The sequence below is a fragment of the Oxyura jamaicensis genome, chromosome 1 (genome assembly GCF_011077185.1).
Source record: "Oxyura jamaicensis isolate SHBP4307 breed ruddy duck chromosome 1, BPBGC_Ojam_1.0, whole genome shotgun sequence".
NCBI lineage: Eukaryota > Metazoa > Chordata > Aves > Anseriformes > Anatidae > Oxyura > Oxyura jamaicensis.
Genome location: NC_048893.1, coordinates 193,352,951 through 193,484,520, shown reverse-complemented (window position 1 = coordinate 193,484,520; position 131,570 = coordinate 193,352,951). Strand labels below are relative to the sequence as shown.

General features: G+C 46.9%; 2 protein-coding genes and 1 long non-coding RNA gene across 7 annotated transcripts; 2 read left to right on the top strand and 1 right to left on the bottom strand.

The window, feature by feature from the left end:
• Positions 1 to 14,510: 14,510 nt before the first annotated feature.
• ENDOD1 (endonuclease domain containing 1) lies at positions 14,511 to 22,582 on the top strand. Its single transcript, XM_035328508.1, has 2 exons — positions 14,511 to 15,258; positions 21,362 to 22,582. Exons 1-2 carry the CDS (start codon positions 14,914 to 14,916, stop codon positions 22,493 to 22,495), a joined length of 1,479 nt encoding a protein of 492 aa, XP_035184399.1. The 5' UTR covers positions 14,511 to 14,913; the 3' UTR covers positions 22,496 to 22,582.
• Positions 22,583 to 33,594: 11,012 nt separating this feature from the next.
• On the bottom strand, positions 33,595 to 74,843 carry SESN3 (sestrin 3). 5 transcript variants are annotated; one of them, XM_035328471.1, is made up of 11 exons: positions 74,654 to 74,843; positions 50,676 to 50,741; positions 47,497 to 47,694; positions 46,575 to 46,757; positions 45,950 to 46,186; positions 44,242 to 44,410; positions 41,950 to 42,065; positions 39,190 to 39,380; positions 38,653 to 38,797; positions 37,781 to 37,904; positions 33,595 to 37,519 (listed from the first exon to the last, which is right to left on the bottom strand). In XM_035328471.1, exons 1-10 carry the CDS (start codon positions 74,780 to 74,782, stop codon positions 37,818 to 37,820), a joined length of 1,521 nt encoding a protein of 506 aa, XP_035184362.1. In that variant the 5' UTR covers positions 74,783 to 74,843; the 3' UTR covers positions 33,595 to 37,519; positions 37,781 to 37,817. The 5 variants fall into 5 exon arrangements, with proteins under 5 accessions (XP_035184362.1, XP_035184367.1, XP_035184355.1 ...); XM_035328476.1 differs by having other exon boundaries at positions 33,595 to 37,453; XM_035328464.1 differs by having other exon boundaries at positions 33,595 to 37,904.
• Positions 74,844 to 96,689: 21,846 nt separating this feature from the next.
• Positions 96,690 to 97,551, top strand: LOC118168228. The gene is made up of 3 exons (XR_004751435.1): positions 96,690 to 96,770; positions 96,974 to 97,059; positions 97,347 to 97,551. It is a non-coding gene; the product is annotated as an uncharacterized LOC118168228 (long non-coding RNA).
• The last annotated feature ends 34,019 nt before the right edge of the window (positions 97,552 to 131,570 follow it).

The following is a 131,570-nucleotide window of genomic DNA, read 5'->3' as shown; positions in this document are numbered from 1 at the left end:
CCTCAAACTGGTGTGTTTTCACTGCTGTCCCCCCAAAATATCCTCAAACTGGTGTGTTTTCACTGCTGTCCCCCCAAAAAAGCCAAAGTGTGAAGAGTATCACTCAATTATTAAACATATTTTCTCTCTTGTGCTTGTCCTTGCTTTTAAATTGCATCTGGTTGCTAAGCCTTTGCGAATCGCATGAGGATATATGAAGTAAAAGGTTACTTGATGTATCTTGAGACCTCATTAATGTATATAAATGTTTGAGGGGAGTATGTCAAGAGGATGGAGCCGGTCTCTTTTCAGCTGTGCCCAGTGACAGGATGAGAAGCAACAGGCACAAACTGAAGCACAGGAGGTTCCAGCTCAAGATGAACGGGCACTTCTTTACTGTGAGGGTGACAGAGCACTGGGACAGGCTGCCCAGAGGTTGTGGAGTCTCCTGCTCTGGAGACATCCCAAACCCGCCTGGATGCCGTCCTGCACTATGTGCTCTAGGTGATCCTGCTTGGCAGGGGGTTGGACTGGGGGATCTCCAGAGGTCCCTTCCCACCTCGCCCGTTCTGTGACTGCGATCTGCAAGTTAACACGGAAACTTTCCTGAGCAGCTCTTCACCCAGCATGCAATTTAGAAGAGAGCCCGCAAGAGGTCCCCAAACACATGGCTATGCAGAGAGCTCCAGCAACTGATGCAAATGACAGACCCCTTGTGGGCAGCAAGCCATCAACAAAAGCACTTGGAAGAAGTGGGCCCTTGTTGTACAAAGAAACCACGTCCCGTTCTTGGTTTGTGTGAGAAGAATTTATAAACCGGCTCCGAGTCACACTGAACCTCGAGGAAGTCTGTTGAGTTTCCATTTGGATTGGAAGACATGTCTAGGGACAGCAGGAAAACACTCCCTGCTGAGAACCCTGCCTCTGGGAATTTTGCTTTGATGCATTTCTTCACTCTTTGTCTAAAGAGGTGCAAGGCATGTTTATTTACATTGTCTTCTGTTATTTTTTGGTTGATTATTTCTTCAGAGTTTGTCACCTGCAGTGTTGCTCCAGTCCACTTTCCCTTTTTCATTTCCAGTACTTAGAAAATGACAGACTGGCAGCTCTCCTTTTGGCTGGCAGCAAAGAAAAGTTTCTGCTCCTTCTTAACAAGGGTAGAAGTTTTACATAGTTTATGTTAGGCAACTTGGCACACGTTTTAATCCTCAATCAGAACATGTGGGTAGTAACAACAATTACTGTATCATTTTGTATGTCAAAACTCAAGCATCCACAATCACATTTCTTATTTGCAAGCCTCAGTCCACGTGCCTGGTTTGCTATTGATTTCGCTACAGGCAGCTTAGACACAACACCAGACCTCTGAGCGGGGTCTGGCTTCCCAGTTGGGCAGTCAGGAGTTCAATGTTGTCACTCAACAGGCTACAGGTCACAGCAACCTGGAATCAGTGCGTCATCCTGTGATGGTGGCTGTTATTCGTAAATTTATAAATATCTATCTATGGACTTCAAATCAGAAGGAACTGCTGAGCTAATTTGACCACCCTGATGCAGCAGAATGTTGCATTCTCCTCTGTTACCTGTCCTGAGGGCAGAGGCTACTGTTTGGTTGCAATAATCTGTCAGAAGGTATCAAGTCCTGTTTTAAAGACTTCAAGCACTGAGGAGACTTCTGCTGTCGGGTATGAGTAAATGGCAAGAATCGTCTGAGTAGGGGATTACTTGAAGATGAGAGCCAAATTGTTCCCCACAACCGTGAGGTGCTTCCTCCCAGCTTGTGTGTATAGTTGTGAAGTACAAATAGCTGTGGGTGCGTTTTGTGGTCAAGGGTCTGGATTCCTTAGAAGACTGGGCAGTGAAGAAGGATACTAGGGAAGATGAAGTGCTGGAGTCCAGATTCCTGAAAATCCCTCCTCTGCAACAACACTGAACCTTCACAGGTCTACAACTTTTGATTTTAAACATAAATAACTATTTTTTATTTTTTATTTATTTATAATTATTAAAGATCTCTCAGTAATCATTGGATAAAAGCTGCCTGCACACTCGAGCTGGGGTGCTATCTTATTTTTGTTAGGTGATGGTGTGAGCAGGTGTCTAAACTTCTAAGACCCGACCTAATTCCAAACAAGTTCAAGACTGGCCAAAACTCTGTATGTTTGCAGAATCATAGAGTGGTTGAGGTTGGAAGGGACCCCTGGAGGTTATCTGGTCTAACTCCCGTTCAAGCAGGGCCACCTGGAGCTGGTCCTGGGCTTTCCCCTTTTTCTTGCGCTGGTGAAGGTTCTCACAGGGCAGCCCCTCTGCTGCATTGTCCTGAGCTCCTGGGATGAAGTATGCATGTCTGCATGAATTGTTGGGACAAAGTGACACAAACCGTGTCTTGGGTTGTCACTGTACAGAGAGAGGAATGGAGAGAAGGAAAGCAAACTTGGGGGATTCTCCTCTCATAACTCCTCCTATCCCACAAGGAAAGAAATAAGAGATTAATTGAGAAAGAGAGTATGTATGTAGAAGGGGGCATCAGTTGAGTTCACTGGTATGCCTGCTTGTCTGCAGGTAGGAATTCCTGGACTCCAGGCTCTGCTTACAGCATTATGCATCAAAGCATTGTCAGATAACGTAAACAACCAGACAATGACAAAATCCTGGGTCTTCCCCCTTTCTGTGAGACCAGCTCAAGACCATATCCTTCTTTCTTCCCGTGGCACATTGAGCCTTGGACCTCTTTGCACACAGTAATTTACATTGTGGATTTGGTTATTCCTCTGTTGAGCATTTTGGCTGTGGCAACTCTCAGGAAGAGATTCTATATTGCATGGGTAACATGAAAACCAGGAAAACTCACAACTTCCCTTAATAATTTCCTCAAGTGATTAATTATCCTCACAGTTTAAAATGGCACCTCATTTGTTTTTAATTTCAGTTTGCTTGGCTTTATTCCCAACCATGAGTGCCTGCTGTGTTTTTCACTGGTAATGTGGAAAGCCCATTTTCTCCCTAGGTACTTACACTTTGCAATCTAGTCTTGCATCTACCTTTGCATAAGGCAAGCTGACTGGCCTCTTCTAGTCCCTTCCTTCTTCCCACCAGTTAATTGCCAGCTCTTTTTTGCTCTGTCTCCACTCTATCAACATCAGAATGATAAGAACTATTTCATCCTTGGCCCCAAAAAGGTGAACTGGGGAGATAAGATCACTTTCCTCCCCCAGCTTTCTACACAATTGTTGTTTATATACCCAAAGATCACACTGGCTTTTTTTCCCACATCACTACACTGAGTGTTTGGGTGCCTTAGTGATTCTTAAATCCTTCCCAGGGCTGCTGCTTTCATCGTTAAAAATTTGCATACAGTCTTTGATTCGAGATGAATAAACTTGTTTGGTTGTGTTAAGTGCATCTAGCTTGAAAAGAAATCCCTGCTGGTGTCACTGGCGTGGTCTCTTAGTCACCATCCCAAATGCTTTATGGTACACGTGTATATATTTTAGGGTGATTTTATACTTACTTGCAGATCCCTGTTGCAAATGCAGAGTAGCAGAGACCACTACACCAGTTCCTCCGGGGTCCTGTTAGAACCCCCTGCTTTTGGAGATGTCTCAGGGTCTGACACACTTGGAAAGGGATCTTACTCCTACCACATAGTGCCCACTTTGTGATAATGACACCACAGAGCAGACATTTCATAAGTTCTTATTATGTTACATTAACAGGACAACTTTACCAACCAAGCTCCTACTCCTGCTGAAGAGTGACAGTTCCCCAGGATCCACAGCATTCTAGTCTCTGGAGCTTCCCCCATGTTCAAAGATGTATTAAATGTTCACACAAAGAGACCAATATTCTCTGGCTATCTCAGCGCTCCAGGATGCATGCACTTTAGCAGGTATGTGTTCCTCCTAAATGCTGGTCTTTCTCTGAGCTTATTGAAGGGTTGCAGAATACATCACTTCCTAAAAGAGAACAGAAACATTTACAGAAACCTTGTGCCTGTTTGGAAACTTAATAATGTTTTTCTCATCAACTTCTGGGCCTATAACATTAGGAAGATCTCTTATATTCCTAACGGACATTAGAAACTCCCTCTTAGCCTTGCCAAGGCAGGGATTTTTTCCCCCCATTTCCTGTGTTATTTTTCTGTTCTTCTAAGCTTCTCATTTATACTCTTCGCTATCTCTTTCCCCTGTCTTCCATTTGTAACATTACTTCTATTTTTAACTGTTGCTTTTCACTGATTTTTCCGGATGGGAATTTAGGCAAGGCAATATTCTTCCTTGAATCCCTGGGTCTCGTGCTGTAGGCTCTGAGGCCATCCTCTGCCCACCCTGAAGCACAGCATCAGGGCTCTATGTATGATCCGTGCTTTTAAAGCAGTGTGGGACTGCAAACAGCATGCACACAAGCATGTTTCCCGAGCAGGGCAGAGATTCAGTGCCCGAATGGAAATTTCTGTGCTGGAATTTTTCCCTTGCCTCCCTTCCTGTAAGAGCTTGTCTTTTGCTGTCCAGAGCATGGATTGCACAGCTCAGAAACTTGATTTCTGCTTAGTAGAGGCCACAGCACATTTCCTCCCAGGGGACGAGTGTGCTTTGAAGGATCAGGCGTCCCACTGGGCCAGCAATGTCGGAAGGGATCGACAGGAGTGGCGGCTTAGCACAGGAATGCTCAGCATCCAAACGGCAGCCTTAAAAGCAGTTGGTGAGGAGTTGCTGTTTCCTTGATTGGGAAAAGAACAGAGGTCTGGCAGGGTTGTGACTCAGCCGGTGAGTCAGCGCGGGGCTGCTTTCCGATGAGGACATCTCGCAGGGTTAGCTCTCCGTCACACCCTCTCCCGCTCCAGTGCCATAAAACCCTTGTGCTGCTGTGAAACCTTCATGCTACTGCTTCTCCACACGCTCACGGAGTCATCCTGTCCCCAAACCTCCTCCCTTCTGCCTCCCACCCCACTGGCCCTGTGCCTGTTTGCTTCTGTGCTCAATTGCATACCTCAGACTGCTGACTCCCTTTGCTCCTTCAGGTTCAAGGTGGCATAAGCAGGTGTCAATGGCTTTGTACTGAGGAAGAGACCTTGTAACTTGTTTACTGCAGAAAGAAAATCCCAAGAATCAGCAGGAATTCCCTGCAAGAAAAGGCACAGGTTGAAGACTTCATCTAGACCATCTCTGAGGTGCTACCGCCTACATCTAACACTGCAGGCTCTGAAATGGGCTGGAGCTGCACTGGAAGTCTGTCACAATGGCTTTGAGTGTGCTGTTTGAGGCTTAAGCAGCAAGGGTTTGGTGGTTGGGAGGGTGGGGAGGCTGCAGGGGTGGTTGGCCTCTTTGAGCAGAGCCCAGCAGCTGCCCCAGGTCAGATCAGAGCCAGCTCCAGACAGCTCCAAAAGGGACCCACCTCTGGCCAGAGCCAAGCCATGGGTGATGCTGGTTGGGCCTCTGGGAGAGCAGATTGAAGGAAGGGAAAACCTGCTGTGCTACAGCACCTGGGAGAGAGGGGTGAGAGCTGAGAGAGAAGCAGCCCTGCAGCCCCCAAGGGCAGTGCAGCAGGAGGGCAGGAGGTGCTCCAGGCACGCAGCACAAGTTCCCCTGCGGCCCGTGGAGAGGCCCCTGGTGGAGCAGGCTGTCCCCCTGCAGCCCATGGGTCCCACATGGAGCAGATCTCCACGCTGCAGCCTGTGGAGGAGCCCCTGGGGGAGCAGGTGGATGTGGCCTGGAGGAGGCTGCGGCCCATGGAGAGCCCCCACAGGAGCAGGCCCCGGGCCGGAGCTGCAGCCCGTGGAGAGGAGCCCACGCAGGAGCAGGGGGTCTGGGGGGAGCTGCCGCCCGTGGGGGACCCGTGCTGGAGCAGTTTGCTCCTGGGGGATGGACCCCGTGGGACGGAGCCGTGTGGGAGCAGTTCCTGAAGAGCTGCAGCCTGTGGGCAGCCCCCGCAGGCTCAGCTGGGGAAGGACGGCATCCCGTGGGAGGGACCCCACGGGGAGCAGGGGCACAGTGGGACCCTGAAGGAGCAGTGGGGACGGAGGGTCACGGACTGACCACAGCCCCCATTCGCTGTTCCCCTGTGCCTCTTCAGTGGAGGAGGTGGAAGAGGGTGGATGGGGTGATGGTAGTTTTAGGTTGCTTTTAGTTCTCACTGCTCTAGTACGTTAGCAATAGGCAACAAATTGCATTCATCTTCATTATGATGAGTCTGTTTTGCCTGTGATGCTAACAGGTAAGTGATCTCCCTGTCCTTATCTGAACTCATGAGCTTTTGTCATCATATTTTCCTTTCATCATATGTTCCTTTGAGAAGCCATGAGTGAGCAGCCTGGTGGTGCTGAGCTGCTGGAACGACCACACGCCTCCTGTTTGCTGCCTCTTCCCCTCTCTGCCTCCCCATGCGTACAGCTCCCTGCTGAGATCCCAGTGCACTTCCCACCCGAGACGTGATGTCAACCAAAAGGCACTCAGCGAAGAAGGAAGGGAGGGAGCGTGCTGGGAGCACGGGTGACACTGAGGAGCACACAGCTCGTGCCTCTTGGCCTCAGTCTTGGACGCATGCTCATTCCTTTGGAAGCTACCTTGTTTCTACAAAATCAAATGTTTTCTCTGAGCTTGGACAAAGCAATTAATTTTAGCCATGTGATATTTACCTACAGATGAGCAGCCAGGCCATACCTCTGTCTATGGCTGCATCCAGCATTAGGCAAAAATATCCTGCTGTTTGATTCATTAACCAAACAGCTCCACTAATTGCTAAGCTGATTTGATCCTTTTCTTGGCACTGGCTGACAATGACAGACACAGCCTGTCGGGGAGAAGCATCAGTGCCGCAGTTCCCTGACTCAAAAACTGGCATTTTATTGTCCGGCCAGAAGGCAGGGGCTGCCACCCATGCACCACTGTGGCATGTCTTCGGGTTTCCTCTCCTTCTGGCCTTCCTGTATAGATACAGTATGAAGGAAACCGGTGAAATACCCCACAAGCCACGTTATCAGGCAGGATGGCGTGGCTCTGTAAAAGCCAGGCACAGCTATAGCTTCTAGCAACAGCTCTGCATCAGGAACCAGTGCCCATATGGTGTGACAAGTTTTGTCTGTTTTAGCTCCTCAGCAATATTTACCGAGTCCTTGGTTTATGTGCTGTTCTTCCCTACCTTTAGATGCTTAAGTGTCAGGTAGGATTACTCTTACAGGGCCCCAGGCTGTGTGTATCTAGTCTAAGCCAGTCCTTAGGGCTCCTTTTCTGTCCAGTGGGCAGTGACACAGAGATCTGGAAGGTATCAACCAGCAGCGAGCCCTCTTCACCTGTAAGAACCCACCTTTAGCTCCTGAACCAACACTCTGCAAAGTGTTTGTCCAGTCCTGAGGCACTGCGGGGCCTGGAGGAGTCTCAAATACCTGTGTTGTTCCTTTTGGATATGGGCAGAAGCCAGCTCACTCCCATCCAAATGGAAAAAAAGAACAACAGCTTAGAAAACGTCTATGATTCTATGAAAACAATGCAATCTTGACATAAAAGTGAGAACCACAAGCCTTTGCTTTGAGACCTATAGCAGCATCATAGTAAATTTTATTTCCTGTATTACGAAGCCCAGAGGGCTTTCATAGAATCAATGACAGAATGGTTTGGGCTGGAAGGGACTTTAAAGTCCACCCAGCTCCAGCACCCTGCCATGGGCAGGGACACCTCCCACCACACCAGGGTGCCCAAAGCCCCATCCAGCCTGGCCTTGAACACCTCCAGGGATGGGGCATCCACAGCTTCTCTGGGCAGCCTGTGCCAGGGCCTCACCGCCCTCTGAGTGGTGCCCAGTTGCTTCAGCAGAGGGCTGAGCCCCGCAGGGGCATGATCAGCCTCTGAGCAGCCTTCCTGCAGAAGTGGAGGTGTCTGAGCAGGGCGTTGCACGCAGCCATGGCGGTGTGTTCCACAACCTCGCCTTGGCAAGACGCTGCCTGTTTCATATCATCACTGCTGAGCAGCGGTGACTGACACTGAGCTTTGTGCTCCCCTCCCTTTCCTGTTCTCGGTGATGGGCTCGTGCTGCTCAGACACGAAAGTGGATGCTCCCCGTTGCTCCCCTCCATCCCTGCATTAGCTAGCCCTTAGTAACTTCATCTTGCCATCCTCATGGACAAAATGTGAAGTAGGGGTGGAGGAGGAGTAGCCCAGCACTGTGCACGGTGCCGCATCCAGCTGGAGGGGAATTCCCCCACAGCTGCAGGGGGGGCACAGACCAGCTGGTGCCGCGGGCGTGGGGCTGTGCAGGAATGTTTGGAGCGTGGTGAATGTGCTTTCTGCATTGTTCCCATCTCTCCCCCCTTCAACTTCTCATTCTCCACTCTGTCCAGAGCCTGCCTACTCCCGACTGCTTCTTTGCCAGCTGCAAGACCCATCATCTGTGCTAGATAGGCTCGCAGTGTAAAAGTCCCCTGGAGAGGTACGGCACTGCCTTGTTCTCCATCACTGGGATTTGGGTGAGGGCCCTGCTGCGGGGCCTGCTGCCCACGTCTGGCACGGCAGCTCTGAGTCAAGTTGCTCTCTAGGAGGTTCCAGTCCCTGGACATGGAGGGCAGCACGCCACGGCACAGACACAGAGGGTGATGCTCAAAGGGACTGCAGTGGTCCGCGCTGGGCCGTGAGTCTCTCGCTCTTGTGCTTTAGGTGACTTTCTGCACAGCCCAGCAGCAGGAGCAATTGCTCAGGGCAGCAGGACGGTGACTGGAGCACTAGGATGGGAGCAGGACTGCTGACCCCAAGCCCTTCCTTCCTCCTGGTGGAGGAGGGACTGCAACCTCGGTCTCCAGGCTGCTGCTGCTGAGGTTAGGAGAGCAGGAACAAACTGAGCTACACGGCGTGCCTGCAGCCGGGAGGGGAGTCATGGCTGCAAAACTTGAGGATAAGCAGGATTTCCATGTTCTTTCTGAAGCATGGCACCTGGACACAGCCACAAGGGGTTAAAAGCACCTCCCAGGAAAGTCAAAACAGTCAAAATAATCAATTACACTTACATATCAGAAGAGAGGCTGCAAAGCCCATTTCTTCTCTTCTCTTAAGCTGGTTTAAAATCACAAGCCTGCCAGGTCTGCTCTCCAGAGACCTAGAACATTGCACTTGTAATTTAACCTGCGATCCCAATCAGCCACCCATTTACTTAAAGCACAGATTTAATACTAGCACTTCCTTCCACCCTGTTGTCAGTTACTGTGCCTAAAGGCACTGCTGCTTTTGTTTTTAAGGGAGCTCCATGGCCTGGCCGTAGCACACGTGCTGTCATGTACACACGGACAGCAGAAGCTCTGCTGTGTTCTCAGGGCAGCGACGGGATCCTGGGGCTGGTGGCTGTGCTCTTCGCATTTGAATCTGTCCCGAGGCAGTATTGGCCAAGAGCAGCACGGTCAGAAGTAACTTGTGGAAAATATGATATTACATACACACCTAGCAGCAGTCTCAAGGTGTATTTCATCAACAAAGCATGGATAAAGACCTCCTTGCTCTTCCCTACCATGGCCAATGAGTCCACATTTCAGGAGCTGAGTTCCTGCAGGGGCAGAAGTGTGCTCGAGCCTGTCCAAGGTTTGTCTGACCATCTGTAGCCATCCAGGGTTCCCTTCACAGCTGGAGCAGAGGCAGAGCTCTGCCTCAGGGATGCCATCTCATCCTCACATAACCGCATGGGATGAGTCCCCCCATCCTCGCAGTGCCTATTTCTCTGTGTGGGCTGCGGGGGTGGCTCCATCTCCACGGCTGATCCATGAAGGACGCAGAAAACCCCACTGAGTGGCCCCACAGGGCACACAAAGCTGTAACCATGTCCCCCCCTCCCGTAGCGCTGCCCACTGGCCTGGCCGAGCCTTTAATGCAGATCTCACTCCTCCTCCCACCGCTCGGTTCCCAAACGTTGCTGTTGGAGACAGGCAGCCCTGGGTGCGGCTGCTCTCTTGCCTCCTGATTAAAGCTGGGTCCTGCCAGCAGGTTTGGCTTTCTCAGGGATGATGGCTTTCTCATTCCCTCTTCGGAGATGAAGCAAGAGCAACACGCCTGTACCTAAACTCGGTCCCACCCATGAGTCTTCTGCCAGCGCAGACTGCAAGGCATAGCCACGGCTTGTTCTCCTGCAGCACCTGGCACAGGTCTCAGCACGGTCTGAACCACACAGTGCTTGGAAAATATCAGATACTGACAATTCGTAAGTGACAATACCTATAAGAAAAGCATGCAAGTGACTGACTTTCCTGTCCAGAGTAAATTTAAGGTGTGAAGGACCTGTTGTGGCTATGACAAAATGACAATCTGTAATCAAAGGTCTTACAAAGCATCGTCTCTTTCACTCTTGATTTAAAGAACGGAAGTGTTGGCGTTTTCAGCACGTCTCTAAATAACTCATTCCAATTGTTAAACATTCTTGCCTTGTAACACCTAACTTTGGCTGTTAAACAGAGGATCATTTTTGTGATAGTTTCTAACAGTCTGGGGGTTATCACAGACTCATAGAATCATGTAGGCTGGAAAAGACCCACAAGATCATGAGGTCAGCCCTGACCTACCGAGTCCCATCACTAAACCATGTGCCAAAAGCCCTCGGTGCCACGTCCACATCTCTATTAAATCCCTCCAGGGATGGGGATTCCACCACTTCCCTGGGCAGCCCGTTCCAAAGCCTGACCACCCTTGCCATGAAGAAATCCTGCCTAAAGTCTAGTCTAAACCTCCCCTGGTGCAACTCGAGAGTGTTCCCTCACCTCCTGTCACTTGTCACCTGAGAAAAGAGACCAGCACCCCTCTCACTGCCACCTCCTTTCAGGTAGCTGTAGAGAGCAATGAGGTCTCCCCTCAGCCTCCTCCTCTCCAGACTGAACAACCCCAGCTCCCTCAGCCGCTCCTCATAACTCCTGTGATCTGGTCCCTTCAGTTGAAGAGATGTCTTGAGTCTGAAGGCTGTGATAAGGTGCTAAAGGGTGTAGCCTCTGGATTTTATTAGCTATATTCAGTACTTATGCAATGAATGAATACTTCCTGGTTTGGTCCTGTCAGGACCAGACTGCTGCTATGCAAGTTTTTGAACAAACCCAGAACTGGTCCCTGTCCTAAGAGGGACGCTATAGTTTAGGAACCAGGTCAGCATCCCCGGTGGCTCAGGGGGTTTGGTGGCCTCTCGCTGGCCCACCCTGTTCTGTAAGTATCATGGCAGGAGAGCAACAAAGCAGCACTGTCGGTGACGCTGCTTCTTCACCAGCGTGAGGGGCACCATGGGGAAGGCAGGAAGGTGTCTGGGTGAATGTCTAAGAAGTAGAATCACAGAATCAGAGAATGGTTTGGGTTGGAAGGGGCCTTAAAGCCCACCCAGCTCCACCCTCCTGCCATGGGCAGGGACACCTCCCACCAGGTTGCCCAAAGCCCCATCCAGCCTGGCCTTGAACACCTCCAGGGATGGGGCATCCACAGCTTCTCTGGGCAGCCTGTGCCAGGGCCTCACCACCTCTGAGTGAAGAGTTTCTTCCTTATATCTAATCTAAACCTCCCTTCTTTTAGTTTAAAACCATTCCCCCTTGTCCTATCCCTATCTACCTGAGTTGCTCTCCATCTTCTTTATAATCTGGAGAGTAGGCAGCAGAAACTGTCAAAAAGACCTGGTTTAAAGTGGGATTTACAATTGCAACAATGTGCTGCTAACACAGTCCCTAAAGAGTTATTTTCCTTCTGCAGCCTCTCCCTCCCATCAATGAATCTCTTAGTTTTAGCCAGAAAACTTTTTCACTCCTGCTTTTCTCCCTAGCTCAGCACTGGGCTTCTTTCCCAGACTGAGTTTTGAAGCTAATTTTAAAAGAGACTCCATCCCCATGAGACAAGGAAGAGACAGAAGTGCTCTCTGAGATGCCGTGGTGTGTCTGCTGGGACTGCCTTGCTCCAAGCCAAATCTTCGGCAGCGGTGTCTCCACTGAATCAAATGGTGTTGCTTCCAGCAGGACGGCTTGCCCTTGCAGTCACTTTCTTCTTCATTTTCTTCTCAGAAGAACAGGACAGTCACATACAGCACCCAGAGGTCACGGCAGGAGACAGGAGATCCAGCCTGGAGAAATATTTGGAATCGAATATGTTTTGAAAGACCAGCCAAGAAGGGTCAAGCTTGTGAGGAGAAAGGAGCTATTTGCAGCATGTCCAGTGTCAACCGTGTGAACAGAGAGACCGAGCTGGAGGCACAGTGTGGGAAAGCAGGCAGACAGCCCTGCTGGCTTCTTGTTGCTACGGGGTTTGGATACTGGCATGGTTTTTAGGTTCATTTTGCACATAGAGATACTGAGCTTGGTGTTTGAGACCCTTGGGGAGGAGGTCATCCTCATTAGGGCAATGAAGGTAGATGAAAGCTGCCTTTCACTTTCCTTTCCCCCTTCTCCTCATGTTCTTCTCGTTTTCTTATTACAGGAGACAGCTTTCCTCAGCAGTCTCTTATCACTTGACCTGTCCTATTCTCCAGGTTTATGCAATGCAATTGGGGCAATTATTTTGCCCCAGTCTCCTCCTTCTCCCCCCTCCAAAACATTTGTAGAGCCTCACCTTTTTTCTTGCCCTTTCCTCTCTCCAGTCTCTCTGTCTTAAATCTCTTCTCCCCCATGCACTTTCTGGTACGCCTTGCCAATTCAGCGTGCAGGGAACCTCTTCTGTGCAGCCTTTCCTCTCCACCCACACATCTTCTCCTGCTGCTGAGACATCGCTTTTCTTCCCTTTAACCACATCACCTGCCTCTCTGCATCTTCCACGCATCTTCTGTGGGCTCCCTCTTCTCCATCACATCAAACACAAGTGTTTGCCTTCACTGCCAGCCCTGTTGGGCTTATCGCAGTGTCACCCCTTGGCCCACGTTGGGTTTCATATTGATGGTCTTCATGGAAAGGGAGGTCCCAAGCCCTCTTCAGGCTGAGCCAAGGGCTACCTCTTTGCTGACAGATAGAAAAAAAAAAAAAGGCAGGTGAAGCCTAGCCTCGCAGCCTGAAAGGAAAGAAAGATTCAGAAAAGTAGATAAGGGGCCCTTGAGGGTAGGAAGACAGTTTGGGACTGTGCATCCGGGTGAGGCTGAGGTGCCCTTGGGGGCAGGAGGCAGATGCAGAGGTCCAGGAGAGAGGCAGGATGTCCCTGTTAGCCGGTGGGAGTCATCCATCTGCTCGGTGTGCTGCTTGCTGTCATGGCCATCTCAAGACACCTCAAGCTGCTTTCTCACTGTCTTGGGACTGTGCCTAGCTTGGGATAATGCAGAGCAGTCCTGGAGTGGGATATTTAAAAGCATTGCCTCACTTTCACCAGGCTTACCACATGTGTGAAAATATTTTCTCTGCTGCCCTGATAATTGCAAGCCTGGGATCAGATAAACATCAAATAGCTCAGGTTTAGCTTCAATTTTCAATTTCCCAGGAGCTTTTTTTTTTTTCTTTTTTTTTTTACATTTGGGAAAACGAAATGTTCAGCCTGTCTTTTGGAGCTGCTGTGTTCTGGCCAGGCTGCGTCTGTGTTTTCATTCCCATCATCTTTCCTGCACATGACTAACTCTTTCTGCCAGGGCTGGGTGACCAGGCATCTGCCTGCAAACCAAACAAGCCACTTACTCCATTTCCTGCCATTCCCTGGCCTGTCCAGCCCGCCTCTGTCTCCCCCAGCTGATAACATCACAAAAAATGGCAGTGACGTACTTCCTCGCCATGCTACTCAAGTCATCCCCCCAGTGCAGGAATGAGAGCCTTAGAGCCCGGATTATTTTTAGCACTTTTACAGGCTCCTTCTCTGACCTCGGGCAGGAGCTTTAGCAACCCTCTGTCCTGTCGTGTCACATACAATATAGGCTATATTTGCCATATAGCCTCATTTGCAGATGAGTGAGTGTTGATTGAACCTCGGGACTCTTGCTTGGAAATTGCAGTAATGATATGAGACAGCTTTGTCTGAAAACAACCTGTGAGCTTTCAGCCCCTCAGATTTTTTAAGGTGCTGGGGAGGAGCTGTTGGCAATACATCTGATCGTATTTAGGGTGGGAAACTGCACATTTTCTTGACCCTGAGGAACTGCTGTACGGTCTCCTTTCCATCCCCATTATTGTGAGAGCATTAATTTTCCCAGTCACCGAAGTAATACAGCCTTTTGCCTAGAAGAAAGCTATACTGAGCAGGTGATAGCTCTGCTGATCATAAACTTGAGCAGTGTTTTCATTCCCTTCAGACAGATTTTTATTTTCAGCTCTATCTTTGGTCAGGCATCCAGAGGTGGCTGTGGCTGGGGCGTGTGATCCAAGGGGCTCTGTCTTTCTGCCTCCCCCAGGGGAGGTTCTGCCAAGGTGTGCTGATGCTGCTGTCCAGGAGGATTTCGGATGCCCCATCCTGCTCCAGGAGAGTGCCATTCCCAGGTTCCTGTATAGCACAGTGCTGGCAGCAATAGCAGTGATAGACACCCCAAAAAGGAGCAAAGTGAGTTCCCAGCAGCATTAGTAACCTGCTGCCTCTCTTTTTCCTCTCCTCTCCCTTCCTCCCACTCCCTCGGCCGGGCTCGTGGCTGGGCAGAGCAGCCCACACCTTCTTCTGGGCGGTGGATCCGACTTTGCAGCATCCCCCTTGGCAGCCCCAGGAAGATTTCTGGCTGCGTCAGCCAAAATTCCTCCCGGGGACTGTGCTGCAATGCAGACACCACACCCCGCTGGTGCTGCTCAGCTACAGACCAGCACCGCCGAGGGCTTTCCTCCTCCTCCTCCCTATTAGCCCCGATGATTTCAGGTTGGCCGGCATCACCTCCTCGGGACCGCAGTGCCCACAGCGGGTGTCGGTGAGGCATCGCTGGCGTTCGGCGGTGCGGCTGCTGCCCACAGAAGCGCTCACTCCTGCGGGGACCAGCGGGTTTCAGATTTCATTTCCCTCGCACGCTACACCCCAATTCCAGACACTTTCTGGCTCCGCCGCTGCATGGACACAGAGCATGGGTCCTTCGCCGTATCCAGCACAAACAGACAGCTCCAGGGAGTGGATCATGAAGACGTCAGTTTTATTTTGGCTTTGCATCTCGGTTTTCCCCGGCTTTTCCCAGGGCAGAGTTGTTGGGGAGGACGAGGCTGGTTTTGCTGAGTGTAATGTGTTTTTCCCCGGACAAGTCCCACCAGAAGGATTCACTGAGCCTTTCCACGTGAAAATCTGTCAGCAGTACAACAGGGAGCCGCGCTTTGCAACCCTCTACAGTACCAAGGACAAAATCCCTCTTTATTCGGCTTTTAAATACACAAAAGCAGCCCAAAATGAGGAGGAGAGCTGGCTGGTCGAGCCACAGGTAAGTCAGTGTTTCCTTTGCTGTAAATCAAATGTTTTCTGGGCACATTTCCTGGTGTCAAGCTGTTAGCAGGGGGGAGGATTTTAACAAAAAATCCCGGAGCTCCATGGATGTTTGTGAACCCCCCTTTGGATATTTATTTCCCATGAGCAGAACTTAGATATTTTAGTGCTTGGAACAGAACAAACAAGCAGTTCCTGGTCCCACAGAGCTTGTCAGGAGAGCTGGGAGGCTTTTGGGTGTGAAACGCAGTGCGGGGGCAAGGAAAGCCACCCCTGCACTACATGTCCCTCTGCCCTGCCTGGCTGGCCGGGTGGCACTGCCGGTGGGTGACGGGGTTAAACATCTCCGTGCCAAGCTGAAGTTTGCTCTGCTGCCAGCCCGATCCCGGTGCTGATAAGAGCTGTTTAGCCTCACGGCACAGACAAAGTGTGTGCTTGTGGCTCACCACTTTGACTCGCAGTGTTACAGTGTGCCTCAGCTGCAGATTTGGGCAGGGAAGGGAGGTGCCGTGTCCCGCAGCCAGGTGTGTGGTGCAGCCTGAGTGTTGCTGCAGCCTCGGTGGGTTTTGCCTCCCCTGACACTCGCCATGTTCAAGCAGCTCCATGAGTCTGTTATATTTAAAAGAAATCCTTAAAAAATTGCTGGTGCCTTATGACAACAAGTATGCCTCACCTGAACTCTTCCTTAACTATTTTTTCCCTACATTTCGAAAATTCTAGCAGTGATTGGTTTGTAGCCACCCCTGCTCCGCTGAGCTCAGAGCCGAGGCAGGCGCAGGGTGAGGGCAGGGTGCTGGAGCTGGGTGCTGGGGTGCGGGAGCTGCGTGCAGGCAGGATGGGAGACCCCCTTGTCCCAGGAGAGCGGCTGTCATGCTGGAGGCCCCCATTTGGGTGGTGGGACACCAAGACCAGAAGGTCAGGGAAGGGGAGACTGAGGGCTGGTGTCCCTGCCCTCACCTCAGACTGGCTGTGCTCTCACAGCTAGGCTGATTTGCTCTCCTTCCAGCACATGGGTGCCTGTGAGAGGTGTCCTCTTGCCCTTTGGAGACAGACAGTTTTTAACAGACTGATGGTATGGAGATGAGGAAGGGTGAGGAGTTTTTAGAGCACAAACTGCACCTAGCAGAGCGAGCAACTGCTGTCAGAGTGGAGACGGCGAGGCAAGGCGGTCAAGATGGCGTCTGTGGGGCCTGTTGTCACCTCTGGCCACCATGCCTCCTCCTGCTCCTCACGGCCTGACTCACCGACCTGCTCGGGCAGCCTTCCAGCGGCTGCCGGGCCTGTCACCGCAGCTTCCCTGCCCACTTCTCCAGCACCTCCCTTCGTCCCGCTCACCTGGCCCTCACGCCTCAGCCACCTCGTGGTTGTCCCTGATAACGCTCCTGAGCCCCAAACATTGTGTTTCTTGCCTCAAAAACTTGCCTCAGCCCCAGAAACAATTTTCTCAGCTCTACGTCCTCTGAAGACAGGCTTGGGGGAGCTGGGGTTGTTCAGCCTGGAGAAGAGAAGGCTCCGGGGAGACCTTACAGCGGCCTGCCAGTACCTAAAGGGGGCTACAGGAAAGCTGGGGAGGGACTCGTTGTCAGGGGGTGCAGCGATAAGACAAGGGGGAATGGATTTAAACAAAAAGGAGATAGGTTTTGATTAGATATTCAGAAGAAATTCTTCACTCAGAGGGTGGTGAGGCCCTGGCACAGGCTGCCCAGAGAAGCTGTGGATGCCCCATCCCTGGAGGTGTTCAAGGCCAGGCTGGATGGGGCTTTGGGCACCCTGGTGTGGTGGGAGCTGCCCATGGCAGGGGAGTGGAATTAGATGATCTTAAAGGTCCCTTCCAACACAAACCATTGTATGTATGGTTTTATGATTCTATCTTGAGTTGCTGTGACTTCTCACCAGTGAAGCCCTGTGGGATGCTGTGGGAATAGGTTGTTCCTAGCTGACACTCGTCTGTGCTGATCGGTGACAGTGTGAGATAGCTGAGAGCTCTGAGAACTTTTATTCCTTGGAGCAAGCTGCTCTCACCTGTACTAAACAGAAAAAAATCTCCTGGACTCTCTCACCTCATTCTTTCCTCATTTGACTGATGTTTTCTGAGTAATTTTTTTGCTTGTTTTTTTCTTTTTTGATTCAAAAGCATCCTTTAACTGACACCTTTGATGGGATGCTCCTTGTTTTCCTTTGTCTGACTTCTGATTAAGATGTAGATCTGTACTGGGGACCAGCGAGCTCCAGGTGAAAGAACCCTCACCAGGTGAAACAAGATGTGGTCTTGGACTATGGTGAAGGGGACAGCTAAGGAAAGATCCCAGTATGGCCACTTGGAGGAGGCTGCACTGTGGATGGGGACATCGCTGAGCCCTGTGTCTGAAAGCCCCTGTGCCACATCAGGTGGCTTTAGTGGGGGAAGAGGGAGGGCAGAGCAAAGATCTTCTCCCTCCTGCCTGCCCAAATCCCCCAGTGGAGCCAGTTTCATGGTGGCTTTGATAAACAGCGTGTAGTGGAGAACTTGTCCATTGCTAACTCAATGCTGGAGGCCTTACGGGGCTGCAGACTCCCCCAGGTAAAGGCTGGGGAAGGATGGAAGGAAGGCTGGGGCAAGGCTGTCAGCTGGTGGGACAGGGCTCTTGTGTTCTTTCTGGCTCAGAGGGACCGTGCCTTAGGTGTGCAGCAAGGCTCAGGTCCACACTGATGCAGGAGGGGAAAGCGGAGAACAGATTTTGTACCTATCAGGTGTATCCCTATCAAGGCTAAGCCAGGTAATGAAACCCCTAAAGGGAGCTCTTCACAACATGGGCTCTGCAGCAAGTCCCTGAGAGATTACACTGTCTGTTTTCTGCATAACTTCCTCGCTGAGACAGGGATAGCCAGGTACAAACAGGCTGAACTGTGCAGTGGCATGCACTTACTTCTGTGTGCACGCACACCCACACGCAGAGATACAGCAAGCAGGAGGAAATCACTATAAAAACGCTCTCTGCACGCTGGTGAGTGACTCCGGGCTGTCATGTGCTTTTTTTTGTTGTTGTTTTTATAACAGATCGTGATCTATGTTGTGAGGGCGCTGTCTCGCTCCCTGTATGCCTACCTCCTCAGGAATGCGTGTACCAGAAACAAATGCCAAATGTAGCACCGAGGTAGTCATCGGATGAGAAATAACAGGAATGTCAGCTACACCCAGTGCTGATTGGCAGCTGGAAACAGTGAATTAATCCAGGAACAAGGACTGTTAAAAAATGAGAGGCCAGGAGTGTCCTGATGAGCAGGACACTGATGGGAAACCCCCAGGCTTTGGTCCCCAGACCTGCTCTATTGCTGACTTGTTAGGGTTAAGAGCAAGCCACCACGGTGGCTTTCACCTTGTCATGTTTTGGTCATCTGAAAGCCTGTAGTTTGGTCTGAGTCTTGGCTTGAGAGAGAAGGGGAACATAGGAGTTGCTTTTCCTCTCCTAAAATAGGACAGGCTGGGTGAGTCGCCTTGTGTTTCCATCTGATTGACGATTTCCATCAGCCAGAGGAGCAAGGTGGGATTTGCATCATCCAAACATAGCTACATCTGAGCTGCCTTTCCTCTCAGCCTTGGTAGCCCATGGAGAGAAGCAGGTGCTCCTGGAGCCACCCATGAGTGTTCTACAACGGAGCCCTCAGCGTGAGGTTCACCCCCTTCTACAGAATGGCAACCCCCACTTTACGAAGCACATTTAATATTGATGGGTGCTTGGACTTGATTCTGCACAGGTGCTTGGATGCATAATTTATTCTTAAATCCCCCGGGGAATGAGGTGTTTACCTGTCTGCTTGGATCTTGCCCCGAGCTATCGCAGGGTATTTCAGCAGGTGGATTACGGCCGGCTCCACGGACACAGATATGCTCTTGCAAAGGCTTTTTGGAGCAGTGAGGAGAGGCAGCTTGCGTGCAGGTTAGATACAGCGCAGGAGCCGGCATGCCTTTGGGGCTGAGTTACAGGAGGCACGAAGCACTCAGCAATGCCTGAGTGATTACAAACCACACTGTGAGTTATTATAAGCACCAGCGCTCGGTGATGTCAGAGCCTTACGCATGCACACAGCCACATTTTTGGTGTTCTTTCCTAAGTGCGCCCAAACAATCCCAGTGGTATGTGCAAATCCCTGCAGCTGAACAGGTAACTGGGCACATATTTGCTTGACAGGCACCTCCAGGAATGCATGCATCAGCTCATAAATCCAAGTCTACACCAGCTGCTGCTTGCAGGCTGGGAATCCCTGCCGGGAGGCAGAGCTGAGGGGTCTTGGCTCTCCGTGGTGTGGTACAGCACCTCGTCTGCCCCCACCATTCCCGTTAGGCTGTCAGGAAGGCTGCAGGGTCCTGAGCAGGAAAGGGGCTGCAGCACTGCAAGGGGAGCAAGAAGGGACGAGGGTTCCCACCCTGAAAGGGTGTTAGGCTCAGAAGGGGGCACAAAACTCTGATCTTACCAAAACAGGGAAAACAGGGAGGAGGGCAGGGAGGGACTGTGATCTTGTGGCATGCAAGGCAGCAAAACGCCTGCCCAGCTGCAGCCCAGAAGCTCCAGGGCGAGCTTGGGGTGCGGAGTAAGGCAGAAGTCTTTCTAACTGCTGCCTTCAGAAAAAGCTAAGACCTGTGCATCCGCACGTAGGAAGCCTCCCAGGCCCGAAGCAATAAGCACCGGCTGTTTCAAAACGAAGCAAGAACCCTCCTAGCAGGCAGCCGGGGGTAATGCAGCCCTGTGAAATGGCTCGTGTTGGCTCCGTGACCGGCCCTGCTGCAGAGACAGCCCCGAGGCCAGCCTGCAGGGGCTTGCCTGATGCGAGAAGCAACCAAAGCACGGTCTGTACGGCGAGGATGATGGATAGCTGCCTGCACTGCGCGCAGAGCGCAGGGGAGGTGGTGCAGGAGCTGTGGCACTGAGAGGGTGCCAGCGTAGGTTTAAAGGACATAAGTGGTGCACATCTGTCCAGTTGCAGGAGAGCCAAGGGACCAGGAAGGGTGTCAGGAGTGATTCAAGGTGGAATATGAACTGTCTGCCCTATATGTCCCCAAAATACATATTATACAGTGCAGGGAACTGTCTAGAGCCCAGGAGCCACGAGAACAATTTAATCAGGCCAGCGGAGCAGAAACAGAGACAACACGAGGCGGTGACTGCTGGAGCCCGCCTGCCACCCCTGAGTTTCTACCAGCATGCTCACCCTCTAATCTGGGGAAGAAAATGACAATCTGGAGAGGCCGCGGTGTCGAGAGGAGTGACTAAGGAGGAGGCAGGGCTGTGGCCAGCTGTGAAAGCCCTGAGCACATGGCGGTGCCCCAAATCTCCTGCTCCCACCGCTTATTACCTCCTGGCCCAGCTGTATGCAAGGCGCCAGGAGGGGTTGTTACCGCCTCGGGGTCTGGAGGGTGGGAAGGACAGACACGGGCACATAGCACGGGTTCCACTGAGGACCTGCGGTGACAGTGTCCTCGCCCACATGATGCTGGGAGGTCATTAAAGACGAGGCTCAGACTGCTAATGACAAGCCCTGAGCTTACTGGCACGTCTGCGGTCAAGGCAGTGAAATTCAGGTCACCTGCCATGGTGTCCGACCTATTCTGTGAGTGCAGAGAGGGAAATGCCTTCTCTAGGCATCCTACCTGTCGTGGACTTTTTCCTTCATTGCTTAGATTTGATAGTTCAGCGACTCTGGGTTGCTTGTTGGAATTAAAAGTGCTGCAGTGCTTGGAGCTGTGACCACCTTAGGAGCTGAGAACATGGCTCTAAATCAAGCCATCTATTAAGAATCCCTTCCAGGTTTTCCCTTAGCCATACCAAACATCTCTTCGAGAAAAAGAAACACAAGCTGGAGGCTTAGCGGAGGGTGGCTGGTGAGGTGCTGCAGGCCAGAGTGGAGAGCTGCAACCAGCCCTGGCTGCCTAAATGCATTTGACAGGACAACGAAGTGCAGTGTATGCTCCCCTGGGCTGCAAGGACAGCAAGGAAGGATCTCAGGGTGTGATCCGTGGCAGTGTGTGGAAGCAGCCCTCATGGAAAATGCACTTCGAGGCTCATTTTACACTGTTTTTTAGGAAGGCAAATTGCATGCACTAACTCTTCTCTCTGCCATTTCAGATAGATGACCCAGACAATGACCAGCACGAGATGGTGCTCGAAGCTGATCTCCTTGGCACGGTGGCCAACCTTGGTGCCAACCAAGCCCTGACCTCAGACTACGTGGGCTCTGGCTACGAGCGAGGGCTGCTGAACCCCAGCTTGCTCAACGAGGAAGACTTCCAGATGGCCACCTACACGCTCACGAATGCCGTCCCCCTGAGTCCCTCTCTGAGCAAAACCTGGCACAGAGACATCGGGAGGGTGGTGGAGCAAGCCCTGGCCCCTCACTGCTCCAAGAAGGACCATCTGTATCTCCTTGCGGGCGCAATTCCTTCCAGCGTCCGAGTCAAAGGCAAGGTGTCGGTGCCCGAGGCGCTGTGGCTGGCAGCGTGCTGTGACGCTGCAGAGGGATGGTCTCTAGGGCTGGTGAAAAAAATCAGCGATGAAAACAGTTTGGCAGACCTCACGGTGGGCGAGCTGGAGAAGCAGCTCCTAGCGGGGGTTGACCTGTTCAAGGGCAACTGTGGAGAAGACAACAAAAACAAGGAGAAAGTGGAAGCAATACTGCAAGCTGTCGGTCAGATCCGGTCCGGAGGACAAGTGGGAGCAAATGACAGCCAGGAGTCCAAGGAGAGTGGCTTGGTGAGAAAAGTGGCTGGCATCATTGCCACCCCTTTCATCAAACTTCTGGAACTCCTCATCTACCTGTTTGTGGAGCTGGTGAAGTTTACGTTTTATTTCCTGTGGCTTGTTATCAAGCGGGTTGGCAGCACAGTTCTGGACGGAGTCTACAGCCTGTGGAACGGGGTGGTGTCCTACCTCAAAGCCATCAGCATGGTGCTCATCAGCATCCCCTACGACTTGGGAAGGGTTGTCACCAACATCTTCCTGGGCTTTCTGGAAATCGTCCAAGACGTGGCGTTCCTCACCTACAGGATTCTGCGCATCCCCGTGGGATTTGTCCTTCACCTCGCTTCTTTCCCTTACTACTCCATCTGTGCCATCCCCTCTGTCCTCAAAGACCTGGCTGCTGGGATCGGTGGCACCTTCTCGCTGGCTGTTGATGCCACAGCCACGCTTCTGCACGGCTTTTACTACGTGGCTAGCCACATAGCCAAGCGGTTTGTCCCTAAGGGCTCCTCTGGTGACTGACAGGGGTAAAAATCAAGGCTGCAAAGACGTGAAGTGAAAGAGGAGCTTTAAGATACGTGGCCAAACACTGTCAATTGCGTTCTGGTATTTATTGTAGTGACGTTAATAATAATGAACCAACCGGGGAGTAACAGGGAGGGCCGAGGTAACTTTGTCAGGGGACACCACCACTGCAACTCAAACTCTGTCTATTGTAAAGCATTCGGACCCTGTTGGTGCGGGTCGCAAAGTTTCTGTGGTTTGCAGATGCCAAGCTGCTTCCTCTGGGGGATGCTCTCTGAGCGTGGCACGAGGCAGTTTCTTTCCCAGGGAGATGGCACCGAGACCTATGCGTCCCTGCAGAAGCACATCCCGTGGGTGGAAGTTCTCCTCTGGGGCGGGATTCGGTTTCTGAAAGCTGGACAAGGGAAAAGGAGGGCAGGGTGCAAGGGTTAGGGGTTGGGCAGCAGCGAGGGAATGGGGCTGGGTCCTGCTGCTGGTCGCACTGCTTGCTTCTCTGGGGCCTGCTGGTGGAGCCCGAGGAGGAATTTGGCCGGGTGTGCTTTGTAGCTCCTGGGCCTTGGCCCTTCAAGGCAGCTGAAACCATGCAGATCTTGCTGTGAGGAAACACCAGCTTCTAGTTCTTTCCTACAGGGGGAAAACACTTCCCCTTCGCCATACCAAGCTCACTTTCCCTCAGCTGTTCCTTGCTCCCTGGTGACCACTGAATATCTCAGCCCCAATTCCTCGCCCTGGCTGGTGGGCTCCAAAGCCTGGTGGAACCTCATGGGGCATGATTTTGGCTTTGAGTCAGCCCTGTCTGTCAGAGACCTGCCTGTCCTGCTTCTGTTCGTCCAACACACAACAGCACCTCCATGCTGTGGGACTGTGCCCAAGCGGGGAGTTGGAAATGTGGCCATCCCCCTTAGGCGTGTTGTGAAAGTCCAGCTCAGATGGAGAAAGTGATCCTCGCGTTCCTTTCTGCAGGACAGAAGAAAAGTGGCTCTGCCTTTCTCACCGGTCTGGCTCGGTGGCAGCAATGTCCTTACCAAAAGGCACCTGGGGAACATGGGACAGGAGATGAGCAGGGAGCATGGGGGGAGTTTTGCTGCTTGTTGCCCAAAGCCCCATCCAGCCTGGCCTTGAACACCTCCAGGGATGGGGCATCCACAGCTTCTCTGGGCAACCTGTGCCAGGGCCTCACCACCCTCTGAGGGAAGAATTTGCCCCCCCCCTGGTGGCTGGGGCCAGAGGAGAACTCGTCGTCACTCCCTCCAAGCACCCCACGGAAGAAGTGCTTCGTGGAGGAAGGGTGGCCTCCCGGCCAGCAGGGCTGGCTTCCTTCATGAGGAAAGGCAACTTCTTGTGCTCATCAGGGTCTGATCAGGTAAAGTCAGCAATATTTGACAAATCCCTCCTTTGTCCTCAAGCTGTCGATAGAGGGATTTGGATTCAAGGGGCACGGTCACAGCTCCCAGCAGAGAGGCAGCCGCCCGCCTTGCATCCAGACCTCCCTCTGCATCTGACACACAAACACAACCCAAGCTGCCCCCCACGTGCCTCCCTCATGCCTTATGCGTGGCCTCTGACCTGCCCGAGCCGTGCCTGGCGCCAGGGTGATGCCCAACAGGCCGGGAAGGCGGTGTAGCCACATCGCCACCACCATTGGCACCCAGCCCAGCGAGGTTCAGGCCAGCCCACGGGCACATCTCTGCGCTGCAGCCTGGTTGCAGGGCGGGCAGCCCCTTCCATCCAGGAGGCTGCAGCACCGTAGGATTTGGGCAGACGTGGGGCTGTATTAAAATGGTCTGAACACGCTCAGATTTCAACCGTGACAAACCCTAACCAGCACAGGTCATTTTTCTTCTCTGCTGCGTGTCTGAGCAGGCAATGGGAAATCTGCCTGAAACACCCAGTAATTGTTACAGAACAAGCAACATCCTGCTACAGACTATTGCTTCAGATTATTCTTATCTGGGCATGATTTATGGCTTGTGAGCTTTACTCTGTCCTAGGAAATGTATGGCTTTAACCAAATAAAAGTTACTTTTCCAAAGAAGGACTGGTATCACATTTCTGTCCCAGTTGAAAAACAAGATAATGCAGCCCAGGGAGCTCAGGTTAATCAGGAAAGTAAGAGCAGCATAGTTGCTCTTTGTTAAGGCCTGACATCTGATATTAATGGCCCTTTTCTACTTTTAAAACACCTTCACATTTTCAAAAACGCGTTAATTAAGCTATGGACTGTGTAGGTAAGAGCTGAGGTTGCAGGTCTGTAAGTGCCAATAGAGGTGCGTGCTCAGACAGGCTGGCATGAGGTGGGACAGGACAGGAGCAGGAAAGGAGGTTTCCACGTGCAGGAATGGGGCAGGGTCCCCCTGCTCTGCATGGCAGTCAGCTCCCCTCTGCCCACGTTGGCTGGGGCTTGCTGCAGAAGAAGAAAAGAGGAGAATGGTCCTCAGTGGCTGCACCCAGGCAGGTCACATGGGCTGTTTTGCAGCTGGTAGGCAGAAAAACTTGCTTTTGTGGGATGCTGCTCACTTGGCCAGTATCAGCAGATCTTTAGAAGGCCAGTTACCCCTTAGGAGTAGCTGCTCTCCTCCACCAACTACAAACCACCAGGGGTGAGTAAGCGAGGTGTGGGCACCTGCTTTGTGCAGACACCTCAGCACACAGGAGGGGAGCCCTCATCCATGGGTGGACCAGGAGGGGATGGGCTGACCCTCCTTATCTTTAAGGGGATGATTATGGGCTTGGAGTCACTCACAGGACAGCGAAGGCGATGTGAAATGATCTCTCCTCAACCAGATTACCCAGCCCTTCCGCACAGGAGCTTCTGCGCACACCAAGGTGACCCTTATCTCTGTTACCTTCACTCTGGGGTTGGGCCCAGACAAACGAGCCATGCCCTATAAGCACAGCAGCCCTGGCAGCACGACTCACAGCCCCCAGCCCTGGGCTCAGGTCCTCCTGATCCCCCCTCTGGGAATTTGGAGCTGCTCCTCTCTGCACGGACCTCCAGTGCTTCCTCTCTGCAGACAGGGGCTGCTGCAGCTCGGAAGGGAACTGAGCCCTGCTTGTTCACAAGTTCTCTCTCCAGCTTAGGCAGTGCCAGCAAATGAAAAAGGTATTGGAAAATACCTACACGCTTAACTTGTTTGGCCAGAAAGGATTGCCTGGGAGCATAAAGCGCAAGGCGTGCCTGCGGTGTGCGTGACTGCGATACCCCGCAATTGGCACGGCGTGATTTCTCTCCTCTGCACAGCCTCGGACCTGCTCCGATTCGCGAACGTGTCTCACACAGGGTAACATCTGCCACTGATTTCAGCAGAACCGGTGTTTTCAGCCAAGCAGAAAGGCCTGCAGATTTCCCAGCGGTGTTAGCATTACAGCCGGCTGGAAAATCTCCAAGGAAATAGATTGTCAGAAAGGGATAATTTATCAAACGGGATTTTTTTTTCACAGCTATTTGTCTTTTCTAATGGAAAAGGCTTTTCAGGTCCAGCTTGGAAGAAGGACCAGAAACATCCAAGAGCAGTGCACGGTCTGGATTTGAAGTGTAGACGTGGATGTTCAGCACTCTCTCCTGCCTAAAGGCAAGCCTGGCATGTGAACATGGCTGTCTCTGGCCCAGAGGGGTGCCCACCTTACTTTCTGTCCCATTTTCTTCCATTTTTAAGTGTGAAAAAAACCTGTTTCCTTTCCAAAAGTACTGAAATTGTGACCATTTGCTGCGGCCTGTGAAGCTCAGTTTGGGGCTGGTGGCTGAGGGGACTTGTCCCAACCATTGAGACCTTTGAGGTGCCCCTTGCCGCAGATCCCACAGGGTGCAGGAGGGCAGATCACCTGCACCTCCAACCCTGCCAGTTGGCCTGGCTTGTGTGGAGTCAGGAGCTAGGAACTAGTTGGAGAAATGTAACCTCAGCATGAGCGTGGCCAGAAATGGAGTCCAGGAATTTTATCCATCCCCACGTCCTGTAATGCCATGGATCACCACCCCCAGGAGCGGGATGTGTCTGAGAACCTGGTGGCCGTCCTTTACTTCCCTCAGTATTCAAAGTTGTTCTCTTTCCCCATCAGCCGGTCTCAGCTGTGGTCAGATGCAGACATTCAGCACCGAGCACGTGCCAGCAAAAGGACTCCTGGCACCTGCTGGGATGCCCTAGGGCATGGCAGTGAGGTTCTGCACCTCCGCAGCGGTGGTAATTTGTACCCAGGTCTACTAATTAAAGCCAGCAGGGATTTCTCCATCTGAGCTTCTTCTGTTCTTACAGAAAAGCCCCTTTCTGCAAAAATTACACTTTTCTTGCTTTGTTTTTCTTTTTCAGTATATATATATAGAAGGAGGTTAGTTTAAATCTAATAAAAAATGTCTTCAATGGATCTTCTTGACACCACTGTGCTGTATTGATCCTCCATCTCTACTCTGCCCTGGTCAGGCCTCACCTGGAGTACTGTGTCCGTTTCTGGGCTCCCTGGTACAAAAAAGACAGGGACCTCCTGGAAAGAGTGCAGCAGAGGGCCACAAAGATGATACGGGGCCTGGAGCATCTTCCCTATGAGGACAGGCTGAGAGACCTGGGTCTGTTCAGCCTGGAGAAGAGGAGACTGAGAGGGGATCTCATCAAAGTGTATAAATACCTGAGGTGTGGGAGACAGAAGGATGTAGCCAACCTCTTCTCAGTGGTTTGTGGGGACAGGACAAGGGGCAATGGCCACAAGATAGAGCACAGGAAGTTCCACACCGACATGAGAAAGAACTTCTTCGCGGTGAGGGTGACGGAGCACTGGGACAGGCTGCCCAGGGAGGTTGTGGAGTCTCCTTCTCTGGAGATATCCAAGGCCCGTCTGGACGCCTACCTGGGCAGCCTGCTCTGAGGATCCTGAACCCAATGATTTTTCAAGGTCCCTTCCAACCCCTACAGTTCTGTGATTCTGTGATTCTGTATTGCAGGTGTGAGCAGGAGTTTAATCTTCTGTAAGGTGAATGATGCAACCAACCCCATTCCCCATGACACGTGGGGTGGAGGAGGAGCAGGCTCCCCCAGAAGGTGATTCAGTGCAGAGCTCACCCTCTGGTGGAGTCTGCTGTCTCTCCTGAGTAGCAGAGGAGCCATGAGAGATTAGTTAGGTCATGTAGCAAGGCAAATTACATGTCTGTACTCAGACTGTGTAATGTCCCCAGCCCAGCTCTTCTGCTGGAGGTTTTGGTGTGTCACGAGAGGCACCAGGCCCTGAGGACAGCGTGGCAGAGGTGGCCTGGGCTGAAGCTGGCCCTGTTCTGCGGGGTCACTCCCTGCAACAGAAACTGGAGAACGCTCGTGGTCAAATCAAAACCCAGTGTTGCGGGTCATGACTACTAAAACACTTCAGTTTCAGCTGAAATTACTATTTTATTTTATTTTATTTTAATTTAATTTAATTTAATTTTATTTTATTTTATTTTATTTTTTCTACGTATCAGCGCCAGCCAGGAAGGGAAGGAGGGCTTTTTCCCTTTTGGAAAAGCAGCTTCCTGCAGGTCAGGGATGTTCAAGCTTTGCTCAGAAGGCCTGATGAAAGCCAGAGCACAAAAAGCACACGTGGGTAGGTTTTAGCTATGCAGGAAATATATATCCTGTGATTTTTGTCTTTTATACATTGAAAATCACAAAACTCCACAAAACCAGGCATATTTACACGAGCTAGTTAGTGTGATGGATGAGGCCGTTTATAACAACTCCAATCCTGTCTTGCATGTGTAGAGCCTCTGCTCTGCTCTCCAAGCATCTCATCGGGTTGCTCAGCCACGATCAAACTAAAAGCTGCTAGGGAGAATGAATAAACGTGCGTGCTCACACTTGGCCTACCAGTTGGGCTGCTTTGGGTTGCATTTTGAAGGCAAGTCACGGGCTGGTGGCTGCACTTCAGCGATTAATACTGATGCTTGGTGGAGAGGCTCCATTACCTGCCCTACAAAGGGTCCGAGGCTGGTCACCAGTTCCTCCCAGTGCCTCAGAGCAAACAACCCAAGGCCATGCTGGGAAGAGACCTAGGAGACCCCAGTAAAAGCTGAAATTGAGCCCATCCAATCTTATGGATGTGACCCGGCTGCAAACTGCCAGCAGGACAGGAGAGGTGATCCTTCCCCTCTGCTTGGCATCGGTGAGGCCCCACCGGGAGTCCTGTGTTCAGTCCCGGGCCCTCAGCCCAGGGAGGCCTGGACATAGTGGTGAGTGTCCAGCAGAGGGCCACCGAGGTGATGAAGGGCCTGGAGCACCTCTGCGGGGAGGAGAGGCTGGGAGAGCTGGGGCTGCCCAGCCTGGAGGGTGCCCAGGGGGGATCTCACCCATGTCTGTAAACACCTGAAGGAGGGTGCACAGGGGATGGAGCCAGGCTCTTGTCAGTGCTCCCAGTGCCAGGACAAGAGGCAACGGGCACAAACTGGAGCACAAGAGTTTCCCTCTGAACATCACAAGATGATTCTTTACTCTGTGGATCCATGCCCAGCACCATGCCCAGGACCATGTCTGTGAGGTTTTGAAGATCCCCAAGGAGGAGACCCCACAGCCTCTCTGGGCAGCCTGTGCCAGGGCTCCGTCACCTGCCCAGCACAGACGTGTTGCCTGGTGCTCAGAGGGAGCCTCCTGTGATGTGCCCACTGCCTCTTGTCCTGGCACTGGGCCTCCGTCTGGCACACACTACCTGTAACAGAGCTGGAAATATTATTATTTATTTGGGAGAAGGGGTTCCAGTGAAGGGGTTAGAAATGGAAACGAAGAAGTTCCCTGGGCACAGTGAGGCGAGGACAGCTCAGCTGAACTTCCCACAGCTTGAACAGAAAGTACATCAACAATAGTAAACCAGAGATACCAAAAATGCTCCACAGCCGGTATTAACCAGTTTTGTCTTCGGGACAAAGTGGGGTAAAATAGTGGTGTAATTCGGCTGCAATGTAAGCTTTGCATTGCTATCACACTCCGCACCCACATGATTTTCCTCCTTTGCATTTCCGTCATGGTTTTGTGGACTTCTGCTCTGGGCTTGCCCAGGGCTCCCTAGAAAAGGGAGGGAGCAGCTCCTGGTGCACCCACTGCCTGCACCTTTTACTTCCAGAAAAAGCAGAAGCGGGGTGTTGTGTCTGAAATTACATTTTCTCCAGTGATAAGTGCTGAAGAACAGAGATTGAGAGGTACAGAAAGGCCCAAATCTACCCCTTTTAACAAACTCCCCTGCACCACAATCCCTGAGCTTACAGCAGGAAGAGCAGGTTGGCACCCTTCTGGGACACACCACGACATCCATCAGATCACGATGTCCATCTGGTCACGATGTCCGTCACCCCAGCCCTGACCACTGACAACTACATATTGAAAAGACATCACCGTCAGCAAACGCAGTAGATTTTTCAGGACCTGTGTTTGCAATACTGACCTGGACTAAAGACCAGCACAAGGGCATGGATGAGGACACCTCAGGACCGGAGCTCTTCCCACAGCGTGCTCTGTCTGCTGCACGTGGTAAATAACGGACTGCACAAGAGCCATGTTTTATCAGTTTTATTTAACCAATGAAATTCCTACTGATAACAATGAAAGTAATTTCAGCAAGTATAAATGCGATACAGTTTTAAACAAACCCCATTGTTCCGTACCTATAAATAGATTTTTCAAAACCTCATAAAAAGTGCAGATTTATGAATTGCTGTTAAAATGTTAATACACGATTCCTTTGTTTAAAAATGCGTTTTTGTCTCTTAACTCACAAAAAAAAAGTTCCTTCTGCATCTGTTCAGATAAATTCAAGTCGGGTAACTCAAAAACTAGAAAAAAAAAGTCACACACAAATTAAAAAGATCCATCCCACTAGGTCAGTCTGAACTCTGAAAAAAAAAAAGAGAAAAAAAGAAAAAAATACCAATCAGCCATCAACAGAAAAAAAATAAATGGTGAAAGCTGCTGTGGACACCCACAGTTAACTCCTAGCAGCTGCCTTGCTGCAGGCAAACCTCCCGCGAAAGCACGGACCCTGCGAGCTGTCCCCGCGGCTGAGGGCAGGCGGTGGCCCAAGGGACAGCGTGGGTGACGTGTCCCTGTGCCACCCTCGCCTGGCAGCGAGCGGAGCCGCAGGGGACATGTGGGAGGGAGCAGCAGGATCAGAGCTCTGCCTGTCCTCCTCCGTCCCGAAATGCCCCCGCAGGACAAAGGTGGCGGCGGCCGGGCCGCGGTCCGATTTATTCCCTCTCCAGAGGGCGAGAGCTGCAACCCTGGGGCGGTGGGCACGTCCCGACAGGAGGCTCAGACCCACGACTGTCTTTGGAGAAGCCACATACTCCTACCCCTAACGAGCCAGGCTTCGTGGATGTCAAATTAGGCTAATTTGGGTACGTGAGGGAGGCCTGGAAGCCGGGGGCCGCAGACACAGCGTGCTCGCTGTCCGAGCGCCGGGCAGCCTGTCTGCCTGTCCCTCCTCGCCAGCAAGGCTCAGGAGAAGCCGGTGTTTCTGCGTGTGCACCCGTGTGTGTGTCAGGGCAGCACACGCACAGAGGCGAGGAGGTCGCAACGCTTCGCAGCAGGGCCTGGGCAGCGCTGGAGGCGGACGGCGGACATGCCAGGGCTGCCCGCGCTGCCAGCCCTCCTCCCCGTACCTACAGTGGTATTTTATCTACAGCAGGGTCTGTTTAGCAAGAGCGGTTTAAAGTGGCTATGTTCATCAAGTTTGCTACTTTATGAATTAAAAACAAAACCAAAAATGAAAAAAACAAAAAAACAAAAAACCCAACAACTATAAATACAAAGACTCTCACTCACCAGACGCTTGCAGCCTGTGTGAATCATAAACTGCATCAATATTCTGTTAAAAAGCTTATTCTACTTAAAACTATACATAGTACAAGAGATTGAAAAGTGGCAGTCGTGTACGGCCGCACTGCCTGCCCACGGTGGCCCACAGTCAGGTGCTTCATAGAAATCAAGGAGTTACAGTAACAAAGCACGGGACTGCAAAGCCCATCACAGCTTCTGATTACACTGCATACGAAGTACCAAGGCAAACACAAAAAGGAACTGGTGTTAATACTGATGAATTAAAGAGTAACTATAAAGATCAAAACAGACGTTCACAGCATGCTACATATATTGCTCACAAACTTTTTCTTTTTTTTAAAAAAAAGGCTAATACAAAACAAGAAGTTGGCAGTCTGATTTTCAGTTATGTCAGAAAGATAAAGCGTATACATTCATTATGTAGCTTTCCAGCAAAAGGGTAAAACAGAGATTTCAAGTTTACAAAATTCCTATTTTTTTTTAATTAAGCTACCGTTTATATCCAGTTCCGGTCAATAGCTGTGAAATATTGGTGGCTGCAGAGTCCAAGGGCTGTAGCCTAATTATTTTTGTTTCCCTACAGGAACGTTTCTTTGCCTCGGGTGCTGGCGGGGCCGCCGCTCACCTCGCAGGTGGACGGGGAGGGAAGCGAAAAGGGAGGCTGGTTTGCGTCTGGCGGCACAACATGAGCATGGAGTGGCAAATGAGGAACACGCTTTCGGTGGCGTGTGTCTGCTGGCACTGTCCCCCAGGCCCCTTGGCTGGGACAGCTGGGAATTCTGCCCCAAAATTCTGCCCCAAAATTCTGCCCCTTCTGCCCCAAAATCCCCTCCAAAGAGCTGGTGGAGGAGACAACATGCTTCAACGGCCGCATGCTTTGCGCAGCCGCAAGGGGAAGGCTCCCTTCCCCTCCTCCATCCCCGGAGTAAGAAAAGGGAAGCTTTCCAGAGCAGCTGGGGGTTTCAGCTTTGAGATGTTGGGTGCAGGTGTTCCCTACCACCTCCCCTACGCGCAGACGTGCACGAGGACCTTTGGGACACAACAGTGCAGCTTCTCCAACTGGCCAAAATGTCCACTCCCCCCTACACTGGTTGCATCCCCTCGAGAACGCCCGTTGTCTTCTCTTTCTGCTGCTTACAGCGCAAGTTCCTGCCCCCTTTCAGTATATTCATTGGCGTCTTAAATACTGGCTCTAACTACGGCCAAAAACAAGGGCAGAATTCAGATCCCTGCTTTCCACGAGCTCTGATGAACACCCACATGTGTCTCCGTCTCAAGCAACCACAAAGTTTGCCTTCGGAGTTACCCCTCGAATAAATGAAAAACCAACCCCATTTGTTCGGAAGGCTGTCTGACTACAGGGAACCCGAGGAGCAGCCCCCCAAAAATGACCCCGTGGGCTCCTGCCCTTCTCCCACCCACTCTGCACATGAGGCTCTCAAAATTCCCCACTACAATTCCCTGTAAGAAGCCTGCACAGCTAAAAGGCTCAAGCAAGGGGAGTGTTGCCAAAGAAAGCATTTTGTTAGTGGATCCACTGGATTATTACCGTAATTCCAGCGATGGAACACGACACGCTACTAGCAAACGCTACTTAAATGTTTTAAGTAAGTACTAAGTGTCATACTTTACACCAGACTTAGCATTTTCCTGCCCAGAAAGAGCCCAATACTGGAATTAAGTGTTTCTGAACAGGAGAAAGATTCTCCGAATGCAGCAATGAATGGCAATCTAGGAACTTAACACTAGTTTAGGAGGTTTTGGTGAAGAGGCTGCCTCTGCAAGACTGCTAGGGTTGTGAGCTGGGACAATAGGCAGTGCGTGATGTGGGGTGGCGGGCTGAAAAATGACAGTTTGGGCCCCTAGTGAGCAGCAGAAGGGCTAAATGTCTGCAAGAGAGGCCTGATGTGTGTTTAGAGAGCAGCTGCGTGACTGCGTGGCAAGAAAACTTGCTCTACGAGATAAATTAACACTGTTCAAGATGCCCCTGAAGTTTCCTCGTGCTGCTTTGTTCCTTGCATCTCCCACACCCGTGATCCATTCAGTAGGTATGAAATGTCAAATTCGTTTTCAGTTGGAGATAAAAAGCTTAATTTTTAATTTCCAAAATGTGAAAAAGCTGGTGGGTGCATCTCTTTAGACAATCAGATGTGCTGGGGACACTAGGGAGAATAAATCTGAAGTTCAGATGGGGAAAACTGACATTTTTGTCCAGCTCTTGGAATGATAGTTAATGGCAAGCCAATTCTAGCAGCTTTACATTCAGAGCAGCTCTGGGAAAGTTCATTTACTATGAATCCCCCCCACACCTCTCCCTTTTGTGCAACATCACCTCTAATTTATGGGGGACGGATCTGAATGCCTAAGGAAAATATCTGAAAAAAAAATCAGTTTTAATCAGGAAGATTTGGAATATATCCGTCCGGCCAAAACTTTCGTCCTGGCACAAGCTATCCACTTGCTAATCCCAATAAATCTTTTCTGCAAGCAGAGGTTAAATAATCTATCTCTTCTAAAAGAGAGCCCAAACTCTGGAATAGGAGCCTGAAATGCATGTCAATGTGCATGGAAAACACACATGCATGAGAAACATCGAGAACCTGTTCTGCAAGAGCAGCAGCTTACAGTTTAACCTCTTTTGAAAAGATTTCTCTGAGTCTATATTAAGTCCCCCAAACAACCCATTTCATTAACAATCGCTGCAAATCACATGGATCTGCTACATATTATTCCTTTAATCTCTATGGAAACTGCTTTTATTCTATTGAATTTAGGTGATTAAGTATCTTTAAAAATCTGACTCAAAAATGCAAGTGGGCACCTTGTAGGGTTTTGCTGAATGCCTAGCTGCTTAAATTCCCATTGAAATTCAGGCAACTAACTGCTTTTCCCAAAATCCTCTGAAAGCATCTATCAGCATTGCTACGAACAAAAATACTGTTGAAGAATCTGGTGCTTTGACCTTCTGCACTCAAGCAAGAGAGAAGCAAAATGTTTTCCTTTTTGTTCTGTTCTGAATTTATACAGAGACCTACTAGGTTTATAATTGTTTATAATCATGGATTTTCCTGTGCTTTAAGATTTCTTCAATGCATAGGAAGAGCTGACGTGGCCATTTGCCAGTTCTTAAAGCTGAAAGTACATCCTTTTCATTTTAATCAAGTTTTTGGGACAAAGTATGTATGTTTCAGTTCAGTCTTACGAACAGTTAAACTCATCTACAGCTTACCAAAATTCTCACAGGATACCTCAACGCTAGTTTTAGTAGCTATGAGTGTAATAAATTCTACCTTAGTTAAAAATGGTTTCTGTTCCAACGTGATGACGCTCCTGTGATCATCAGCTGCAGGCGGAGCATCCTGGGAATGCAAATGCTTTCTCCAGCTGGTATCTTTTTCACTTCTCTTCATTACCAAAAAAAATGGAGTGATTTCCATATAGTGAGAATATGCACTACCAGAACACACATTTTACAGTGATTCTGCAGCGACAAGAAGCTGTCCCTGCTCAAAGCTCTGTTCCCTACTTACAGCATTTCCTGTGCTAGCTAGTTAATTTGGACCTAACGAGCTTTCTCATCAGCAGACAGGAGACTGCACACTTTGTTTGTACGTTGGTCACAGCTGGGATTCCATGGACTAACATAGATGCTGGTAAATATCAATGCCAATAAGGGAAAACAGAGGGAGAGTATCTACGCTTCCCACGATTATGGTACTCTTCAGGATACTATTAATGATCAAAGGGTGAAGATTCACATTCACGAGTGCTTTAAAAATGTAAAAATTCCAAGAACACTTGCACATTACAATTTGGCACAGGGTGAGCCTAAAGCGTGCATAAAGCATCCGGTATAGCTGTATGACTTTAAAGACCTATTCTGAACAAACGTCTAGTAAAAACCATAAATCTGAGTATAAAAACTAGGCTATAAATTGTTACACTGTTAATGCAATACTTTGAAAAAAAAAATGCCACATGGAAAATATCTCCAAAAGTTTCAAGTTTGCATTTAATATTAAAGGAAAAAAAAGAAATAGCAAACTACTTGCACAATGACATTTCCTATGGTGGAATGTCTTGCAGGCCATATGTGACTTGATATGGCACCTTAAAAAAAATTACTGATTTACTACAAATTTTATGAAGCAATCCATTTATGGTTTCTATATTTCAAATCTGCTCAGGTACTTTGCTCTGAAGGCGTTTGAGCTGGCAAGTATATTTCATAAGGAAAGAAGTAAAGGCACTCATGTTTCCAAACATAAAATTCAACCTACTCTAAGAGTCTTTGCATTTCTGAAGGGAAACTAAGCGGTCCTATTAGTTACCCAAATCTAGTTTCACCTCCTTTCCAGAGCTCAACTGTGCTTCTTGAGAACTACTTGACTTCTCAAAGCAAAGGAATTTGAAGTAGTACTGTACGGTTCCCACCACTCAAAAAAAAAGCAAAAGTATTGCATGAAAAGTCCTCTCAGCAGAACTGTTTTATGCACAAAAGCCAGTCGGTATGGCCACTACATTTACAACAGGGAGGAAGAAGAACTATAACAACTCAGAAAGTGAATCTAAGTTCATACATATCAGTGTCTCTACACTTCTGAGAAATCTTGGCAGTTAGCTATTGAAGATAAATAAATCTGATGTTTTACCCAGTGCTCTCTCTAGCAGACAGTCTGATGCTGTCTAGAGGGTACTTTTCCAAGTAGCCAACATTACATTAAATAAAAAAATATTACTGATTTTTCCTCAAAGGTTTTTCACATGCAGAATCTGCAGTCTGAAAGTGCAGAGAAGTGTACAATCATTTAGCTTTCCTATCTGGAACAGACAGATTAAGCGAAAAATCCAACATGCGAAGTCACAGCAAGGTCAAGAAAAGGGAAGAAAACTAACTTTAAAGCATAGTGGTCCATGATTTTGTCAATGAGAAGTGTTACAAGTATGACTGGTAATATTACCATTTTCCAAAAAACTACTCTGAAATCATCAATGGAAAAAAATCCTGTACTATCTTCTACAATCCAATGGAATATTAAAACGAAACCTATCCAGTTAGTTCTGTACGTATGCAACAGAAACAAAGCTCACCCTCCTCAGAGCACTATGAAAGGTCCAACAGACGAAAGTTTAAGCAGTGACAACTTGCATCCTACTGGGTAGGTTTAAGCATCTCTTTAGGCACTTCACTGGTTCATTAAATGCAATACAAAATAAAGCTATAAATATCAACATTTTGTGCTCTTAAAATTAGTCAAAAGCAACAGAAAACAGCACAAAAGTGTGACATTTTTGGCAGCTTATTTCTTCCCTTCCCCAATATTACCAGTTGTCCAAGAATGCTTTGTTTTGGGGATGCTTTGGCATCTCAGTATCAGGTTGTCTTAAGCCATAAAAACTAAAACAAAACTGCTAGGCCTTAGACAATAAAGAAATTTGGTTTTAAAATTTCTTTATGGCTATATAAAAAGGACACTTTAGCAGTGACATGATAGGGAAAAAAGCTTGCTTTCTTTTTAAATATTGCACTTTTCTTTTGTTCACCCACACTAATGCATAGAAACTTTTAAACTTTGAATATTAAGACTTCATGCTATGAAGAAGTTATGGGAAATAAATTTCTACACATCCAATATGAAAGAACAGATATGCTAGCCTTCCTTTACTTTCCTTACTTAAAACATCGAGAAAGAAGAGAGTGCAAAAAAACCCACAACCCTGTTTTTGGTCAGCCTGTGTATCAACTTTATAGGTGCCAACTAAACAAATTGCAACATGTGATGAGCATGGATATTGTAAAGACAACTGAGGGTGACTGTCGGTAAACCAAGATTATGCATGATTGAGACACGGTAAGTGTAGCTGAAATGGCAAATTGTGAGGGCTCTTCTCTTGGGAAGAGGCATGATAAAGCAGATGAATTTTGCACTTCAGTAGCATGCTGTAGAATTTGTCACGATTAATTTCACATTAAAGTGTGGTCAATGTTTGCATCCACATTTCACATCACCTTCAATTGCTGTAGTAAGACAGTGACCGGCAAGCAGTCTCCGGGAGACACAGAAGAATCCAGTGGGCAATTCAATGCAGCACAGCGTGTGCGTCTCTGTCAGTTATGGCATGGTGGTACGTTCTCGGAACAGGCAGAACCAATCTTCTGGTGGACTCCACTAATCTGAAAAATGATTGCTTGGAAAAGAAGTCTCTAAGCACTTCACTCCGGTGCTTAAAGAACAAAGCGCTAGAATCGAATATAATAAAAAGAGTTTTAGGATTCTGACCACTGTGCAGAAATCCAACCGGAAACAATGCAGAGTAGTGCTCCTCAGTGTTACTTTTGTTATCATTAGTAATGTTAAGCATCAAGAAAATAAAACACGTCATTGCACATTACAGCCGTCAAGAAACACGGCTAAACTTTGACACTAGAGAATTTGAATAACCTGATGCTACATCACAAACAGCTTCTGGTGTGTATCTATTTCAAAAGGTCTTTACATACTCGGTAAAAATTCCTTTACTCCCTCCCAGTGACTGCTTCAGGTTAAGTGACGAGTTATGGCACGAAGGGCATACAGAAGTTCTGCTTGCATACGAGCTTCCATTAGAAGTAGATTTACGTGAACCTGTTAAAAATTAAATCGGACATTTAATTGATCTTGGAACACAACACCATTTATTCATTTATGCTAACATTTGTAAGCTTTAGTAAAGTAATGTGGCATGAAATCATGTACTTTCTCCCTGTACCCTGCTGCAAGACTCCTGTTCCTTTTGGGAAACCTGTCTAGTACGCCAACACCAGACAATGTCCTAGGACTGCAAGGAACTGCCCTCACCTGCTTTAAGCAATCTTCCATCCCAGAAATCCCAACAAAACCACTTCTGTATCTTAATGGTATTAAATCAGAATAAGGAACAGTTCATATGCCTGACAGGCTAGCAGGCACATGAGCATCGAACCCTTGTCAGGAAGCATTTAGCTTAGATATCTGAAGGCACACTGACATTTTTATTGATGAAAAACACCATGAAGACTATATTTGTATGGAATAAGCTCTTTTTTGATCCACAGATCCAAAGTATCGGCACGGTTAACCACTTCTGTACTCCCCAGTTTATCCACCTTTCTATTACAGCTGTCAGTTCAATTTTATGGAGAAGTCACTCAAAATAAAAAAGAGTAGAATCAGTATTTCCAGTACTCCAAGAAGTAATTTTGTAAGACTGATATTTAACATTCAATGAATTAACCTCGCTTGTTCTTCTCCTGTTAAAAAATTTGACAGATACAGCTGTTTTTAGGAGTCACAATATTTTCATTTTTACAACACGTGGCTCTCTGTGAAGCCCGTCTGGCTATGAAACACGTACCTTCTCCGAGTGCTTGAACTGACGCCAGTAACTGTCGTACATGCGCTTGGTAGTTCTCTCCGGGTAGCAGGTCACTGTCTTTATGTAAACCTTCAGGCTGCGTTCAAGTAGCTGATTAACTTCTCCATAATCATAGTCATCATACCTGAAGAACACAGGCAACCACTCTGTTGGATGTAAGTTTTTAAAAGCACGGTCTTTTGTAGCATTAATTTCTTAAACATTTGTTATATTAGCTGGAATAAAACCTGCTAACAGAGGAAAGGTTTAGTATCGGGACGCTGTTATTTCTGGAGAGAATACAGAATTGCTAGAAGACATTTCTATAACAACTTCTGTTCTGTTTCATACACATTTTCTTAACTGGAAGTGAAAGCTGTACTGATGTAACAGCAAAAAATCACCACTAACGCTCAAACTGAGCTACTACCTCCACGTTTACACTGGGGTCTAAGTCTAACTTCTCACATAGTTATTTTTTCATCTGGTGTTTCCAGTTTTAAATGCGCTCCTTGGCCAGGGGGTTCTCTCCCATACCTGATTCCGTACATACAGTGGACATAGTTAAATAAAGCTCTTCTAAGAGTAGTTGTATCAACATCTTCATGTGTTGCCATAGTGTTATACGTGAGGTTATACACCATCCGAAACTTCTCGTCGAGGAGATGCCCAATATCAGAATAAAGCCTGTTTACAAGGGAAAAGCCATGATTTTCCCACGTATAGTCCTGCAGGAGAGGAAAGAAACATATAAATACACAAGTGAAGTTCCTACTCGATCCTCTCTATAGCTCAATAGTTTTTGTAGTCTATGAGTTGTAACTTTGCTCTCCTCAAGGAATTTGTGTTTTGAATCCTTCTTTTAAATCACCTTCTTCCTTCCCCCAGGTTTCCTGGCAATGAATGTCACATCACAACATTATATCATTAGCCTACATGAGAGAAAAAAAAAAAACAAGCTTGTTCTGAAGTGTTGAGGCAATTTTCCACTTCTTGCTCTGCTGATTTGACCAGTGTCATTCTGAGTGGGATGGGCTTGTAAGTTTCCAGATGTATTCCTCCTGGAGGCTTTGATGCTTCACTTCAAGAAGAGGTGGAATATGTGCTTTCACTCAGGATGGACGCTGGGTGAAGTGCTGAAAAGTCCTTGAACAAAGTAATAAAATCCAGGATGCTTTGGTCTTAAACAAGCACGTGGACTGCAAAGGTAAAAGCATGCCTGCTCACAACAGGAATGGGAAATCTTTGCAAAGCGGTGGCAAGGCATCAACAGCAGAGGAGAATGACCCTGCTTCAGAGCAGTGTACAACCACTCTCCATGCTGCAGTTATACAAAACGTGTTAGTTTGCCCACTTCCTTGGCAAGTGGTCAATCTCTCAGCCACATGACCTCGTTACAACTGAGGGAATCATCTCATGTTTGGTGTTTTTGTGGATGCCCCATCCCTGGAGGTGTTCAAGGCCAGGCTGGACGGGGCTTTGAGCAACCTGGTCTGGTGGGAGGTGTCCCTGCCCATGGCAGGGGGGTGGAATTAGATGACCTTTATGGTCTCTTCCAACCCAAGCCATTCTATGATTCTATGATCTCCACACCCTTTTCTGTGAAAGGCTATTTTCAAGAAGTACCTGTGGGCAAGGGCTCTTACTCACGTGTTATAGAGCTCACCTACTGGACCGGACCTAATTGCTTAGGAGTGCGGGGAGTATTATCAAGGACAATATTCAGCTGCTTAACAGAGGAATTTGGTGACATCTGAAATGCCCCACAACATCACATTTGGCTCTCAGCTGCTGGTCCAAACTACCATGAAAAACTTGCGAGATATGCCGGATCCACCAGCCCTGCAAAGGTTTCCAGGACACCCAGGGGGCATCGCAAAAGCCTTCGTAAACAGAAGCCCCAGGATGGGGAAAGCAGTGTTTATGAGCAACGTCGTTGATTCATACCAACCATGAAAAAGGAAAACCAAAAAGGTTGAAAGACATTCTGCTGTGCATGAAATACCTTTTCCTACTGCTGAATTTAAACCCGCAGAGACAAACGGTAGTCTTGCTTCAACAGAATAAGGATTGAATTTATTGCAGAGTTTGGGGATGCTACTTCAATTTAAGTAGCATTAATAGCACAGCATCTGGGAGGCTGGGGGTATACACATCTAACTCCTTGAGAGAAGGACATACTAATAAAGTTAAATTACTAAGGTGACTCCTTTGAATGGAGGCCAGAAGCTGTTCTGTTTATTTAAGAGCAGAGACATTTTAGTTCCAATTTCAACTTCTGTTGAGCTTTTTTCCACGGGAGCCTGCTGCTCCTAAAGTAGTTAAGCAGCACTGATTTACAGGCTCTGACTCTGCCTTTCTCTTTTTGGCAATATCTACCTACCTCAGGCTCATATAAAGACCACAGAGTAAATTATCCAGATCAGCAACAGCTGCTGTATAGATAAATACATTTCCTAAAAGTGATCACAGATTCTTTTTCAGCCTTAGATACGTCCTCTGACCACCGAGTTTTCCTGAACCTACTGTGTTTTTCTTGAAGTTCTCAGTTTTGGTTTAAGATATATTCCATTACTTACAGTTTATCTGTAGCTGCTGACTAATCTATTCTATAACCTGGAACAGAATTACCTGCAGTGTCCCTGATGTTACATATTACGAAGAGGTTTGTGACTCTGGTCATGGATGAAGATGCCGATATGTCAGACAATGTATAAACAAAAGGACAATTCTTTCAACAGCACTGAAATATATATATATACTCATGAAGAGCCCAAAACGTCAGTGTTGCAGTAATCATATGTAAGAATGCCTTTTCTTTTCAGACATTCAAAGTCCAGTGATACGCTGTGTCCACAGGAATGACTCACTAAGCTGCTCTCACAGACATATGTGCATCTATTTATTGATAACCACAGGACAGAGAACACTTGATAAAAATGGCAGGAATAAGGTGTTCTTCCAACAATGTTTTTTTTTTAAACATTTGGAGGGACAGAAACAAATTCTTTCTTTTCTTTCACTTTCATCTCATATTGATTGATATGCCTTACAGTTTTCAAATATTAATCCTGGTAACACTTAGAATGAGACTGAAAGCTAGATATCCCCTTGTTTGAGATTTATGAATAGTAAAAGACTCATCTCTCGTAAATTTATAGAAGCTTTAAAGTTATTTAATGGACCACAGCACGGAAAAGCACAAGAAAAACACGTCCCACTACAACTACTTTACACTCTGTCCTGTAATGACATATACATATACTCCTTGAGTGATGCACTTTGAAGAGATGCTACCTGAGCTCTGAATGTTGGCAGATGGTCTTCTCCTCGCCTTGCAAAGTCTTTGTACCCAAACCCAGGATCTTCAATATAGCGGGAGACATCTGTGGAAACTATTTCATCGTCAAATGCTGTAGAAAAGAAAAAAAACACAGCAAAACACTTTGCGTTAGGCAAGCACAGGTGTTAGTGCTGACTTCCAGCTAACGTTCTATTGCTGGACTGGAGAACAACTAAAAAAATTGTGCAAACAAAAAGAAAGGTATGAAGGAAGGAAAAATTAAATCCCAATCAACTTGTATGGGATCCATACTTTTCATCGAGCCAACTAAATGTCAGCCTACACCAGACATCTAAGATATTTCTGCAAAATGGGCTCCATTTCTGGAGGTGTGCTCCTCTCTGCTGACTCCTGAAGAACACTAGATATCACAGAGTCATATCCTAAATCAGGCAAGATGAATCTTGTTAGTAAAGTTATTATGCTAAGAAATAGAAAAACGTATCCTTGACAACACGATTGTCATGCTGAGCAGGTATGGTGTCCAGAATTACACCAGCTCTGTTCTATAACCCAGAATATGAGCAGCAAGAAAGCAACGCTACACTCCGCTTGTAAATATCAACTAAAAATTACAGGAAAGCAAAGAAGTCCACAGAACATCAGGCTGAAATTTTGCCAGAAGCTCTAGTAACTAAGCATCTTCAAAGAGCTCCAAAACGTGTCACTAAGCAAGTGCAGGTTTTCTATCAGGAATCCATCTTTCCCTCCTGAATAAACAGGTGGCTTGATTGTGTAACTACCTTTGCAGAAGTTGACTACTGCATAGCTGACTGCATTTGACCCTGATGTTAAAATCCTGGCTTGCTTCCACGTGCATCGACGGAACAGTTGCCATATGTCCACTGTTAGCACCTTAAAAAGTCAGTTAATCTAAGAATTGCAGAAGTGCTTTATCTCCTCTTTGCCTCATTAAACAATCAAAACATAACTGCGTAGGAAGAAGCTTGCACAGCATCTGCTACAGTGAGTCCTCAGTGAAGAATGAAAAACCTGCACGCACACACTCCTCTCCCCTGGCAATGGCTGGATTTCATGGAAGGGTAAAGGCACAGTGCACACAGACTCCTCGGCTCAAACTCAGCAAAAGGAAAAAAAAAAAGGAGGAAAGTCAACAAGGCTATCAGCAACCACATTGACAAAACCCTCCTGGCCCAAACAACACCTCGTGCTTGTAAGCTTGACGTTGCAGACTTACGGAAGTCCTGATTTGACAATGGAACTGCAGTGAGCGTTGGTTTATCTACACCGTTGAGACTGTCTGACCAAATTAAAATAGACTGAAAATGGACAATGCCCATTTGAAAAAAAATCCAACAATGATGTTGCTGGATCTGTTTTCTTTCAGAGATTCTGCATATACTTAGAAAGCCCCAAAACAACCTTTGCTGATTCACAGTATGTTCTTCCTCCCTTTTGGGCTTGGTGCACAAAAACATGTGTGATCTGGCTTATATTCTGAATAACAACAATTGATTAGCCAGTAGTGTGTAGCTTCAGCTTCCTTACCAGATTTTCTCTGAAGCTACCAATAACACCTATGATGCCCTAAGTGCACAGTGTTCATGTGATGCATGGTATTTTATGGGTCATTTCTTAAAAAGATAAAAACTACGAGCTTCAGGTTACCTCTAATGTGAGGAGATGATCTGAGATTCTGACTGGATTAACAATATCACTTGAAACACTTTCTTTGGAAACAAAACCAACTTGCTGGCTGTACAAAACATTTCACTGCATGGTTTGTTAGAGATGAAGGCCTCCAAGAGTGTATGAAAAACACTGGAAAAGAATCTTTCAGCTCAGAATTTTGAACAATACTTAAGAATAAATTGAATGCTAAGAAATCTCTGACATAGTACAGGTAATGGAAAAGCACAGCAGTATGATCGCTCAGAACAGCAAGTCGTCGATTCGTTGATGTCCTTTCCAGGCACGAATGAATTAATTTGAATATATAGAGCATACAAAGGAAAAGGAATTTACACACAACTCTTTAAAGAAGCTTACAGGCTTTTTTTTTTTTTTAAAAAAAATAATCAGAAAAGCTAAATTTCAAGTAACAAAATGGATGTTGGTGTTTGCCGATCAAGAAGGGTTAAGGAGATGAACCAGGTCACCCAGGTCACTTACTAAGCCAAGAGCCAGAATAAAAAAATGGACAGAAGGAGTTGGAATCATTGAACTGGACTCAGTGTTTAGTTCTTGCAAGCACAAACAAAATAGAACTGGAAAAGCACAAGTACCTCCACTAATTACTAGCAGGCTCTCCTTCTTCTCCTTCTCAAAGCGAGTGTCCATTTCTTCCTGAGAGGCTTCTTCATCCTCTTTATCTTCTTGTAGCCTCTTCATCCTCTCCATTAAGGCCTCCAGCTCGCTTAAAGAATCTGCAATCTGCAAAAACACCATGACATTCTGCAAAATTAGAAGATAGACAACATGTGTCATCCTCAGATTTCATGCTCAACAATGAATGTTCTCAAAAAAAAAAAAAGAAAAAAGATAGCAGCAAACATAAGAATTCAAGCCAGAATGCATTTTGTCACACAGAGCACAGACAAACAGCTGCCAGGAAGTCAGAAGAAGGGAGGTGGTGTTACTCTCATCTTCACACTACACTACTGCAGCAAGATAAACAGCAAAAGGGGTGGCGTTTGAATGTGTAAACTGCTTAAAACCTATGTCCCACTGTAAAGACTGCTTGGGAAAATCCATCTACGTGCCCCATGCGTATCAGAAAACAACTTTTAACCTGAAGGTACCTTTGTTCAGTATATTGGTAATGCTAACTATCTTACTGAAGAGATACAGCACAACACTGCAACACAGGACCACAACCTGAGACAGAATATATCAGTATTTTCTTTTTCTTTTCATTTATTTTCATGATCTGTACTCAAAACAACCATTACGTAGACTTTCTTTTTCTTGCTTTTGTGCAGAAAACAGCCCTCTTTACTAGAAATACATCAAAGTTTGGGGCTCTGTGATCTCTATTTGCCATTCACATTTTTCATAAGGTAAATTGTTTGGTCTTCCTTTTCCATCTTTTCCTTTCGATTCTGATCTTCTGCTCATAGACACAAATGCTTTATTGTGTACCACTCACTGCTTAACAAGCAGCACGCAGTCCGCGGCAGCCTTTTGCCTGCTACAAATGCAGAATAAGACATCCCAGTGATTTAAGCTAGCGTGTCCTGCAACCCAGAAACCTCAGATGCAGTAATTGAACTGATGGATCACATGCTCACGCTGTAAGCTGCCTGCTAATTTTTACAAATGTATCTAGTGACTCTGCTCATAATCCCTATCTTCCATCAAAGGAGATGAGGCTAATTCAGCAATCGGTATTAATTCAAGGACTTTTCTTCAAAGGCGCTTTCAGAAAAAAATCCACATTTAAGTTAATTAGCTAGTAATCAAAGTCCTCTGTTGGTTGATTCAAGACCAGAACACCCGCATGAAAAACAAAGCCATTTTATTTCAGACATTTCCTCCAATCTACATGGAAGCGCTTCAAAATTGACCTGTTTTGTGATTGAAGGCCTTGAAGTCAAAACGAATATTGTGACCTCTGTTTTTTTTTCCCCATTTCTTCTTTCATTCCGCACGATAAGAACACGGGTGACACAATGCTCCAGTCAGTGATACACTATCTGCAGACACTGGGACTTTAAGCTTTCAACTGGAAGCAAAGTTTTCGTCTTGCTCAATGGGTTGTGAGATTAGCTATTAAAATCACATTACTCTGACTATCATCCTCCATTTCACTGTGGTTTAGAAATGGATTACACGGCAAGCTGTTACAGCTAATGTAAGAGTTACCAGACCCACGCATTCCAGTAAAGTAGACAAAAACTTTCAAGCTACCCTGAAATTTAAACAGGAAAGAATGGAAGAAAGCTTTCTAATGCAAAACAGAGGCAAGCAAAAGAATCTTCTTGCAACACTAACCCCAAAGTTGCTACTTGTGAGGGATGCATTTTCTATGTTGTTGTCATTGGCAAGATCACAGACACAGAAGTTGTTGACTGCTATAAGTCTGACTCCATTAGATGTATCCGGATCTCTCTCTGGATTAATGCCACTACCAAATACAAAACTTGCCAAGGCATGATAATGTGCCAACAGGACAACAGCATGCACCAGTTCAGGAAGAGACCAATTATTTTCCCCAGTCTTGACAAGTTTCTGAAATGAGAATAAAAAAAGTGTAAATATAAAATTTATTTTGGCCCCAGCTTTTGTATAAGAATGCTATGTACTTTAAAAACGGATCAATTCCTTTCCTCCAATAACACCGTAATCCTCTTGCACACAAACTCTCACTAGATAAAAAAAAGAGAAACCTAATATATTATCTATTTTCTCTTGGGGATATCATAGTCAATGCCGTTCCTAAAAGATAAATCTTGTTGCCTTTGTCACAAAGAAGAATTTATTGGCTTATTCAATGCTCTAGTACTTGCCTGAAATTTTAAACTCGAGGTAATGAAGCCTAACTGGATACTACAGTAGTTCTTAGCAGTTCTCGTTATTGGACTTTTATTGCTATTACAAGGCACAATTTAACAGGTACCTGAATGTGCTCTTTTGTGATCAGCCAGGGTCGGTGTGCAAGGAGCTTGTTTATTTCGTTCAGATTTTTCAGTCTTTGGGGAATGTATTCTAAACCGTTCAACCATTCTGCAATCCCGCCAGTCTTCAAAAACTCATCAACGTGCATATTTATTAGGTAGGAACACTGATGTCTGGCAGCTGCCTAAAATAATTAAACACAGAGGGAAAAGGTCAGCACATTAGCATGTAATCTGGTTTTGTTGCAGGTGGAAGCAGGATATTAACACAAAGCAAAAATAAATTTAGTTGCAAAAGACCATGTTTTATATTATAAAGCTCTACACAGTAGGGAGGGTTCTCCAATAGGAGTAAGTGGATTACTCTGAATCACAGAATCTAATTGAGGCTGGAAGGCATCTCTAGAGAACGTCTGGTCCAACCTCATCTCGCAGTAGGGCTGCCTTAGATCAGGTTGCTTAGAGCCTTTTCCAGACAAAATGTCCATCCTTGGAGATCACACAACCACTCTTGGCCCTTGTTGCAATATCTGAGCATCCTCATGGTAGGAACTGTTTTCCACGTGCCCACCTGGAATTTGATGTGACTTCAGACTGCTGCATCTCACCCTGCTGCTGTGCGCTGATGGTTAAATGCCCAGAAGTAAGGTGACAGAGTTTTAACAGCTCTTTGTAAAACCTCATTCTCATGGGCATGTGAGAAGTGCATCACTCCGAGGAATGTGTACTTTGCCCCTCTCCCTTCTCACTGAAGACCCTGTAGCAAGGCATGCTTTATTCTGATCAAAATGAACCAGAAAAATTCACACCCTGTCAGAATATTATGCTGGTCTCTTCTTTCTAAAGTCTTCCTTTTTCCTTCTTTTTTTTTCAAATAAGAAAGTCAAGGTCACAGGAGAAAATGCATAGCCTGTTGGTACGTACCATGATAGCGATGTAGTGCCTATAGGGCAAAGGAAGGGGCCCGTCCATGCGCAACATGTAGAACTGGCTGCGGAGGAAAGACTCCAGGTACTGAGTATGGATACTCATGACTTGCGTGATGTTGTCCAGGCGACCAGATGTAGAGTATTCTTCCACGAGAAGATTAGTACGTTCATCCAAACCATTTGCTTGCATAACCTTAAAAATAAGAAGGACCAATTTAACAGAAAAAGAGATCGTATCCAACTTTAGCCCTGAAGAGAAACATATTGCATTATGAAAGGTTTGCTTGTGTAAAAAACTTGCAGCTAATTCTGGAGATCCGGATGTATATATGTAAATATACGTGCCTGTTTGCATGTGAATATGCACATACAGATGCTGTTTGTATACGGGGAACTGAAGAACACTCTACACTGTACCTCTGTTATTTTAATATGTTTCTACAAAAAACAAAAACATTTTTTTCTGTAGAGCTTTCCGAAAAGGAAAAAAACTCTCAGATGCTTAAAGTCAAATCTGTATGGAGATCTGTAAGGAAGCAAAAGCTAAATGGAAGGTAAAGTCTTCACAGATGTCAGCCTATATAGACACACACCACCCGAGCATTCAGCCCTAAAAACAATTTCAAAACTAATGGAGGGGAACGGAGTTATGTAACCAAATTATAGAAACAGTCTGGCCATCTACTACTTTTGTGTTCGTATAATTGAAGAGGAGATCAAATGCTAATTTATCCATAACATTCAAGTATTATTTAGAATAGGCATTTAATGCTTTCTTTACACAAAAGCTGTTCATTAATTATTCCAGCCGATCCAAATCTTGGGCACAAGATGAAATGAAGCAGTACAAGTAAGTAGCTCTTGAATTGCAAGCCCCGACGCAGAATTAGTGCTATTACTCAGTGTTTATCACCAAGAACAGCCATTCTAAACATGTTCACCATTGAAGTTACAAGCAAAAGGCTAAAATAGCTATTCTGAAACTGCACAATATCAGACCAGCAAACGCTGCGGAATGGGAAACCATTTCAGCTAGTCCACTGCACATGAAGATAAAAACTGCCTAAAACCAAGAAGACACAACTCTTGCTGAGCTATTTTATTTAAAGTATGCTTTCCTTCTTTATGATGAGCTGATGAATGTATTGTGTTTCAAATCTTTTTCCATCAAACCTCATTTATATGCAAAGAAAGACAAACAACATGAACTACCTTTCTATTTTTCACCACTGCAGTTCCCTGTTTTAATCTGTGGGCCCAGAGAGAAAGAGAAGACACAGTCAGGCAGCCTCATGAATTTTACATGTGTTGCTCTTCACTATTACAGCTTTTCTTTGTTTTGTACCCAAAATGTACCAAAATTTTCTTTAGGAACGTTTTTACCATCAGAACTTTATTCATAGAGTAGAGATCATTCTATCTCACTGACTATTACATATCCATCATTCCACTCTAAGGAGTCCCCTGTATTTTTAAGCAAGTTTATTTTCCAGGTATTCAAGATACGTCTGTCTCATTTAGTAGTTTCTTGGGAAAATTCCACTTTTCAGTCCCACTGAGAAGAAATTCTGCTGGCAGAACTGAAAGATAATCCTGTAGGACTGCACTGTTGCTACGTGAGGCACAGCAATATGCAGCATTATTGCTTCTGAGATTTATCTCCAGCTATACTACTATCCTCTTCATACCGTGTACGTACCTCCTCCTGATTTATTACCATCCATGGATTTACAAAAACACTTTTTTATTCCGCTTGTAAAGCCTTATGGCACTTCTAACAGAAAGCTTTACAATTAATTAGTTGTTACTCTGTCCATATTCTTTTCATTATGAAAATAAAGCAGGCTTTGATAACAGCCATGTTTCTAGCAAGATCTGTGAGACACTGAATGTGTGATCAATCTCTAACTACATCCTTCCTATCCACTACATTACTTAATGCCAAGGAATCAGGGGAAAAAAAGTAGTTGTTTGCTAAACAAACAATATTTAACATTTGTTTGTGACACTGCCTGTTTTATTCCTACAGGTGGAGGTTCCACCCCTGCTAACTGCTGAAGTTACTCCTTCTGAAGGCTCAGTGCTTTCCTTGTGCACTGTCAGCTAGCACTTTTCGCCAAGTGCATCGGTTGTGAAATAAATCTCCATCAAGAATCCTCTCAAAATGTTATATGTTAACACTTTAATTACATTCCTTTTTCTCCTTTTCGTGCAATTATTGTCTTAATGAGAAAAATCAAGTCATTAGGAGGTTCAGCATCTCAAGTTCATGTTTTATACACAAGTGAAGTCCTCGCAAGTTTGGCTGGCTGCAACTCGTTCTGCTCCCCCTTTCTCAAGTCAACGAGGTTCATTTTGACATCTTTTTTTGCTTCATTATGTTTCTTGATGCCAGGCTTTAAACTGACTCCGTTTGGTTTTAGTTTCAAGTCTTCAGTGTATAAACAGAGAGAGACTCAAAGAACAGATAGCTTATCTTTCAAAAATTTCTTGTGGCCCTTCTAGCATGTGACTTACCTGCCTTTAGTAACTACTTAAAAGCAAAACAAAAAAGACCCTGGTTTTATAGTCTGCCATCCTAAACAATTCATCAATCAATAAATAATACTCTGGGAAGATTAGTATCAGGGTAAAAGAACTACAGCAAAGGGAAGTTTCTATTTACTGTAGCAAAGTGCAAACCAAGGCTTAAGTTGAACATTAAATCATGCACAGAAATCTTGAGTCTGAAGTCAAACTGTTCTTTTCAACCATAAATTCTCTTAAGAGCTGCAGTTATAGTCTAAGAAGTTAGTCATATTTTTAGGTTCGCTCAGACTGAAGGTCAGAGACTGCCCTGAGAGCTACATAACCGTACTGCTGCAGGACTGGGTAGTCTCCCCTCAGGCCTGACATTAGGAGTAAGAACTGATCATCCCCCACAAAAAGAGCAGAGCCAGCATTCACAACTGTCTCAGGGAGCGTGGACAACTGAGAGCAAGCCCACTGGCAGCACTCACATGAAAGGACAGCACGGTTCTTAACCACTGGAGCTTGCTCTGGATAAACCATTGCTTGTGCTGACAATGGGACTCAGGTATTTACCACTGGGCAAGCAAGATGTAAAACTGTCCTTCAGTGTTTCCATTAAAAAAAAAAAAAAGCTTCCACATAACCAGCTCAGCTAAAACTTACTTCGTTCTCTGGTATAAAGGCACTTGGTCCTCTTGTTAACGGTGGAGAGACTTGGACTCTTTTTTCCTGCAAAACAGACACATAATTCTATCAGCATGAGGAATAACACATTAACTCGCCTTATCTTGCAAGATTAGATCTTAAAGGCCTTGACTTGGTTCTCTTCCCAAGGCCACCTGCATGTTTTACAGCCCAGTGAACAGGTGAAGTCATCACACCACGATGCCTCTGCGTCTCCCGCGTTTTGCTCGGAAGAAGTGTATGAATTTTGGCAAGAGACAAGACAAAAAAAATTAAAAAATGATCCTGATTATTTTATAGGTCGGGTTAATAAGTGGACAACAGCAATCAAAACTGTGGCACAATGCTAAAACTGGCAATTTACTAGACTGAAGTTCTGAAAGCAGAGGGGAGGAGAAAAAGCTATCACCACCACTATGTGCACAAAGCCCACACTTGGGAAATTATATTCAAAAAGTTGTTTTTTCAATATGAGAATCTAATGAGATTCTAAGTGTTTAGAAGAGTATAAGCACTTTGTGTGCCAAATCCCATCTTGAAAAGCCCATTCCCCCCCCACATATGCACCAGCAAGACCCAGTTAAAGACTCCTTCCAAATAAAGGACAAAAAGACTACGTTGCCTATCTGCCAAGCCCAGGAAAGAATAAAACATGCAATACAAATCTGGATGTGCCAACCACAGCTGGAAAAATGGCCAGAGCCTAAAAATTATTAAATGCCCTTTGATGTTATTTTAAGTACATGATAGGCAGATAGTGTAACAAGAACCAGAGGAGTTTTTGATTTATCAGGGTATGAAATTGAAGTAAGAAAAGCTATGGAGGCTTTCACACAATTGTAATTGACAGAGAGAAGGTGAGAAGGAACCTGGAGAGGTTTCCTGGCTCTCTGACCCATCTGGAGGGAAGAGGAGCCCTTCCCGCATCACTCCTGACCAACGTCCATCTAATGTGCTCCTTAAGATCCTGAGACAGTGGTTCCTCTCTCCCCCCCAAGGTTTCTCAGCTCAGTGACTAACTCCTCTGATCACTACAAAGTTTTCCTAATGTCTCATCTAAATTTGCCCTAGAGTAATTTAAAACAGCTACTTCTTGCCTTCCTTCTTTTCCTCTTTCCAGCTATATTCCACGTATCTGGAAACTATCGCTGCACATTCTTTTAAGGTCACTAATGACAATGCAGCACAAGTGACTCTTAATAAGTTACCCATCAACAGCAGTATCAGATTTGCATGCCAAATATTTCATGCCCCTAACATAAAAGTCTGAGGTTTTCCATAACAAATGACCCTTAAATACCTCAATGACTCTACCAGGCAGGCTTACGTTTAATGGCCACAGACACAAAGGCCAGCGTGGGTCTGAGAGCGAGCGTGCCACTGATTTCCACACAGCAAAATGAAGATGCTAGAAATGCGTAACAACTGCTCTGTGTCTTAAAAACATCCTGTCCTTTTTTAAATTAGATTATGAAAAAACATGCAAAACCAGCCGTGATTATTCAGGAAAGATGTTCCAAAACAAACTCTCTCGACAATTAAATTCGTTACTTTGGAATAATTAGCTGTTAAATGATGAAGAATGTACTCATGCGTGCTTTCACTTATTTTCTGAAATGAGCTGAATCCACTGCATAAAAACAAGGAGACAACTCACTGTGACCACTGCCTGCTGTCACAGCCCTACAGCGCTGCAACACACTCCTTACGAATCACGTATATGCAGTCTAAAGTAATGAAAAAAGTACAGGGACTGGGTAACTGCCCATGCAACCCCTTCTCCACATACCTGTTCAAGGCTCAGAAGGTATCTTCCAGTTTTACATGCACAATTTTGCTAGCGGTCCTAGCTAGCTACCTTTATCACCCTTCAAACAAGGAAATCTTTTCCAAATTACTTTGGATGTTGTATATTTCTTGTTTTATGAAGGTTATTTGGATATTAGACTTTGAAAGCCTTCATTTCATAACAAATATCTGGAGGAAACAGCTTGTGTGAGGGGGACGACTTGGACAGCGGCACACCTTTAGCCTTTGGCTGAAGAGCAGGTCGAAAGCAGAGCTGGACCTCTGCTTCCACCAGTGTGCTCACTGAGCTATACCCTGCTCTGCCCAGCTGCCCATCTAGGCCAGACTGGGGCAAAAAGCAGCGTTATTATCCCATTTCCAGCGGGCTATGGCCTCCACCCCCTCCGCTCCCCGTTCAACATGGCTGCCTCAACCCTTCAGGTAGGTTACTGGAGGTGTATACTATTCACGTCCATCAACAGAAAAGTTTATTTTGCCTTCATGCCAAAGCTTCTGGTTTACTAAAACGAGTTAAAATGAGCTTGTTCTTAGGATGCTATTAATAAAAACATGGGAAGTTTGAAAGAACTCAGTAAGATAACGTCTTTGTCAAACTGTAGATAAAAAACACTGCTCCCGGGCATGCTGTATATGGAGCAGGGATCTAAGACCTACCCAAGGACTCAAACATGAAAAGCTACACATGGGAATTAGAAAGCAACGGTTTAGATATACGGTCCTTCATGATGAGAAGTTCTCACAAAGCTTTTTTTTTGTTTCCCAAGAAAACTGCTTCAATTTCCTGCTCAACTCGTCCTTGCAGGTTACGCAGGCTGTTGCATACTAAGTCAAGCAGGGTCCCAAATATCTTATTTGAAATTGGATTCTTATGCTAAATGACTGAACCAAGGAACAGGTTGCTCAGCAACTGCAATACCATATGCACGTCCATGAGCCATTTCTGCTTCGTGTTCCTCCATCAACGCATTGCTGGAGTATGAATAAGTGATCTCAAAAGGTTCGTAACCAACTCCATTTACATTAAAATTAAGAGCCTTTTATGGGGGTGCTGATTAGGGAAGAGAATGATAATGAAGAGCTTTAAAGATGAGCAGAAAGAAGAAGGCCAGGGAAGGTTACTGGCAGAGGGGGCTCACTTCATGCCAAGGTGCCACCTCCACAGCAGCACGGAGTGGTGTGACGGACAGACAAACCTGTGTGTCAGCCCTGAGGAAATTTTATCCATGACTTGCTTTCTGTCCTCAGGCTGTACTTGGAACAGTGTCATGAGCTAAATATTGGGAATTTAAGGATTGTGAAGCGGAACTATTTTCCATGTGAATGTCTAATTTTTACTTAGCAGTGAGAAACATCTTCCTCCTTGGATGTGTTCTGCCAAAGCACCCCAGAGCCAAAAGCTGTATCTTGTGACAGGACAAGAGGCAATGGGCACTACCTGGCACCCAGGAAGCTCCCTCTGACCATCAGGCAGCACTTCTGTGTTGTGATAGAGCACTGGCACAGGTTGCCCAGAGAGGCTGTGGAGTCTCCTCCTTGGAGCTCTTCAAAACCTCACGGACATGGTCCTGGGCAGCCTGCTCTGGGTGTCCCTGCTTGAGCAGGGGTTGAACCAGATGGACCAAGAGGTCCTTTCCAACCTCATTCCTTCTGTGATTCTATCACCTCAAAGGTTTAGTTACTGTGGTGACCTCGCACCTTCCCTCAAGAACCAAGGGGACACCGGGACACAGCGGTGAGGACAGGGCAGCTGGAGCCCCTTGGCTGAGAGGAAGGCCCTGAGCCACGTGTGGGAGCTGGGAGCACGGCCGGCCCGCAGCAGCTTTCCTGCTGGAGCCTGAAGTTTAGGGAAATAAAGTTTCTTCCTCTTCGCTATCACATGAATCACCATGTCCTGAGGCTGTAAAGAAATGACTATTTTTAGTAAGCTGTAAAAAGAGGCTAATTTTATTTGAAGCAGATGAAAAGGGAGCCGTAATCTGGAAGGGCTGATCAAGCAGCTGGTTTAGAAAGCACATTTTTAATATCCATGAACACAGAAAGTGCAGGCAAGCAGAAAGCTGCTGGAGTGATTCGGGTGTATGGAGGCTTCGCACAGAAGTAGTGCATATGAGCTAATTCATCCTGCACTTCGCATCAAGATTGTCATGATGTGAGTGATGAAAAAAAATCACTGGAAAGAAACATTTTGTACCTTTAAGAGGAAATTCTGTGAGCTAGGGCACTGCTGCCACTTGGGTCCTCCTGCGTCCCAGAACAGTGCAAGCAACACAGAAAGGCTGGTGAAGGGCTCCGAGTCACTACTTCCACAAAAATCCCAACCACAAGAAAGGCACCACAATAATAAATAGCCCTAGATCAAATATAAGTCCTAAGGGCATCCCAAAATCAGTTTCTGCTGAGGAGTAAACTTTTTTCCCCTAAATAAGCAGGAATTTATTTGGGGGAATGGTTATGAATAAGTATTTCCTATTAATTATATTTACTGATTTTCCCTAATACTCATCCACAGACATGGAAAATGGGTTTTATTTCTGACTTTAAGTCATGCTCATGCTGAGGTTACATTTCTCCAACTATTTCTTAGCCCCTCATTACTATCTATTTAAAAGAAAGTCACTACAAGCCGTCCCATCCCCAAACACTGTCCTGCTGCTTAATACCCAGGTTGTCTGCTGTTCTGCTTCACGCCTTCTCTCCGAGGTTTCCAAAGGGTAAATACCATTCACCCTCCACTTTATTACTCTGCTTTTCTGCTGCTTTATGACACTTCTTCCTCAGATATTTCTCTCTGCCAAGGCCATTCCCTGACCTTGCACAGAATGTGCGTTTGGAATAGGAAAGTCCCTACAGTTTTCCTACTGCACAGAAGGGCAAAGAGTTAATTAAATCTCTGCAAGTTCAGCAGATTTCATCTACTCCCTTTAAGCATTTGATTGTATTTATGTTTTTTCCTCCTGCTTTTGACTTTTTTTCCTCTTGTTTGTTTTTTACTGATACTTTGTGTAAATCATTTCTGTATACCTGCAAGTTCCCAGCATAGGATATTATAAAAGCTCCTAGTTTAGGATTATTTGCCTATTCATGTTTTATTGTCTCCCTATCAGAAAATCATCAAAAGCATATGTATTTTTAATTCCATTTACTAAATTGCCTCTTAAGCTCCACTACACTCCATAAAAACTTATGTACACACACATAAATCTTTGCAATTTAGCATGCTGAGAAATCTTTTCATTAGATGTCCAACATCCACCCTTTAAAAATTTCTTGCAGCTAGTCTACCCTGTGAATGTTACGTTCAGTTACAACCAAAAGCTGTACTGTCACTGTTGCTCTGTTGTAATTCTATATCCATGTTCTGCACTTGTCTCTGCTTGCAACTTAAAAGGAACAATATGCTAAAAATATTATTTGATAATCAGGGAAGTGACATGCTTGACTTTTTAAACTGAAGAATAAAGATTTGCTCCATATTTTCTCTGTGAATTTGACATTGTCCAATCAAGAGTCTACCTTGTTTTCTCTCTGAGATCTTGAAGGAAGGAGGAATATATATTCTCATTACTCAATCTGAATAGATGCTATTCAGAAGGTTGCTCTCTGAAAGAAAAAATATTTAGTTGGTAATCTTCCAGTAATACTATAGCTCTATCTTCCAAGCACCAAGACTTGCTGCTCTAAAAAGTAATAATTTACAGTATTAACAACATACTTCAGCTCTTGGTCAGCTCTTAAAGAAGTTCACCAACTCAATTTTTGACAAGTAGGAGTTTCCTGATTGCTTCCCATGCTCAATTTTTTTATTACTAGTCACTCAGAGTCGAAGATGTACTGCAAGTATGTTACCCAGCCACAAACTTATTTCCTTCTTTCTTGATAGAAGCATCTTTAACCTTCTCTTGTATTATAATCCACAAGCAATTTTGCTACCATCTAGCATTTCTAAGGAACTTTGCTATTTAAATTCAGTGATCTCTCTCTTTATAAATACACACTATTCTGCATCTGCAGAAACAACCTGGAGCTAAGTCCTTCATTGGGACCCCTATGCTGAGATGTCTCCATTTCAGCAAGGAGCCTCAACTCCTTTTCCAGCAGAGTGAGAACAAGGTGCAATAGCATTAAAAAGCAGAGTTGAGAACCACTAATGGCTCCCTGGAGACTCACACTTGGCACCCAACCACCTTCCAGAACGGCACAGGCTTCCCACATGACTCTATAGTATCCGCTAGTCCCTACAGATGCCCTGAATACCCTCAAGCATCCTAAATTGTACCTAATGCCTATGCTGAGCACTGTGGCCCAGTCCATGGAGTGCAGTTCAGGTTAAACCTGGGAACCAGGTTATCTGATGGGCTTTGTCAGCTGCACTAGGCATTTGGATACTGAAGCGTCCAAATGGGAACTGGGTTCAGGGCTCCCTATCTGTGGCTGAATCACCCCAAAGGCATCAATTTCAGCCCAATCTCAGATTTATCTTACAATTCGTCAAAATGGAAATACACTGGTTAAATCTCAGACTTGATGCTGCAGAACCCTACTATTGAGCCTGGCACACACAAATATATTTTAGTTCATGTGGCACAGGCAGCATTATTTACTGCTTCTGGTTAGGACTTTACTTCCAAACTGGATCCTACTGCCCCTGTTACTGCTTACTGAATACATTTCCACTTTTGGTTCTTGGATGCTGGGAGAAGTGTCCATCTCCACATGCTGTGACCACAGCCAAATGCTCTGGGTTTCAGCAATACCTAACACAATTTCAGGGCTAAACTGGACTGCTTGCTTATTCTGTCCTCACAGAAGAAAGCAAGAAAAAAAAAAAAAAAGTTATCTGAACACTGTGTCCTAGCTTCTACTACCATTCAAAGCCATCCTTGTTTATTTCTACATATGCCAAGTTTCATTTTAATTTATCCTCCTACCTGTCAGAAGAACAGTTCAGAAATGTGGCAGCAGTTTATGACATGTCCAATTCATTTCAAGTGGAAACTTTAGTACTTCTCATCAATTTATAGAGGCTTTATATAATATTGAAAACTACACACAGTCTCGCTGACTAGAAGATGGCCACAGTTTACTTGTCTTCACATTTCAAGGCTCCTGGGAGATTCTGACTGACAAGGACAAAAAAGCTTATATACCAAAGCTGTGAAATTTTGGAATTTATTGGCAAACATTCATAGATGCATCATTTTTAATGAAATATAATCTGTTTACAGTCTTTAAGGTGATAAATCAGAAGCTTTGCAGCTTCAGAAGATACCTGCAAGTCATCTCAAATTAAATTTTGCTGCAATTTCAAAAATGTGGATGCACGTTAGAGGCATAAACTTGCTGTTCTCTTTCTCAAAACTATTTCTGTAAAGAAAAAGAAAAAAAAAAAGAAACCAAGCCAAAAGCAAAAACATGAGGAGGAATAATTTAAATAATACACAACACTATTTGCTGACAGTGCAGAACTTGTCTTTAGGACTGAGCACTTCCTAAAATGGGTTAAACCAAGGGCACATGAAGAGATGTTCACAGCAAACAATGTCAAAATGTTAGGGTTCACGAAGTAAAAGTCCTGGCCTACAGTAATTTGTTAACAGTACTTCAAGTAGTTTTGCAATGCTTTCTTCCTCTTAACAGACCGTACAACTCCAAAAAAGCAAACTAAGCGATAAAGATGAAAATTAGCAGAGGAAGTCAAACTGTAGGAAATCTTTTTTTTTTTTTTTTTTTTTTTTTTTCTTATGGAACAGCATTTCAAAATATTTAAAAGTCACTATTAATGTTAAGAATTCAGCATCTTTGTGCCTAACAGCTGATTAAGTGGTGCAAGGAGCTGGGAAGAGAGCCAGTGCAGTACAATTGATGTGGAGCTTTTGCTTTGGTAACAGGTTACAGCCCTTTTGGATTTCACACAATAAAAGGAAGCCTATCCCAAGTTCCCATCCCTCAACCAGCTATTAACAACACAATCCACACTAATTAGAAACCAAAGGGCAGCAATTTCTACCCAACCCAAGATGGATGGCCAAGCAGCAAAAGTCCAAGAGCAGTTCCTCAGTCTTTGAAAGATATCCGGCACACTCAACCTACAGGAGAAAAACTCAGAAGTGAACATACAGTTACTGACAGAAAAGCCTCTCTCCTTTTTCACGAAGAAAACCTACCTCCATCTACATCCTCTTCTAGTCCCACTTGTGCTGTATTACCCTCTCCACCCTGTAGTTTCCAAGTTATTTGCAGCTACTAACCGAAACTAACATTCAACTAAAACTGGAAGCAGACAGGCAAGGACTGCAGGTCAAATATCAGATTGATGTGTTTGCTGCAAAACACGTATTTATTTAAGAAGCCAAACCAAGAACAGATATGATTGTATCATGTAGAAGTCACAGCTGTTACTTAACTGTGATATAATTGAAGTATATAGTACAGCTACCTGAGAAAGTAAGGCTCCTGACTGGAAAAATGAAAACTCTTCATGAGAAGATTTGTTCAACTAAAGATGCCAACAACCAAGCCTAAACATTGATTATTAACACATGAAAAGGATGAGAGACAAACAGCCATTTCTTCTGTTTACTTGTTGCTAGAGAATCACTTCCACCTAATTTAATCCAAAACTCAAAACCCAAGTCCTTATCCATGCCCCGATCCCTATCAGAAATCATGGGTGAAATTCAGCTGACCAAACACTGACACCCAAATCAGAGTTAGTCAGCTAACAACCAAAAAAGAAAGCTCTAGCCCAGGATGAAATTAATTGTCCCACAGCAAAGCTTGTTTCTCCTCTGTAGATGAACAGGAATCCATGGGATACCAGGTCAGACGACATGATCTTAAACTACACAAGACCTGTACTGCTACGAGACAACAAATGGTCTTCTGGTCTACTACAGCCTCCAGCAGAAATAAATAAATACGAGAGACAAACAATGTTTCTTGTTTATTAGTCCCTGGAGCAGACAAGGCAACCTCACCTCCTGCCCTCCCTGCACAACCAAAGCTAACACTGGAGGTTTGTATGGTCCCCAGGAAATGCCCTCAGGACAGAAGATGTTCTTGTGGTTGTCGAGATGACTCCAAGTCCTACGAGCATGGGAGAAGAGCATTTTCTGTTTCAACAGCATCAGATATCAAGGGCAAAAGTTACAGAGAAAAACTCCAGCGTTTTAAGCTGGGACTTGTTTTATCTGTGCCTTGGCCCACTGCCACCTTCAGAATTAGCCCGAGTCTGACATCCCGAGACAGAGCACCATTATTGAGCTTGGAGAATGTGGCGTTTAGCCTCTGAATCGGCAAAATGGCATCAGGTCAACCTGCCTCAGCAGCAGCTGGGCCGGCGATGCAGCTCACGAGGAGTCTCAGAACCAGCATGGCACAGCCCGTCACCCGCTGCCACAGCTCGTCTGAGTGAGGCCTACACAGCCGGGCCGGTCCTGCACATGGCCGCCATCTTCCTCTGGAGAGCGGGCAGCGACCATGGCCAGGGTAGAACTGACCTCTGGTAGAAGGCACAGATAAACAGCGGCTGCTTTGGCAGGCCCGAATTAACACCTAAACATTAATTGCACTGATAGCACGGCCTCTTTACCATACAGTAACTGAATGGTTTAATACTTCAGTTTGTAAATGTGTGCACAGTTATTGGGCACACTGCCAATCGGAGAGGCATAACTGGGGGATATTAAAAAAAAAAAAAAAAAAAGAGAAAGACCCCTAGGGTTATGTAAATCCATCATGTATCCCTGGCAGAACTGCTTCCTAAGAATGCTCCACTGAATTTTTAATATAACTATTGTCTGAAAATACATGCCTTGTAAGCAAGCAAAATTGAATGGTATTCATCCATACTTTAAACGCGTAACAGCGTCCTTCAACTGTGAAGGAAGTGGAGGATTTTTTTTAAAACTCTATTTCAAATATGCTGTTTGAAATAAAAGATTAATCTAAGGGCAGTAAACATCAAAACACTCCAACAATGTATTTTAAAGAAAACCTGTAACAGATTCCATTGCAATCCATGCTGGAACATCTTCAAGTGCTCCAGTATTCCAGCAGAGATCATCCCCACCAAGGATTTGCAGGAAGGTGCACTTAACTGCAAGCTACTATAAAAGCAGACTGGGAGAATTGTTTAAACAGAGGCTGGCACCAAGGCTGCATTCTCTCACCTCTCCTCTTTGGCAATGCTGCCACATTCATTATGAGAAAGCACAGAGACAAAAAAATCAGGCACTGCATGCCTTGAAACATAAAGATTTAGATTTTTACCAAGGATAAGACTCTGAAGGTTATGTCTGCAACTGCAGCTCTTCCAGAAATCGTTAAAGCTAGCTTTAAAGAAGTCTCTGGCTGGCAGCTCCTCGGGCAGGTAGGCACGTGGAGCTCAGCTGCGCAACCTGCTCGAGAAACCATACAAATGTTAATTCAGTTGCTGCCCAGCTTTCAGTTTAACTGATGAAGCTAGACAGTTTGGACAGAGAAGAATCAGAGATCTGCTCATGGTGAGTATAACAAGTCATATCTTTGCACTTTAATGGAAAAAATAACAACAATTTCCTCCTCTGATTAGAATCTCAATCCCCCCACAGTTGCAGGGGAGGAAGCTGGGCTCTGACCCCCATACCACCTCACTGAAATGATTTCCTTCCCAGTTTCAACCACTCATATGATAGACTATCTGCAAAAACAAGGCTGCACTGGCCACACCAGTAGCATGATGGCTGCTGTGTTTGTAAAGCAGCGTTCATTACCTGCGGGATATCACTAATGTTTCTTTGTGGCATCTCAGGGAGATGGTAAAATTGCTGAAGCCCTATACTCCAAAAATAAGCTCATCATGTATCCCTGCTAATGCTCTCTCTCGGTAAGCCTGTGTTCTTGCAGTATTTTCAGCTGGATAAAAACTACTACTGAGCAAATAAATGGTGTCCCAGAATACGCTGCTGCAGAAAAATGCTTTCAAGCACCTTTCACTTACCAGGTACTATATAAAACCAAATTCTATTCTGAGACATGGAAAGTCACACAGATGGCAGAACCATGTTTTTTCTAACTGTTTTTTTCCACACATTTCATGTACGAAATGATCACACGGGTTATTTTAAATCTTTGTGCTGGAACTATCTTAAGACTTATGGAAGTAACTCGCCAAAATTCAGAAGAACAAGCCTTCTCATCCAGATCATTAAAAACAGAGGAAGACGTGCTCAGCTCAGTGCTAGTGCCTCCACAGCTAGCTTTCTGCCATCTTTTTCACACAGGATTACAGTAGCTTGGGTCTTGGAAAGCAACTCTGAACTGTTGAGCTTGCTGTCAGAAGCACGTCAAGATATTTTAATTTATGGCCTCCTGGCTGTCACAGTCCACACATAGCATGGAACACTTCCAATAAAAGGATTAGGAACTGAGAAGCGAGTGACAAGGCCAGACAAAGCAACTAAACCTCTTCCAAAATGTGCAACTAAGCTGTGGAAATCCTTGTCATAAGATGTTGGGGACACCTGGAGTTTATATGTGTTCAGAAGGAAAGTGTTGGAGCTCATGGAAGACAAATGCACAAACAGTTATTAAATATGGAGAAACCAGCCCCAGCTCAGGAAGTTTTCAAGTTGCAAATACTTGGAGACTGGGAGGCAGCTCCAAGGGGATGCCACCATGAACGTGCTCTGATATATTTTCTAATGTAGGTATGAATTGGCATCACCCAAACAAAGGGAAGCTACACTGGACCACTGCCGAATAAAAAGGTCATGCTACTCCAGTCTAAAGGATGCAGCCCACATCAGACAGCTCCACAGCTCAGCCTCGGTGAGCGCATTACTGGGCTATCCATTCAATACAGATGGTATTGCATCACTTACTTTGTAATTTTGAGTACCTTACACTTTAATTTTTTAATAATACTGGTTTTAAGAAGGAAATATTTATTCCCTTTTCTGAATGTGCCTCATCAGAAGTTACATCCATTTAGAGCTGGAAAAGGACAAAAGCCCTGAAGAGTTAAAACATGAAGACAACGTAAGTCTGCACCCTCCCTATTCACTGATGGGGAAAGGATGTTTGCTTAGATCAATATGTACCTGGAAGAATGAAAGAAGGCATTGGCTATGCTACCCCATCGTGAAGATCTTCAGCTAAACTGTTCACATCTAAATTCAAGCCAACATAAAAATATTAAAATACGAGGCTGACACAAGGCTTCTAGTTTACAGGAAAGAGAACTTGTGGCCATGGTTCCCTAAAATTCCACTCACTGAAATGTTAACATGACCCACAGAATTTCAGAAGTTAATCCACTGTAAAGCTTTTGTAACAGTGAGAAACCCCCTCAGCACAAGTTTCTCAGCTGAATGCTCATTTACAGTTGATGACTGTTGAGCATCTTTGTTACAATTCAAATAACATAAGGAACACTGATGCTGTTCTCCCTGCTCTGTCTGGAAAACGATAGTCCCTCTGGATGCCCAACATGAACAATGTCCTCCTCCTTTAAGAGAAGCATGTTTTTTTGATATTTTTATTTGGTCAATGACTCAAGCAGAAAGAACGTGCCAGATGAAAAATAAAATCTCCCTGACTAACATGCTTTACCTCTAGCCTAAAGGTACAGTTTCCAAGAGCAAGCACCTTGCTGTCTAAGCCAGGGGCTTAAGCCTTTTCTTCATTAATCAATTCCTAAGCATTTTTCAGAAGGAGGTGTTACCTACACCATGCATACGTTTATTGGAATAAGTTTTCTTACACAAGTTTCCAGAGACTTCTTAAAAGAAGACCAGAGAAAAGCTATGGGTGCTGGGGCCACAGGTGGAAAACCAGGGGTGAGCCCTTGTGGTTCTTCACCTGATAGGAAATCCTAATGTAGTTGTCAATTAGAACAAATTATTTCTCCAAGGAGAAAGACTGAAGATTGTTTTACAATAAGCAAGGAGCTGACACACCAACCACTTTGTGCTTGATTAGTCTAGGAGAGGTTTGGACAGGAGACCGATAGAGGAAAGGTTTCATCTTGGTAGCATAAATGAAAGCCACTGACTTGCTGGAATGACCACAACAATACTTGCAGTCAACCAGTTTCTGCCTCTTCCCCCCCCCCCCCTTTTTTTTTTTTTAAAAAAAAAAGAACGTTTTGCATCTTAACTAAGTCCTACCCAAGTGAGTCACTGCCATGATACCATTTTCGAAGTATGCTGACTTAACATGGCTGAGCTGGTGGCAGCAAAAACCTATGGTACAAAGCTGGTATTTTCCTGCCAAAGAGATGCTGGTTTTCAAAAATGAAGATTCATAACTTGTAGAGAAAATGTACTGTGCGTAAATACAAGCACATGTCCCGCGTGGCCCAGCAGGCTGGCAGGGCTTCAGATTTACCACCAACCTCAGCACTGACGGGCTTTACTGTCTCCTCAGATTACTGCCCACACTTTTACTAAGAGGACTTTTGGCTATATTTTAGTGATTAAACGACTACAAAAAAATCACCAGCAAGTGCTACAGAAATAATAAAATCACTTATTTTATACCCTGCCCTCTTCTGCAGCAATGCGAGTGGTTAACATGCACTGCCTACTTCCACCCTCCGTTACGTTCCAGCCTACTCGTCCCTTTTCTGTACGAAGGAACCAAATCCAAACTAAAACCCTTTTACTGGAATAGGTCCAGCTCCTAAGAGACAGATTCACAGTCTTTATTTGCACCCAGCTGAGCTCTGTATGGACAGAAAGTAAGACTGTGCAATGGGTATTCCAAATTTTCCGCGAAATATGAACCAAAGCCATAGACCTAGCTTCTAAGACAAGAATGACTCACGTTGGATGGCTGGATGCTGCCTGTAAGTATTCATGAGGCACAGCTTAACCCAAAGGAGTGTCCCATATAAAACAGCAACGGCACTGGATAGTCAAACTGCTTTTGCTTGTACTGCAAGTTTCTGTTGGATAAATAGGTCAAGTAACGACAGCTCTATCTACTATCTTCTGCATAAGTGACCTAAAGAACGGGCACAGAGGGAGACCCTCCTTCCACCTCCGCTCCTGTTCTGCTTTTCAGAGCCAAGTGAAAGACAGCTCCAGCTTGGCCCAAGAGTGCTCTCGTTCCACTTGTCCTCCGCTCTTGTGTAACAGGTACAAACTCTGTCTCCCCTGAAGAACTACAACATGGACTGCAGGTTCCTTCATCCTTTAATTATGCTACGGTTGACCTTTTCAACCAACACACCCTTTCTTCCAACTGCTTCTGAAGCACTCATGTTGAAGGAAGACAACGAGTTTTAAATTGCTGGAATTGAAGTCGCTTATCTCAAAGCAGGTTCTACTTACACGATCCCCAACGTTACTGCCTTGTCCGATTTTCCCCCAGTAACATCCTGCGGGCAAAATCTGAACTACTAATGTAATTGAACAGTTTGTTTGGGTTTTCAGAAAGAAGCCTAAAATGGAAAAAAAACAAAACAAACAAACAAACAAAAAACCATTCTGGAGTCTCCTGAAGCATCAAAACAGCATAAACCAATTGCAGCTATTTCAGTTCAACCCCATTCCAATGGATTGGTTGAAAAGTGTAGATTGCAAAAAGTGAAAATATTGAAGTCCACAATGGTGAAGAAAACAGGTAATAAAAACTATAAGGAAGAATGCAAAATGCTATATATGATTCTAGTTCAAATGTGTTAGGGTTTGTTTTCTGTAAGTTGATCAGTCAAAATGACCTGTTGTTGACTAATGGAGATCATGCACCTGAAGTGTTGTTTTCATGTATTTCCTACCATGAAAGCATGGAAGTTTCCACTGCAGGATGTTAATGAAGAGTCCTGATTCAGACTTTTCCAGCAGTAGTGCTCTTGAAGGAACACTATATCCAACTGAGTTAGAGTCTAAATATGGGTGCTACGACACCAAGCTGCCATGGTGCCCAGCAGTTGTTTCTATCGACCTTTGGAGGAAACAGAACAAGCTGGCTCATAACAAGGAGAGCGCTGGGGTAGTTCTGTAACTTTAATCTTCATTTGCAGTGTGCTTTTATCAGCTCATTACTTCACAAGAATAGCAACAGCTGGAGAGTCTTAGCAGCACGCTTCTACATCATCTGCATGTTATACTACGGGTACTGCGTATGCGTACAGCCATTCTCAGGTCTAGCTTACAGTCAGTACCATGGGTGTTTCCACATACACAGTTTCCTTAATTTTCTAATTCTACCCTAGTTATTGCAGAGAGGCAACGAAGGCTCAGCAGATAATCAAATCCTGATGCTGATTTCCAGGGAGGGTCAAGGTTCACCCCGCCTGCTGAACAGCCAGGGGGTATTTGCATGCAGGCAGCACAGTTGATTTCAAGACACAAAGCATATTGTAGTAAAGCAACATCTCAAGTGTTCTTCCACCCTGGATGAGATCCAGCGGGTGTCAGGTAGAGTATTTAGACAGCGTGTAGGCGCTCCATTTCATTAGAGGGCTAATCAAGTTTCTAAATGCTAGAACAAATTACTATTTCCACACCTCTAATCAGCAATGAGGGTGCTTTACTGAGAAGAATGTCAGTCAACTTGGAGGGAATATTTTTTATTTTTTTTAAGTTAATAGAGATAATTACATTAAAACAGATTTAGAACCATATGGCCAAAACACCTCCAGGTATATTTAGCCAATAATATAACTATATTCCCTTCACCACATGCTAAAGCAGGAGATATTAAACATATTTACAAGCACAAGCTTTTAAATTAAGTTCACTGCTGTTAAGATAGTGCCTTATTAAATAATTTTAACTGCACAGTTCATATAGAAGAGAGAACATATGCTGGCTTTCAATCTTTTTGTCAGTATCAGCAAGAGCAAATCCAATGCAGTAATAGCCCAGAGAGAGATAAAAAATGATTCTGAGTAAGAAACCCTATACTGCTCTAAGTTACACCAGGACAGCTAGCAGTTCTTCATACCATCCATCTAACTCTGACTTGGGTCCTGTGGAATCGCTCAGCAGCACAAGTTCTTAATTCCCAAGCTACCTCTAAGTCAACATTTTCACATGCAAATGAACATTAAACGTGTAAGTGAGAAGACATCTTTGCAGTGATTCCCCTCCTCTCAGGAAGAATTCAGTTGATCTTTTAGAGTTAACTGATACTTTTAAAAGAATTTACAGCCCTCTCTGCTTTCCTGTCAAAACTAAGTTCAAATTTAATGGTCTTTAAAGCAGATACACAATTATGTATTTTGAATGTGAAGTGCAGTAACTGAGATATACTGAATGTATTTACGCGTTTATTGTTCACTCTGAATAGATGAAAGCCTGGGTTGAAAGTCACCTTTGCTTTTCCTCCAATCGTCTTCTGCACCTTTAGAGATAATCGAGAGCTATGGTTCCACATAATTGCCAGGAATGTGGATTTCCTGGCTTTCGTATATGTGAACCTAACGCTTGTGTATGTTTGAAAATGTAAACCACAACTCTAAGGGTGGTCCACGTGCTGACCACACAATATGGAGCAAGTCCACAAGGAACTTACTTGTTGCGTGACGCAGGTTATTTATCCCCTCCAATTCCAGCCTACTTCTAAGAAACAAAGCTGGGAATACTTCATATTTCTCTGAAATTATCATTTTTTTCCACGCAGTGCCCTGCGTAAAAGGATTGCAGGTAGCCTCAAACTGTGTTACCACGTTCACTAGGTTGGATGCTAAGCCCAGAATCCATTAGAAATCCATTGCTGGTCTGTGAAAACAAGATGCTTACCTTGAGAGAAATACGAGAGTGCAATTAACAAGAAAGAAAATAGATTTTTAATCAGGAGATTGTACCTATCTATTTATCTTACTCTAATTCAGATAACCAGGGAAGTTCAGGAAAGATTTATGGCTCCTTTCTAGATTAAGAATTATGGCACCTTTCTAGATGAAGAACACCGATTTCTGTCCCTGGCCCTGAGCACCATCATTTACTCCCTGCTCAGCCCCTCCCTAACTCGCATCTGGTCCAGCCCGCAGTTGTCACAAGCACTGTGCCCTAGAAGAAAAAAGCCTATGCTTAAAAACAGCTAACTCTCAATTTAAATGAGATGTGAAAATGACGGTATTTGAATATATCGATGGCTGATACCGCCTATGCCAAGAACAAAGCCATTAGTTTCTCAGCATCCTAAACATGCAATAAGAATTCTCATTTACAGTAGCATTTTGTCCCAGCTGATAGTTATCCGATGTCTGATAGGCAGGAAGTATCCTGTAATAAAAGTGCAAAGCCAGGAGAGACATTCAAAATTAACAGTCCTTGGTCAGGCCTCCCCTGTGTTATCAGTAACACTGGTTTGCCCAGGGTGTCGTACAGAGAACCCCACACGGGTTCTTGAAACATCCCCAATGCCTTCAGTGGACTGACTGATAAATGGGAGTTTTTGTTCGTGGAGAATATCCCTACCTCCCTGTAAGGGCAGTTCACAAAATATTTAGCTCATCTGCATTACGTGCTCCCTATGGCTTCTACTTAACACAGACTACCAGGCTGGCTTGCAAAGAAAACAACGGAAAGGATCTCTGCATACAAACAGGAACACCTGCAAAGAACAGAGAAATTAAACAGCGTAAATTATTTCCATCCAGGCTTTTCCAAAGCTGACAACGTGCAATTTCTCATGAACCAAGGTCTCCCTCCTGACAGCCTGAATCTCTTTTCTGCTGAAAAACCCCTCTCCCCCCAGCCTATCCTGACCCACGCAGACACAAGCCAACGCTCAGTCTGGCCAAGCAAACCACGCCTATGACCCATTCTTACTCTCTAGCCCTGGAAATGGAAATCTGATAATAAGATCTCAGACAAACTCCCCTAGCTAAGCAAAACCAGGGGGAATTACACCGATATCTGCTCTCTCAAATCTTCCTAGCCAGGAAAAAAAAATAGTTCAAATACAGAAGTGAGCGAGTACCAACATCTCCCTCGCCAACGTGGGAGAGGCAAAAAACCAAGGATGCTTAACGAACCATCTCTTTTTTTTTCAGATTTCAAAACATCGTCATTTAAAGAGACATGAAATTCGAAGCACTAATTAAGTAATATGCATAAATTTAAAGCAAATGCGCGCAGAATCCACATCTCCAAACCACAGCCTGCGATTTGGCTAATGCGATGCACCACTCCTACCAGCAACAGTAAGCCTTAATAGAGGACAACCTCCACGCTTGGCTAACTCACTCTGAACATTAAACCTCAAGGTTTCTTTTGAAGAAAAATCCTCCCCCCCCACTTTCTTTCCCCTCCTGCCTCCACTAGTTCCCTGTAATTCAGAGAAGACATATTCTTTTTTTTCTTTTCTAAATAAAAGTGACGATTTCAAACGAGCAGGGCTGCTGCCAGGCTTGTCATTGCAGAACATCGTCCTCCACTGGAGGTTCGCTTCGCTCATCTCGCTCTCATTACAGGTCTAATGAAAACCTCTCTTCTCATTTTCAGCACATGAGACTAGAAAGGTATGAGGAAAATGTTTTACATTACCATTTCAGATACAAGTGGAGGAACACTCAATACCAGCAGAAATGCTAAAGCAGCAATAGTGCTCTCCGCTTCCAGACACCAAAGCCAATAATTAACACGGGGAGCCAGGGAAACAATTACTTAGAAGGGTCAGACTCTAAAAAGATATGAATTACTTGCAAGACTTGCAAGGATGGAGAAGGAGAGAAAACAGTCATCACTGGGGCTTCAGTGCATATATTCCACAGGAAAGGACCCTGGTCTCTAAGTTTCGTTTTGAGTGTGTTTTGTTGTTGTTTGCTTTGGTTTTAAGCCAGATAAAGAAGAACAATTAATGAAGTCGAGGGTCTTGTTCAGATTTTGGCCCCTCAGAGGCCACATTCCCCACCTCTGCCCCAGCCAAGCAGACGGGAGCAATGCTGGAGCAACCTGTGCTGGTCTCACCACAGCTCCTTTCCAAGGGACAGGAGGACAACCACGGCAGCACGCAGAGTGCCTGAGACAACAGAAAGTCGCTAAAATTAGATGTGATAAAACCAGAGTTAGCTCTCCGTGCTGTTTCCAAATCCCACTGAGAACCCCTTCAGAGAGAGGCCCACCGGAGACCTGAAGTTATCGAGGCAACTGCGAACAGAGGCAGCTGCAGAGCGACAGGACTGTTGCTGAGAGCAGCTAGAACTGCCGAGGATGCTGTTTGATTTTACAAAGTAAGCTTCTCTGCCCCGGCCAAGCCTGACGAGCAGACCTCCGAGGCCAACCACGACACACCACGCGATAACGCGCCATGGAAAACCCGTGGGGCTCTTCCAGCAGAGGCACGGCAGCGTTAGTTTGCATATGCTCAGAAGACATTGAACTGGGACGGCTTTCTTTAAAACAGTCGAGACGTCCTTGAGAGGCCTTTTGATTTCCACAAAACAGGAACCAGCACCTCCATGCACCTCCATGACTCACGGTGACACACATTTTCGCTTACCCAGCCTTATGAGACCTGGCATTAGACTATTTTTGCTTCACTTTTGGGCTACTTTCTTACTCACCCACGTAGAACAATCAAGTGAATGAAAGTGTCTCTTCCCTTTCTCTTTTTTTTTGACGTGACCTCAGCTCACTGAGTCTAGGCCAGTGCTATTGTAAGCGCTGCATCCTTTGATGACATCCACAACTCTTTCTGTCTTAAAAGTATTTTTGAAATGTATTTTGAAGTGTATTTTTGACAGCTCTAGACCTGGAACAAACTCTTCCAGAACCTTACCACTCTGGACACTTAGTTTTCCAGCCTGACCGTGTATTTACAACCCTTTTATATCCATCTGCTCTTCAGCTTATTTCTCCTCACTGGCTCTTGCCATCTGATGTATTTATAGACACCAATCACATCCCCTCTCGGCCTTTCTTTCTGCAGGATTAGAAAAGCAAACTCTTTTAGCTTCTTTTTGTTTAACAAGCATCTAACCAGCTCACCTCTGTGCCTGTTGAACTTAGAGCCATCCTTCGGGGCCTCCCTGCTCCCCAGATGCAGGGTGACTGGAGCTGGAGGACCTCCAGCGCACCAGGACCCTTCTCACTGCTGCTCTTCCCAAAATTTGTCATAAAGCTCTCAGAAGAGGACACTTCAGATCTTACCCACAGAAGACTACTACTTAGCTTATCGTGACCTACTTTGGGTTGTATCATCCGTATTTTTCAGTTATCTGTATGCCTTTCCCTCTACATTTGTTACAGTACCTCGTCTAGCATCGAGACTCGTGTTAAGGAGGGATCCTGGCATGGGGAATGAGGAGCACAGAAATTCTGCCCAGCACACTCGGCGCTATTTCCCTGCCATAGGATCACCCCCATTTGACAGGCTTATGAAAAACCAGGAACAGATCTGGGATTTCACACAGTTTTTCTATGATACCAGCATGGAGATGGGCTCAGGCCTGCTGGGTTGTCTGAGCTGGCTTCACGTAAGGGATGCTCAAAATCATCCCTTTTGTCATTGCTCCCCTATGTCCCCCACTGAAATCTAGCACAAAATAAATGTTTACTTGTGGAACTAAACTTATTTTCTTTTCTCTGTCCTCTCAACCTGTTCTTACACATACAGAAAAGACCTATTCACTTCATAAGCATTGCAATTTGCAACTAAGCTGCAACAGTTGGCAAATCCTCCCTGCTCCTACATTTCCTGGCGTATCAGGATTTTTCCATCCCCTGAAGACTCTTTGCTTGCTGCTGAAAGCCTTCCTGAGGCAGTTATTTGTCCAAAGCAATACCGAGCCCCTCCTCTATGTGCTCTTCTGGCTGGCTCAGGATGTGGATTTCTTTTTGGTACGAGAACCTGGGATTTCAGACAAGCTCCAGCCCCTGTCAGGTCCATGCCCCTGAGCTCCCCAGTCCAGGGGACTTCCTCACCCACACCCTGTCGAGGATTTTCCACCTCTAGATCTGGAGAACAAGCCTTGGCGATGGCAGCAACGCTCAGCCACCTCTGTGCAATACTTGGCTCCAGCACTCGTGTGACATTTTAAGCGTTTTTACCTCCCAATATGCCAAAAATGCTGCATTAAAAAGCACACCTGTCAGGCCCACAAACCGCAACTACGGACCTAGTCTTGCTCACTCTTCCATTTAGTTTAAGCTGAATCCAAGGCTTTGCCTTGGTTGTCTTTCCCACGAGCCGACTTGCAAAACCTAGAACAGCATCGCCTATTTCTGGCTGCCAGTCCTTGCTTTGGCTCTCACGGCCACGTCCATCTCAGCCCTCCTGGCCAGCAGCGACTGCTCTGCAAGGGCACGTGCCTATCTGGAGCGTCCCGTAGCAATAAATCCTGTTGGAAAACTTTATTTCTGTTACGAAAAATCCTCCTCATCGGCACACCTAACTATTGGATCCTTACCTAACTATCGGATCCTTACCCAGTCGCTAGCACCACCCTAGCAGAACTTTTTGCAGCATGAGGTAACTTTGGTTAATCCGAAGTTAGCTGAAACCTGAGCGACTGCACCTGGCTTTTCCTGTTTCCCTGCTGAAAGAGAAACTTACCTTCGCCCGTGAGCATCCCAAATCGGCTAGGCTATTTCCACTTTCGTTACAGGGCAGGGAGCAGCAGCCTTGGTTTGCTCCCTGCAACATTTGCCAGCAGCGCTGCCGACGCTGCAAGCATTCGAGTGCCTTCAGCTCAAGCCTTAAGACTGAGGAGGGCAGAAGAGATTCAGCACGTTTGAAGACCAATCATCCTCCCGGCGTATTATCACATGAGCATTAAAAAAAAAAAAAAAAGCCATCAAAAGAACAGATGAGGCAGCAGTTATCTGGAGATTATTACTCGGAGACTCAGGTCGTGTTCACATCTCACTTCCACCAAGCCTGCCTCCCCCCCACCCCCCGCCCCGTTTCCTACTTGTTTGCTTGCCGGTGAAGTGCAAAAGGTTAAAATTTACAGTGATTTCATTAGCCCAACTTTTAACTGACTACAGACGGAGCCAGCAGCTTTCTGCTTCTATTTATTGCCCAGCCTAGGAAAAACAGATGCAACGATGCCTGAGTGCAAGCACCCAACACCTACAGGAGATCGGCTGGGTTTCGTGGGCTGCTATTAGGTGTCTCTTCTCTGTCCACAATTTTGCAACAGAAGTATTTCAACCGACCGTAGACAAACCCGGACAGCAGTGGGTTGCTTTCAGGAGACCCAGCCAGGCTCCTCTGCTTCACCATACAACCACCACCCCCCCTACATAGCTAAAAAACACGTCTAATCCGAGAAAGTTTCCTATTAGCAGGGAAGTAAAACCTAATCCTTCCCCCCAGCCCGATATTAAAGCGGTATAAAAAGACCTACCCAGCACGATGAGACCACAGCTCCAAAAAAAAAAAAAATAAATAAAATCAATAATTTAAATTTAATTTTAGATATAGAAGCGCTGCCAAGCACCACTTTATTTGTCAACAAAACATTCTGATTATTTGGCAGAACAAAGCCCGCTCCCTCCCTGCTCTCTCCGCAGACGTATTTGGCACCGGTTAATTTCTGTGTCTTCAGACGTATGTCAAGTCTGAAGCTGTTTCGGGCTTTAACCCCGGAGAACTTCTCTCTTGTCCCTGAACGCAGCGAGCGGCCGCCGAGGAGGGACGGGATGCTGGAAGGAAACGGTTAAGAGGCAGGCGCTGCTGATGTGCACTTCTCTGATCCACTGCATTTCTCGCAAGCTGAGCTCAGAGCCCAGCACCAAGTATCAGCTGTAACATGATCCAAGAGTTTATGGAAAAAATAACTGCGCATACCAAGCATGCACATTTAATAAGATTTTGTTTCCATTAAAATATCCGAGAAACATGATTTTTTTTTTTTTTTAAGATCTGCTTCTCCCTCCGACCGAGATGGAAGGTTTCTCCTCCCCCCTGCCTCTAGACACACACCTCCTTTCCAAAACCAAACCCTTAAAAAAAAAAAAAAAGCAGTCCTACTGCAGGGAAGAGAGGCTTGAAAAACAACTTTGATTGGCACTTGGCCTGACCCACAGAGGAAGAAAAACAGATTTTGGACAAAGAGCGCAAATATTTGAGCTCGGTGACTTCGAGGCTTTCTTAGCGTTGAGGAGAACGAACCCGGTGCACAAGGGGATCGCGAGGGGTTGGATTAAAGGACGGCATCGTCGCCTTCATCCCGGGCTCCCGGACTGGCGTTTGCACAGCTCAGCAATTTTAATTCATTTGAGCTGGACAAACAAAAAGCACCTCAGCGAGCTCCCAGCTCCGCAGACGGCCAGCGGAGGTGGCGGCACGGCGGGTCCCCTCCGTGGGGCTCTTAATATCTGCAGGGGGGGCTGGGGGGGCTTTTTTGCCCCCCCATTTTATTTTATTTTTTGAATCAGCTGGGCTTTCTGAACCTCTCCCGAGCCGTACTGCTGCTCGGGGCTTTGCTGAGGAGCAACTTTCCCAGCGGGGCTGGGTGCGGGGTGACCCACAACAGCCCCCCCGGCCCCTAGAGCCACCGGGGACCCCCGTGGGAGTGGGGGCGGCAGGGCCCACCTGCAGCTACGCCCCGGGGGCCCTGACACCCCTACACCCAGCTGGGGCCCCCTTCATTCACAGGGACTGCCTAGACCTTGCCTGGGGGGGGGGGCCTCCCCAGGCCTTCATCTAGGAGGGTACCCCCCAATTCCTAATGGGGCACCCCCCCAGTGCCCAGTGGGGTCTGCCTCTAGAGACTGGTGGGGTTCACCCCAGAGCTTTGTAGGGTCCTCCAAGTCTAGTGGGGTCATTCCTTAAAGAATAGTGGGGTCTGCCCCTAAGGAATAGTGCGGTCATTCCATACAGATTAGTGGGGTCATCCCCCAAACTCTATCAGGGTCCCCTCCGATGCTTAGTGGGGTCTCTCCCTAAAGCCTAATGGGGTCTTCCCCCCAAAGTCTAGTGGGGGTCCCCCCCCAAAGCCTATTGGGGTGTCCCCCCCAGGACCTAGCGGGGTCCTCCCCAATACCTAGGGGGGTCTCCCCCTGAATCCTAGTGGTGTCCAACCCCAAATCTTAGTGGGGTCCCCCCCAAATCTTAGTGGGGTCCCACCCCCAAATCCTAGCGGAATGCCCCCAGATCCTAACGGGGTTCCCCAAATCCTCCCCATCCCCTCACCCCCTGCCCCCCCAACCTCTCCCTCCCCCCTCCCCAGACCCTTCACCCCACCCCCCCCAGCCCCGTACCTGTCTGGGCACCTTGCGGCAGTTCCCGCACACCCGGTACTGCCCGGCGGCGGAGGCGGCTCCCCCCACACCGCCGCCGCCACCACAACCGCCGCCACCCGCGATGGAAGCGGCGCTGCCCCTCTTCATGCTGCCGGGGGGCGGCGGGGCGGGGGCCGGGCGCCGCTCAGCAGCAGCAGCAGCGGGAGCAGCGCGAGCAGGAGCAGGAGCGGGAGCAGCAGCGGGAGCAGCAGCGGGAGCAGCAGCGGGAGCCGCAGCCGCCGGCCGCCCCCATCGCCCGGCCGCGGCCCCCCAGCGCCCCGCCGCCGGGCCGCTGCCCCCCGCGCACACCCCCTGAGCTCTCCGCCAATCGGCGCCGGCCGCCCCGCCCACCGCCCGGCCGGCCGGCCAATGGAAAGCGCCGCCCAGCCGCCGGCCAATGGGATGAGGCTTCGGCCGTTGCCATCTCCGGGCAGCCTGAAGGAAAAAAAAAAGGGGAGGGGAGAGGGGGCGGGGCGAGACCGCGTCTCCGGGCAGCGTTGGGGAGAGGGGAGGGGCCGGGGGTGGGGGCGGGGACTGAGAGAGCCAATCGGGGAGGGGAGGAAGGGGGTATGCAAATAAGGAGGGCAAGCTCCGCCCCCTCCCCGGGGCTGTGAGGGGGTGGGGGGGGGGGGGGGGGGGGCCGGCGGGGCGGGGAAGGAGGAGCGGGGTCCGTGGAGCGGGGTCCGTGGAGCGGGGTCCGTGGAGCGGGGTCCGTGTCCGTGTGTCCGTGTGGGGTCAGCCGGCTTTACCCGGCTCCACACGACCTCACGGAGCTGTAGGGCGTAATTAGGGACAGGAGGAGCCGTCATCTGCTGGGGTAGCTGGGGTGCAGGGCTCTTTCGAGGCACAACCCCCCTCTGGGGGCACAAGCTCCCTTTCTGGGGTGCCAAACCCCCTACGGGGCACAACCCCCGTCTGGGACACAAACCCGTTTTGGGGCACAGCCTCTTTTTGGGACACACCCCTTTTAGGACAAAAAACGCTTTACACAGACCCCCTTTTGAGGCACAGACCCCTTTTGAGGCACAGACCCCTTTATGGGACACAACCCCCCTTTTGGAGTCCCAAGCCCCTTCTGAGGCACACCCCCCTTGGGGTGCTAGCCTCCTCGTACATCGTGGCATCGCCGAAGGTTCCCTTCTCGGACGCCCTTTGGGTGTGCAGCACGCGCACCTGGGCGTTCATGCGAGCGGCCCCGCGGACGCCACGAGTCCCGCTCCGTAAAAGTTTCCGCATGAAATACCGGGCGCTACGTAACGCCTGTCCCAAAAGGCTGCGGTAAGGGGGATTTCACCGTGTTATGGGAACTGAGCGTTACGGCCCGCTGAAATTTCTAAGATTTACGATGTTGCACGCATTGTTTTCAAGATTTCTCCTGGCAAAATAGTTGCAAATTGCCTGCTCGGGAGCTGTGATCTGCTTTGTCTGCTTTTATCCATGGGAATACCTTCTGTTTTTGCAAAATGAAGCATTGTGCAATTCAGTCAGCTGGCTGGGCGAAAAAGGGCACGATGAAATTAGCAATTTACATCTCTTAAGCTTAAGGAGATTAATTGAACCCAGCTCGGGCTGTCTTCGAGAACTCCCGAAAAGTTTCTCAGAGCAAACGTCTCCACCAAACCCACAGCAGCATCCTCTGCCACCAGCTTCTGAAGGAGTCTGTACGCGAAGCAGAGCTGGCTCCAGCAGGCAGGCAGGCACACCGTCTGCTGCAAGTCAGCTCAGCGTGGAAAGCGTCCAAACACCACGGTCACAGGCAATAACGCACGGCGCTTGGAATAAAAAATGAACGCGAGAGCATTCGTTTTTCCCAAGCAGTGTAACAGAAGTGGCATCCCGACGGGAGAAACCCCTGTTCACCTGAGCGCAGGTACTTTGCCGTGCCGCGTTTGCATCCCACATGCTGCAGCACGGCGCTGCTACAGCCCAGGAGACAAAGGGAAGCCAAACAGGTTAGTTTCCACCGTCTAATCTGAATGCAATGCTAGAATGCAAGTAAACAACATGAAGGATGTAAATGGCTTTTTGTTTAGTGCTGAACTCCACCACAATGTTATCTGAGTGAGAAGTTTTAAAGCAAGTGGTAGAGGAGCAGAGTTACAGCCACAAGCGGCAGAGCTGACTCCTCGGCATACGCAAGATCACCTGGAGTCACTTGCTGTCAACGTGCCAGCTTCAAAACCCAAAAACATGTTGGTGAGGACAGTAGCGGGTGAGTTCAAAGCACAAGGAAGAGAATGGGTTTGATTGAGTTAATATTTAACATTGGAACATTGGCAAATGTTCAGATTTCACTAATAGCATTAATTTCCTTTATTCCCACAACGACAAGTAGCCATGACTGGGCAAATTCAGAAGCACGCTTGGGTCCCATTCCTCCGCGCTGAAATTACTCCCACCTTGAGTGACAACTTCAGACCTTTAGCAAAGCCCGTTAAAAAATGGGAACATTTTCCATTCGCCAAGTATGCGAGCTAGGCTGACTTGTAAGGCGGCTTAAATTTGGAGAAATTGGATATCTAGTCTCTGTTCCGCCACAGACGTCTTGTGAAAGGAGGCGGGAGGTATATGCCCAGATGCCTGAACTCTTTAGTGGACTAACTCCTCTCGCTTAAACCATAAACACTTAAGTACCACTGTGGCTCTCAGCCTTGCCTTTCAGTGCTGTAGTGTCTGAGAGCTGTCAAGAGAAACATAAGCCTTGAAAGTGCTTCATTGTTTTTGGGAACAATACAGCAAATGGAAGTTGACTGAAATCTTTTCCTGCACCCCCAACAAATCTCCTGGATGTTTTTTCTGAAGTTCATTTTTTTTCCCTCTCCATTTTCCCAAGTGTTTAATGCCTAATGGAAATGAGAGACGCGCTTAGCAGAGCCAGGCGCCGTGCTCACCCAGTATCAGTACCAGACAACTGGTGCATAGAGAAAATTTCAAATTTTTCAAGATACCCGAAGTCTTTGGCCAGATGCAGTGCTTTGAAATGAATTGTTGGTTGATCCATGTGTAAAATGTGTAAAACGCCATGTATGTGCCCAGCTTGCACCATCTGCAAGTCCTGCTGCCTGCAAAGACGTGTGCGTGTGTGCGGCCGATTTTAAGCCCTCAGCTTGTTCCGTTTCAAGCTAAACAAGTGCGTAAATTCTGCAGAATAAAAGCCTTCCTTTGTACAGACTGACTTCTTGGTGAGCATGGCCACATTCTTGAAAGTCCTCCTTATGAATCTGTTTCTCAAAAGAAGTATTACCAAAAGTATTCGGTGCTCCTTTCACAATTGTCTGGCAGCTTTTAGGATCCGGCCGCGCATCCCTTGCCATCCAATGCTGCGCGTTCCCTTCAGTTTTTGCCCAGATACTGAATGGAAAGGGAACGCAGAATCCCGAAATGAGGAGGTACTTTAATGACAAGCAGCCTGGCATGCTGACCTGCCCAGAAGTGTTAAGAAAGTGGTGAATTCTCTGACCACCACCAGTCCTCTCTGCTGAGATCACCTGAAGAGGCTGCCGGTTATTGCCATGTCTGGGAAAGGGGGGATTTTTTTCCTGATGGGATGGAGCGCACTGGCTTGAGACCATCACAGCCTTCCAGACGCATTGCTGACCTGCCGAGAGAGACTGGCACAAGTGCTTGCTGGTTTAAACAGACTTTTAGGAAACAAACAGTAATACAACACAACAAAGGAGGAACACACTTCCAGAGGACGTAGGGATTTCTCCACCTTCTGAAGGAATCGGATGCATTTTTGGCATTTTTGAATGAGCACTTACACCATGGTGTGATACCAGCTTTGAGCTCATGCTGTGGCTGCGGTTGCCATATTTCTGCCTGGACTTTCCTAAGCAGAAAGTTGAGAGCTGTATGGTGCATCTCCACTGCCCCAGCAAGCATCACACCCAGCTGCCGTCAGTTGAAAACCAAGCTGGTAAATCAGAAGATGCTGTGTAGATAGCTGTGTCCTGGAAGAGACTGCCTGGCCACAGTGCGCATGCAGATGCTCCAGGAGTGCTCAGTAGGTCCACACAGTTCCTAAGACATGACTGTGCTGTAAAAGCGTGCAGTGCTTTCATTGTCCATACCTTAATGCAAAAGCTTGATGCTTCTTGGCTGGATCGACAAGATCAGTGCTGTAAAATTGAGCAATTTTCGCAGTGAATGTGTTTGCAATTCACAGACATCCAGCGGCTTGGACAGAGAGGAGATGAGGGTGCAGCTACCATGCAGTAGCTCCGACTGGATTGCTGCAGCACTACAAATTGTGTATGAAATTAAAAGATCCTCAAATTGTGGTCAGAAAAAAAATCGGGAGCAGAAAAAGAGGGCACATGTGCACCTAACTGCCTTACCCGCTCTCCCCATCTGACTGCCGGTATAAAGCACGGTGCGAGCGTGAGACAGGTGATTGGCACATGTCACAAGCCTCACATTTCATGGGTCCATGAATCATTCAGGGAAGCCATATGAAACACGGATAGGAAAATTGATGTGGTTTCTCAAAGGCCAGAAAAGGCAGCACGTTCCCAGCACGTCAAACAAGTGACAGCCCTGCATTCATTACCATCAGGTTTAGTGCGCCCGTTTAGCATTGCTTGCGCTTGATTTGTGTTACAGTGGTAGAGGAAGGAAGGGCAGCAGATAAAGTTTGTGCCCCGACACTATGAAATGACTTCCCGTCCTTAAAATTACGCATGCTAATTTGCAAAATGAGTGTTCGGGTAATTACCTGAGACAGTCAGATGTGATAGTCTGTGGAATTCTTCCTCGAGGGCGGGGGCGCACACCTTTTGACTCGCAGCATTTAAACCCTGTATAGATAAAGCACTCAAAATTATGTTTATCATAAGAAGCAATTACGGCCTGGCCCAGGAGAGCTGAGCTCCCTGACTTAATAGGCCTTTTTCATATCTAATTTCTTTGATGGTTACGTAACTGTAAAAAACATTAAATCACCACCCAAACAAGAAGTCCCTTCTCCTCTCTCTCTTTATGTTCTTCTGTGGTTTGCATGGTAATTCGCTAAATATATTTCAGCATGTTGTTTACTTCGCTTCAGCCTTCTGAGACCACTTTGGTCAATGCTGCGAGGCTGTAAACAGGGATCATCTGGAAAAAAAATAGGTTTTGCATCCAGTTACATTTGGAAGTATTCAAGTTAACCTTAGAGGTATTTTGGCCCATACAGTTTTTGGGAGCGAGGCAGCACGGAAATGTATTAATTGAGAACAATCCAAAAAGCGGGGCGAAGGTAGCCTCGTTAGTGGTCTTACCCCCTGAGTCAGGAGAATTATAAATAATTCTGTGTAATGTATTCACGTTAGCATTGGGATAGTCCTGCTGAGCAGATTTAGTGACCGCAGCAGGACTAGCTTTGGTGACAGAAGCGCCTAACCCCTCTCCAGCCATGGCGATGCCGTGCAGGTTGTCAGAGCAGGCACTTGAGCAAACACTGGCAAACCCAGTATTTGGTGTCACTAGCTGCTAGATCCACCAGGATTTTACTTCCCTGAAGATGCCACCTGACTGTTGACTTCAGACTCAAACATCTCTAGTCTTGAGTGCGTTGTTTTGTACTCCTGAACGTGGTCCACAGCTGGGACATCTCGGAGGCGGAGGTGCTGTGGGTCTGGGCTCCCTCATCCCCCAGATACATCACCCAGCACTGGAGCATGCAGCCTAGCCCCGAGAAGAATTTAGGCTGGTGGCAACCACCTCGAGCTTTTGCAGCCAGGCTACCATGCAGCCAAGAGTTCAAAAGCCAAGGAGCCAAAAAGAGAGCTTGCAAGAGGGAGCTGACTCGGATGCCTGCTGGTTGCGGGGTGAGCTGGAAATGGAGGTCTTGCTGCCTGTTTCCTTCCACTGCTTTGGCTCGGTTCTGTGCCTGGCCAGTGCAAACTGCACAAATGTCTTTGTCTTGCTGAGAAAAAGTAAAATTTCTCAAGCAACAGAACTTGTCTGTTCCTCTTTTGCAAATGAAACACATGGTACGGCATGATGCCACGTTAAGGATAGAGCTGATCGGTGAAATTAGCTTCCTGTATTCACTGACAATGTTATGACTTTCATTATTTTCACAACAAATACAAAACTCAGCAGCTTTTGGGATATGGCACATAATTTAGGTCCATTTCCCATTGAGGCCCCCGAGATATGAACATAAGCATGTTGGAAGATCAGGCTGAGTTATGACACAGTTTTACTCTTTGTTTCTGGACAAAGAAGAGCTGAAGTGCTGAAAGACTCGCATCTGTTACAAAGTTGGCTTATTTTGATTTTAAAATGTTTTTACCCTGTTCCATTATTTTTTCTGAGGGTTACACCCTGACAAAGCAGGGTGTCAGTGGAAGTGGGGTTTTCTCAGAAGGTACCACGCTTAAAAGCAATTAGGCGTGTGAGCGAAGGCAGTTAGCACATGGGATCTTCCCCAGCAGAACAGGCTCCGCGTTGAAGGCTCGTTTGCATGGCATGTTTCTCCTTTCATCGAACACCATCGCCGGGATGCCAAGAACATTCTTGGACAGGAGAAGTCCCAAATCCTGCAATTCAGCCATAAATAAACGCCGCTCCGGGGGAAGCGGCTGCGTGCCTCAGCCGTGCAACGCGCTGCGCCGAGCCCCAGACCCGCGCACCTTGGCACCTCCGCCTCCCCTCCCGCGAGGCCGGGCAGTGCCTCCGGTCATGTACAAAAAGGCAGAAACCAGACCGGGCCCAGCCATCTGGTGCTGCAGAGCGAGAGGAAAGGAGCCACAGCTTCTGCTGCTTCCCTGGACCAGCACCAGCCAGCTCCTCTCCTCCCGTCTCCTCCAGCCTTGTCCACTGCCCGGTGGAAACGGCTGACTCCTGCTTCCAGGTTCGCCTTTGAAGAGACTCTGCCCTGTTTCAGCCCGGCTTTGCAGAAGGCACGAGCTCTGTTTGTGATGCCATGAGAAGGGAAAGGGAGGGTGCAAGCAGCTCACCTCGTTCTGCCTGCAAAGCCCTGGCAGCTACAGCTTCAGCAGCGGTGCATCAGGAAACGGTGGAACCTGGCTCCTGTTTGGGCGAATAAATGCATAACAACTTTGCATCTTGCTTTGCTAACTGCCGGCTCCGTCTGATCTCACCGAACCTCAGGCACGCAGACCTGGATAATTCCCCTTGCTACAGAAGCATTTTGATTGATACAGATGCAGGAAAATGCTGGACAGCAGGATCGCAGGAACAGCTGGTTTGTAAGCAGATGATGCCCTTCGTGCAGCACAAGAGAATGATTTGAGATGGAAAACATTAAAGGATTGTATTTCCACAGCAAGGTCATGTTTTAAGAATTTTATTCGTCCTCATTTCTATTAAAATGTCCTTTTACAGGGAGAAATAACTTCTTTTAGTTATGTTGTATTGCTCTTGAAACTTAACTTTCCTCTAGCGGGGCTCTATAAATCACTGGGAAGCATGGATTTTCTTATAAATGGATTACAGATCCACTTACATTTTTGTGTTATTTGGCTCCATCAATTCAGAAACAGTATGGGTCAGATTCTTCCCTGGCATAGCTCCATCCCCAGTATTCTTATTTGGGGAATGCTGGGCCGAAGCCCTGCTCTCTGTTTTGTCGACTGACGCCGAGAGCCACGCCGCTGCAATCGCTGCAGCCACGTATCATTAACACCGCCGTGCTGCTGGGCAGAGTGTAGCCCTCTGAATAAATATCACTTTGATCAAGTGAAATAGGGAAAATATTGCTGAATGTAGCCTTAAGCACATTACTTGTTCTGCCGAAAGATCTCTCATTCTTGGCTTAGCTTATTTCAGGAAAAAGAGCGTACCTTTAGTTGAAATAAGGCTCAGCAGGAGTCAGTAAGACCCAGCGTATTGCGGTATTAATAAAAGTATATTTGTGCTGAAGCATGCTAAGCCATAAGGGCTGGATATAAATATCAATGTCTATTGAATTTCTGGAAGAGATGGCTGGCGGTAAGCAGGCTCGATGCCGTTCAGCAATACGCTGCCCCTGTTTACACAGGGGCTATTCATAGGCACGTTCCTGCTGGGGGGCAGGGAATTTGCCTCTTCCCAGCCAGTTTATGAAAAGCAAATTTCCCCCCGTAGTTCCCCGGCAGGAGATTTAGATTCCCTTCAAGTGCTACCACGCAAGTGATGGGTCAGACAAAACTGCGGGAGATGGAGATCCCCACGGCCTGCCACGGGACAAGGGCAGCACTTGGTAAAGGCAGAGGCTGTCCTGGCACCTTGAGCGAAGGGCAGCGATGTCTCCCTGCGACAAAACATGCCCTGCACCCATTTGATCAGCAAATGTCACGGGTGGCGGGGGCAAGTCATCCTGCAACAGAAGGATGTGGTTTGTGAGCGGTGCATGCAGTATGACTAAGCAAGGGGATGCAGAAGAAAGTGATGGGGAGCTGTCTGTCCGTGCGGTGGGCGGCTCGCGAGCCTGCCCGTTCATTTCCTCGGTCGTGTTCTGAGCCACCAGGGGCAGCTGCTGGCAAAGCGTCACCAACCTGCCTGGCTGCGGGTGGGAGAGAGGGGCATCAGTCACGTCCTGGGGTTGGCAGAGCCACAGCTGTCTGCCCCAAAGCAGGGCTGCTGCCCTGATTTGTGGTTCTGTCAGTCTGGGTCCTCCCGCCCCACCCCTGGACTTGTTTTGGAGGTCTTCAAGCTCTGTGTGGTTGTAACGGGCAAGGCTACACTGGAGAATTAAAGCCCATCTGCCTCCTGCTCCCCCCCCTTTCAGGCTTTTTAGACTTGTGCTTCCTGAAGTACGTGAAATCCATTCACAAGAGGTGCCGAGGAGTGAAAATAAAAGTCAGAAAGTCGAGTTATCTTGGGAGTTATCAAGAACAGTGTCTACCGCTCGATAAGCTGCAGAGAAAGTAAAACCGGAAAATGCTCAAATTGAGGACAAAGCCGATGTGACTGCTGAGCTCCTGATAATGGCATCAGTGGGAAGGGCTCAGCACAGCGTATCTGAAGGCATCTGAGCGACTGACGGAAAAACATTTTATTCTTCTCACCACGAAAGGCAGTGCAATAGTTCTAGTGTGATCTCATTTTCTTCTGCCAGCAACACTTCCCTGCGGTTTGTGCTGGAGCGATTAGCCAAGGCAGGATGTCCTAGGAGAGGTAAAAGGCCTGGTGGGACATTGGCCATCTAATTAGCTGCCACTCTCGTTACTGCGGGGAAAAGCTGTGTCAGATTTTCCCTCTCCCTCAGTGGTTGCATCCCTCCTTGAAAGCTGTTGCTGCTATCAGAAGAGGAAAATACTTCTTGGCAATGAAAACCAAAGGCAACGTGCATCTAGCAGTGTCCTGAGCAGCAGCGAGAGACTTGTGTACACTTGTATAAATATGTGTTGGAGGTGAGAAATCCCCAAATGGTTATATTTAATTTTTCTTCTCATTTCTGTTAATGCCTTTTGCCCATGGAGATCCTGGAGTCTGGAGTGGTGAGACTCTTCCCTTAGACTAAGGAGGAAAACTGGAAAACCAGACAACCCTGCAGAGGCAAGGATGGGCTGGCTGCAATCAAAATTGTGCTGCACAGCGAGTGAGATCACAGCAGCGAATCCGAACGACAGAGCCAGACCTCTTAAACAAACCCAGCACTGCTTCCAGGTCTCCCGTGGCTCGGCGGTGCAGCCCCGGCTCCGGTCACCCCTCGGCAAGCAGGAGGCCTGCTGGTGAGGGCAGAGGTCGGGCAAGTGCAAAGGTTTGGGCTTCTGGCTGGTGAAAATGGGGCCGGCGAGCCACAGATGAGAAACAGCGATACCGAAACTGGGTCTGAGACAATCGCTACCGGGAAGGTGAAACCAGCAGCGAGGGCGTCAGCCCTGAATCGAAGCAGCGAGTCAGGGAGGCACATCGGCTTCGGGCACCCGGGAACAAAAGGCCGTTTCATGAGGACGATGCCCTGGGAGCTGTGCTGCTGGGGGGAGGAGGGCAGAAATCAAAAACGAAGGTGGCTGGATATCAGTGGACAGGGCGACTCTGAAGGCTGCCAGTCCTCCCAGCCCAGATGAATGGTTTCTTTCTATTTACGTTGATCCCTTTGCAGAAAAACACCATGAGCGTGACCTAAGCGGAGTCACAGACCTTTTGGCGCCTGGGCCTGTTCCCTCCTCCCACTCCGACAAGCAGGGCCAGAGCCGGGTGGCCCAGCCTGTGGCTCCCCACACCGTGCCCTGGCTGTGGCACCCCATAACATGCCCCCCAGGGCTGCTCCCTGCCCCGGCTTTGCCTTTGCTTTTTCCCTGTGGCTCACAGGGAGGACATATGAGGGACATGTCCCCGCTGCCCACGCATGCCACCAAGGTTCGTCCCTGCCCTGTGCCATCACCCAGGTGCCTCTGCCCGTTTGCAGCATGGCTCCATCCAGTAATTCCCCTTCAAAGACCACTGCCCTTGTGGGAACCACACTCATTATTTTGGTTCTTTGTGCGGGATAAAGGGGCTACATCCCCATCACCGCCTCAAGAAGCAGGGTTTGGGCGAGCCATAAAACCATAAATTTTGGACAAGGCCTCCTGCTGCTGCCCATCTTGGCGGGGCCACAAGGACATGGCCCATGCAGGTGACACCCCGCGAGGCACAGACCCCTTGGCCCCAGGCCCCCGTCCCGCACCCCGCGCGTCCCCGCTTTTCTACCCAGCAACAGGCTGACGTCACAGGGCGGCAGAGCCAATGGGGCGGCGCTAGGCGGCGCGGGGCTGGGCGCCGTGGGCAGCCCACGCGGGACCGAAAAGCCACCTGGCAGCAGAGATGCTCTTTGGCTAAGGGTGTTGCACGGGACATCCTGGCAGTGCTGCAAAATCGTCAATTACAAGGGTTATTTATGGAGATTTGGGCTATTAACACAGCCACTGCTATGGGTGGTCCCAGTTTCTGCTGTTGTGAATGAAACAGGTCCTTGGATGGCATGCTTATCTGGAAGTACAGAAAGGAGCAGGGTGATCGAGTGGCTGCTTTTTGTGATCATGTGCAACAGGCAGCACTTGGCTGTGGGCCACGCTGGTGGGCACCTGGTCACTTCTGCTGTGCCTTCAGAAGCACAGAGGATGGTGAGGGACACCAGTGGGCTCCCAGAATATTCAGCGGGTGCTGCAGTTCCCCTGCTCCCTTCCTCCATTTGTCCATTGCAGAAGAATGACATAGGAAAAAAAAGAAAAGCAACTTTAAAACTGAATTTTAAAAGTTCAGGCTTTTTTTTTCTTTTCTTTCTTTTTTTTTTTTTCCAAAAGCCAACAGCCTCCTCCTCTGTAGCACATACCCTCCTTTTGCCATCTCTTTCAAAATGCCTCTGCCCCCTGTTTGGTTCCGAAGTCAGCTGCCTTTTCTTGCCCCCTTGCTGTCCCTTGAGCCCAATTTCTTGGCTTGTTTTGATGTTAGGAGCACGGGGGGTGAGCAGTGAGGGAAGAGGCGTGTAGCCCTGTAGTTCGGTGCGTGTTGGTGCAGCGTCACTGGCAGCTCTTGGGCAGGGCTGGGAATTCCTGCACTCATCCTTTGAAATCCTGAGAGGAAAGAGGCATAGCTCAGGTACGTGGGTTATGTAGGATGAGTCTAAGCTCTCAGGCATGTCAGTATTGAGAGTTTACTGGGCCTGAGCTGTACGTTCCCCCACTAGCCCCCACAGCAGTATCCATGCTAATACTCTGAAGTTGTCCTGTGCCCTCCCTGGTGGTGCAGTCAGCGTGGCCTGGGGACATCCCTTGGCTCCTGTGTTGTTCCACAGCCAGGTACTGATCCCTAGCAGCATACAGCATGTGAGGAATCGCTGAGTCTCCTCTGGGTGGTTCAGTCCCTAATGCTCAATAAACACAGGCACTTGAGGCCGACATTGGTAACCTCTCCCCAGCCCTGGGCCTAGGGCAAGAACATAACCCAAGTCTTGTTTGGTGTCCAGGTCTTGGTGCTGGTGGTCTTGATATAAGCAGGAGAAAGCAGGAGACACACTGCAGTAGGGACTACTTTGGTAGGCATTTAATGCCCTGTGCCTCAGTGGCCCTGCTTCAGAAAGGTGGTTTAGCAGGTTGGTTATGCAGAGATGACCAGTCTGGGTTTTAACAGACAGAAACAGCACAGGAAGAGTAGCAATGAGTCCCAGACCTCTGTCCTTTCAGCTCTGAAGGGAGCTGAAATCCTCCACCAGCATGATGTGTGCCCTCCACATCCGGCCTGCCTTCCCCAGCCCCCAAGGAGGCAGCTCCTGTGGAACCCCCCCCTCCCCTGACTGGAGACCCTCCCATCTGTCCTCCCATTTCCAGCTCTGAGCACTAATTCCCGTCCCTTTTGTGATCCCGGAACAGCCCTTTGTCTATCAGAGTGATTATTTATACAGACAAATGAAGTTAGGAAAGAGCTTGGTATCTTTTAAATTGCATCTGCTGAAATCTGCCCACAAGGGACACATTGGAGAGAAAGCCCCAGAGAACCTTTGGCTCTCAGCATAGAGATCTTCCACCACAGACACCCCTTGAGCTGTAACTCAGGGCCCTCGTAACTTCATGAGGACAAACCCCTGCCCTCCTACACCTCGTCACCCTTTGTCCAGCTTGCCTCATGTCCTCCACAGCTAGTGCTCCAGCTACTGCACCCTGCAGTGACTGATGGGCTGGGGTCCACGTAAGGCCCAGGATTTGCTTCTCTTTGAGTTTTGATTCTTGCTTGTATGTTTGTTTTTCCTTACATTTGCAGAGTATCTAGCATTCTTCTCAGGTCAGCAAAAAAACCTTTCAGGTGACAATTTCTTGGTCTGATTCAGACCCTAGATGTGGGACTAATTTTTGAGGCAGCTCCAGTAGTGTCCAGTAAATCATTTAGTTCCTGCAGGCTGATCATCCTCAGCTCAGATATACACCAGTAGGCCAGAAGAGAGAGTTGATATTTTGGAGACAACCTGAAGATCACCAGGTTGTACTCTTGCAGTATGTGAGATCCTGTTAAACTGTGTTCATATTTTATTAATGCCAAAGAGCCTCAAATTAAAGTGGAGGCCTATTTTTTATGTGTTTTTCAGACCTTGAGGTTTCTCTATGCTGTGTCCTTGTCATGTTTTTCTAGGGTGGCATGCTGTAACCCAAGGGGCCCATGCCACCGGGTGGATGTTCCTACTCTCCCTTGGTGTCAGGGTGGGCATGTGGCTGCACCAATGGTGACCTGACCCAGCCAAAGACAGAGCCCTGTCCTAGCTGTCTGCCTCGTCATAAAAGCAGCACTTACCATGTCTATCTTGGCTAATTTGAGTGAAATTTGTGTGTTTTGTTGTACCTTATCCCTTTGTTTTGCTCCAACCTGCACAAATTCTTGTGAAGTCTGAGGCATAGCTGAGACCTGACTTTCCGAAGTGACGAGTACCAGCAAGTTTAGCTGCTGCTTGGTGGATTTGGGAGTGCTGGATGTCTGGGAAATTGTAGGCAGAGAAGTAGGAGTCATGTCGCCTAGCTTTGATCATCTAATAGCTAGGTGCCACGTTTCAGCTGCTCATCTTCTCCAGCCACCCCCCCGAGCCAGAGGCCCTCCATTGGCAGATGTTTTGTCTCATCTGTTTGAGACACTCGGGACAGAGTGAGGCACCGCTTCTCTCTGCTGGCTTGAGAGGGCTTGTGACTTAGGACTTCCAGCAGTGCTCGTCTCTGTCCCCAGTCAGGGAGGGACATTGTGTGGCTCTCAGGATAGGTGCTCAATGTCTCAGCCAGGCCACGCCAGGGAAGGGAGAACAACATTGTGGGGCTGTGCCAGCCACGGTGGGGTTGCAGACCTGGGAAACTGAGCTGGCTTTGTGTTGACATGAAAACAAAATCTGCTCTGTTGTTCACTGTGAGGGATCGCATGGGCTGTTCTCTGCCTGCCTTCACGGAGCAGATGCAAGGCCTCCATTTTCTGCTCACCTTACAGGAGGGCTGAAGATAAACATCTGCAGTTTCCTGGGCTGAGAGTGCTAAAAGCAAATGCCACCCCTGCTCAGCTTTTCAGATGGTTGACTAAGCACTTTAAAGGTCCAAGTTATATTTGGAAATGAAAAGATCTTTGTCCCAAACAGAATATAGCTTGTGCGCTGCTGAGACCGACAGTCACTAAAAGCAAGCACATCTGCTGATGCAACCTAATTGCTGTTTTGATTGCCCAGCCATGACGGGGCATAAAAATATTGTCTGCCTACAGAAAAAGAATGAAACCTCACTTGGCCATTTTGTGCCCAAATACCTTGGCATCCGGCCCTGCAGAGCTAGAGTTGGGCAATCTGAATTCAAAAATTCCCCAGTGGAACCAGCTCCGAACAATACAAAGCTGTGCCTGTCTGCCTGGGTGGACTATTTTCATGGCTCTGAATAAAAACCATGTCTGGAGCACTGCACGTTTCTGCGGGGGCTGTGCACGCAGGCAGGCACGCTGCCCTGTGCCTGGCAGTTTTCTGATGGAAGCAGGCAGAGGATGGGTCCCTGCTGAAGGCCAGGCTCTGGAGACTCGCAGGCTTTCTGCTTGCCTGTGGACAAGTCCTGGATCCTTGCAAAATGCTAGGAACATTTCTGAAGAAACACAACAGGGCTGAAGGTAATCTCTAATTAGGAGAGACCACATCTGCTTACTGAGGAGCTTTTGGACCCATCTTGCTCTGGCACTGCTCACTGTGGGGAATGGGAGAGCGACCTTCTCAGCCGCGGGTGTCAATCAGAAGGACATCTCTTTCACTTGATTTTTATCAAAACCAGGCATTGTACCTGACCATTGTCTATCGGTATGAGTTTTTACCAAGTTATACCGGTATGACCACAGCTATTGTCCTGCTGTCCTCCCTGCTCTCTGCCCATGCAACCTGGCCATTGCTCAGCCCCAGGTGCCATGTGACAGCCCCAGCCAGCCGGACTGGGATGGAGTGGGGACCCCACCATGACCAGCACAGCACAGCAGGATTCTGCTCCAGTGCAAGTTTTGTGGGCCAAATCCTGCCTCCTGCCTTCCAGCTTACCCAAATTTGCCTGGCTGTAAGAAGTAAATACATGGGTAGGAGTAAGCTGTCTCCACAAAGATAAAAGATTGATCTTTCCCTCCCATTAAAAGGGTTATTGATTGAGCTACCCATTTAATTGCAGCCTGTCTCCAGCCTGCTCCTCCACTGCTTTTGCATTTTTCTTCTCCCATAGTGGATCCTTTCAAGTCTTTCTTTAAAGAGGGAACCAAGTGCTTTCAGGCAACTGTCAGCACAGCCCTGTAGCAGCGAAGGGCTCCTGGATGCTCCCTGGCCATGCTCGCTTGCTCAGTTCTGCATCTTGCGAAATCCCCGAGATCCACCCCTCCCTCAACACAAAAACCCCAGACCAGCTTAAAAAACACCAGACTTCTGTTGTTGTTTTTTTTATTTGGGTTTTCTTGAGTTCCCCTTGACAACCAGCAGGCTTCACATACTCAGTGAGTACGTGCACTGGCGCCAGCTCTTGCATGGCTTTGACAGCAGCATCCCATTGAAAACACTGGGGCTTTGCAGCCACCTGATCACCAGCTGAGAAAAGCATGGGAAAGGCAGGCTGCTCCTTCTCACAACCTGTTAGGCAGACCTGGGCACTGCAAAGGTGGAGTCTAAAATCAATTCTGAATTGCAGATTTTTCCTAAACTATGGGAATGTGTAATCCTGTAGTCAAAATTGTTGATGTTGCTTCCACCGTGTCTCCAGGCTGCTAGAATCACCCTCACCTGCACGGGTTCTGTTTGGCTTGTTCTAATCAGTGCCCTGGTCCCGCGTAGAGGCTGGCTGAGGCTGACCTGTGCCCCCCAGCCCAGAGGAAGCAGGGACCTGCCTTTGACCATTGTAGGTCTGATAAAAGAAAAGAGAACTTTGTCTCACCGAGTAGCCTTTCCTCATGGCCACGAGGAATGAGAGGGATTGACAGAACTAAGAGCTTGTAGTACCCCACCAAGAGCCCTTCGGGAGGCTGTGTGGGGAGTCGGACCCTTTGGGGAGACCTCCCAGAGAAGTATAGCAAAGCTGCTGAGAAGATCGTAGAATCAGAATAACTTGAGTTGGAAGGGACCCATGAGGATCATCAGGTCCAACTCCTGACTCCACACAGAGCAACCTGAGTTAAACCATATATATAAGAGCATTGCCCAAACATTTATTGAACATCACTGGCTTGGTGCTGTGACCACATTCCTGGGGAGCCTGTTCCAGTGCTCAACCACCCTCTCAACAGAGAACTTTTTATTAATATCCAGTCTGAATTTCCCCTGAAGCAGCTTTAAGTTACCCTTTGTCCTATCACTGGTCATCAGAGAAGAGATCAGAGAGGTCACACCCATTCCCAGGTCAAGTGACACCTCCCCATTAGCAGAAGTTAATCAGTAGGTTGAGCAGATGGATCTATGCTTAATTCCATGCTCAGCTCCAGAGCTGAGACCTAAATAATTATAATTATTATTGTTATTGTTAATAATATATTAAAATAAAAAATATTTACTCCAAAAGAAAGCAAAACTTTGAAATGGCAAATTTACAAAAGTCATCTGAGAAAACTTTAAGGCAGGATTTTGTGCCAACCACTTGCAAGCATCCCCAGTACTCCCAGTGCCACAGGGGAGACTCGGGGAGGATGGGTACCTTAGGATTGCAGCCTGGGGATCGTTCACCTTTGCTGGGTTCTTTCACTGCAGTAGCTGGAAGCTCTGGGAATTTTGCTGTACCGACGAGCCGCATGCCTGGGATTCAGCAGGGCAGACTGCCAGGGGTAGTGTGCGTGAGCCGACAAGAAACAAGGAGGGTTTGGAGACCCACCTGGCAAGTGGGGGCTGCGCTGGAAGCCTGCCTGGTTTCTGTCAGAGCATTGTCAAAATCATCCCATTCCCAGTGTTTTCTTTGTGTCAGATCAGCATTTTCAGGGAAGAAAAAAAGAAAGAAAGAAAAAAAAAACTTATTTGGAAAGTCTGCAGCCAGCATTCAGCCCGATAGCAGTATGACCCTGGCGATAGAAAGTCTCCAAAAGGAGTATTTTAAAGCCAGCTCTGCATTTTAGACAGGGCTGTAGTAAGACTGAGGAAGGTGAAGCAGATCAAAGGCACTTTGTTCCACAATCTGATCCCAAAACAAAATGCTGTAGATGATAGTCACTAGGATTCAGCAATGACTTTTCAAGCCAAAAACACCTTATTGATGTCCTCAAAGCAAAATCAGTCCACCTTCCTCAAATGCAATGCTAACTCAGGGACCTGGTACTTCTCCACCAGCCATTACCCACCACAGTGGATGAAGATGCAAAATGTAAGCCTGCTCAGTGAGGTTCTTCCAAAATCTACAGCATCTCAAAACCACCTTCAGTGCACACTCCACCAAAGAAAACGAGGACTGTGTTGCCTTTTGAATTTGTTCTGCCACCAACCAGTCTTATCCACAAAAAAGCAATCCCTTCCTCGTTACAGGCACCTGGCTTTGCTGTGAGATCAAGACCATCCAGACTTACCAGTCTATCTAAAACCAGAAGAAACCTCTGCTCAGGATTCTGGATAGCAAAAAGAACACAGACAGCATGAATGGAAAACAGGTGGTTTCTGGGGTGATGCACCTCAGCTCCTAAACACGGAGGTAGTGGTTGGTGCATGATGTAAGATCCAGTTTCCTATACTCCGCTCCCAACCCAAAAAGGAGATCTGAACACTCAGCAGCTGGTAATCACTGAGACATAGCTGCTTTGATAAACAGCAAATGTCCAGCTACCTCCTCAGTTCCATCATTTCCAGGCAGGCTGCACGTGCCAGGACTGAGCATGTCCAGCATCGCTGCACTGGATGTGAACTACCTGATGGTGCACCTGGGCAAATGACATGCTAAACCCACTGTCAGTTCCTGATGAAGTAGACATTTTCTCTCCTATCTAATAAGGATGTTCTCTCCATGATCAGTACATCCTCTTCTCCCTGCTGGCCTTTAAGTCATGGTACACTGTTGTATCCATATTATTCTCATGTATTGTTAACCAACTACATTTATTTGTTGTATTACAAGTGGCTGGTTTTCCTACCAACAAAACATTTCTTGCAGTTAATCAGGATCTTTGGGTGGCATTTATCTCAGTCAGCTTAAACATCTATGGACACATCTCTGTCTGAGCTGATTACTCTGAGCTCCTTTCATAGCTCTTGGGAGAAACCACCAGTTTCAGGATGCAGTGCAGCTGGTTCATTTTAGACCTGTTATGTAGGATGACGTGAACTGAAACATCCAAGCGATCTAGGTCTCTAGCTGAACCTCACCCTTGTGTCCCAACACTCTGAGATACTGAGAAGATGAACTGAAAAGGGCCAGAATAAAAACTCTTGTCCAGGATGTGTATTATCTCTGCTGTTTGCCATTACCTAATCTCAGGATGCCACAGGGACTGAGGACACCAGAATCCTGTATGGATGTTCATGTTCAGACCCTGTTATTGCACCAGTGATGGCAGCCACTGAGGACATGCAGCTATTAAACAGAAGTATTTCATGGAATTATTAGAATGAGTCCAGAGGAGGGCCACAAAATTGGTCAGAGGGCTGGAGCACCTCTCATGCCAAGACAGGCTGCGGGAGTTGGGGTTGTTCAGCCTGGAGAAGAGAAAGCTCTGGGGAGACCTTACAGCGGCCTGCCAGTGCCTAAAGGGGGCTACAGGAAAGCTGGGGAGGGACTCTTTGTCAGGGGGTGCAGTGATAGGACATGGCAAGAAGGCTTTAAACTAAAAGAGGGTTGGAACTGGATGGGCTTTAAGGTCCCTTCCAACCCAAACCATTCTGTGGTTCTGTGATAAGTAACAAGAGCTACCTCCCAGTACCATACCAGAAAAGCTCTCATTTCCTGCCCAGCTCCTGCTCGTTGTCTAATACCAAAGTGCTTTGCAGATATTATTCTACAGCCCCTCTTATGTCCTTCTCAAATCCCATTTCTCACTACAGCCAAGTGAGGAGAAATATTAACACAGTCACTCCCCAGGTCAGTCACTGGCTAGCACCTAAGCCCTGTTTCCAGTCTCAGCAGTGCGGAGAAACCCCAAACTCTTCATTCTCACCCTGTCAGGGGTTTCACCCATTCACAATACAAAGCCCTTCATCTATCATTTCCCAGTCATAAGAACATGTATAAAGAAAGAGAAGACTCCTTGTGTATATAGAAGGCTCCCTAGGGTCTAGCAGTATGGGTTGCTGCCGTTCCTGAAGCTGCTCTTCTCTTCCAGAAGCCAGACTATGTGGGTCACAGTAGGAGGTTCAGCACTTAATGAAGTCTTATTTTTCCTGGTTGCTCACACAGCAGGACCATCACAATCCATCACACAACTAAATCTCTCCACATAAGCAACACATGATGAATGGGAGAAAGGAAATTTTACAGCCAGGGAGGTATGAAGGGAAGTCCACGTCCTAGATCTGAGTGCCCACGGACTGAGGAACAACCTTACTCACAAGACTGGTGGTAGGTGGGAAGCAGCCAAAAGCAAGAGCAGGTCCTGAGCTGGTTGCTCAGCCTCCATCAGCTGGGAATGATCTCTCTTGCAAGCCAGGTCCTTTTACTAGTAATCCTCTCTGTTAGCAACAGGCAGGGTCTGCTGTGTAAGGTGAAATAGATTTAAAAATCCAACCTGGTATGGACGAGGATGAAGAGCCGGGCATTTTTTCATCACAGCTGCCACCTATTTGATTTCTTGAAGAATCTTACAGAATATCAGAGCTGAGTCATTCCTACGGTACACGGCCAAGCTAACATTTTGTGGGGATATGTTTGGGGAGGGGAGTGGGAGTAGGGGGAGAGGGGGATAATCATACTTCATAATTTCTCATCGTCCAAAATAATCTGTTTTCTAAGTGCATTGCTAAATCCTTGTGCTAGCAATCTACCATCTGCTCCTTCTTTCAACACACCCACTATGTCGTCTGCTGTCTTGTTATTCTGCCAAAACTCTATATGCTGCGGGTAGAAGAGAGTCTGTACTTTTAGCTGCTTTTCTTAGGTCACGGGGAGAAAAAAACCCTTTGTGATGAGCACCAAACAGAAGTGAGTGCATTGCCATGCAGCTTGCCCTTCTCCTGCAAGCTGTGATGTAATTGCAGCAGCAAACTGGCAACTAAATTTCATCCCTCTGATTCCAGGCTGGGGCTCTGGTAACACCCTCCAGCATCAACTCGAGCTGGAATGTTTTGGGTAATCTCCGGAATGCCTCAATAGAATTATAAATCCATAAATCAAAGCAGTCATTATGTATTTGAATAATATGTGGATCAAAGTCTCAGATTGAGGGCCCCTTTGTTCCCATGCTCTTTTTATATCTTACTCAGTGAGCATCTATTCAATGAGAAACAATTACTGTGAATTTAGAGCAAAAACATACAGTGCTAATGGAGCTCTGAAGACCTCGGCTGGCAAAGTATTTAAGCATATGCTTAATTTTAAGCACATGAGTGGTAAGATTGGAATTACACACAAAAGAGCGGTGTTTGATTCCGCAATACACTGAATCAGTACCTAAATTTAAGTTATCGACCTCTCAAAATTGTCTTTTGGAGAATAAGTCATCTTTGCTCTCCCACCCAAACACTTTCCTTGCAGCCTTCCATCCCTGAGGTCTGTGCAAATGCGGCATTAAATTCTGCTCGTCCTACTCTGGTGGTGGGTCTGTCTTCAGCAGAAGCAATTAAAGGAGATGAGGGCCACTATCAAATTAAACAGTGCAGTTGCCCTGGGAAATACAACTGCTTATTTTTTGTCAAAGGGAAGCTGAGTCAGAGCAGCCAAGTGAGTTGCAGTGTGAAGGGGATCAGTCAGTGGCGTGGCAGATATGGGACGAGAGTGCTGGATCACTGCATGCCACCTCCAGAGAGAGCAGCCCAAAGCCCCCTGCCTCCAGCCTGCGGTACTCCCAGCAAGCCCAGGGCTCTTTTTTCCTCTGGAAAGACATTTAGGGAGGGGGGGTTAAAGGTAGGGTTTACAACACTGCACTGGGAAGCCTCTGAAAAGCGGTACAGATGAATACAGGTTATGACTTCACATCCGAAAAAGACCAGAGGAGCACTGGTGGATCTGGAGGGCCTGTTCACACAGCTGTGCTAATGCTTGCCAGGCAGTATCGAGGCCAACGAGGGAAGGATTAGAGATGCATTTTGTTTACACACCAGGAAGCAGGAAAATCCTCTGGCTTTAACCTACCTGTGCCAAACTCCCGACGAAACAAACCGGTCCGGAGCAGCTCCCTTTGATACCCTACAACGCTGGGATGCAGCAGAGCCTCAAGCTGGCTTGCTCAGCTGGCGAGGAAAGACGTGGACCTCCGGCTGCAGTGCTGGAGATGCTGCCTGCGGGCACTTCCAGCTGCCCAGGGGCCAGCTCCGTGCTTCGGCCAGGCTTGGTCCCCAGCAGGAAGCCTCCCCCGTGTGACTTGTCCCTTCAGAAAATCATTAAGGTTGGAAAAGAAATTATTTTCCTAAGGTTAGAAGAGAAATCTCTTTCACACCATAGAAAGCAGGTATTGTTAAACACTCATCGAGGCAATCAGGAGCACAAAGGAGGATTGCTTACAAGGTGAAAATAAAGTTATTTTAAAAGATAGATGTTGCAAGAGACTGATAGACTGCGTAAATGGCACTGAGAGAGGCTCCTGCTGCTGAGCAAAGGAACCATGTTTTTGCACCACAGTCCCTTGGGTTGAATGGGAAGGGCTGGCTGGAACTGAAACCTTTCCAAAGGGAGGGAGAAAGAGATGGAGAATCTTCTTCGCTAGAGAGCAAGACCATTTTGCTCCCGCTTCAACACACACACTCTCATATACTTAACTTTAGCATGTTCTTAGCCCTTACCAGCTTTCAAATCAACCAAATCCTAGATTCTCTGATTCTATTAAAAAGTAATAAAACCAACAGCAACAAAACCCAATTGCTTATATATCAGCTCCAAAATTTCTTACCACACTTCCCATAGAAATGCCAGACCAAATATGAGCCCCAAACTGGGCAGCAAACAAGAAACGCTTTCTAGACGTGTGGCTGAAGAACATCCTGCAGGCTGTCATGTTTTGTCTTACAGGAACCTCCGGGTGCAGATGCTGCTGGGCACCTCTCCTGGTGGACATGATTAAACTCTGATGAAAATAATGGTAAAGACTTATTCAGGTCAGCTACCGTAATTTGAGAAAATGTTGTTTATGTCCAACTCTTTTTCCCTTGTATGTGTTTCCCCCTCTCTAAATGCTCTTCAGTTTGGCCCCAACTGAGTCACAGATCAAAGCATTTCAGCTTTTGAGGCCAAATTGCAATTTATAATGTCTGTGGTTTTAGCTAATCTGTCTCTGTGTCATCTCATTTTAAATCAACAGAAAGCAGCACAAAATAACTCATTTCAGTACGCCCTGCTGAACCAAGGATTTAAACTCGGGCATCCTGTTACCAGCTCTCCCCGCAGGTAAACGGGGTTTTCTCGCTTTATCTGAGGGTGCTTTGTTCCTATTGTAGACATCAGTTTTGTAAACAACTTGTGCTCCACTGAGGTGAAACAACTGCATCTCTGAACCCCAGCTAGGACTCTGGTTTGTTTCTCTTCTTAAAATTTTAACTGTATCAAAGGGTAGCCTAATGCTGTAAAGAGCCTTTCATTTTTAATTAAGCAAAGACGGTCCTCATCGCGAACCCACTTGAACAGCCTGGGTTTAAAAGTTCAATTCATGCTGCAGCCTTCTTTATTCTTCGCAGCAAAGACCATGGCAAACAGAGGGTGATTTGAGAGGAAACCCAGCTCCCCGGCTGCTGAAATCCCTGCTGTGTGATGCCTTGTTTTGTGCTGATGCTGCTGCCCTGACAACAAAGGGGATCCACCAAAGTAGCGTTGGGATGAGTCACCCCAGGGTGCATCACCCACCCACAAGCCAGCAGGGACATCTGAGCACATCTCCATTGGCCCCACACGCTCTCTGCTGGGTTCTCTCGTGTCTCTCCATGTTCCCCTAAGTCTTGCTGCGTGCCACTACAGGTGACGAGAAAATACACCCCAGTGAATCTAGCGTCCTACTAAAACTTCACTTGTTCATCTCACCTTCTCCCTTCTCTTGCAGTCTGGCACGGGCTTTAAGGCCACACATGGGCTGGCTGGCTGGCTGCTCCTGTATGCTGCTTCGAGCCCGTGGGAGAGGTGATGTGGCACATGCTGGACGGTCGCTGCAACAGCCGCCAGTGACTGCTGTGTTGTCATACCCTGGGAAAGACGGAGACGGAGACATGGACTCCTGGTGTGGAAGCTACCAATTAATGCTGTTGGAGCAGATCTCCTTGAGGAACAAGTAACGCATGAAGCTCCTGCTAATGCCAACCTGGCTTTTGTTCGGGATTGCCTAACTGATGAATAATGCAAGAGTCCAGCCTGCTCCTTTCTTTATTTAACCGCATCGCTCTTCAAAACAAAGCCAACCAAAACCCAGGCAAACAAATATCCCTTCAGAACAAGCAAACAACATCTGACCTTAAAGTGTGGCTCTGCTGTGTAATGTATGCTAGAAAATAAGCTTTATGTTCATGGACGCACAGGGAGGGAAGCACGGCTTTCTGCAGCCAGACCAGAAGTCCACCCAGCTCAGACCTGGCTCACACTGGTCAGTAACAGGCGATTAAGGAAAGATGCTAATTGTCTCCTCAATGGCAGTCTGAGATCTTCCTGGCCTGGAAGTTATGTGCAGAACATTACTTTCAGCAGTTCTCAGCAGATTTGTCCTCTATGAATTTGTTGACACTTTTGGCCTTCACAACATCTCATGCCACTGAGTCCCCCAACTTAATTTCGTGTTGAGTGAAAAAGTACATCCACTTGTTTGTTGTAAATCTGAAACATGTTTGTTTTGAAGGTCAGTCTGGGTTCTGGACTGTCACAGATCAAATATAGCGAAAGCTAAAAAAAATAAATTGAATTTTCAGAGCTATTATTTACACACAGATCCTATTCTCCTCAAAATATTACCCAATTTCTTTTCACTTCAGTTGAGTAAGTTAATACTGAGGCTACGTGTCCAAAAATTACTCTGTTATGTTTGACTGTCTGGAGACTGAATCCCATGCAGGACCTTGTAGATTTTGGTGCTGCAGTCCTGTCCTCAGGGAGTTTTGGGTGCAGAAGATAGGGGTCTCTGAGGAGGAAGGCAAAGCAGGGCTCCTTGGCAAGAGAAGAGGTGAATGCTGTGGGGCAGCTCTTTGCTCCCCTGTTGACTCAAACTCTTGAATTTTGAGTCATTTGGTTCTTACGTCAATGGAGACTGACCACCTTTTCCCAGTAAAGGGCAACAAGACCACACTGCAAATAGAACCTACATGCCACAGCTCCTTGGTCCCCCTTTGGTTTCTCAGCCATGAACACATCTTCCCATCTTCCCCTCTCGGTGGCCTACTGATTGCATCCCCAGACTCACTGCCCCCATTAGCTGAAAGACCTTCTCTGCTCTTCCCTGCTCTCCCTTCTCTTACCCTTACATCTGCACTAGTCGCCAGACCCCATCCTCCTCTGACAACATATCCTAAACTGCTTGTGATCCTAGTGGAAATCGTAAATACAGAACACAAACACAACGGACTGAATCGGTGTCCCGCAGTGACCACGCCAGCTCATGTCCTCCAGAGCAACATCTGCCCAGGTCCTCTCGGTGGCACAGACTTTGCAGTTTGTGGGGCAGCTCGGGCAAGCTCATAATGTCCATGCTCGTAGGAGTAAGGAGATTTTGTGCCATTGTGCTCAGAACAGAGACACGAATTAGACCATGTCAGCAGTACTGCGCTTAAAAGTTGGGGTGTATCTTGGGAAGGTATCCAGTTCATCCAGTTCGGCAGGGGCTAGGGGTGTGGGGGAGGAAGACAAGCGCTTCGCAAGGAAAGGCTAGCCTACCTTTGAGTGTGTTTTACTGAAAAAGAGCAAGTTGCACTCTCCCGGTCAGACAGAAAAGGAAATAAAAGCTGTGCAAGATGGAGGGGTTCCTTGCGTTGCTTTAATCCTTGCCACCCTCGGCTGCTGGAAGTGCACTGCCCTGAGGCACAGCCAGTTTGCACATACCCAGCCGTCTCTTCAGGTCTGACTGTCACAGTTTTACACCCTGAATATAGACTGGAATCAAAAACAGAATTTGTAGAAAACAGAGTTAAACCAGCTCAGTCTCAACAAGCTTAGTCCTGCCCTAGAGAAGGCAGTGCCAAAATACCTCTTGATTCCTTTTTTGAGGTTTGCACATTACCATATCCTGTATGGTTTTCCAGTATCACATTTGGGTGGGTACCAGGGCACCCATCTCATACACCAGGGCCCAGTGCCCATACAAAAACAGGTATGCACTGACACGGTGGGGCAGAGAGGCTGCCCAGTGTGCCCAGTATCCCGTCACTGGGAGAGGCTGCCGCTGGCTCTGTTTGACGTGGCAACACCCAAGAAGGACAGAATGGGGAGCGTGCACCAAAGTAATGGTTAAGGCTGGAGAGAGGGCAATTGCAGGAGCCTGAGGACAGGGCAGCGAGGAGAATAATCCTGGAGAAGGGAGGGAGGGCCAAGGAGCAAGGCAGGGGCAGGGAGGCAGCCTCTGCTGAGGATGGGCGAGGCGACGGCGGTGCAGGAGGCCTGCTGGTGCCTGTGGCACAGGGTACATTTTCCCCTTTTCTCAAGGGGAATTTTCCTTAGCACACAGTACTAGATCTGATCAGAGGTTGTTATAACCATGTTTCCTCCTTCTTCTCCCCCTTTTCACAGAAAATGGCTGTGATCTTCTACATTTTCTCAAAAGCAATGAGGGACATTTTCAAATGGTTGATATATTTGGAATCGGAAAGTTGGATTTTCCATTACAAATGAGCTGTTGATTTGAACATATTGTTTGACTTTCCAGATCTTCAGCTACTGGCTGACAAACCACAGCTAACTGTTGTGTGCTGGGAATGGGGACAGAAGCGACACCCCAAAGGTGACATCTACACATGGACAGGTAGCAGAGCTCCTTTCACATGGGGAGAAGCAGACAGCTGGAGGGTGCAACTCACCTGGGTAGGCTGGATACATTGCCCTTTGGTGGGGCCTATTTCTACAGAGTTTAATGGTGTCTAGACAGCTAGTTCTCGTGTAAATGGATATTTGTCGCATTCAGCTCAAGCCATGGAGAGGAAATGCGCTCCAAGAATCCCAAATATTTGGGTCTAAGTTGAGTTTTGAGATGCTTTTCCAAGATGACTTGTCAAGGCACACCCTGAAACCAGGACTTTTTCTTTAGCTATGTCCAGTCCTTGGAGCATCTTCCATGTTATTTAGTACAGTCCCATCAAATTTCTCCACCATCTGGACAAAAGATAAAGTTAAGCTGATACAATTCACATAAGCATAATTATGATCAGTATTAAAGAGATAATTTTCCATTTAGCATTAAGCCAGTATGAATGAATTGCTCAGATTTACACATATTTTTGAGATTTTGATCTTTTCTCCTCATTTGGGACAAAGTAATTTTATCATGACTTTGCCACTTCTGCAGACGAAGAAATAACACTCTTTCCACGTCTACCTGAGCTTGGCAGCAATATCCTGAGGTGGAGGCTGTTTATACTTGCTAGTAATTGCAGTTCCACTAATTGCAGGTTGTGTACTTATCAATAAAACAGTTTTATGATTTTTAATCCTGCTAAGTCTGTTGACATAATGCTATCTCAAAGTTGCATAGGCCATTTAACCATTGTACAAATAAATTCCTTTGAATAATGTCATCTTCTTTGTTTCAACAAATTTCCTTTGCTGCTTGAATGGCAAGCAAAGCCCAGTGTGTGACACAGATACTGCTGGAAAAACAGAAAACATTTCAGAGTGGTACCTGCCCCATGAGAATACGAGAAACCTTGTCTTTGATGATATATGGAAAAAAAGCACCTGGGGACCCTGTGCTGTGGACCACTCATTGCTGATCAAGTTATCTATGATTTTACCTGTGAAAACCTCTACTTCTGATCAACTTCCTTTCTTTATTTTCTTCTTGTCATATCCTTATAGAGAGTGCTTTAGAAGAAAACAGACAAAAAAAATGAGCAGTACAATACTTGTAACATGACTTTGGGTTTCTAAATCGGTGTTCCTTGCAGTTGTGTGTGACTGGCATCATACCCAGACTGGGTGCTTTCATGTCAGTAGCATGTTGAGCTCATCCCTGGGTGGCTGCAGGTAATTTTGATGCCTCCTGGGCAGCTCTTGCTGCTCCTGTGGCAATGCTTTTTCATTTTATTGATGAAGACTCTATCTAACGGCCTTTGAAAAGGAATATTTCTGTTCTGTGATGGGATACAGTGAGCAAGGGGAATGTACTTTAATCTGTAATACTAGACCCAGGAGGAAAGCCCTAGGTGGAGGGGATGCTCTCCCTTTAGGAAAGCCTATTTTTGCTACCCCATCTGCTAGCAGAAGGCTTCGGTGTGTCAGCCCCTGCTCCCTCTCCTTGTGGTGGCCAGCCTGCTGGGTGGCTGCGAGCTGCCACTGTCACACACCTGCCATAGTTTCCCCATCTGTGAGTGGGGCAAATCCTCCTGAAGTGCTTTCAGGCCTACTGATGGAAGCACAACATGAGCCCCGCAGTGTGCTGAGGTCTGCGCCTGCTGCTGTGCGTCCAGCTTTGTTAGCAAGCTCTGAAGTCAGCATTTATCATCTGTACTTCAGCAACACTCTGAGCTCCTCCAAAGTTAGGCATCCCTTGTCCTAGGTGCTCTGTGAGGAGGGTCTGCCCCTTTAAAAGTCTGGAAATCTCATCAGTTCTGGCAGCAGCACATTATTTTGCATCATTTGCAGACTTCTCTCTCTGCTTCTGTTCCTCTGTGGAGCCCATGCACCTCAGAAGGTGTTGATGAGGATGCAAAGTGGCCATCCCCTGCTTCTGGTCCCTGTGTGGGTCGCTGCTCTGAACCAGGCATTGAGGAAAGGCCACCTTAAGAGTGTGAAAAGTTACCATAGGAGGGCTGTTGTGCCTCCTCCCCAGGCAGAAATCCAGGCAGAGACGTTGATCCTGTGAGAACAAACAGGAGGTAGATCCCAGGTGGAAGATATGGGAACAACAAGCAAGGCATTTAAGGTCTGACACTTCCCAGCTCACTGATGTTGCTAGAACCAGTTGCCATGGCCAGCCAAGGAGCAGGATTTATAGTGGCGAGCATCCCTAGTGATTCCTGAGCCATTACTGCTTGGGCAGATACATGGGACACTTGGAGAAGTTCAGCTAATAAAGCAGGGTGGTCCACAGCAATGTATCAAACTGAATTTAGTTACCAGTTTTGCAGCCTTTGTTCCATCCTCAACAACACTGGTGCTTCTCAGTGAGGGAAGTCCCAACCCAAAAGTCAATGAAATCAGTAAAAGGATTTCTGCTGATTCTGGGGGACTTCAGACCACACCCACAAGGAGTGTCTCATGCTCACATTTCCTTCCCCACTTTGCACGCCACGTCCCTCAGTAATGCCAATAACATGCTTTTGATGGCTCTCAACCAGCCAAATTCCCAATGTTTGGAAGAAGCCCCCAACACCATGTGTCTAGAGTCCCTCTATGTTTACTTTGCATCTCCTCAGCCTCCTTGTTGTTCCGCTTATTTCTACCTCTTCCTCCCCTGCACCCAGGGCTTTTTATATCTTCTGTAAACACATTGGCTCTAAACACACCCAAAATGTAGCAGCAGGCACATTCTGCCCATACCTTCACACAAGGAGGCTGCAGGAGAGCAGAGAGAGCAGGAACTAAAGAAGAAAAACAATCTGGATATGTGGGCTGACTTTTGTGCTTTGGAAGGTTGTTTTTTTTTTTTTTTTAATTATTTTTATTTTTTGACTTGTATGTATTGTAGTTTTCCAGATCATTTTCTGGAAGCTTGTCATACAAGGTGCTCTTGTATCAGGTTCACTTGGGAAGGTTTTGATAGTGGGGTAGTGTGGATGCAGGGGTGGCTTCTGTGAGCAGAGCCCAACAGCAGCCCCATGTCAGATCAGGGCCAGTTCCAAACGGCTCCAAAAGGGACCTGGTCAGAGCCAAGTCATGAGCAACCCTGGATGGGCCTCTGGGAGAGCAGATTGAAGGAAGGGAAAACCTGCTGTTCTACAGCACCTGGGAGAGAGGGGTGAGAGCTGAGGGAGAAGCAGCCCTGCAGCCCCCAAGGGCAGTGCAGCAGGAGGGCAGGAGGTGCTCCAGGCACGCAGCACAAGTTCCCCTGCGGCCCGTGGAGAGGCCCCTGGTGGAGCAGGCTGTCCCCCTGCAGCCCATGGGTCCCACATGGAGCAGATCTCCACGCTGCAGCCCGTGGAGGAGCCCCTGGTGGAGCAGGTGGATGTGGCCTGGAGGAGGCTGCGGCCCATGGAGAGCCCCCGCAGGAGCAGGCCCCGGGCCGGAGCTGCAGCCCGTGGAGAGGAGCCCACGCAGGAGCAGGGGGTCTGGGGGGAGCTGCCGCCCGTGGGGGACCCGTGCTGGAGCAGTTTGCTCCTGGGGGATGGACCCCGTGGTTTGGAAATATGCTGGAGCAGTTCTTGAAGAGCAGCTGGGGAGGGGGGAAGTGGAACAAGGTGGATGAGGGGGAAGGTGTTTTTAGGTTGCTTTTAGTTCTAACTGCTCTAGTCTATTAGTAATAGGCAATAAATTACCTTAACTTGTTATTCTGAGTCTGTTTTGCCCGTGATGGTAACTGGGGAGTGATCTCCCTATCCTTAGATCAAGCCTTTTTTCATCATATTTTCTCCCCCTGTTCTTCGGAGGAGGGGGAGTGAGAGTCGGGAGCTCACTCATGGAGCTGAGCTGCCTGTCTGTGAAACCATCACAGCTGCTTGCTCCTTGCATCATGGTTGCAGAGTTTGTGTATGAATTCATGCTAAGTGCCCAAGAAGTGCTAAAGCTCAGTTTCTATGTCCACCAATGGACATACAATCCATTCTATGCACAATGAAAGAAGCTGCACCAAGACCTACAATGTCTAACCTAGTTTTTATTCATCCCGCTTCGATCAAGGCCTCTGGAAGGTCAATGGCTCTTTTAAAAGTAAGGAAAATGTGGACAGACGCCCAGGCTCTATCCTGCTGACAGTGCACTTCTCTGACACATGCATAGTGTGCTGCTGAAACACTGATAGTGGTTTTTCACAGAGGTCTGCAATCTATTATACAGCACTTACTGGTTCGAGTCAACGTATCAGCCGATCCAAGGCTAAGCAGACCATAAAAAATTATGAAATATTTGGCTAGATAGCAATGATCCTTTTAACCAGCAACGCGAATGTATGACATTATATACACACATAAAAGTACATATACACGCACACACACACACAGTCCTGGGCAGTGATCCTGACAAATGGATTGTGCACCTTTGACCACCTCCACCGCACTAATCCATCTCTTCAGGGCGCTCCAAAACCTCCCCGTGGCTGCCAGCAGCCTCTGTTCCTTGAAGTGAAGTCAACCTGCCGCAGAACTGCTTCCCTCCTTTCCCCCGGTGGGAAATTCCTTTCCCACCCCCCCTATAATTACCCATAGAAATGCAGGCTAGACAGTATTGTGTCCTGGGCCAAAAGCGAGTTTGAGGTCCGATTATTGTGTGACCGTGCAGGACTGAAATAAGGAATTTTATATGAATGGTAAAGGAAAAGTCTCAGCTTTCTTATGGGACCACCAGCATCTTCTTTAACTGGCAAATTGAGATCTAGCAAGCTTTAAAGTCATGGAGATTTTAGCTCCAGAAAACCTTCTTCAGATGATTTTTAGAGATGTTGACAAATTCATTATAGGTGTAGTTTTTTCTTTTTTTTTTAAGTCTTGTGCAGTCAACCTTATGGAAACAAAGATTTAGCACTACACAGAAGGGGCTGTAAGAAATGACTGATGTTGACATTAGCCAGTTCAACTGAATAGCTGAAGAGATTTACTCTTGTGGATGGAAGATGTGCAGAGTTTGTATCAGAGCTGAGGTGCATAAGGCAGTATTGGCCCCTTTTAGGGTGCCTTGCGTCAACTGGTTAGTGTCTTATCCAAGGGTTTCCACATACTTCAAGATCCAGACCTTGCTTTGTCATTCATGGTCCGTGCTATGAAGTATTTGTGTCAATAAAGCCCTTGTGTTTGCCCCTCTCTGCCAGCTGAGTGCATTGGACTGCAGGCATTGGGACTGCAGAACTGACGTTCATCTTGTGTCTGCTTCATTAGTTCGCCTACTGGCAGTTGCTGTGCTGAGATCACTGGTTTTTCCCGTTCTGTATTTTTAGCTTTGTGTGCTGCTTTCAGCATACAGATTATCAGAGCCCTGATCGCTGCATTTTGTACTTTATCAAGACCTTATTTTGCTCATCATGAAAAGCTAGTTGCAGCCAACAGAGCAGGAGGGAAATTTCATTTCTCTCTTTTCTCTTTCATAAACATGTGTATGTGTTTCAGGTACGTAGGCAAGCATGTAACACTTTGCAAAATGACTAGTGCAAATGCTGCCATTTCTAATGGGAGGCTGCTAGCATGCACGTTTAAGAACTTCAGAAATTTCTAAAGTCAAAACAGATTCAATATAGCATTAGCTTGGGACGTGACAGAGAACAGAAGATTTGCAGTTTGCACATGAGCCCATGTCTGGGTTCAGAACTGTGGGTCCACTTCTCTTTGTCCTTCCTCCAAATCAACATCAATGGATGAGTGGTAGACAGCTCAAAATTTTATTGATTAAAGTTGTACTATCTGCTGCCTTAAAGCCTTGGCTTCTGGAGCCATGTAATTCTGCATTAATATCGAGGATTGCATTTTAAGGGAACATCCAATTTTTAAAGTTGAGGAGAAAGCTTACAAATGAAGTGAGGAGCTCTAAAAGCTTGGACGTCAGCAAGCAAATGAAGACATACATACATTTCCTATTAAAAAGAATTGAATGATATAACTCTTGGCTGGTGGCCATGAAGCTGCTCTCAGTGTTATTTCCGTCTGCTAGGGCCAGGATTGAATGCACAGGGCATGTCTGCTCTCTGCAGTGAGCTAACGAGGGCTTTGGTGGTGAATCCACGCAGCACACCCAGCACAGACCTGGCTGGGGGTCTGGCCAGTGAAGCTGGGTGGCTCCTGGGCCAGAGCAGCACTGCCATGAACATGTCCTCTGGTATTCCCTTGTCAAGGTGATGCTGAAACCGCTCAGCAGCAGCTGGGGCACCAGGCAGTCACTGTGCACGAACGTGAAGCACTGCATGTGAATCCTGCATGTGTGAACAAGCAAGGTTATCCTGGATCCATGGTGCTCTTTCCAGTCATGACCATGGGACCTGGTGATGAAGCTCAAAGGTGTGTGATGTGGCAGAGCGCTGGCTGTGCTGAGTAGGGAGACTGTGGTCAGCCCATCCAAGCATCATTGGGAGAGGAAGAATTCCACCAAAGGGCTCCTTTTCCTTTTTTTTTTTTTTGCTAAAGGACTATTTCTTGTACCTCCTTGCTTTTGAGTGTGGGCTTTGGTTTAACCACAGAAATGAATATTTCCCCAAATGCTTGCCCTCTGTTGAAGTTTCCCCTTTTCATACCTCCTTTATAACGTGCCTGGAGCCATGTGCATGAACTCAGCAATTTATTCCTGTCCTGTTGAAGGTGAAAGTTGCAAACGTCAACTCATATTTGACTTCTTGGCCAATTGGAATGGCTTCAGGAATTTGTTCCCTCAATGTGAAGCAGGCTATCAGAGAAGAAAAAGCAGATAGAAAGTAAGCAAAATAGTTGTACAAGAGGTTTTGCAATCAATTTTTATTTTTTTAAAATCAGGATTAGATAAAACCAATAGCACATCATGAAGCTGGTGTACTATAAGAGAAGTGATTCTATGAGAGTTGTCTAAAGCATGTGGGATTGATCACCTTCCAAATGTACTTGTCAGTATTCATCAGACATCCAGAGAACCTGGAAAATTACCTTATACTGAGTACAAAGTCATGATCGGATTGCCTGAAGGTAGCATCTCAATGGGCTATGGAGGAACCTGGTACCCGACTCACATGTGCCCCTTTCATGGCAGACACGCTTGTGCATGTACCCAATTCTGCAACTGAACCCAATTGCTTCAGATGATGAAAGCTGAAATTTATCCCACCTTAAAAATAGATATTTATCCTAAAAAGCCCACTGTTATTCACTGAATCCACTGAATTCCTAGCTCTCCATGTTTTTTAAGTGCTTTGAGAAGGAAGGGAGTTATTACTGATCAGCCAAGCCTTACCTTGTCGTTAGCTGCAATTCAGGTTACACCTACAAACCCCAGTGCTCACATAATTGGGTAACAGTCATCTACTGGGTTTGCCAATTAAGAGACTCTAAAGCTTAGAAAGAATATCAAGAATCTGATCTCCTGCATAACACAGGTCTTACTGCAAGCTCTGACTGCGCATTGAAACCAGGGTCTGGAAAGCTGCGACGCCCATGAATCAACGAGAATTAGGACATGACTTTTAGCAAAAAGCAAGAACCCTGACTTTAAATTAGCCTTTGACAGAGAATTCTCCATAGCAATTTGTGAGTAGTTCCAATGATTAATCCTTTCACTATTAAAATTCATCCTCTTTCTACTCCAAGTTTGTCAAATGTCAGTTCATAGACATTAGAGCACATTGTAGGTTTGTCCCTGAGAGCAATGAACCCTTTCTTGTCCTCTTTCCTGCATGGAAGGAACTTACCAGATGTCATCAAGGCCCTGCTTAATCCCTTTTCCTATAGCCCAGAAAGACCGAACCTCAAGTTTTCGACCAATTCTTTTGGTCATCCCCAGAGTTTTTTTTTCTGAACACTCTCCAACTGTATGAAATTCCTCTTAAAACGTGGTCAACAAAGCGGGACAGTCAAGCCGGGGACAGTATAATCTGTGGACTCCAGCTCAGCATTTCTGTGTTTGTTCAATCACTTTGGCTTCATTTGCTTTTGGCTACGACTTTTTATTTATTCATCTGTGGTCTTAGTCATTGTTTCCCATAGCATCCCCCTGCCCATAGGTGGAACCACTTGTTTGTGTTAGATATTTTCTCCGTCAGTGATGCGCTGGCCTTCTTAGTTGCTGTTTCTTCTATATTTATACAATGAACTTTATTAAATATATTTTCTTTCTGGGTTTAGGACCTCATGGAATCCTGTTGATGAGTTTCCCCAGTTAAACTTACATTTGAAACTTGTCGTTGCTGTCATTTAACCCATGTTCAGCCGTGTGCTGTGCTGTTTTTCCCATTGTGTCTGAGTCAAAATGGCACGTACTAGCAATTCAGATGCTCACTGGGAATCTCTTAGATGGGCACTATGGCCTTTTCAGCAAGAGCAATCTCATTCCTCTTCTTCTGCAAGACCACCACATAGAAGACACAGTTCCTAGTGACCTGCCAAACTTTTCTGTTGCAAACTCTCCCACCTTCATGATCTAGCTGCTAACACCCTTCCACACTGTGAAAATAGTCATTTCCAGAGCACACCGTGCCCAGATCCATGATGGAAAACTCACCACCACGTCCGTAAATGACAGTGGCTGTGGTTGGGGTGCTCGGTGCTGGTCTTAGCACTGCTGCTGTTTGTTTTTTTTCATGCCTGCTGGGCCAAAGGTGCCTGATGCCTCCATGAAGTCCCCACTCCTGCGAATAACTTTTCCTAGGGATGCTTTGCTGCCACAGCTCGCTCGGCATCACTGCTGCACATTTGGGTAGTCACAGCAAACGCCTGCCTAGCTGCTTTACTCTGACTCCACGCCGAGTTAATCATTGCTTAACAGCCCTGTGGAAATGCAGAGCGTTGTGAGAGCAAGTGGTGTTATCATAATTAAATCAGTGTTAGACCAGAGCCCTGCTTGAATTTACAGCTCTGTGCTAAAACATGTGAAAAGGACCATCACAAAGATGCTGGACTTCTGGCGTATGCACAGTTTTTAGGAGGACAGGAGGCACAGTAGTGCTTTGGTAAGGTCTTTGAGTAATATGTAGGATTATGGAAGTGGGGGGATAGAAAGAATACAAAATATCAGTATTATTCTACCACCTTCCTACATCATCTCAGCTCCCAGCCAGCAAAATCACTGAAGTTGAGGCAGTGATACCAAGTTTAATTTGGCAAAGAACATAGGTTAAAAACAAAAACAAACAAACCCCAAACCAGCAGTAAATTACTACATTACTGCTACTGTAAATTACTAAAAGGAGAAGGAAAATGGCAGCAAAAAAAGTACAAGATATAAGGATTCTTATTGCAATTGAGTATGATAAGCAGGGAACAACAGCAACAACATAAAGGGTTAAAGTAATGTAGACTGGTTTTGTTTTTGGTTTTGTACCTTTTTTTTTTTTTTTTGACTGCTTTTGTTTTAAAATCCTGAAATTGTATTTTTGAGTATTTTTGGTCCTGTGAGCCAGCTGGGCAGCTGGGTATTTTACAAATCACAGTCTGAATGTGAGAAAACAGTGTAGTGATGCAGTGCCATTACAGTCATCTGCTTCTGCTCACATGCTTTTACCATAAGGCTCCTACTGTACTGTGAATCCTCGCTGGATCAACAGTGAGCATCGCTATCTTCAGACTCTGTTTACTGCAGCTTCTGAATATTGTAAATTCTGCAGGCTTGCAGGAGTGGTGCCAGAGGCTCTAGGAGTCTGGGCTTGGTTAAAATTTGTGGTAAAGGGACGAGAGAAAGGAAAGAAAAGGGAGATCTCCATCTGGGGTGAATTAGGATAGTGCTGCACCAATCTGCAGCAGCTGAAAACCACTTTAAGAAAAAGGAATAGTCTGAGAGCTCAGGGAGGTTTGCACAACATGTCCCTTTGGAATAGCCAGGCAGGTGATGCTTTCACCCTTTGGTTTGGTTTAGCTGAGAAAGCTGAGTGAAGTTCATGGGTTTATTCTGGTTTTATTTCTAGCTCCCCACTGGTATTGATAGAGCGGTGGCTAGAAAAAAGTTCTACTTGTAAGCCAGTTACTTGCTTTATTCCAGGTGTATGTTTGGACTGCCCTGTTTGAGGTAGAGTAGGGTAAGAAAAAAACAGTTCAAGGTGGGTGATGTATTTTTCCTGGCTTTAAAAGGAAAGAAATAATTGGCCAAGTTTTGGGGAATTTCAAATATTGCAAACCCTTGGACATTCTTACCTGGAATTTGGTTTGCAGTCATTTTGACTTTTAAAGGAAAATAATAAAAATACTAAAACGGGCTATAATCCCATGTTCTTCCATTTTTCTGCCTTTTTTAAAGGATACACTCACCATAGCCATTATGTTATCAAGGGCAGCTCAAATTTTCCAAGACTTTAAGGTAGTCCTGGTAGTTCTGGTATCCCCTCCCATGTATGTGTACTGGGGGGCTGAGGTTGCAGCTTGGGAAGCACTTGCTGTTTAACGAGTTTCATGCATTTTGTGAACAGCTGCTCCCCTTGCCACCACGAGGACGCCTTTACAGAACAGGGGCAGCAGTGGGATAATTCTGCTGTCCAGAACAGGTCCTTCAGGATGGACATCCTCCGGACTGATGTCTCTGAAAGTCTATTGCAGTGGTTCCCAGCTTTATGGGAAATCAGGTAGTCATTTACAGATGTTTTCGAAGATTTCTATTTTGTCTGGGGCAATCCATGACCATCCCAACCCTGCAGAATCTAATCCCATTCATAACAGTCAGTCTCAGTTACACCAAGGACATTATAGAGATGTTCCAGAGTTACAGCAGTGCAACCGAGAACAAAACCTTGCTGGAATATACAGTCAATTCGGTTTCACATCTACTGCCACTTGGAGTGGATGGGTCTCTTTAGGTAGCTAAGCTCAACAGATAAGCAAATTTGAGCTTGCAAACCAGCATTCACAAACTCAGTCCTTCCTGGCAGTGTGTCCAGACTTGGTCCAGCATCTCAAGAGGATGTAGACTCAACAAGACATTTTCAGCAGATGCAGTATTTTCTTGTGGTCACCAATGGCTTGTCTGAAAGGGAATTTTAAGGTTACAGCTGGAATGCTTCAAGTAGTATCCATCAGCCTGTTTCTCTATGTCTCCTGAGATGCTACCCCAATAAATATAACAAATCTGTAGTGACTTGGTGAGCCCAGGTCTCAGCTTAAAGCTTCTCTGAGCTTCTACAGAGCTGAACTGGACATCCATGTTTGAGGCTATTTTTTCTCAGGGTGACTTCCCACCAGCTGGTTGCACCTAAGACCCGATGCTGGTTTCAGCAGTCACCAAAGCCACCTTTTTCTTAGCTAATCTTTCACTGGTGTCACATGCAGTTGTATAACAGAACTTTATTTTTCTTTATTTTTCTTCTTAATTTTTACTACTGAACTACCTTATTAGGCATTTCTAAATGTAGAGCTTTTATATATCATCACGGACACATTAACAAGTGTGCACATCTGGCCTAAATTAGACCACCTATGAAGGTGGCCTACAAAATCTAGATATTACCAGAGGAAACATTGGAAAAGGCAGTTTACTACCAAGAAGAGAAACATTTTAAAGCCAGCCCACCAGCGAAGAGACCCTGGCAGCCCATAAAGAATTCTTCAACAGAGAGTGGAAGGTGCATATGAAGGACAGATATTGATCCCAGTTCTACCAAAAGTAATTAACTGTGTTGACCTCGGGGTATTTACCCTAGTGTTGCAGTTGTGGGGCTGAGTGAGACACGGACAGAAGGCAAGATGCAGTTCTGAGGCCATGTGAACCAATTGGAGCTATGAGCTGAAATTTTGCCTGGAAGAAGAGAAAACCATCAGAAAAATTAGAAATAAAATAAAATCTAAAAAGAAACCTTCAATAAACTTTTCGAGAGCATTGCAAGCCTGCGTCTCTCTGCTAGAAGTAGCAGGCTGTAACAAATATAAAGATTTGTGGCTGCATATAATACTCCAAAAAAATAAAGGAAATGAAAGTAAAGATGCATACATTTAAAGTATTTCCTATTTCCTCTCTACAGAGCTGAGAAGTCCTGATGCTTACCTCGCATACCAGAGCAGAAGGACCACATGCCGTCCTACATAAACAGTGCCAGTCCAAGTCTGGGTTTATAGAGTTCAGGTTTGGCTCAAGAAATTAAGACTGCCTGCAGCCCTGTGCTTTCCCACTTGGCTGTATCACCAGTGTGCAAAGCTAAATAGGAATAACAACTCCCACAAACAAGTTTTTATCTCTGTGCTACTGAAAAGAGAAGTGTATTATGTTATGGCAACCTGAGAACATAAACTGAGGATCTTAGAGCACACTGCCAATGTTTTTACAGACTGCAGTTAGAGATCCTGTTACATGTCTGGTATTCCTTCAGCTAAATCATCACAGAGGATCTGGTGCTTAGTGCTTAGCTATTACTGCTGCTTTTAAAGCTATTTAATTGGCGGAATGTTTGGAATATGGTTTGAGGTCGGTGCATTCTTCCTCTGTGTGGGATGAACTCAGAGTGGTCCAGCAGTGGTGGTGGGAAGCACAATAAAGGTCTTTGGGGAATCCCTACTTTGATCTTCTTCTGTGGGTGTCTGGGTGCCTTATCCTACATACTCTGATGCTGATGGTGCTCTCGGGTCCCCCATTAGCTTCCTGTGAATCCCTCAGGACAGAGGCAAGGTACCAGTAGCCAAGAGGCACAGGAGCTGGCATGGCAGTCTGCTTATGTGGCTCGAGTGGTCGCTGAGGTCAGAGGGGGTTTGGGCCATTAGCACCACCCTGGACACTCACTCTTGTCATCTTTATGAACATTTAGGCTCCCCCACTCTGTGACTGTGGCACAAGTGAGGAAAACAATTTAAGCTCCTGCAGGGGAAGGCATGAGACAGCCTGCTAGGAAAAATCCTCTGCGAGAAAAGTTTATTTCTAAGCCTTCTCAGCCAGTAGTTTGTCTGTACCAAATGCCTGATAAGTCAAAGGGATATCCCAAGCCTGGGAGTCTAACCAGCTGGTGTGGTGAAGACATGCTGGCACCTGAGGAGAGAAGTGGTTACCCTCCTGTCCGGCCGCTTCGGACCGTCCAGTCCAGGCTCTGTGGCACAGCGGCCTGTGGTGACCACGGGCACAAATCAAGATGAAGGGCCGAGCTCACAGCCCTGGGGCGAGGGCCGGAGCCACGCTGCCGTGGAAGCGTGGGGATCACTCTGGCTGACTCACTGCCTTGTGCTGGTGCATGGTCCTGGATGAGAGGCGCTTACTTCCCCTCATGCTTCTCCAACCCCCCCAGCCTGCTGGTGAGGACGGCGCCACACAAGGCTGTTCCTCTGCTCCTCACACTGCAGCCCTCTGCTCCAGCCAGAAAGGTGCGTGGCTGTTGGCTCTAAGTACCGGATAATACAGCGGATAACCCACGGGGACAAGGGTGGGACTGAAAGGACATTTGTTTTACCAGTTCTGCTTCAACAGATACCAGTTCTTAGTGAGGAATACAAATCAAGAAGCAGACAAGTGCTTTCATTTCAGCAGTTACCGGACTTGCCTCTCTTTAATAGCCACCTACAGCCTTTTCTGCCCCCAGTTTTAGTTTGCTGAAGACACAGGCTGAAGTTCCTCTGAGAAGCAGGTATCACCAGACTATGCAGCTCAGCCTGAAGACTGCCCCAGTGAGAGGGAAGGAGGAGAGCTTCCATATCCCTGGTGACAAGGCCACCACCCTACTGCGCCGCTTGGAGAGGAAGGGTCTGCGAGTGGGACTTTGGCCAGGGAAAGGTGCGAGGCCACCCCAGGGTCTTCCATCTCCTTTTACCCTGGTATCTCACAGCAGCCTTCATCTTGCTTAAGTCTAACAGATTGTGTCAAGGAACTGGAGGTAAGCAGGGAAGTTACAAATAAGACCGTGTCACCAAAGTGAAAAAAGAAAGCTGAAATCTGTTAAGCCCACCTACAAAAACTGTCCCTGCCTTGTTCCCCCAAGATGTTATGAAAGGAACTTGAAGAACAGACCGAGTAGAAAGCACCAGTGCCATCATGCAGTTTACGCAAGGTCCTGGTGCAGACCCCAGCTCCCTCACTGGCTTTTTCTTTCTACGATAATCCCAGCTAAATACATGGATATAAATCCCTCCACGTTGAAAGAAAAAAAAAAAAATTAATCTGGGTCCCTGCTTTGCTGTCATTCAGCCATACATTTCCTTCCAGGGTTTAGAGAGCAAGAGAAGCCCATCTCCTTCCACAGGTAGTTCACATAAGGAAAAGGAGCGCAAGTAAGCCCAGTCTGAAATATTGCCTGCAGTTAATATTGACTGTGGCCCTCTCTGAAACCAGTTTCCTATGAATTATGTCAGCAAAATTTGCTCTAGGTGTGTGAACTCCCAAGTCCTATCGACTTTTAGATATTTCTTTAAATGTTATCCTTCTAAGCCTTGATAGCAAAACATGCACTGCTTATTGCCATCAGCTTCAGTCAAACACGGGCTACCTTGCTTGATCGCATGGGCAGGCACAATTTGGCTGTTTCAGGTATTTTACTGGCCTGTGCTAGATTTTTCATCAGTGTGCACTGCATAGCAAACACTGGAAATAATAACTGTTTGAGAGCTTGGAAATCTCCCAGGTTGATTGTATGAAATCACACACAGGAGCGCACAGCAAAATCTTAGAGTAATTGGTGCAGGACCTCCCCAAACTGGTGTCGGAGCTGCTTTTGCCCTTGGGTTATAACACCCAGCTGAGATGCAGGGTGTGAGCTCAGAATCAGTTTTTCTCCAGTGAAAGGTCCCCAGGCTTCTGTTTGCATCACTCAGGTCACACTGACAGCCCCATCTACATTCAGGTGCTGATTGCTGCCCAGAAATTGCTTCAGAGCTTCATTAACGTGATGAAGGAAGGAGAGCAGCTCAGGGTGTATGAGCAAGGTCAGAACACTGAGCTCCCCATGGCTGTCCTGTGAAGGGACAGAAGAAACCCATTTGTCTGCTCTCACTGCTGAGGACCTTTTCCACCATGACATGAGAAACGCAGCCGCTTGCCAGGTAGGCAACACCTTCAGCTAATTGATATAAAAAAAAATTCAATACTGTTTTGTAAGAAAAAGAGAAAGTTAATTTTTTTGTGCATTGCTTCCCTAGCTTTGCTGTTTGTGTTTGCAAGACAGAGAGGAGGAGGAGGAGAAGGAGGAGAAGGAGGAGGAGAGCTGTGAGTCTCAGGTGTGGTGTGCTATTCCTCTGGGCTCTATGGATCCTGTGATCCTGCTCTATGCAGCAGTGCCTACCACTGAACAAAGCAATCCCCAATATCATGTTTGGAGGTGAAGGTCAGCTAATTGGCCTTAAAGCTCATCTAGCTTTAAAAAGTCATTTGCATGCCCTGGGCCACTGAGTAATCACCTTGCTGCTGCTTATTGAGGCTGGTTACATATAATGGAGTATAGCATGCCTGGCTTGTTATAATTTCTGTTCGCCAAGGATGGAGGTTACTGGCTTTTTGTGCCTTTTCATGCTGAGCACAATGGCCAGCCAGGACCCTCCATTTCTCCTGGCGAGGGGCCTTTCCCATGCTTAGCTTTCTTTCTGATAAACTGAACAGCCCGACACTCACATCATTCTCACTGCAGGAATTTCTCCTTACCCTTGCATTGTTTGGGTGAGCATTTTCTGCTGCCTCTATGATTTTTCAAAAGCCCGTTTAAAAAGCTGACAATTAACTGGAATATAGCTTTATATTGGTTTTGGTTTCATGAAATCCACGTGAAGAGGTAGAATCACCTTCCTTATTGGAATCATCATGCTCCTGTTTAAATATCCCAAGGTCATGCAACCCTTCTTGCTGTGGGCTTTGGGAGATGCTCTTCAGCTCTGGCCCTAAATCATCTCAGCTTTACTCCACACACAGGCAAACACAAATCAGGCTTTATTAACACGTATATTGTTTGAATGGATCCTGATTGCCTTGTGTAATGGTCTCATCATTATTCGCTATTCTGGCTGTATTGGGACCACCCACGGACCTTATCAGTGGTGACTTTAGGGCTCGTTCCAGATGGCTAATGGCCCTAACAGGCCACCAGTAACACGTCCACGCTACTTTCTGAGCAGTGCCCATCAGGTGCTGGAAGACCCATTCAACACACGCTGCTGCTGTGTGCTGAGATGCGTTCAGTGAGGTGCTGGTGGTGGCAAACCTCTCCAAATGAGTTCAGAGGGAACTTCTTTGGGATGTGCTGCAAAGCTTTCTGCTTCCAAAAGGCCTTTCTGTCCCAATGCTGGGCACTCCTGCTTCAAAACCCTGACTTCTAGTGCAAGAAAGGATTTCCCCTACGTCAGTCAAAAATGCAAGCACAAATTACTTTAAACACAAACCCCTGCCCTGTGCAGAAATTCCCCCCCTGAAAGGATATAAACACTGGAACACCATGCCAATTGTTTTTATTGATTTCAAGTGAGAGACAGTCAGGAAAGGCACAGATGTCAACAGTACGTACGAAGAGACCAAATCTAAGCTAAGTTTCAGGAAGAAATGCAATTTGGGAAGAATTGCTGCCTGCTCTGGAGGAGCAGGAGAGCACCTGGCAGCCTCAGGCTGGGTGCAGCTCCGTCTCACAGCCTCTGGGTGTGCAGAGACCTGAGCTCAGATCTCCCTTGCTAGTAGGCATGGAGCCCGGAGGGGTGCCAGCTCTGCCAGCAGCATCTGGAGATGCTCTAGACCATGAGGAGCCTCCTGGTTCATGCAGGAGACACACTGAGCCCACCAAGGACACAGCAACCCCCCAAGGATGACATGGGAATGTGTATGAGCCATGAAGGTGCAATCATCAGCTGCCCCAGCACCGCCGACAATCTGCATGTCAGATCAGAAATAAAGAGGGCTCTGAGGAAAAATCTGGGAAAAGGAGGGCTATGCTGAGCAGCAATTATTTTGGAAAAAGCAGTTTCTGGAAGCTTCTCTCTGCAGAAGGGAGCTCTCTTGCTCTCTGCTGAGCACTGCTCCGGTGCGCCAGGGAGTGGGCAGGGAGAGTGGGCGGCTAGTGTAAAGAGCTGAGAGTGTCTTATAGCAAATTATCTGCAGGCTTCAGGTGAGATGTCGATCAGAAAGTATCGCGGAGCAGGAGCTGTTTCTCGTATTTAGATAACCGAGGCTTGATGTGGGATTTTATGAGGTTTCTGTACTGTTAGCGGAGCACCTGGTTCCCACTAAGGAAAGACTGTAAAAAACAGAAGTAAAACCTCCCCAGTGGGGTTGTGAAGTGTTTATATCAGACTGGTACAGTTTTGGTCCTCCCAGACTGTGTGCTATCCAGAGCACAGAGAATTCAGTGGAAAATCCCACAGCTTTCAGCTCACATTTTGTTGAGTCATGTTAGATCTACAGCCATAACTGATCCATGAGAAAAATCTGGCTTGCCTTCTCCTTCGTCCAAGTGTTAGTTTGATGCCTTCTCTCTTCTGGGTAATGAGAAACTTAAGTCAACGCTATTTCCAGGTATTTTGACCCGTTCCTTGTATTGTGGGTACAGCATTGTTTCTCAGAAATCCCAGTGAGCTACTGCATATGTTATAGAGAAACAACTTCTGGCCTTCAGGAAATGCTTCTTTGTGTGCCAGTCTTTTTAGACCACGGAGGACCATCAGCTTGCCCACAGAAAAGGACCATAGCTGCTTCATGGCATTGTCAATTGGCAAGAGGGAAGACTTGCTGATTAAGCATTTTGAAGGTTGCCATTATTCCTAGATCTCAAATGTTTTGGACTTGATGTCCCAAGCAACTACATACAAAAGCACTGCTCCCTACAATAAAAGGAAATTAGAAACACCACAGGAAATTGGAAGAACATCCAGGTTTTCAAAGCAAGGACCAAGAAAACAGAACATGTTCAAAACAAGGTGTGAAGCTGTTGTGTCTTGGTGTTGTCTGGAGCAAGGGGGCTGGGTCGGGACCCGAAGGTCTCCAGGTCTGCCCCCGATTGTCTAGCTGACCTTGGGCCAGTGCCTGCCCCGCTGCTTCATTTCCTTGTTCAAAGAGACAGGGCTATCTTTTGCAAATATTTGCCTAGGTAATGCCTACCACCAGGAATCAAATGTCGAACTTGCCCCTCGTTCTTCTTGTTTAAAGTCTGAAGGTGTTATTTCCTCTCTCAAAGGGCAGCGTGCAGGGCTCGCTGTCCTGCAGGCAGCACCAGGGGACACTAAAAGGTATCATGCTTAATCAGTGACCATGTAAACTACATCTCATGTTTTTTTCTAGCCTCGTCTCTGAGGTATCAGGGTAAGTGGGAGGTCAAACAAGCCTTCTCCAGTGGCTGAGGTCTCAGTGGAAGCTGCCTGTCACAGAGTTTCAAACTCCTTTGGGCATGCTGCTCTCCCAACCAGGCTGGAAAACTATACCTGGCATGTGCCCCTTGCCATTTATCATCTTACTCCAAAGCATTCTCTTTTCTCCGAAGAGCCCAAACCTTGTGGAGTATCCATCAGTGGCATTTTGCCTGAGCAAGGCTAGCAGGATCAGGCCACACGACACCAAGATGAAGGAACAGCTTCCCTGTGATCTAGAAAACTGATCTGGTGATGCCACTGGCTGAAACACCATCTGGAATGGCTTCCCTGATGGGGAGGGAGTATCGCATGTCCTGTGGGAAGGATACAAGCATTGCCCAGTTGTCAATCAGCCGAGGTGGATCATTTACTCGTTCTGGTGCAACTTATCCTCTGAAAGAGAAACCAAACGCTGTGCAGAAACACTGCAACAGGAAGGGACGAGGCTGGTTTTTAGGCAGCGTCCATGACTAAAATTCTTTTTGCATGTGAGCTACCACTGAACTTTAGAAATTTTGCCCATCAGGTGAGAATTCTGGAAATGATCCTACTGAAGAGGCTCTGATCTGTAACGTCATTGTGTGAATGGTCTGACTTTGAGATGCACCGAGTACCTGGTACCTCCTGGGCTATTCTCAGCACTTCTGAGAAACTCAGCCACCATCCAGCTGGGTTTCTGTTTTAGGAACACAGTAAGAATCACAGTCAAAATCACGGTCCACTTGCTCAGCAGTTAGCACAGTGCTTAGTTTACCTACCTTACCGAAGCTAAGGCCCGGAGTCAGTTGTAGTCCGGTGGAGGCTACTGCCTGTGTCCTCAGCTAAGGTAAATTGGAAACCTGTGGCTTTTCACCAGCTCATGACAATGAAAGATCTGACTCCAGGTTCTCATCTAGAGATGATTAGACACACATCATTACACTCACTGTTTTTAAATACAACTTCCAAACTCTATCACATCAGCTTTAACCTTGTGATCTGATTTGAGTAGCTGCAGATTGTTTGGGACATGCTCCAGGGTGTGTTACAGCTGATGCTAGTTACATTTTGTGTTTAAGCCATCCTTCCTACATGTACAGAGATAATTTACTTATCCTAAGATGTGTCTCTAAGTTGTAAGGCTGCAAGGTGGTGAGGGAGTATCTCTGATCCTGGTAGCATCAGGCAATGCAGAAGGTACACAGATGCACTTATGCCAGACTTACCCCATTATAAATCCACATGGGATTAATCTTGATTTATAGCTGAGCAAATGGTATCAAAGTTAAGCTCCTGCTCTGTCTTGCTTGTGGTTTTAAGATTCGGGTTTTGCATCTCTTTGTGAACTTTAACCTCTAAAGATTTACTCATCATTATTATTTTGCTTTTCCTATACATCTTTTTTTCCCTGATAATTAATCCAAAGGGATGCCAATTTCTTTTAAATGCTGAAAATGACCTTGCTTATTCTGATGGGCTCTGAACAATGGTACTCCCTGTCTTGCACTCATTCTCCATCCTAGGGCTGTGAGTCATTACGGTTATGAAAGACAGAACATTGAGTCATTGGCTGTCAAACATCTCTGCGGTGAGGGATGGAGTCTTTCAAGAGCCCCTCTCCTGGTAATCATTACTCTTCTATATTTACATTGCAGTAGGACCCTGATCCAAAGCTGGAGCCAAGGCTCTGTTCATGAAGTGCAGTGCAAACACACTCGTGTTGCCATAGTTGTCGCCCTAACAAGCAAGTATGGGACCAATTTGGGACTATTGACATCTAGAGAAACTTTATTTGAAGGGTTTTTACAGATACTGGTTAATTAAACCTTGCAGGAGCTGCATATGTTAGCAGAGAGCCAGCGTGCAGAGCAGGGCTGGTCATTGCAACCCTGGCCTGGATTGGCTTTTGCTGTTCCAAGTTCCTGTGTGTCCCACCACATATTTCCTATGGGACCTTGCATAAATCTTCAGAAGGTGTTGGGCATCCAAATACCCCTGAAATCTTAGGTATGCCTCACAGTTATCTCTGGAGGGGAATATCAACATTGCCCCTTTCACAGCACAGAATCCTGACGTGTTCAGTGGCAGGGAAAGCCTGAAAGTGAAAGGGTTTCTGTCAAATAGAAACTGCAATGATATGGTTTGAGGTCACTAACTACGTTCCTGGTGAGACCAAGCTGAGGCCGTAGGACCTGAAATCCTGGTCAGTCCCACATGTCTGTCTGTCTGTCCGCCTCTGACTGGTCCCATCCAGGCACCTTGCAGGGCATGTAAGGCCCCGTGCATGGGGGTGCCAGGCACACAAACGGCTTTGGCTCCTGATGGTCAGGCCCTGATGCCACTTGCCCAAAGGAGCACTATGTTGGAAACCCACCCGGGAGGTGACAAGATTTTCCAGCATCAGCAAGAGGGCCAGGGCTAGGACCACTCTTCCCTCTCTCAGATTGATGCCACCACACACCTTTCCCAGTGCAGGGCATCTCTCTGCTCCCTCTGGAATATGTTCCTCCCCTCCTAGCCCAGGACCCAGCAGTGAGGTTGTTCCCAGATGGAGCATGACCCGTGAAGGTATGAAAGCCCTTCCCCATGTCCCTTCTGCACGTCCCAGCAGTGATACCAGCTGAAGTTTGTCACAGCAGCATCTCACATAGCTTGCAGCATCTCTCACCCTGTCCCCTCTTCAGGCAATTTGAGGTTTACATTGCTGTTTGCTGGATCCAGCTCTCTGCCTAATCCTTCCTGCTCTACACCCGGACTCAGTGGACCAAGTACAAGCTGCAGTGATGCTGCTTCGAGCTTGGTGTAGGTGCAGACTCAATGTCTGAAGCACCAAGCTGTTTGAATTTCCCTGGATGGGTTTTTCATTTCATTTTGTATTAGTGCCCCAGAAGTTGCTGATGCAGGAGGGAATAAAAGCCCTTCACAACTGCCTCTCGTCAGCCAAATATTCACAGACCTTTCTCAGCTTTGCTCTGACTCTGCTGACACTGGTGCGAAATAGCAGAAATTCCCCGTGTGCTGGCAGAAATGCAGCTTTCTGCACAAGGTATCACTGCGGAGAGTCTGTTGCTCAGCTCTTTCAGACACCTCATTCCAGCCCCGTCATTATTTAATTACTTATACTAATATTAATAATTTTTTGGGGGGCGTGGGAGGGGGTAAAGTGAAATACGTTTTAACAAGCTGTGTCTGCTGCCCTCCGGGTCGGATATGTGATCCCTGACAATTTTTGCAGTGACATAGAGCGTGACCATAAGAGCCCTGTGTATAATTGACTCTGTTTCTTTTTTAATATCCACATGATGGTTGTCTTCTTCAGTTGACATAAAAAGCTACACTGCAGTGACAGACCTTCGCAGCTCCGTGATGAATGTGTCACCCTGCATCAAACCAACCTCAGGCGTTTGCTAACATCCCCTTAAGAAACCTTCCCCAAAGTCCACAGTGAGTGGAAGATTATCATTCGAACACATGTTGCTTGAAAAAAAAACCTGACCAATAAAGGTTGTCTGAACAATTTGCAATTAATAGTCAGAGCAACTGGAAAGAGAAGTGCTGCCCATCTTAGGCAGCCGTGGGGGCTCCTTCCAGGAAGGTGGGTTTCTCTGCTTGGCTCTCCTATGCCCGCTTTGTGCTTTCTGCCTTATTTCAGATGAGCATGAACCTGGATTGAGTTGTCCAGGCTGAGATGTTCCTCAGTCCCACCCCAGCCTTGAGGACTTGGGCCTCTGAAAGGGTCTTGCATTGTGCACGTGGAGGCAAAGTCGTGTGAGAATCCCTGGTCACCGCTGGCAGTATTGATGATGTTTAATGGAGGGGACATGTAATCATTTAACCCTCTGGCATAACATATATGCCTCTGCTAGGAGTTCAGGATACAGCAGTGCTATTTCTTGGTAAGGATGAAGGAAGGTGAAGGAAGTGCTATAAAATAAGCCTATTTGCAGCGTCTGCGAGTGGTAATAAAGTGCTCATTCTGGAAGTTTGTAGTTAAGGCGGTAGAAGATGCAGGTGGTAGGCATGTTATGGCAAAGGTTTCTTCAGATTCTAACTGGGCAGCAAATTAAATTAAAAAACAGAGTGACTGGAGGTAGCAGACCTATAATTAAGTGGATGGGTGGATGCATGGCTTATCTGCTAACTTACCAACATTAAAGAACCCCCTGAAACCACATTAAAAAGTGTGTATGGTTGAACTTAATTGCTCTTCTTCTGTCTTGTAGTTGGTGAAATTAAAGGGAATTTTGGCCTTACGGAAAAAAAAAAAATCTGGAAGAGAACTCTCTGTCAGTGTTTTGAAGTTTTATTGCGAAACACGTAAGAAATATTCATCCCTAGTTGGATAAATAGAATATTCTAATACAGGGTAGCACAATACGTAAATGTTACACAATAGGTAGGGCCTAGCTCCGCATAATCTACTTCACATGAGCAACCCCTGTAAGACCACTGGCTCCGTCAGGACTTCTGACACGAATATTCTTTTGCACCAACTTGTGCCATTGCCAACAATTTTATGGGAGCTGGCCCATCGGTAATTATTCTCCCGGCCTTCTGGAGCTCGGCGTTTGGTTGCCGGGCTATGTCCTCCCTGGCTCTCCCTGCCACGCACCGAGGGAGGGCAGGCCGTGGCCGTGCCGCTGTGTAGGGCCTGCGGCGTGCCCGGGGGGCTGCGGGAGGCTGAGCCAGCGGCAGAAGGCTGGGCAGCACAGCGAGGAGGTGATGATTTCTGAGCCCAGGGATTGGGATTTAAGCTCTGGGCTTCGGCGAGTGTCCGGCACTTGCTGGCTGTGTGGTGAGCTGCAGAAATCACAATTGGAAATGAGAGAAAAATCCAAATGAGGCATGGGGAGATCCTCGCTTCCCTCTCCTGAGTGAAAAAGTGAAAAAGCATACTTTTCCTAGCATTTTTTGTTTGGTTCTTTGATTGTTTTTGGGCAGAGGGGCTCAGTTTTCATTCCCATAGAATGAGCTGTTAACCCTTTCTTGACTACACTACCCGTAATTTCTCATAGACTCACCGCCTCCTGACTTTGCTACATTTCCTATTGTCCTATCCCCCCCTCTGCTGTGAGAGAACAACTAAAACAATAAAAACAAACCAAAAACAAGAAATAAGTGCACCTTTAGCATTACATTTATGAGGCCTTTAGGAACTAAGAAACAGCGTCACACACAAGCTTGACTGAGTAATTTTCTTCAGATACAACACAGAATGTCTTTCCATGCTATAAGGGGCACGTGAAAAGCATGCTTCCCTCTTCTCCTTTTTGTTGCACACCATGCAAAAGTCCTGAGTCTGAATCAAATTCTCCGTGACCCAGCTCTAAGTGTCCCACTTACCGAGCCTAAACCTCTTTACATTCCTCCACTCTGATCTGTTAATCCCCCATAAATCACCACCATTTCGCAGCGGACTCAAGCCAGGGCTAAGATTTATGTGGAAAGGACCTGTCCTGTCCCACCAGCCCGAGTCAGGCTGGGTGGGTGCTGGGGGTTGGCACGAACAGGAGGAGCTGCGGCACAACGGGGACCGCCTGGCCTGAGACAGCAAACTGTTTGCTTTGCAGCCGATCGAGGATTTAGGGCTGCAAACGGGAATGTTTCTGATCCTGTTTCCATCAGCACGGTCTCAGCACGGGTCTGCTGGAGCTGGGCTGCATTTTGTCAAGCTATGCGGGTTGTGCATGCCGGGTGCCTGATCCAGGCTGGTGGCTTGGGCTGTCAGATCATGGCTTGGGATTTCCCAGACCAAGATGTGCCTATGCAGCCTGCCTGGCTCTGGGGGTCCATTTTTGGAGAGCTTGGAGGGCTCGGTCCTTTGGTGCTTGGTGCCCTCCCTCACCCCCAGACTCCTCTCCTGAGGCTGTGCTGACACCCACTGGGTTTCCCCCCTGAAGCCTCCAGGACCTGCTCCATCCCAGCTCCAAGGTGTTTCTTTCTGCTAGCCCTTGCAAGCTCTGCTCTCTTCCCTTCAATTGCCACGAAGGTTTGCTTTGTTTAACAGGGCCATGACCAAAGAGAGGGGCTTGGACTCTTCTGCTCTCCACATCAGGGGTGGGTTACCTGGTGACAGGCAGGGGCATGAGCTCCAAAGGCTGTGCCCATGTGGTGAAGCAGCTGAAATCCTGCCAGCCTGTCAATGGAAACAGTTAATGCACACAGAGGGAGCCCTTTTGCCCTTTTCATTTAATTACACCAGTGGCTGATTCAGCTTTTCTACTCAAGGTAGCCTGAGAATATTGTGCCAGACCCAACAGCAGGGACCTCACACCACAGATCACGTTATGTGGACATAAAGATTAGCCAGCATGTCCTGAGCAGGGGCATCTCCATCGTCTCTGCCATGGCTGTCTGGGCATGGTACTGAGCAACCTGCTCTCGGTGTCCCTGTCTGAGCAGGGCTTGGACCAAGTGGACCCTTCCAGAGGTCCCTTCCCACCTCAACCACTCTGTGACACTGTGATTCTGCATCCACAGGGATGCCAGCAGTCAAACGCCTGCAAGCAAATGCTCACAGGGATGGGTTTGATGTGTGATAAAAGGCATATTTTGGATGAACTTTTAGCATTCTCAAAAACTGAATGGGGCTATTCAGGGCCTATCTGCCCAGACACACAGAGCTTGTTTGGTGCAGGACTTTGATGCTGGTTTAAGTTGCATCTATGTGGTGGGAGTCGAGCTGGCTGGGCTGGAGCTGGCAAGATGTGGTAGTGGAGACGTGGCATTAAGCAATGCATCAGCAGCCGCCAGCTGTTCCCAAGATGTGCATCTTCATTTTATCCCATGAAGGATATAAATAACAATTAAAAAAAGCCACCTGAGCATGAACCACTTGGGTTGAATCTCTTTCTCCTTTTGGCCGTGTGTATTGTGCTGTCTCCCTAGCCTCATCCAGGCTGACCTTTACACCTGGAGCAAATGAAAAAATGGCTTTTGCTCAGGATTTTCATTGATGTGACTGGTCGGAGTGTGAAGGATGACCCAGACACATTCCTTTGTGAGTTTTGTGACTTTAAAACCTTGAGTGTGATCCACAACTGGTGTCAAAAGAGAGGTGAAAGGGAAGAAAAGGCACCTGTAACCTGGGTCTCCGTGGCTGGAGTCTCCCCAAAACAAGGAAGGTATCAGAGGACTTCAGAAAACCAGACCTTCTTCTGAACACACCAGTACCCCACCAGGCTGAGCAGCTCTGGCCTGCCTGCCAGATAAATAGCGGCAACAGTTGTCCCAAACACCCCATGCACAGCTCAGCTGTGGTGGCTGGGCCACGGTGCCTGTCAGGGCTGCTGGTCCAGTGCTAATGCCATTTATTTTAGCAAAGACACAGTTACAGCTCCTATTCTACTCCTTGTGCAGCAGCCCAGCTCTCATTCTACATGAGTTCCTACCTGGAGGCAGAATTTCACATCCTGCTCTAGAATTTTGGTTGCTCCCAGTTAAATACCCAGAACTGTTATTTATTTATTTATTTATTTGAGCTGTGAGCTGATGATGGTATGTTTTAGAAATGCATTCAGCATTTGTTCTGCTTTAGGAACTGCTTCTCCTGGCACTGTGGATAGATCAGCTTAGAAAAATGCAGCTTAGCTACCCTTTCCATACCACTCTTGCCCTTGTTCTCCTTGCTTTGGCAGGTTGGTCCTTCAGTTCAAACTCTGTTCTAGTTCTGCCAAATCACTTTATTCTCATTCTAATGAATGAAATTTCTCTCTCTCTCTCTCTCTCTCTCTTTTTTTTGTCCTAGTGCTTGTTAACAATGATAATATTGTATGACAATATCGATGGGCTCCTGGTGAAAATGCTTTGCTGGGTAAGGCTGAATGCAGTGGAGTGGGGAGGAAGAGCAGAAACACCAGAGGTGAGGAAGAGCCAGAGAAGCAGTGGCAAGGAAGCGCTCCTAGGCTGCTGGCTGGCCAGACCAAGGCTGGGAACTCTGAGCACAGAAGCATGTTCAGTTCATGCTGCGTGTTGGGAAACAGAGGCCTTTTATGTTCCTGGTAAATAAGCAGTGTGTGTCACATATTGTGCAACTCCATCATCCATTTGTTCTAAAAGAAAAAAATTAAAACAATAGCCAGAAAATCACAAGCTGCTTTGTTTGTAGGATGAAATAACTGCATGACACACCAGGCTAGCAAGCCTTTTAAGATAGCACAGGTTTTAAACCTGCTTTGCAGTAGACAAAAACCTCCGTGTATGAATGAAGCATCTGGATTTCAGCCCAGGCTTACTTGCTCTCCATCCGGGGCACTATCACACACTGTGCTGTGCCCTGCACTCCAGATGTGTGCACTGCGAGCTGCCGTGGAAGCTACGCTCCTGGGAGCCACCATGGGAGGCACCATTACGGCAGCATCCATCCCGTTACCTCCGACTCTGATGGCCAAGGACAGTGATGAAGACAGCATGTCGCCTGCAGGATATACAGTACCTGCAGGCACACCAAATGGCTCCAGAAACCTGTTTTCTGGGAACGATCAGAGTATGAGCATATCTGGGAACTAAGTCCCTGAGGATTGCCAAAGGAGGACCAAGCCACCCGCACTTCTCAAGGCCAAATGACCCCCAAGTGGAGCCAGCTGAGTGCCTTTTTCCCACCTCTTTAATAGTAAAGATGTCCAAGTTCTATTATATATATTACCGTAGCTCCTTTAGATTTAATTTAAGCTACATGACCTTGCATTTGGAGAGCCTGCCCTTGTCTGTAATCTAATCAGCTCAGTCAAGAGGAATAGTTGGACAAGGATGAATGTGGACCCAGGAGCCAGAAATTAGATTGTGTGCAATTGCATCTGTGGATTTATAGCAGAAATTTACAGCAGGAGGGGGTGATTTTTATCTTCTCAAGTGCCCAACAGGAGGGAAAGTTAATGGCTGCCACATTTATTGCATGAAATCTACAAAGACTCGTGGAGTTTGGTCATTAGACGGACAGAACAGGGATCCATGAGTCAATGAATTGGTTAATACACAAGTGGGAGAAAAAGCTTGCTAAACCATTCCTTCTTGGTCAGTAGGATGGTGTTGTGATGAAAGCCATAAACAAGAGTGCAGGGAAATGTGAGGGATGGTTTGAGCCCTCTGAGCTCACCAAAATGAAGTTTCCCAACACGCAGGTTACACGCTGATGATGCTGCTCCAAACCACTTCGTCACCGTCAGCCCGCCGGCGACTTCGGGCTGCTCAGACCTGGCCACGGGCCCTGCTCCCCTCCCTCTGCCTTATCAGCATTACCCCATCCTCCTGCCCTGGGCCTTGTTTCCCTGGCACGGGGCGTAGGGAAGATGCTTGCACCCACTGCGGTCTCAAATGCCAAATTCAAACCATTTCCCTTGTTGGGCTAGGTGCTGCGCAAATCACCAAAAATAATAATTAAACAAACAGAAAGCTAAAGCCAAACCAAACCACCACCAACAAAAAATAGATCCTGTGCCAAGAGCTGAAACGTAAGGCCAGCCAGTGGGGGACACACAGAGGGAGGTGGGGAGACACAAAGAAGGACTGGGGTGATGTTTTAATGTAGTCCATGCAGGCTAAAAGACGTTTGGGTTTGTGTATGAACTGCACGGAAAGTTTGTTTGTGCTGGCATAAGAGACCCAAATCATTACATTTGTGCTTCCAGCTCCGGCTAGTAATATTTGTTAATATAAAATTAAGCAAATGTTTTGCTTTAAGTCACAAAGCCCAAGTCTATTCACATTCGGGTTTGGGAAACCTTTATAAAAACAGCATAGCGCAAGATTGGATCTGAACTGCTTGGCAGCCTGCCTCTAATGGCAACCAGGAGGTTTATTGTTGTGAATTAATTATTTGGTGGAATCTGAAAGTGTGACAAAATAATGACAAGAGGCTTTATTATTATTATTATTATTATATTTTTTATTTTTATTTGTAGAAGGTAAGAGTTCGTAGTTAGCAGCGAGCAGCGGGAACATGTACAGTATTAGAGCAACGATTGCACCAGGAGAGATGCAAGTGTGGGAACCTGGCTGATGGAGAGTGAGAACAAGGAGAGAAACATGTAACGGGGCCGAAACAGAGCAGTGGTCAGTGCCGGAAAGACTTGTGATAATGAGGGATTTCTTTGTGCTATTCTATGGAAATCTCTTGTACCACCTTGTAACGGCATGAGGGAGAAATCAGAGACAACTGCAGGAAAGGGCCAGTCTGATGGGCCAAAAAAAGACTTCCCCTGCTGTGGCTGTACGGGAACGCTCTGCTTCCCCTTCGGACCCAGAGGGCATTGTTAGCCTGAGCCACGGTCCTGGTGGAGGAAGGGAGCCCAAGAAATAATGAGCTCAAACGAAGGGGCAGTTGGCACGGTATCACGATTATTGGAGGAAATAATGTGATATGAAGATTAGCACATGGGATAATAAATGTTACATGTAGCAGCGTTTTATGGTCCGCTCTGTGTTGCTTAACATTATTAGTCATTCTGTGTCAGGCGCTATTAAACCGAATTTTAAAAGGAGGCCCTTCGCCTTGCTGCAGCGTTGGCGGCTTTGGTGTATTGTTAAGCTTTACAGTCTCCGTGTCTCCGTGCATAATGTAACACTTACTGGTTTGAACTGTAATTCAGTTTTATAATCTTTTACTACTGTGAGACATTGTCCCTTACGGAATTCCCATAACCTCAAACTCAATTTTCTCATAAAAACAAACCAAAACAGTTGTTTCCCCATGCTTTATAATTTAGGGTAGCGTACTGCCTCTGCGCGGGACCTGGACATCTCAGGATCATCTTGTTCCTGCAGATGAAGAAACTACATTTTCCTTTGATGTGTGGAGTGGGAAAGGGGCAGGAATCCGCTGGTGACTCTGCAGCAGCACAGTCAGGTGATATCGGTGCTTGTGCAGGTCTATGGGATCCTGCACATCCCATCGCCCACAAGGAGTCCGATGGGACCCCATGCTGAGACCAACCTCGTGAGATTCCTCCAGTCCATCACAGGGTCAGACACAGTTCTAGTCCTGTGCAAAGGGTAGAGTCTGGGGAGGTACAAAATTTGGTTAGAAACTTATTAATCCGAGCCACATAGGTATGAAGATAATGACAGCATAGAAATATTGTACATTTTTAAATGAAGGATAAAATCTGCCTTTTATGAAAAATAAGCTAGAATAACAGGGTGAGTCCTTTTCAGCTGTGGCCTTTGGGAAAATTTGCATCTTAAAAGAGTACAATCTCAAGTTAAACATGTCTAATACTCGCCCCTCTGATGGCCCTGCTTTGGGGTGTGAGGGCTCTCTGGTCCCACTCCAGACCTGCCCTGGGCCACATCCTGGAGCTGTCATGATCCACGTGTAGAGAAGATTTGTGGATATCTGTCCCATTCACTGTCACCCTCAGTTTTCCCCCAAGATCCATGCTTCTGGCAAATGCACTGCTTTCTCTGCTGCTATCCTGGGACAAGGTGCAAGGCATACCTACTGTCCGGTGAGCCAGGAGCTGAGCTTGGCTCCCTTCCACCTTGCAAAGTCTCCGCCAAGGAAGGAATTTTTTGAGCACATCAAGTTTTATTAGTCTAAAAAAATCTCAGGAGTCTTTATTTACGTTTGTGAGTGCCACCAACAGGCACCGTGTCTATTGGATGTTTACCTCTCTGCTGGGGGAGCATATTGATGAGACGCCAGGGTCTGGTAGGGATGGGACATGCCTTGTGGTGTACAAATCTCAGCATCCTGGGGCACAGCAGTGGGTCCCAGCTCACCCCACAGCTCCCCAGGCTGCTGCAAGGCAGCCCTGGGCTCCAGCTGGGTCTGCAGAGGGAGCAGGGACAGAGACGGGGTTTTATTTGTTTGGGAAGCACTCAAACACCATGGAGATGAAGGCCACATAAGCACCTAGGTAAATAGAAAAGACTTTGCTAACAGCAAGCAGTAATGCCTGATGAGTCATTCTGCTGCCCTGCAGGGTTGTTATCACTTTTACATTGTGCAATCAAAGGCTATGAAGTTGGCAATAAAAGTAATGAGCGATGAGATGAATCAATCTCTGCCTGGTTACGCCGAGGACTGCCGTTCTTCATAGATACTCAGCGAAACGTAGGGGGTTGCTTTCAAAGCCAAATTCCCGATTATCAAATTTCTTTGAGCTGCGAGGAGGAGGCTCAAATCTCGATTGGGATGCCTCAGCATGGACGTCTCCTTAATTAAAACGGTATCCACTATTTACCTAAATAATCTCTCCTCCTGTTCCTTCATGACAGTATGCCTAAGGGTTAGTGAATCACAGGAAGAGACCACCTAATTCATTCACCGCTATGGTATGTAGAGCCTGAAAGTGCTGTAGGCTACCAGCTCCTCACCTCCACATAATGAGCTGTAACTCAATATATATAAGCAGCCATAGGGGATGTTCTTCACTTATCTGGCTCTTAAAATACAAGATGCAAGGTAGGCATTAAAGGATAAAACCTCCAGATAAAACGGGGTGCCTCTTCCTCCACCGTTTCACCATTTTAAGTACTGACCCTGAGATGAACTCCATTTCAGTGCGGAAGAGTCTCTGCCCATATCCACTTGTCTTTGCACGTTGGGTTTTGGATGGGATTCATGATGAAAGAGCCCATTTCTGTCAAAGAAGCTGTGCTTCCTGCATATTTCTGGTTCTTACTGAAAGTTTTCTTTTCCTGTGGGATTTCTTGAGCTGTGCTTCAAATTCAGGTATTCAACTTCGTTCCAGGTAAACATGCAGGCAGTGGGAACAGAATGCAGCTTCACGCTTTTGGAGATTCAGCAGCTATTTATCGTAATAAATGTCATTTTCA

Coding starts and splice junctions, on each gene's coding strand:
- ENDOD1 (XM_035328508.1), top strand. CDS start 14,914: ATGGGTCCTTCGCCGTATCCAGCACAAACAGACAGCTCCAGGGAGTGG. Junction 15,259..21,361: donor GCTGGCTGGTCGAGCCACAG/GTAAGTCAGTGT, acceptor CTGCCATTTCAG/ATAGATGACCCAGACAATGA.
- SESN3 (XM_035328464.1), bottom strand. CDS start 74,782: ATGAAGAGGGGCAGCGCCGCTTCCATCGCGGGTGGCGGCGGTTGTGGT. Junction 46,758..47,496: donor GGCACTACATCGCTATCATG/GTACGTACCAAC, acceptor TAATTATTTTAG/GCAGCTGCCAGACATCAGTG. Junction 46,187..46,574: donor TCACAAAAGAGCACATTCAG/GTACCTGTTAAA, acceptor TTCTCATTTCAG/AAACTTGTCAAGACTGGGGA.